This window comes from Panicum hallii, chromosome 5 (genome assembly GCF_002211085.1).
Source record: "Panicum hallii strain FIL2 chromosome 5, PHallii_v3.1, whole genome shotgun sequence".
Lineage (NCBI taxonomy): Eukaryota > Viridiplantae > Streptophyta > Magnoliopsida > Poales > Poaceae > Panicum > Panicum hallii.
Genome location: NC_038046.1, coordinates 31,050,843 through 31,177,563, shown reverse-complemented (window position 1 = coordinate 31,177,563; position 126,721 = coordinate 31,050,843). Strand labels below are relative to the sequence as shown.

Genomic DNA, 126,721 nt, shown 5'->3' with positions numbered 1-126,721 from the left:
CAACAATTTAATTGAGATGGTGCTTGAGTTAAAGATTTTATTTCATGATAAAGTTGCAATCCAACAATTAACACACATGAACTCATGAAACAAGGGGGTTTAGCCTTGAATTATCATTTATAATTAAGTTATGATTATAGTATTGGATTTACTGAAAATAGGAATTAAGACATTTGAATTTGAATTCAAATTTCCAAGTTTAAATTCAAAACTTAGGTAAATAGAATTATAAAGTCTTGAAAACTTAATTATATACTAATTATCAACACATTAGATTATGACAAAAAGATCTAATTAATTAAGCTTAAGGAACATGCTTAATTAATTTCAAATCCTCTCAAATTTGAATTACCCAAATTCAAAAGAATTTAAAGTACAAAACAGTGCTAAGTTTGAAATTTTTACTCAAGCTCACACATGGCCTATAGAAGTTACATGCCAAAAATCACAAGAAACAAAGCTAATAAGTAGAAGTTATGTACAAAATACCTTTTAAACTTAAGTTTAAATAGATTAAAAAATATTTAGTTTCAAACTAAACTTCATTAATTAAAATTGTAGGGTTTGAAATCTAGTTTCCAACAAAATTAGTTTGGAAATTTTTGGATTTTTCTACAGTTTTATACAAATTTTACAAGGCAGCAGCATTATTCACATGAAATAACAAACCACAAGGGGGGGGGTTCTCGGTATTTTTGCGCCTGGGTCCCTGGAACACTAAAAACCCTTGCAATTATGCCCCTGCCAGGCCCTGACGGCGGCTGGCCGATCGGCCCCGGCGCGTTCTCGCTGGCGGCGAGGTTACCGGCGGGAAGGGGCTGACCGGGCAGGATCTACGGGACCCACGGAGCTATTTGGGAGGGGAGGTGCACGACGGGCGACGGTGGAACACAACCGGCGACGGGGAGGTGCGGCGGCCGTGTCGGGTCACCGGCGTTCCTGGCGAAGGGCCGGTGAACATGAGCAAGCAAGGCGCACACGAGCACCGGTGAGCTGCGGGGAGTCGACCTGAGTACCTGGATGGGCTGGAGGTCAAGTGGAAGGGGCTGTCGACGGTGAGGTCGAGCTCGGGCGGCTGCGGTGAGAGGCGGCCCGGGGTGGGAGCAATTCCGGCGAAGGAGGGCCGAGGGCTGAACCGGATCAGGTCAGGGAGCTAGGGGAGAAGGTGGGGAAGCGTTGGGCCGTGGGGATTTGAGCGGGGTGGCGTGGTCGAGGGGAATTCCGGCGAAGGAGTGCGGTGGCGGCTCGGTGTCGCGAGGAGGAAGAAGAGGGAACATGCGAGGGGAAGGGGTTTGGATCGGCTTTATAGCAGCGCATTGCTTCGTAGAAGAGGGGGAGAGGAGAGGTGGTCACGGGATCGGTCTCAAGACGGCGGACGGCGCCGGTGGTGCCCTCAAATGCGTGGCAGCTGCTCGGCTCCGACGGCCCGACGTGGCACGGCGAGGGGAGGACAGCGGAGGCGGCGTGGTGGTGGGAGGAGGGGTGGGGCGACGCGTGGAAGTGCGGCGCAGAGTGGCAGGAGCTCAGGAAGCGGCCGGCGGCGGCGGGTCACGCGCGCGCGCAGAGGCAGAGGAGATCGGGGACTCGAGGAAGACAATGGAGGACTCGGTTGCAAAAAGCAGAAAATACAGTGACCTTACTGTAAAGCATAAATAACTTTCACACTAGTGCTCAAATGGAGATGGGCCCAAAAGCAAAAGTGTATGGTTTTTCAAAATGTACAACTTTGCTTTAAGGTTCATCCATGGAAGAGCTAAGGAGTTGGAGTTAAAATAAATTTTAGCAAAGATTCTAAACTTTATACAAACCCTATTTAAAAACCACACCACAAATATATCCAAAGGGTAGTTTCACCTACTTTTGCGATTTACACACAAGTTTTTAAATTTTGCAGAACAACCGTCATACTTTTGAATTATACCCTCCATGTTCACCCATTTAGCACAAAAGGACTCTAATTTAAATATAATTATATAAGTAACCCTTTTCCCTTAGTACTTAAATTTTTAAACACACTTTTACCGCATTTTGCATATAACATTACACTAAAGTTTAGGATGTGACCACACTAATTACCTGAGTGTCACAAAAAGTAACATCCAAAATTACAAAGGGTCAAAATGTAAAAAGGTGCAAGTCATCATGACATGTCATAAATACTTACAAATAGGTCCAAAGTTATAAGAAATTTACCTTAATAAGGACAAAACTTATTTAAGTTTGATTTGAGTGCAAAATGATAAAATAAAGCATTATGCTTTAGGTTTTTGAACTTGAACCCTAAAGTAAAGTTGTAGGATTTGAAAAACTCTACAACTTCTATTTTGTTTATTTCCTCATTAGAGCTTTGGATATGTGGGAAAATTCAGTTTACAGTGAGATCCCTGAGGTTTTTGCAAATTCCAAGAAGGTCCCTCAGACCCCTTTCCCTCTTCTTCTTCCTCTCGCACCTTGCTTTGCTCCCCTGCTCTGCCCTCTGCCCCTCTGCCGCCAGCTGTCAGCGCCGCTCCAATCCCTCCCCGGTGCCACCTCCTGCTCGGGCAAGCCACACGCGTCGCTCTCCCCCTTCCCCGGCCCTGCTTTCCTCCCCCACTGGCCTTTCCCGCGCGCCCCACGCCAACCCGAGCGCCGCCCGGCCGCCACCTCGTCGCCGCCATGTCCCCCGCTCGTGCCTGCTCCTCTCCCCTTCCTCTTCTGCCCAGTAGCACCAGCAGACGGCACTAAACCCATTTCCCTCCCTTTCCGTTGCCGTGCGCACCCGGAACCCTGAACACCGCCGCCGCCACCTTCTTCGACTCTAGCGACCTCCTGTTCGCCGTGGGCAGCCCACACCAGTCCTCCCCGCACCACTACAGCCCCCTAGGAAGCTTGCCCTCACCTCACTAACGCTCCCAAGCCACTCCCCGTGGCCGGACTTCCGCCAGAACCTTCTCGCCAACGAGCTCCCCTTCGCCGCCGCCTAGGCGGTCGTGGGAACCCCACCTCCGGTCATCCCCTTCCCTTCCCAAGACCTCCAAAAGGTGCGCCTTGAGCTCCTGGTGCTCACTGACCACTCCTTCTCCAACCCTCATCGCCCCCTCGCCGGAATTTGGCCGGCAACGTCCTGCCCTTCTTCCCCGGCGAGCCAAGGGCCTATTTGAAAGGATTTCAAAAGTTCTAAGGGTCTCCCTGCAAGATTCCAGAACCCCCTAATTCAAAAGCTGTGAACTTCAAAAATGTGTAGAAAATTGTAGAAAATTCAGAAAATTGTCAACCTAGTTGGGTTTGAATCTTGGTGTTAAGTAATACAACTTTTGTATTATGATCATGAGATGAAAATGTGTATTTTGTGCTGTGTTTAAATTAGTAGATGATGGGTACTTTAATTAGATCTTTTGATCCATAGCAGTGCTGAGGCTCAAAGTTGAAACATGAAATATATATGCCATAAGTAGAATTGTGTAAAATTTGGAAGCCTAGAACAGCCCTCTAGCTAGGATGTTTAAATAACATTGCTTTATGTTAATAAAAGTTTCATGATTTAATTCTAGATGCATTTCTTCATATTTATGGCTGAAAATTTCACCTTAGCTTTGTTTTAGTATATATGATTCAAGATAAAAGTATAGGAGTCACAACCTATGGCAGAACCAACCTGAATTACATCGGCTCAAGTACGCGAGTCCACTCTTGAGGGCTACCTCGTGCTTTAAACGGTATAATCCCTTGTCTTGTCGGGTAACGTCCCAATAAACCACCGACGCAGGATCCAACAAGGTACCTCGCACGAAGGCGAGTCCAGAGATATAATTGCCATTACACTTTCCATTACAGGCAGATATATATTACATAAGGATATAAAAGTAACATCAGTGTCCAACGAGGGACATTATTACAAAACGGTTTAAGTTTTAAGTTACAACAGCGGAGTTTGAAAACACGAACACTGTACACGTCGTTATTATGGATACCATGCTAGCCCTGGCACGATATCACTCGGCGGAATCTGTGTTGGTCGGGGACGGATCCCACTCCACGGACCAACCATCAGGCAGGGGGTAGGGCCACGGTGTAATGAATGCTGGCTCATCAGGAAGATTACCTGAAGTAAATCAACAAAAGCAAGGCTGAGTATACTAATACTCAGCAAGGCTTACCCGTCTCATGGTATACTTAGCATGTATCTAGACTTATGCAGGCTTTTCAGGTTTTGGGTAAAGTTTTCAGCTGAAAAGCAACAAAGAGTAGATTCTTATTTTCAACTTTTAGCTTTCAGGTTCTAGTTGATTAACCATTCTAGGTAAGCACCTATAACTACTCAAACATGGTAGAATCTTTAACCAAACATCATCTTTCATAATCACAAAGTTGCTCTTGTTACTCTATGTGGTAAAGGGATCAAGCAGTCTCAACCATCGTGAGAAGCGGACGATTCCTGAATCGAATTCAACCTTGCAAGGGTAAACCTAACACACACGCTTGGAACACCAAAGGGTCATTCCGAAGCAACCGTTTACCTTTCATTCCGACTCGTGGATCAGATCCACCACAAGCGACTGCAGGACCATACGCACTTCCAAAGTGCAGGACGTACGTCTGTAGCGCGACTACAAAACCCGTACTCCTAGTTGCCCAGACACACGTATTCCTACACGTCGAACCAAGTAACCAGAAGAAGTAAATACATGTGGTGGGGGGTATGTCCACTCCTCGGGCCGATTGGCTACTAGGCTTACCGCTTACCATATTTGACGGCATGTGCCTAGTACTTTCAAACGCTTAACCACCTCTACCACACACTGCGGCCTTATCCAGTTCAACAACACAGACGGGGTATCATCTCAAACATGATACTCCACAAAATTCCCGTCCGTCATCCTTATAGTGAATACAGGGAAGTAAACATGATAATCCCTATATCGCGCGAGTGACAGGAAATCACCCGACTTTTACCGGTCCTATAAGCAGAGCAGCTATTCGGACTCAAATTCTAGTGTTCAATACATCGGTTCCTGGAATTATGCAACTAAGGTTTCTAAACAATTCCTAAGAACTTAATGCATAAAGATATATATAATTAGTATAGTTTGCAGTGTAAACAAAGTAGGGGTTATGTCCGGGGCTTGCCTTCGCTGGTGGGGTTGGGGTTAGTCAAGTTAATATCTTCCGAACCTTGGTTCGGGACTTCAGAGAATTCCGTGACAAAGTTCCCGGGGTCTTCAGAACAACCTCCTTCTGGTTCCGGGATAAGCTCGTAGTCACCGTCAGCGAGAGCGGTCGATTCTATATGAGATGCAAAGTTACAAGTTATGGAATGCATATACTTTTATGTTAATTCACAATAAAGTTGCAATCCAAATAAAATAATATTATATTTCGATAAATAACCTAACTACCCTGTACTGGGCAGTCATTTATTGAGTATTAATTATTTTATCTAAATACATTAAATAGTTAAGTTAACTCTACTAAGTATCTAACTAGTGGCATGGGGCAACAGGTTGGGTGTGTTTTCTAATAATTATATTAAATAACTTTACTTATTTATTATATTAATTACTTACATGAATCTTAAGTTACTTCTAGTTATATTATGTCTAATTTGTTTGATACCTAATCCTTGATTGGAAATCTAATAACAGATTATACTATTAAAGAATAGTACCCTAAAATATTTCCATGATTTTTGGAACATTTAAATGTATAGATATTAATTATACAAAGTAAACTACACATTATTTCTAATTAAACTTGCACATTAAGGAAATAATACTTAATTACTAGGATAATTATTTTTTGTAAATTCTACATGTTAAAAGAAAACTAACACAACTGGTTTCACCATTTTATCATTTTTCTATGAATTACTATGCATTTCTTAAGCCTACAAGTAACCAAACTTAACATTTAAATTAGATCATCAAACATTCAGAAATTGAATTTTATCCCTGAGGTAAAGTTGTAGATCTTTATCTAAGGATTCCAACAAAATTTAGTTTGCATTTTTATGATTTTTCCCCGAATTGATATAGAATTTCAAAGTTGGCAGCTTAAATTACATAAAGGGTCCTTCGGTTACTATTCATTTGAGTCTAGGACTTTGCATGAAACCCCATGGTCTTCTATTTCTTCTAACCCGAAGTCCCTGGGCTAGAGACAGGAGCAGGACAAGAAGAGGGTGGCCATGTTCCGGCGAGACATGCCACCGGCGGCGAGGTCCAAGGGGAGGAGAGGGCTCAGGGGCTTACGGCGGTTTTGTTGCACCACTTGTCGAGGGCTGGGGTGATCTGCAAGACGGATCTCGATGAGGACCCGAGGTGGTGGCGGCGGGGTCAACGACGACGACGGTGCTCCGGCGATCGACGTTGGCAGCAAACCTACGCACGAGCTTCAGTGAGACACGGGGAACGTGTGGGTACAAACAATTGGAAGGATATGCGTCGGATCGGAGGTAATCGACGAGAACAGTGGCGGCGGCGGCGAGGAGGAATACCGTCGATCGTCGGGAGGGAGATGTGCTGGACTATAGAGCCAACGGACGGGTCGTGGAGCTTCACAGAGATGATGTAGTGCTAGCTAGAGGGTTTTGGTAGCGCGGGAGTGCCCGGAGCAAGCTGTCCACGGTGAGGCCGAAGGCGGCGACGGCGGCGCTCGTCGGAGGCGAAGCTCCAGTTGAAATTGGGAGGCAACAGGTGGTCAACGAGCACGAGCGAGCATCGGGGAAGCTTGCACAAGGATGGATTGGGGCGGTGGAGGTCTGGTGCTGGCTGTCCACGGGCGTGCCGTGCGTGGCCGGAGCGGAAAAGGACGGCGGCGGAGGAATGTGGCTCGGGCGCTCGGAAATTGGCACTGGAACTAGAGGAACAGGATGTAGGAGTAAAGGTAATGCTGTTGCGCGCGAGAGACCGAGAGTTAAGGCATCGGGGTGGACTGTCCACGGCGACGATGAGGTGGCGGCCGGCGGAGGCTCGGGGTCGGCGTGGCGCGCGCGCGAGAGGCCACCTGGGGAGAGGAGATGGACGAGAAGAGGAAGAGGGCAACGCGTGGAAGCGATCCCAGCAGGAAGTGGCGCTGCGGCGGCGGTGAAGCGGCGGCCAGAAGTGCAGCGCTGCCGGCGGCAGGCGAGCAGAGCAGGGGCCCACGTGCGCGAGGAGGAAGAAGAGGAGAGGGGAGAGGTCCGGGGGACTGGTTTGTGATTTCCAAAAAGTGTAGGGACCTCTCAGTAAACTAAAATTTCTCACTGCTACTAAGGTCAAATGAGAAAATGGTCAACATGAAAGTTGTAGAGTTTTTCAAGCTCTACAACATTGCTTTAGGGCTTAAGTTCAGAAAATCAAAGTTTACAACTCTTTAAGTTAAGTTTATGAATAAAGGTAGAATCTGAATTACTTTTGTCTTTATTCAAATAATTTGATCAAACCTTGGGTATGTTTACCAATTTTCCTGAAATGTAATGATTACTTGTATTTTTACACATTAGTCCTTAAGTAAAGCTGAATTTGACTTTTGTATTCCAACCACTTCACATGTAAACCCTTATATTTGTGTTAATTACACATAGGTCCTTAGTTTCATACAAAGTCTATTTCTCTTAGGTTTTAACTTAATATTTATACTTTTCTTCTCTATGGTCATTTGAATTTGACATTTAATAACATTTTTACACAATTGCACATAGGGACTTATAAAATTCATAATTTACAAATATACCCCTAGTTCTCAGTACAACTCATATACACCTTAACATGCATACAACTTACTAATACCTAGTGTCTATATCTCTAATTACCTGAATGTTACAGCCTTCCCCCCTTAAAAAGAATCTCGTCCCGAGATTCCGAAGCTGAATAGAATCGGATGATTAGATTTGGGGATTGGCTTGAAGGAAGTCTGGGAAATTTTGTTGAAGATAAGACTCTGTTTCCCAAGTCGCTTCTTCCTCGGTGTGATGATCCCATAAGATTTTGTACATCTTAACTGCCCTTCTTCTGGTGAGTCTTTCCTTGGTATCCAGGATTCGAAGAGGTTGTTCGATGTACGATAGATCGGGTTCAATCTCAATGGCACATGTCTCAACGATTTCCGTGGGTACTTTGACACACTTCTTAAGTTGAGAAACATGGAAGACATCATGAATAGCAGCCAATTGAGACGGAAGGTGAAGTTTGTAAGCCACTGGGCCACAAACATTGAGAATTTCAAAGGGTCCGACATATCGAGGTGCTAACTTCCCTTTTATGCCGAAATGTTGGACACCTTTCGTAGGAGATACTCGGAGATAGACAAAATCTCCTACTTGAAATTGCAGAGGTTTCCTCCTCTTATCTGCGTAGCTTTTCTGTCTGGACTGAGCGGTTTTAAGATTAGATTGAATAACCTTAACCTTATCTTCGGCTTCAACGACTAGGTCTGGTCCGAAGATTTTGCGTTCACCGGTCTCAGACCAACTCAAAGGAGTTCGACACCTTCGACTGTATAACACTTCAAAAGGAGCCATTCGAAGACTAGCTTGGTAACTGTTGTTATAAGAGAATTCAGCTATAGCAAGGCATTTGTCCTAACTTGTACCATAGTGAATAATACAAGCTCGAAGCATGTCTTCAAGAATTTGATTAACTCGCTCAGTCTGTCCATCCGTTTGAGGATGATACGCAGAGCTTCGTATCAATTTGGATCCAAGAGCTGATTGTAATTGTTCCCAGAAGCGTGCAATGAATTGGGGTCCTCTATCAGAGATGATCGTTTTAGGAACACCGTGCAATCGAACGATTTGATCTAAATAGATCTCTGCATACTTCTTAGTTGAATAAGTGGTATGCACAGGAAGAAAATGAGCTGTTTTTGTGAGTCTATCAATGATTACCCATATGGAGTCATGCTTTTGAGATGTGTTGGGAAGACCGACAATAAAATCCATGTTAATGTCTTCCCATTTCCATGACGGAATGGGTAATGGCTGAAGTGTACCAGATGCTTTTAAGTGGCTGGCTTTGACTCTCTGGCAAGTATCACACTCAGATACATGTTTGGCAATTTCTCTTTTCATTCTGGTCCACCAAAAATGTTGTGTAGATCTTGATACATCTTGGTGCTACCAGGATGAATAGAGAACTTGGATAGATGTGCTTCATCAAGGATTTGCTTGCGAAGCTGATGATCTTTAGGTACAACAATTCGATTGTTGAACCATAATGTTCCTTGATGGTCAGTGTGAAAACACTTATATTTGGCTTCTTCTAGTGATAGCTTTGATTTGATGATTTTGATACCTTCATCATGTAGTTGCGACATGATGATTCTATCTCGAAGAGTAGACTCAATGGATAGTAGATTCAGACTACCTTGAGGAATGATCTCTAAATTGAGTTTTCTCATCTGATGGCAGAGAGTGTCACTGAAAGTTGCTATGGATAAACAATGATAGTGTGCTTTGCGGCTAAGGGCATCCGCAACCACATTAGCTTTGCCTGGATGGTAGTGTACCTCAAGGTCATAGTCTTTAATCAAATCTAACCAACGCCTTCGCCTCATATTTAGGTCAGCTTGAGTGAAAATATACTTGAGGCTCTTATGGTCAGTGTAGATATTACACTTAGCACCCATAAGATGATGTCTCCAGATCTTGAGAGCGTGGATGACTGCTGCCAATTCAAGATCATGTGTTGGATAATTTTGCTCATGAGTCCAGAGTGCTCGGGATGCATAAGCAATAACTCGGTTGTTTTGCATAAGAACACAATCAAGGCCAATTCCAGAAGCATCACAATAGACATCAAAAGGCTGAGTATTATCCGGCTGAGCTAGTATTGGGGCAGTCGTCAGAAGTTTTCTCAGGGTGTGAAATGCTTCCTCACACTTATCATTCCAGCGGAACTTAACTTCTTTATTAAGTAGCTCAGTCATCGGTTTGGCTATCTTGGTGAAGTCTGGAATGAATCGGCGATAATATCCCGCCAATCCAAGGAAACTTCGGATTTGATGGACTGAAGTTGGAGGTTTCCAGTCCATAACCTCCTGGACTTTGGTTGGATCAACCGATATGCCTTTACTAGAGACAGTGTGTCCCAAAAATTTCACACTATCTAGCCAAAATTCACATTTCGAGAATTTGGCATAAAGGTAATGATCACATAGTCGTTGAAGAATGACACGTAAATGATTAGCATGGTCTTCTTTAGTTTTGGAGTATATTAGAATATCATCAATGAAGACCACGACGAATTTGTCAAGTTCCGGCATTAATACTGAATTCATGAGATACATGAAATATGCCGGTGCATTAGTGAGTCCAAATGACATAACCAGATATTCGTAAAGTCCATATCTGGTCGAGAAGGCCATTTTTGGAATGTCACTGGGCCTAATTTTAATCTAATGATAGCCGGAGCGTAAATCAATCTTAGAAAAGACCTTAGCTCCAGCTAGCTGATCGAACAAAATGTCAATACGGGGAAGAGGGTACTTATTTTTGATAGTAACCGCATTGAGTGGACGATAATCGACACATAGCCTTAGGCTATTGTCTTTCTTCTTGACAAAGAGAGCAGAACAACCCCAAGGTGAAGCACTTGGACGTATATAACACTTATCAAGAAGATCTTGGAGCTGGATTTTTAGTTCTGCTAATTCATTTGGAGGCATGCGATACGGCCTCTTTGAAATAGGAGCAGTGCCCGGTTGAAGTTCAATGATAAACTCGATGTCTCTATCTGGTGGCATTCCAGGCAAGTCGTCTAGAAAGACATCGGGGTATTCACATACTATAGGAATATCCTTGACTTGGATATTTGTGATGGCATAAGTGCAAGGATGCAGACATTCTGGCTGAGGCAGATAAAGGGTGGTGATCCCATAGTATGGTGAATCAATTTCAACAACTCGGGAAGAAATATCTAGCCGTACTTGATGTTTAGTCATCCAGTTTGTCCCAAGTATAATATCAATACCCTCCAAACTTAGTAAAACCAAATCAGTTTTGATTTCTTTACTACCTAACTGAATTGGCACACTTTTAATCATTTGGTTGGAAGTGATATTTCCTCCAGGGGTAGAGATCATATAGGACCCTTGAGTAAAACAAGGATCAAGTCCTATCCGGGTACCACAGTTGTTACTAATGAAACTATGTGTTGCTCCTGAATCAAATAATGTAACAACTGGTTTGTGGTGAATAGAGAATGTACCCGACATGACGGGAGCTCCATCGGGAAGTTCTGCCAGAGTGGTGAAATTAATCCGCCCTTGCCGGACTTGCATTACCGGTTTCTTGCCCTTGTTCTGGTTCCCCTGAGTAGAGCTCTGCCCTTGATTAGATTTCTTGGGCCGCGGACAATCTCTAATGAAATGATCCGCGCTTCCGCAATTGAAACAGCGGTTATTGCTGCTTCTCTGTGGCACTTGTTGAACAATTGGCCGTGGGCCAGATTGTTGTGGTTGTTGTGGAGGAACGGGAGGTCTATACCTTCCCTGCTGTTGAGGCGGCCTGAAAACCAATCTACCAGTTGGGGCATTCCGCTGCGGTGCTCTGTACGGTGTATTGGGAACAACCCGATACCTAGGTGGTTGAGCACTCGAGGGTCCAGTAGGAATCTTCCTCTTTTTCTCAGCATGATGTGCTATGATGCAATCTTCTTGAGTTAAGTCCATATTAACCAGCTCGCTGAAAGTATTTGCCCTTACAAGATTCAGGCGTTCCTTGAGCTTGGTATTAAGGCCCCGACAGAAACGATCTTGTTTCTTGGCATCATTATCTGCATGATATCCTGCATATTGACACAAATGATTAAAATTTTGTGCGTACTGCAAGACTATACTGGTGCCTTGAGTAAGTGCCAAGAACTCATTCAACTTTCACTCCAGCAATCCTTCAGGAATATAATGCGCTCTAAAGGCTGCCCGAAACTCATCCCAGGTGATAACGTGCCCTGCAGATTGCATGGCGTAGAAATTATCCCACTAGATCCGAGCAGCACCACGGAGTTGCTGGGCGGCAAAGGAAGCTTTGCTTGAGTCCGCACAAGGTATGGTCAAGAGAGCGAACTTCGATTCAATAATATGGAGCCAAGCATCGGCATCCAAGGGTTCTTCAGCTTTACTGAAGAATGGAGGCTGGGTACTGATGAAATCCTGATAACTGGCCACGGGAGGATTGTGGTCATCACGACCTCCTCGGAACTGCTGACGTTGCTGGTTTTGTTGTGCTTGTACCAGCAAGTTGAGCAACTCAGTTTGCCGAGCCATAACTTCGGCAAGGTTAGGAGGTGGTGGTGGCGGTTGTTGAGAACCGCTAGCCTGATCTGCCCGGAAACCTTCCGGGGTTCCGCGCGTGGCTCCAACCATCTGAAACAAAGGAGATGTCCATCATTAACCATATAGCCTTACTCCCAATTTCAGAAGATATATGACTTAGATAAACAATGCACATACTCCATTCAATCATCTCATTTCAGAATCATAAGGATAATGATCAGGATGATAAAATAGGAAACTTATATTACAACACTGGTTCTGATTGTTCTCCGCATCACATATCCGAAAGATCCCTACGCAGGCCATCTATGTTACAACAAATGGCATGAGATCTAGCTAAGTTACACACTACCTAAGTTGTTACACTCCCCACAAGTTACATCTAACCTGTCGACGATTTACAAAACTAGAAATCGTCGAAGTTGCCTACAGAAGACTGACTGCCAGAGGGAGAGTGATAGGGACTAAGAACAGGATCCCCGTGCTCGGAGTCAAGCTCTGAGACACCCTCAATCTCTTCTGGATCTTCTTCTTCTTCTTCAGGCATTACGGGTGCAGCGGGAAGTATATGATGCTGCTGCAGTTCCTCAAGGCGAGCCTGGGCATCATCGGCCTCAAGTATTAGATCATGAATTTGTGCCTGTAGGAATTCAATGACAGTGTCACGTTGAGTGATTATATGATAACACTCGTTGATCTGATCTTCCCGGTGAAGGATGGTCTCATCCCGTGCTGCGATGATTTCATCCTTTTGAGTCACCAAGGCTTGTAATTCCACTATTTGGGTCACTTGACGGTCAGCATTCCGATAGTGGCTTTGAGCCACTCCAGTTAATTGACTCAAGCTATGACGCAGCAAAATCTGGCAATGATGCTGCACATCCATGAACCTGGTAATACTACGAACCGTTTCTTCAGCCAGATCTCCTAGCATATGGCCAAGATGTTCTGTCCGAAAATTCCATTCCAAATTATCAGGGTCTATGGTAGGAAATAAACCAATAGGATATGCAGCAACTTCTGTTGGATGTTGATTGCAGAAAAGTTTGATAGCTTCCAAAGCAGCGGTTTCAAGGGTATCAACCAGACAATATCCCACCACTTCCACTTCTATGGGATGCCATGAGGAGCGGAAAGGGTGTTGAGGAATTATCATCTTAACCTGGCATCGAGGAACTCCTTCTTCATGATATTCCACCCCATCGTATTGAGGAGGCTCTGTATAATGAAACAGACTTAAGGATTCCCACAAGAGACGAGGAAACCCTTCCCAATGTAAAGCATTGGTGTGGAAGTGCCCCTCCTGATCCCAAAAGGCATTGGAAGGAGCAGCCATCTGCGACAACAATGCAAATGGTAAGATATATTTACCCTGCGGAAAGCTCACAAGGTAAATGGATTAAGATAGATGATTCTGATAACAGCAAAGGCTGGAAATCAGATGGATACTTAAGGGACTCAGCTAAAGATTGCTATTCACCCAAATTAAGAAATACCAACAGGTTACCTATTTCTTAAAGCAACAAAATTAAAGATCCCTTTTGTTGATTAATGTATTATGCATGCACGCACTATTCGATCTCACAAACAAAAATAACTGCCAAGTAATCTTGGTCTTACGTGGTTAGTTACGATGGCACAATATAAATACGTCTCTCTCTATTAACTAATCGATAAGTTCTATCCGTCCTAGTTTCGTAATCGTGGTTAGTGTACCTGCAGAAAACCACAATACATATATATATGTCCAATGAACCTTTCATGCCAGCATGTCATGAAGGCGTCCCCATTCATTACTGCTCACTATAGAAACAACATCTGTACTATTACCGCCGTACAGACAACGTTAACATACGTTGTCGAAACAACGTATTCACGGGGGGTACCGCAAAATGCGGGGGTATGAACAGCGATCGCCATACCCTGCGCCGAACCATCTACTCCCAATGTAGTCAACCAAAGTTGGTACATTGGCAGCATCTCAAGTAAGCCACTGCTTGAGAAACAGCGTTCGGTTCGCATCACCGACAGGAAGGCCAAACTCCCTCAGTTGGCTGAGGATCCTTACCTTCTTACCTCACGATCGAAGATGTCGTTACAGAAAGTAAGGTCGGGTTGTGCATGAATTTAATTTTTGGCAGGAAAGTAATGCTGGGAGTTAGAGTTATATATATCTATATTACAGCCACCTCTAATTCCCTTAATAACATTACCCTAGGGCTTTACGTACTATACATAAGCCTTAACGAATCCAACGTAGTTCGCAAATACTTGATTAATCAAATTTTATACTATAAATTACTTTTAAGGCTAAATATATCTCCAGGGTACACTTGTTAGCTCTGATACCAGCTGTGGCAGAACCAACCTGAATTACACCGGCTCAAGTACGCGAGTCCTCTCTTGAGGGCTACTTCGTGCTTCAAACGGTATAATCCCTTGACCTGTCGGGTAACGTCCCGATAAACCACCGACGCAGGATCCAACAAGATACCTCGCACGAAGGCGAGTCCAGAGATATAATTGCCATTACACTTTCCATTACAGGCAGATATATATTACATAAGGATATAAAAGTAACATCAGTGTCCAACGAGGGACATTATTACAAAACGGTTTAAGTTTTAAGTTACAGCAGCGGAGTTTGAAAACACGAACACTGTACACGTTGTTATTACGGATACCATGCTAGCCCTGGCACGATATCACTCGGCGGAATCTGTGTTGGTCGGGGACGGATCCCACTCCACGGACCAACCATCAGGCAGGGGGTAGGGCCACGGTGTAATGAATGCTGGCTCATCAGGAAGATTACCTGAAGTAAATCAACAAAAGCAAGGCTGAGTATACTAATACTCAGCAAGGCTTACCCGTCTCATGGTATACTTAGCATGTATCTAGACTTATGCAGGCTTTTCAGGTTTTGGGTAAAGTTTTCAGCTGAAAAGCAACAAAGAGTAGATTCTTATTTTCAACTTTTAGCTTTCAGGTTCTAGTTGATTAACCATTCTAGGTAAGCACCTATAACTACTCAAACATGGTAGAATCTTTAACCAAACATCATCTTTCATAATCACAAAGTTGCTCTTGTTACTCTATGTGGTAAAGGGATCAAGCAGTCTCAACCATCGTGAGAAGCGGACGATTCCTGAATCGAATTCAACCTTGCAAGGGTAAACCTAACACACACGCTTGGAACACTAAAGGGTCATTCCGAAGCAACCGTTTACCTTTCATTCCGACTCGTGGATCAGATCCACCACAAGCGACTGCAGGACCATACGCACTTCCAAAGTGCAGGTCGTACGTCTGTAGCGCGACTACAAAACCCGTACTCCTGGTTGCCCAGCAACACGTATTCCTACACGTCGAACCAAGTAACCAGAAGAAGCAAATACATGTGGTGGGGGGTATGTCCACTCCTCGGGCCGATTGGCTACTAGGCTTACCGCTTACAATATTTCACGGCATGTGGCCAGTACTTTCAAACGCTTAACCACCGCTACCACACACTGCGGCCTTATCCAGTTCAACAACACAGACGGGGTATCATCTCAAACATGATACTCCACAAAATTCCCGTCCGTCATCCTTATAGTGAATACAGGGAAGTAAACATTACAATCCCTATATTGCGCCAGTGACAGGAAATCATCCGACTTTTACCGGTCCTATAAGTAGAGCAGCTATTCGGACTCAAATTCTAGTTTTCAATACATCGGTTCCTGGAATTATGCAACTAAGGTTTCCGAACAATTCCTAAGAACTTAATGCATAAAGATATATATAATTAGTATAGTTTGCAGTGTAAACAAAGTAGGGGTTATGTCCGGGGCTTGCCTTCGCTGGTGGGGTTGGGGTTAGTCAAGTTAATATCTTCCGAACCTTGGTTCGGGGCTTTAGAGAATTCCGTGACAAAGTTCCCGGGGTCTTCAGAACAACCTCCTTCTGGTTCCGGGATAAGCTCGTAGTCAGCAAGAGCGAGAGCGGTCAAGTCTATATGAGATGCAAAGTTATAAGTTATGGAATGCATATACTTTTATGTTAATTCACAATAAAGTTGCAATCCAAATAAAACAATATTACATTTCGATAAATAACCTAACTACCCTGTACTGGGCAGTCATTTATTGAGTATTAATTATTTTATCTAAATACATTAAATAGTTAAGTTAACTCTACTAAGTATCTAACTAGTGGCATGGGGCAATAGGTTGGGTGTGTTTTCTAATAATTATATTAAATAACTTTACTTATTTATTATATTAATTACTTACATGAATCTTAAGTTACTTCTAGTTATATTATGTCTAATTTGTTTGATACCTAATCCTTGATTGGAAATCTAATAACAGATTATACTATTAAAGAATAGTACCCTAAAATATTTCCATGATTTTTGGAACATTTAAATGTATAGATATTAATTATACAAAGTAAACTACACATTATTTCTAATTAAACTTGCACATTAAGGAAATAATACTTAATTACTAGGATAATTATTTTTTGTAAATTCTACATGTTAAAAGAAAACTAACACAACTGGTTTCACCATTTTATCATTTTTCTATGAATTACTATGCATTTCTTAAGCCTACAAGTAACCAAACTTAACATTTAAATTAGATCATCAAACATTCAGAAACTGAATTTTATCCCTTAAGTAAAGTTGTAGATATTTATCTAAGGATTCCAACAAAATTTAGTTTGCATTTTTATGATTTTTCCCCGAATTGATATAGAATTTCAAAGTTGGCAGCTTAAATTACACTAAGGGTCCTTCGGTTACTATTCATCTGAGTCTAAGACTTTGCAGGAAACCCCCTGGTCTTCTATTTCTTCTAACCCGAAGTCCCTGGCCTGGAGACAGGAGCAGGACAAGAAGAGGGCGGCCATGATCCGGCGAGACATGCCACCGGCGGCGAGGTCCAAGGGGAGGAGAGGGCTCAGGGGCTTACGGCGGTTTTGTTGCACCACTTGTCGAGGGCTGGGGTGATCTGCAAGACGGATCTCGACGAGGACCCGAGGTGGTGGCGGCGGGGTCAACGATGACGACGGTGCTCCGGCGATCGACGTTGGCAGCAAACCTGCGCACGAGCTTCAGTGAGACACGGGGAACGTGTGGGTACAAACAATTGGAAGGATATGCGTCGGATCGGAGGTAATCGACGAGAACAGTGGCGGCGGTGGCGAGGAGGAATACCGGCGATTGTCGGGAGGGAGATGTGCTGGACTATAGAGCCAACGGACGGGTCGTGGAGCTTCACAGAAATGATGTAGTGCTAGCTAGAGGGTTGTGGTAGCGCGGGAGTGCCCGGAGCAAGCTGTCCATGGTGAGGCCGAAGGCGGCGACGGCGGCGCTCGTCGGAGGCGAAGCTCCAGTTGAAATTGGGAGGCAACAGGTGGTCAACGAGCACGAGCGAGCATCGGGGAAGCTTGCACAAGGATGGATTGGGGCGGAGGAGGTCTGGTGCTGGCTGTCCACGGGCGTGCCGTGCGTGGCCGGAGCGGAAAAGGACGGCGGCGGAGGAATGTGGCTCGGGCGCTCGGAAATTGGCACTGGAACTAGAGGAACAGGATGTAGGAGTAAAGGTAATGCTGTTGCGCGTGAGAGACCGAGAGTTAAGGCGTCGGGGTGGACTGTCCACGGCGACGAGGAGGTGGCGGCCGGCGGAGGCTCGGGGTCGGCGTGGCGTGTGCGCGAGAGGCCACGAGGGGAGAGGAGATGGACCAGAAGAGGAAGAGGGCGACGCGTGGAAGCGATCCCAGCAGGAGGTGGCGCTGCAGCGGCGGTGAAGCGGCGGCCAGAAGTGCAGCGCTGCCGGCGGCAGGCGAGCAGAGCAGGGGCCCACGTGCGCGAGGAGGAAGAAGAGGAGAGGGGAGAGGTCCGGGGGACTGGTTTGTGATTTCCAAAAAGTGTAGGGACCTCTCGGTAAACTAAAATTTCTCACTGCTACTAAGGTCAAATGAGAAAATGGTCAACATGAAAGTTGTAGAGTTTTTCAAACTCTACAACATTGCTTTAGGGCTTAAGTTCAGAAAATCAAAGTTTACAACTCTTTAAGTTAAGTTTATGAATAAAGGTAGAATTTGAATTACTTTTGTCTTTATTCAAATAATTTGATCAAACCTTGGGTATGTTTACAAATTTTCCTGAAATTTAATGATTACTTGTATTTTTACACATTAGTCCTTAAGTAAAGCTGAATTTGACTTTTGTATTCCAACCACTTCACATGTAAACCCTTATATTTGTGTTAATTACACATAGGTCCTTAGTTTCATACAAAGTCTATTTCTCTTAGGTTTTAACTTAATATTTATACTTTTCTTCTCTATGGTCATTTGAATTTGATATTTAATAACATTTTTACACAATTGCACATAGGGACTTATAAATTCATAATTTACAAATATACCCCTAGTTCTCAGTACAACTCATATACACCTTAACATGCATACAACTTACTAATACCTAGTGTCTATATCTCTAATTACCTGAATGTTACACAACCCTAGTGTAACTTCAATAATGAATTTAAGCTTAGATTTAAAGAAAATTCATGAACAATAGCTCTAGTTCATGAAAAATTATGAAAATATTTTGAGGTGTTGTTCTTGAGTAGTGTAACATGTCCACAAATTCTCAACCTATGATCAGGTGTAGACCAACCGGAATGAATAGGATATGATATGATAATGTTATATTCCTAATTAATCAAAGTAGGTCCATAATTAAATAATAACCTAGGGTTATTAAAGCTAATTAGCTAGTCAAATTAATAAAGTTATTAAATGTAATTAGTTTAATTGTTTAAGATAACCAAACATGCTACCTCATGCAGTTAATTAAATGTTTAGGGTAACCAACTGTGTTACTTAATGTAACTAAGTAGTTTAATTAATACCCGATAAATGACTGCCCAGTAAAGGGAAATTGTGTTGTTTGCTAGTATGTAATGTTAATTTCGTTGGATTGCAATAGAATAAAAGTCCATGCATTTTCTAAACTGCATCATTTACATCGCATGTAGACTCGACGCTTCTCACCGACGGAGATTATCAGATTCTCTCGGAACCCGAAGTGGAAATCTCTGAAGACCCTGAGAACGTCGTCAGAGGTTTAATTGAAGCCCCAAACCCGAGTTCGAAAGAATTTGTTAACGTCTCTGACCCCAGCCTCTCCAGTGAAGGCAAGCCCCGGACATAAAACCCGCTATTTTACTTACTCTGCAATCTACATTTATAATTATACTTGTGTATTAAGTTCTTAGGAGTTGTCTGGAAACCCTAGTTGCGTATTCCTAAGAACCGATGTACTGAATATTAGAACCTGAGTCCGACTAGTGCTATGCTAATAGGATCAGTAGAAGTCGAGTGATTTCCTATCACTCGCGCGATATAGGAATTGATTGTTTACAATCCTGCAATCACTATAAGGATGACGGACGGGGTTACGTGCAATAACATGGAAAGGAATGGTACCCCGTCTGTGTTGAAGAATTTGGTTAAGGTCGCAGTGTGTGGTAGTGGCAGTTAAGCGTTTGAAAGTACTAGCCACATACCGTGAAATATGGTAAGCAGTAAGCCTAGTAACCAATCGGCCCGAGAAGTGGACTCGTCCCCCACCACTCGACTTTTATTTTATGTTTACACGCACCAACGTGTGGGAGTACGTGTGGCAGAACCAACCTGAATTACACCGGCACAAGTACGCAAGTCCTCTCTCAAGGGCTCCAACGTGCTTCAAACGGTGTAACCCCTTGGCCTGTCGGGTAGCGTCCCGATAAACCACCGATACAGGATCAAATAAGGTTACCTCACACGAAGGTGAGTCCAGAGATACAGTCACGATCATATTTTACATCACAGGAAATTACATTACAAGAGTTTCCAAAAGTAGTACTAAGTTCCAAATTTAGAAAAATTATTACAACTGTTAAAGTTATGGTTTTTGGCAGCGGAAAAACATACGCGATGATTTACAACACGTCATCAAGATGGATGTCATGCTAAGTCCAGGCACGACATCACTCGGTATCATCAGTATTGGCTGGGGACGGATCCCATTCCACGGACCAACCTTCTGTGAGAGCACAGGGCCAAGGCAGGGGAAGAGTAGGGTCTTCAAAGATGTTTCCCGAAAAACATATAACTAGCAAGGCTGAGTATACTAATACTCAGCAAGGCTTACCCGGGATTGGGTATACTTTAGCCCGTAACTAGACTCATGAAGGCATTGTACAGGCTCTGGATTTATTTTCAGCTGAAAAGCAACAAAGAGTATGATCTACTTTAAAATTTTAGCTTCCAAATTCTAGTTGATTATTCATTCTAGATTAGCACCTACACTAAGCAAGCAAGGTAGAGATTATCATCCATCAAGATTGTTCCATCATTAGTTGCACTTCTTACTCTATGTGGCAAAAGGGATAAGCAATCTCAATCTCCGCGAGAAACGGATGATTCCTGAATCGAATGTCAACCTTGCAAGGGTAAACCTAACTCACACGCTTGGAACATCCAGACATCGTTCCGAAGCAACCGTTTGCCTTTCATTCCGGGTCGTGGAGCAGGCCACCACAAGCGACTTGCAGGACCGTACACACACCAATGGTGCAGGACATACATCTGTAGCGCGACTACATGAACCCGTATTCCTGTCTGCCTTGCAGAACTTACTCCCACATGTCGGTGCGTGAGAAAAACCAAATTACGAGTGGTGGGAGGTATGCCCACTTGCCGGGCCGATTGGTTACTAGGCTTACCGCTTTACCATATTTCGCGGCATGTGGCTAGTACTTTCAAATGCTTAGCCACCACTACCACACACTTCGACCTTAACCACTTTTAACAAAACAGATAGGGTAAACCTTCAGGTCATGATACAGCACATGACCTTGTCCATTATCCGTATAGTGGTTGCGAAATGGTAAACATTCAATACCTATATCGCGCGAGTGACAGGAAATCACTCGACTTTTACCGACCCTATTTAGCAGAGCATCTAAGTGATAAGGACTCGGGTACAATACATTGAATTCCTAAGATTTTATGCAACTAGGGTTTCATTTCAACTCCTAGACGTAATGCAAGATATATAATACAATAATGAAATTGTAATAAATTGAAATATTGGGATATGCATCGGGGCTTGCCTTTACTGGTGGAGCTGAAGTCAGGGATGTTAATATTATTATCTTCTGAACTTGGTTCGGGGCTTTAGATAATTCCTTGGTGACGTTCCTTTGGGCTTCAGAAAAGTCCTCCAGAGACTCCTGGGAGGTCTTGTAGGTATCGTTTGCGGAAGTAGTCGTATCTACATGCAATGCAACATTACACTCAAATGTGCACATAAAACTATCTTAATTCACGATAAAGTTGCAATTCAACACTCATTTAACATACTACTCACATAACAACCAAAAAGATCTGAAACTAAACTTAGACAGAGCTTTAGGGGGACAACTAATTAAAATGGACTATTTGTTGAAGACTACAGCATAGTCGATTGGAAACAACAGGGGTTCAATTGATAGAATTGGCAAAGGACAGAGCTATCTACTTTGCCTTAGGAAATCGGCTGATTTCCATTTGAAAGATAACTTGGCAGGAGCGGTTTCCATGTATGATCCAAGGGGATTAGCCGATTTGGGTTCACCTGAGGCCAAACCGGCTGACATGGAGAGGAACGTTGAAGGTACAGTACTTCAAGTACAGAAAAAGGAAGGATCTTGCCGATTGGATTATCAGCATGTTTGTGGTCTATCCGATTGGTTGGTGTATTGGTTTGTCTTAGTCGACGAGGGTGCATCAGGTTTAGCCGATTGATGTGCTTTGGTCGTGCTTAATAGAGGCATGTCGACTGTGTTATCTTAATGATCTAGGGTTGTGTACTTTGGCCGGTGTAGCCGGTTGATAGGTGCATTGGTTCCCTAATTGATCGATGAAAGCATCGATTACTTTAGCAGAGGGGTGATTGCTAAAGCAACTGTGTTTTAACTGAGATGTGCTTACGTGTTATCCTAGGTAACTAGGTGTGGTTGTATCAGCTTGATTACGTCAGCACAACAATTGAGCGACGTACAGCCGATGGGGTTATCTAAGTTAGACCTATTACAAGAACTAGGTGGAACAGAAAACTAACATCAAACTAGGCTGATGAGACCACAAGTGCGGAATTAGACTAAAGAGGATATGGCTGATAGGTTTGTGCCGATGAGGATATGTTCTACAGATGTGTAGCCGACTGGAGTGTGGTTGAGGGTATGTGACCCATAAGTATATAGCCGATCTCTCAGCCGATAAATCGGCTGATAGAAGTGTGCGGAGAAGGATTGGAAAACTAAGGATTGATCGGCCATATTTGACTGATATGGAAAACAACTAGAATCGGCTTGGATCAGCCGATAGCAAGAATTCTAAGATTGTGTGTGCATCTTCGATACATCGACTATGTGCAGCCGATGTAGGACAGAATAAAAGAATTGTATCGGCAGTAGCTGATATTAGAAAGATAAAAACCGTATCAGCTAACCAGCCGATGGTAAAAGCATATCAAAAGAAATGCATCGACTGACAGCTGTTCCGCAGAAACATCATAAACTCGATTGAAACGGATGCTTAGCGGCTGAGCTAATAGCCGTTGCTGAAGCATAGCTGCAGAGATGTATTGGATAAGCAGCAGATACACACGGACTAACAAGGATCCTTATATGAAAAGGACCTTAAGGAAACGGAAATCAAAACAAGGACAAGGTCTTGATGGTAGGGATATGAGCACTTGTGTGAAAAGATTAACTAGATATCACACATCTCTACTTAAGACATACATCCTATGATTTACCTTTCAGCTACAACACATGCATATCACATAAGGTACAAACAAAGCATTCATTTCCTAATATTTAACCTAGACCACAAATCGAAGACTTTCAACTCAAGATCACAACATAAAACTTGTAGATTTTGACCTAAGGATTCAAACAAAACTGGTTTTGTATTTTTATGAATTTCTTACGAATTTCTATGGAATGTAGAAGTTCACTAATTTGAAATAAAGAAAGCTCTAGAAATTTTACAGAGAACACCCCAGAACTTTCTAAATCGAAGCAATTAAGTCTCTGGTCGGGGAAAACAAAGAATGGGAAGATAACAATGATGTTCCGGCAAAGGGGTCGCTGGTATTAGGAAGATTCAGTGGATCAGAGCAAACCTTGGGGTAACCTTGGTTGTGGATGAGAACGGGTGGAAAGTGAATTCCCGTGGCGAGCAGGATCGGCGATGAGAAGTGCTTGACGGTGATGAGGTTCTGGTACGGGAAGGATGGCGAGGTGGAACTGGAGAGGTTCATCGGGTGATGAAGAAGCTTGCTGGGGATTGTAGTGGGTGGAGGATGGCTAGAGGGATATTCCTCATGATGACCCGTGGTGATAGCGGTTGGCTTTGCCACGGCGATGATGTTTTGGTATACAGGGATCGAAGAGGCTCGATGGGGGGGTTCACGAGCTTTCTTGAGGTGTTGTGGTCTTGCTTGAACAATCGGCGAGGAGTAGGAGCTGCTGAACGTCGTGGACTTATGGGAGGAGACAATGGAGCCGGATTGGTTCCCTATGCCAACTTCTCCGCGAACCTCAGGGTTTTCCTGCTCACGGGCTAAGCCTCCTCTGCTCACGCGCGTGTGCTGCAGAAACACGGTCGGCACACCCGCGTAGCCTCCTGTAGGATCGCCACGCCTGGTTGCATCTCCTGCGTGCTGTTCCTGTTCTGCTCTCACACCATTGGCCCTCAACTTGCTCACGCGTGGCCTGTTGCCTTGCACACGCACTCGCCTGTGGAATCGAGCCGAGCCGGCCACCGGCAGAACACTCTCGCTCGCATCCGCGGACGCGCCGGTCCAGCCCCGCCCGGACCTCCGGGTCCTGCAACTCCGCCGTCCATCCCACCTGCTGCGCGCCATTTGCTTGCCGCCAAAACTGCCTCTGCTGCTCTTCTGCTTCCTTGCGCGTGCTTCTGCGGCACGCACGTCCGCTCCCTGCTTCACCTCCTACGCGCGGCTCCTGCACACCCGCGCAACTACTCCTCCTCCTCCTGATGCCGGACCCGCGCTCGCCTTGGCCTTGCCGCGCCTCAGCTCCATCCGTGCACGCCCGTGCCGCGTGCGTCCTTGGCCCGTGTCGCGCGTGTGCCGCAGCTGCTCGTCTACACAGGAGGTCGCCGAGGAGTAAACCCCAGGACGTCGCCGCCGTTTGATCCATGGTGCCCGCACCGACTCGCGCAGAATCCCTCCACTGCCACGTCCTACGCCGCCCGCGTGCCGCAGCCACCAGCCCTGCAGCCGTCGCCGTAGCTCCTCCCGCGCTCACGCACCTGCGCGCTGCAGTCTTGCACGCCGAGCCGCGCCGTGCCCGTGCATGCGCAAGCTCCCGCGCCCGCGCCGCGCGCTACCGCTCGCGCGCCTGCTCCACGCCTCCCGCGCGTCCGCTCGCGCGCCTGGCCACCAGCCACTCGCCCCAGCTCGGCACTGCCCGAGCCGCGCGTGCCCGCGCCTGCACACGCGCCGGCTCCCACGCCTGCTCCAGCCCAGCGCCGCCTGGAGCCGCGCCGCGCCGTCCGCGCTGCGCTCGCCCAGCGCCGCCCGAGCGCCCGCGCCAGCCAGAAGCGCGCCGAGGGAGGGAGGTAGGGGGAAAGACCTCCAGATAGAGGCGCCCTCCGGTGGGGAAAAGAAAGCGCCAGATAGAAGAGGAACAGAAAGAGAGGAAAAACAGAGGAGAAGGAGAAATAGGACTTCCCAATGACTTATGCGCAAATTTAGAAAATTGCAGGGACCTCTTGGTAAAGTAAAATTTCTCATTAATCTAAAACCCTAATGAAGAAATGCCCAAAACGAAAGTTGGAGAGTTTTTCAAACTCTACAACATTGCTTTAGGGCTCAATTCAAAAACTCAAAACTTATATCTTTACACGTTAAGTTTTGGACAAAGGTTGGATTTGAATTATTTTTGTCCTAAAGAGTATAATATCATAGTATTTAGGGCCTAAATGCAAGCATTTATGACATGTCATGATGACGGGATAGACACGTCATAATGATTGGATAGACATGTCATGATGACTTGCACCTTTTACACTTTAGCCCTGAGTAATTTTGAGAGTTACTTTTGTAATTCAACTACTTCCATAAAAGGACTTGTAATTTTATAAAATTACATAAACACCCTTATTTTCACAATTTTACCCAATTTTTTACACAATTCAACACATATATTTCAAATGAAACTTTTGGATAAATATATAATCTTTACAAGGGATAAAGTAAGAGAAAGCATGTTTGCAAAACCACCCTTCACTTATTTTAAAGATGCCCCCTATCCAATTACATTTTGCAAAAACAAGCCTAGTTTTTCCATAATTACAAAAATACCCTTTTTACTTGCACTTTAAATTTTCAAAAGCTTCACATAAACACACACAAGCTTTACACTAACAAGCACATACTTCACACTAACAAATAATGTGCCTAGTTTACAATTACTCGAACTGTCACAGCACGTTCTGCAGAGCAGATAGGAATACGATCATACAATCGCGTTGTAGACGTATGTCCTACACATTGGATGTGTGTATGGTCCTGCAGTCGCTTGTGGTAGCTTTGTTCCACGACCTGGAATGAAAGGCAAACGGTTGCTTTGGAACGACCTGTTGGTGTTCCAAGCGTGCGAGTTAGGTTTACCTTGCAAGGGTTGAAATTTGATTCTGAATCGTCCGTTTCTCGCGGAGATTGAGACTGCTTAATACTTCTGCCACATAGAGTAACAAGAGCAATCTTATGATGAGTAATACTGAGGTATGCTTTAAAAAGGCTCTACCTTGCTTGAGTAGTTATAGGTGCTTACCTAGCATAGTTAAAGGAACTAAAACCTGAAAGCTAAAATATGAAATTAAGGACCTACTCTTTGTTGCTTTTCAGCTGAAACAAAACCCAAAACCCCATTAAAGCTTACATGGTCTAGTTATGGGCTAAGTATACCCAATTCCGGGTAAGCCTTGCTGAGTATTAGAGTACTCAACCTTGCAATATGATTTTATTTCAGGTCATGTCCCTGAAGACCCTACCCTTCCCATGCCTTGGCCTTATGCTTTGCCTGATGGTTGGTCCGTGGAGTGGGACCCATCCCCGGCCAACACTGATCATACTGAGTGATGTCATGCCAGGGCTTAGCATGATGTCTGTACTGGTGACGTGTATATTTGTCGTACTTTAAATTCCGTTGCCGTGAACTTGAATCTTTAAACTGGTTTGTAATAATTTCTATCAGTTTGGAACTTATGCTACTTCTGAAACTCTTGTAATATAAGTGCTTGTGATATAAAATATGATGGTGATTATATCTCTGGACTCGCCTTCGTGCGAGGTACCTTGTTTGATCATGCTTTCGGTGGTTTATCGGGACGTTACCCGACAGACCAAGGGGTTACACCGTTTGAAGTACGATAGGAGCCCTTGAGAGAGGACTTGCATACTTGAGCCGGTGTAATACAGGTTGGTTCTGCCACAACTGGTATCAGAGCTAACAAGTGTACCCTGGAGGTATGATTGGCCTTAAAAATACTTTTAGTATAAAAATTGGACCAACAACTTATTTTGTAAAACTACGTTGGGTTCGTTAAAGATTGTACTTAGTACGTAAAGCCCTAGGGTGATATTTAAAGGAATTAGAGGTGGCAATAGTATATGTATATAACTCTAACTTCCAGCACTACTTTTCTGTTAAACCTTAAATTTATGCACAATCAACCTTGTGTTCTGTAACTACGCCTTCGACGATGAGGTAAGAAGGTAAGGATCCTCAGCTAACTGGGGAGTTAGCCTTTCCGTCGGTGATGCGAATCGAACGCTGTTTCTCAAGCAGTGGCCTACTTGAGATGATACCAATGTACCAACTTCGGTTGACTATATTGGGAGTATATGGTTAGGTGCAGGGTATGAACAGCAATACCCCCGCATTTTGCGGTATTCTATGAATACGTTGTTTCGATAACGTATGTAAACGTTGTATGTACGGCGGTAATTGTACAGATATTGTTTCTATAGTGAACAGTAATGTTTAAGGACACTTTCATGAGTGCTGGCATGGAAGGTTCATATATATTGTGGTTTTTTGTAGGTACGCTAACCACGATTAAATAGGTTAAGACGAATAAGGATATCCGACTAGCTATTATAGGGAGAAACGAATATATTGTGCCACCGAAACTAATCACGTAAGTCCAAACATATTTGGCAATTATTTTGAGTTGTGAGGACGCGTAGCAAGTGCATGCATATTCCTTGATTTGATTAAATGAGTGGCATGGTTTGTTGTTTTAAGGATGTCTAGAGTGTTGTTAGTCACTAGTGCAGCCTTGAAATAGTCATACCAACAGCCTCAGGTTATAGTGTTTCGACCTTTATCGTTTCATTCTCAAGATCTAGAACAATCTTCCGATTTTCAGATTCTACTGCTATCAGAATAGGTCCTCTTGTTTCTTTTACCTTGTGAGTTCTTAGCTAGATAGCTGCATTCCAGTCATTCCATAAGTCGAACTCACATTCTTCCGCAGTCTTCTCAAGGGTATGGTTGAAAACTTGTAATCTCACCATTTGAATCCTTGTTTTAGATGGCCGAGCTTCCAAGGTTCTTTTGGGATTCCGCAGGACACGCTCATACCAATGCCCTACATTGGGAGGGTTTTCCTCGTCTTTTGTGGGAGACCCTTCAGTTGTTTGGCTACACCGAGCCTCCACCTTATGATGGAATAGAGTATGATGAAGAAGGCGTTCCTCGGTGTAGGGTGAAGATGACTGTTCCTCCACACCCTACTTTATCTCTGTGGCAACCCATTGAAGTTAATGTGATTGGACATCGCCTCGCCGATACTTTTGAAGCGGCAGCTATGGAAGCTATCCACATCTTCTGTGATCAACAGACTGAGGAAGTTGCAGGACATCCTATTGGCTTATTCCCTGCAATGGATTCTCGTGACCCATAATGGACTTTCAGGGTGACATACTGTGATCACTTACTGGGAAGTCTGGCCGGAGAAACTCTACGCACTGCAGTCAGATTTATGAATGCACAGAACCGCTACCAGACACTTCAGCAGCACGGTATATATCGACTCACCAACATAGCCCAAGGGTATCGTAATCAGGTTGGCCGGCAGAATACGCAGATTGAGGAACTCCAAGCCACTGTCACGGCCAAACAAGAGGTTATTACTCAGCGGGAAGAAACCATTTAGCATCGAGAGGAACAGATTGTTGAGAGTGATGCTCTCATTGTCCAGTGCGACACTGTCATTGACTTCCTCCAGGAACAAGTTCACGAGCTCAACCTTAATCTTGGCCAAGCTATTGACCATATCAACATGCTTCATGAGCAACCAGTGCAGCCTATTGTTGATGAGTTTGAGAGTGAAGAAGAAGAAGAAGACCTTGAAGAAATCGAAGGAGTCTCCAAGATCGACTCTGAGCATGGAGATCCTGTTCTTAGTCCCCATCATTCCTCATCCGGCAATCAGTCATCCATGGGCAACCTTGATGATCTTTAGTTTGTTTGAGTTAACAACATCCTAGGGTAGATAATGTAATATAGTGAGACATGGAAGTGAGTAGTTAGATGACCTACGAGCCACTTGTTGTAGTATATGTGGCAAACCTGTGTACGGTTTGGTTTGTAGTAAGGAACAACTTGGTGTAAGATGGAATAAGTTTCAGCTGGTAATGTAAATCTGAGTTGCTGTTTGGATGGTTGAGTTAACACTGTGAATTGGATTTATTACCCGACACTGTTTCAGTATATGTTATTTTGGTACCATATGATTTCTGAAATTGGAAGCTAATGGACAACTTCTATATTTCAGATGGTAGGTTCTACGCTCGGAACCCCGGAGGGACTCAGACCAGACCAGGCTAGTGGTTCACAACAACCACCTCCGCCACCGCCAAATCTAGCGGAAGTGATGGCCCGTCAGACCGAACTCCTAGACATGCTAGTGCAGGCCCACCAACATCAGTTCCGTCCTCCTCAACATGGACGTGAAGAACATCCATCGGCTAGTTATCAGGATTTCTTCAGTACGCAGCCCCCGCTCTTCCATAAGACTGAAGAACCCCTTGATGCAGATGCCTGGATCCGTACCATCGAATCCAAGTTTGCATTACTCTTCGTCCCATGCTCCGAAGCAAACAAAACTCTCTTCGCAGCCCAACAGCTTCGTGGTACTGCTCGCATTTGGTGGGACAACTACTATGCCATGCAACCGGATGGACATGTTGTCACCTGGGAAGAATTTAAGGCCGCCTTTAGAGTGCACCATATCCCGGAAGGACTTATTGAGTGAAAGCTCAATGAATTTTTGGCACTTACCCAAGGAAATCGCACTGTACTTCAATACGCACAGGCTTTTAATCACCTATGCCAGTACGCGGGCTATCATGCTGACACGGATGCCAAGAAAAGAGATCGATTCCATCGCAGACTAAACACCAAGCTGAAGGAACACTTGAATCTGGTCAGGGCTGACAACTTCAATGAATTGGTCAACATGGCCATTACCCAAGAAGATTGTATTTCAGCCCATCGTGCTGAGAAAAGGCAGAAAGTATCGCTTGGACCTTTGAAGTTACAACCTTTGAGGTATCGGTTGATTCAGAACCCAGTTGTCCGAGCTCCGCCCCGAAATGTTCCAGCAGGCAGATGGGTAGCTAGACCTCCTCAGCAACCCCGATTCAACAGACCACCAGTGCCTCAACCTTTGTAGCAGCAATGACAATTCGGTCCAAGGCCAAACCCTTCGCAGGTTAATCAAGGGAACTTTGTCAATCGGTGTTTTAATTGTGGTAGTCCGACGCATTTTGTTAAAGACTGCCCACAACCAAGGAAAACATTCCCCGGACAAGCCTCCAACTCCAACTCCAACTCCAGGAACAAAGGCAAGAGGTAGGTTATGCAAGTCCATCAAGTAAGAGTAAATTTCACTACTCTATCGGAATTTCTGAAAGGTTCACCAGAAATGACGGGTACATTTACTCTACACCATCACCTTGTTATTATACTTTTTGATTCTAGTGCAACCCATAGTTTTATTAGTACAAGGTTTGGGACCAAAATAGGTTTGGATTTCTACCCCACTAATGGAACTTATATGATAACAACCCCTGGAGGTAGAATTGCATCAAATCAAATTTGTAGAGATGTACTAATCCAGTTGGGTAGCACTCTAATAAGGACAGCCGTAATTTCATTAAACCTAGAAGGAATGGATATTCTCCTAGGTATGGATTGGATGACCAGACATCGAGTATCTCTAGATATCTTTTCTCGAATAGTTGAGATAAACTCCCCGGAATATGGACATACCATCCTTTATCTTCCACAGCAGGAATATGTTAGCTCTAGTGTATATGCCATAAAAGGGATCAAGTTAGAAGACATCCCTATTGTGTGTGAGTACCCAGATGTTTTTCCGGACGAGTTACCCGGGGATGCCTTCAGATAGGGATGTTGAGTTTGTTATAGAGTTACAACCTGGCACAGCCCCCATTTCTAAAAGACCCTATCGTATGCCACCCAATGAGCTGGCAGAGTTGAAACTTCAACTTCAGGAACTCCTTGATAAGGGTTATATCCGCCCAAGTGCTTCACCTTGGGGATGCCCTGCTTTGTTTGTTAAGAAAAAGGATAACAGTCTTAGACTATGTGTTGAACATCGCCCCCTCAATGCGGTTACTATTAAGAATAAGTACCCTCTTCCCCGCATTGATATCTTATTTGATCAGTTAGCCGGAGCCAAGATATTCTCCAAAATTGACCTTCGCTCTGGGTATCATCAGATAAAGATTAGGCCAAGTGATATTCCAAAAACAGCTTTCTCCACCAGATATGGACTCTATGAATATCTGGTTATGTCCTTTGGTCTTACCAATGCACCGGCATATTTCATGTATCTCATGAACTCTGTCTTCATGCTGGAACTCGATAAATTCGTAGTTGTTTTTATTGACGATATCCTGATCTATTCCAAAAATCTTGAAGATCAAGCTAGACATCTTCATGTTGTTCTTCAGCGTTTACGAGATCACCATCTGTATGCCAAATTCTCTAAATGTGAATTCTGGCTTGATACCGTTAAATTTATGGGTCATACCATCTCTAAGGACGGTATATCTGTTGATCCGAGTAAAGTCTAGGAAGTGATGGATTGGAAACCTCCTACTTCGGTCCATCAAATTCGCAGTTTTCTTGGTCTTGCTGGCTACTACCGTCGTTTCATTCCAGATTTCTCCCGGATAGCCAAGCCCATGATGGAACTATTGAAGAAAGGAGTTAAATTCTCCTGGAATGAGAAATGTGAAGAAGGTTTCCACACTTTAAGAGCGCATCTTACTACTGCTCCAGTTTTGGCTCAGCCAGATACATCCAGACCTTTTGATGTCTATTGTGATGCATCAGGCATCGGACTTGGGTGTGTACTTATGCAGGATAACCGCGTGATTGCATATGCCTCTAGAGCACTTCGGACACATGAGCAGAACTATCCTACTCATGATCTTGAGCTTGCAGCCGTTATACATGCACTTAAACTTTGGAGACACCATCTTATGGGTACCAAGTGCAACATTTATACGGATCATAAGAGCTTAAAGTACATCTTCACGCAAGCGGACATGAATATGAGGCAAAGACGTTGGCTAGAGCTTATAAAGGATTATGATCTTGAACTACACTACCATCCGGGCAAAGCCAATGTGGTTGCGGATGCATTTAGGCGCAAGTCACATTGTCATTGCTTATCAGTAGAAGTTTTCAATGACACTCTCTGCAAGGAAATGAGAAAGCTTAGTCTAGAGATCGTCCCTCAAGGCAGTCTGAATCATATAGCAATTGAGCCTATACTCCAGGATAGTATCGTTATGGCACAACAACATGATAAAGGAGTCAAAATTATCAAACAACAATTAGCCCAAGGAGAAGAACAATATAAATGTTTCCAAGAAGATCCTAAGGGGATTCTACGGTTTAAGGGACGTATGGTTGTACCCAAAAACCATCAACTTCGCAAACAGATAATGGATGAAGCACATTTATCTAAGTTTGCTATGCATCCTGGCAGTACGAAGATGTACCAGGATTTGAAACAGAATTTCTAGTGGACTCGTATGAGAAGAGAGATAGCGAAGTACGTCTCTGAATGTGACCTTTGCCAGAGAGTTAAAGCCAGTTATTTAAGGATTTCTGGTACGCTACAGCCTCTACCTATTCCTTCTTGGAAATGGGAAGATATCAGTATGGATTTTATTGTAGGTTTACCCAACACTTCCCAGAGGCATAATTCCATTTGGGTGATTGTGGATAGATTAACCAAGACCGCTCATTTTCTTCCAGTAGATACTACTTACAATGCTAAGAAGTATGCTGAAATCTATCTAGATCAGATCGTGCGTCTCCATGGGATACCTAAAATGATCATCTCTGATCGTGGCGCACAGTTTGTTGCTCGTTTATGGGAGCAACTTCAACAAGCTCTTGGAACCAAGTTAATTTGAAGCTCCGCATATCATCCACAAATAGATGGGCAAACAGAAAGGATAAACCAAATCCTAGAAGATATGCTTCGAGCCTGTGTGATCCAGTACGGCAAGCATTGGGACAAATGCTTAACTCTGGCAGAATTCTCCTATAATAACAGTTATCAGTCAAGTATCAAAATGGCTCCTTTGGAAGCATTATATGGTCGCTAATGTAGAACTCCTTTAAATTGGTCTCAGACTGGTGAACGTGCAATCTTTGGGCCTGATCTTGTCACCGAGGTAGAAGAAAAGGTAAAGATCATTCGGAACAATCTAAAAGCAGCTCAATCAAGATAAAAGAGCTACGCAGACAAAAGGAGGAAACTAATATAGTTTGAAGTAGGTGATTTTGTATACCTGCGAGTATCTCCTACTTGAGGTGTTCAACGATTTGGTATCAAAGGCAAACTCACTTCTCGCTACGTTGGTCCTTTTAAAATCCTTAAAATTTATGGACCCATAGCCTATCGACTTCAACTTCCTCCTCAGCTAGCAGCCATTCATAATGTCTTCCATGTATCTCAACTGAAGAAGTGTATCAGTGTTCCTACCGAAATCATTGATACACAAAGCATCAATATCGAACCCGATCTTTCCTATAAGGAGCATCCAATCAGAATCTTAGATACGAAGGAAAGAAGTACCAGAAGAGCAACAGTCAAGATATTTAAGATCCAGTGGAATTATCATACGAAAGAAGAAGCTACCTGTGAAACCGAAGACTATCTTCAGAAGAATTTCCCAGACTTCCTCAAGAATTCTTAGGAATCTATCATCTTATTATATCATTCCTGTAATCTCGGGACGAGATTCCTTTTAGGGGGGAAGGTTGTGACACCCTAGGTGTTAAATAGAGCAAGCCAATAGGAAGAATGTTTGGTGTGAATTGAATTGTGTGAAAATTTAGTAAAGTTATGAAAATAAGGGTATTTATGTAATTTTATGAAAGTACAAGTCCTTTTATGTAAATTAGTTGAAGTACAAAAGTAACATCCAAAATTACAAAGGGCCAAAATGTAAAAAGGTGCAAGCCATCATGACATGTCATAAATACTTACAAATAGGTCCAAAGTTATAAGAAATTTACCTTAATAAGGACAAAACTTATTTAAGTTTGATTTGAGTGCAAAATGGTAAAATAAAGCATTATGCTTTAGGTTTTTGAATTGAACCCTGAAGCAAAGTTGTAGGATTTGAAAATCTCTACAACTTCTATTTTGGTCATTTTCTCATTAGAGCTTTGGATCAGTGGAAAAATTCAGTTTACAGTGAGATCCCTGAGGTTTTTGCAAATTCCAAGAAGGTCCCTTGGACCCCTTTCCCTCTTCTTCTTCCTCTGGCACCTGCTCTGCTCCCCTGCTCTGCCCTCTGCCCCTCAGCCGCCGGCCGTCAGCGCCGCTCACCGCCGCTCCAATCCCTCCCCGGTGCCACCTCCTGCTCGGGCAAGCCCCACTGAAAGATATCTAGGCCCCTTAGTGGGTTTTGGTGATTGATGACAAAGCACATGTATATTTAATCGTGTTATTAAGCATATGTGCAGGTGCTAAGCGTGACTAAGCAAAACATATAATGAAGCATGAACCCTCAAAAAGGATATGAAAAGCGGTGTTTTCAAGTGTACTAAAAGACTAGATTTTATTTTTAAAATTGAGTATAGGAACGCCGTACTATCAAGAGGGACTTTGATCCACAAGCGTTGATGTGGTAGTTGTGCTCAAGAGAACCTACAAAAACTATGAGAAACAATCCTACCATTAAAAAGGGACTTCCTATGAAATTCACTGTCTAACCCGGAATGTCCGGATAGAGAGTCCGGAGCATCCGGACGTATACCCGGAGTATCCGGGTACGCTTTGCCAATGGCTAGTTTTTCTGTGAGAGAGGTATAAATACCCCATACCCCCCTCTCTCACTCTCTCTCTTGCTTATTTCGACCAGAACTGCTTACAAGCAAAAGAGAGCCCTCTCACTTCCCATTTATTTCATTCTTGAGTGATTTTCTTAGGGGATTCAAGTGAGATTGTTGTAAGAGCTAAGATTTGTGCAAGTGAGCCTCGATTCCATCAGCACATTATCCAAGTCTAGCCGGTGGATTCTAGTTTGTTATGCTTGGAGCTTCAAGCTCCTAGACGGCTAGTCATCGCTTGTGAATGCAAAATTGAGTCATGTGCGTCACAACAAGTTTTTAATCATCATTCCTCTCCGAGGAACTCATAGTAAGTGACCTTGGATTTGAGCGTTGGTCTCACCCTTGGGAGAGGAGTATAGGGGTTCTTGAGCACTGTCTCTTGAATCCTTCCTCAACGGAGACGTAGCTCCTTTGGGAGTGAACTTCGGGAAACAAATTCTGTCTCACTCTTGCAATTCGAGCTTGTCTTAGTGGTTATTTGCTTGTGAGACTAACTTTCTAGGGTTTGAGGATGATCTACTATTACACAAGTCTCTGGAGTAAGACAACTGGTGAGAAACACTCCAAAGGTACCATTAGTCCCTCTAAATTTACTGGATCTAATTTACAGCATCATTATCCTTGTTTTTGTGTAACTTGTTTCATACCCGGATAGTCCGGACATTATCTCCGGAAACTCCGAACTTGATATCCGGAGTATCCGGACATATATCTGGAGTATCCGGACATCTGTGTTACTAACCGTGTTTGAAGTGTTTTTAAGTTTCAGATTAGCCTATTGACCCCCCCTCTAGGCATCTTGAGGTCCTTTCAATTGATATCAGAGCAAGGTTCTCCATCTTTGAAGCTTAACCATTTGGAGAATCAAGATATCAAGTGACACTTCATCCAAGGCTCCAGTCAATCCAATCGTTGAAGTTGAGAAGGAGAAGTCATTTGAAAAACCTGACGTTGAAATTGAGAAGGAGAAGTCATTTGAAAAACCTGAGGAGAAAAGAAAGAATAGGCACCACGAAGAAGAAGAAGAGTTGGAAACAACCGATGATGAGATATCATTCCAAGAATGGAAGGCATGGAAAAAGAAGAAGAAACTGCAAAGAAAGAAGAAAAAATCCAGCACCAAAATTATAATCAAGTCAAGTGATGACTCGGACACCGATTACAAGAGAAGATCCTCAAGCTCATCAAAAGGGAAGAAAAGAGTCAACTATCATCGAGTGGGTCATGACTACACCTTTCAAATCCCAAGTAAACACAATGCCTCAATACATATGGGAAAGCCACCTCACTTTGATGGCACAGGCTATAATAAATGGAAGACAAAAATGTTTGGATACTTGAGTGCCATTCATAAGGATCTTTGGAAGATTGTGGAAGTTGGTTGTGATATTCCGGATGATGATGAAACTCCTACACCGCTTCAAGCTTATTTTTTACAACGCAACTATCAAGCCTTGAACATCCTCCACTCCTCCGTAAGTGCCGAAGAGTTTGACAAGATTGAAGATGCTCTCACTGCCAAGGATGCTTGGGATACACTCCAAGTGAATCATCAAGGATCAAGAAAAGTTCATGAGTCAAGAATCAAAATATTAGAAGATGAACTAAGTCTTTTCTCCATGAAGAAAGATGAAACCGTCAAAGAAATGTACAATCGAATGAAGAAGATCACAAATCAAATCAAGTCACTTGGTGAAGATAAATGGGGTGACCGTGAGATAGTGGACAAGCTCCTAACCATCTACATGGCTAGATATGTCACATTACCTAGCTTGATAAGAGCTGAAAGAGGTTTCAAACGCTTCACCGCCGAGAATATTCTTGGGAGAATTGAAGCTCACCATGATCAATTAAAGAGGGTCAAGATAAATCAAGACTTGGCCGACCTACAAGAACAAGCTGCAAAGAACAATGGGTTGGCTCTTCAAGCTAAGTTGAAGGGCAAGGAAAGGGCTACTCAATCCTCAAAGGATGATGACTCAAGTGAAAATGAAGATAATGAGCTTGACGATGAACAAATGGCTTTCTTCATCAAGAACTTTAGAAGGGTCCTAAGGAAAAGCAACTTCCGAAACCTTGGCAAGAATAAATATGAGTCAAGAAGAAGATCAAGCAAGCCTTGTTTCGGTTGCAAGAAAATTGGGCATTTCATTGGGATTGTCCAGAAGAAAAGAAGAAGAACAAGGACACCAAGGAGAGCTCTTCCAAGAGGGACAAGCCAAGATACAAAACACGTGCCGGTGAAGCTCATCTTGGTCAAGAATGGGATTCAAATGAAGAGAGCAACTTCGATAATGAAGATGTTGCAACTATGGCATTCAAGACCTCATCTTCGCATCAACCAAGTTTGTTTGAAGATCTCACCGATTATGAGGATCAAGGTCCAATCATGTGCTTGATGGCAAAGAACTCAAAGGTAACATCCCCAAACTCGTTGGATGATGAAATAGATGAGGAAGATGAAGTTGCTAGTCTTATTAAACAATATGGCAAGAGTGCAGCAATTAGAATAATGAAACTAATAATGAAACTAGATGACCTAGATGAGACTCTTGAATCACAAGAAGAATTGTTTAGGCTTGAGAGAGAAAAATCCAAAGCTCTTGAAAAGCACCTTACCAATGAAAGGAAGGAAAACAAGAGACTTGAGGAATCTCTAAAAGCTAAGGATAGCATACTTCTTGAGGTAGAAGAGTCACTTACTAGTGAAAAGAGGAAAGTGAATGACTTAACTAAAGAACTCTCCTTAGCTGAAGACACTCATGCTAACTTGAAGAGAGACAATGAGAAACTTCAAGAAATCTTAACAAGCTTGCAAGCCGTTCACACGGCACTTGAAGTTAAAGTTAATAGTCTCTTGGAAAGCTCCTCTAACACTTGTAAGTCATCAAAGCCATCTAGTTCTTCAACTAGTAACGGTTGTGCACGATGCTTTAATATTGATATTCAAACTTGTGCTACTAACCATGCCAAAATGCAATCCATGAAGAAAGAGATTAGTAGACTCACTCAATTAGTGCAAGAAGAAGCACCATCTCACAAGCAAATACTTAAGATAAATACCTCAGCAAAGGTAGGTGAGTTTAAGAAGCATACCAAGGGATTTGGATCGAAGTACTTAGGGAAATATGGATTTGAGAAAGGTAAGGGACTTGGAAAGAATGAAGATGGTGCATCTCAAACCATCTCTTATGTCAAGAATAACAAGAAGGCTACCTTAGGGGCAAAAGGAGGTCTAGTGAACATGACTACTCCCATCCACAAGGGAATTGGTGAAAAACAAGGGACAAGTTATATCAAGTTTATCAAGAGAGGCACAACATGTGATGAAGGTGCCAAAATTGTTGCATCCTCATTAAAGCAAGACAAGTTCCAAGCCTCTAAGACACAAAAATCATTATCTCAGATATCTTCTTATGCGGATTATGTTTTAACTAGGAACCATCGTAGTAAAGTGGTTGCTATATTTGTGGGTCACCGCTCATGGAACACTAAGGTGAAAAGCCATGTGTGGGTAACCAAGGTGCTTTTGACTAACACTCAAGGACCCAAATATTGTTGGGTACCTAAAAGGAAGGAATAATCTTGTTTTGTAGGAATATTTCTCCGGTGGATCAACATGGGTGATTGATAGCAGATGTACAAATCATATGATCGGAGAAGGAAGTATGTTTGAAAGCTTGAAGGAATCCGATGGTGATCATTACATTACTTTTGTCGAAAATCAAAAGGGAAAAGTGCTTGGCACTGGTAACATTGATCTAAACTCAAAATTCTCTCTTTCAAGGGTTCTCTTAGTTGAATCACTTGGGTATAACTTGTTGTCCATATCACAACTTTGTGCATCGGGTTTCAATTGTTTATTTACTAATGAAAGTGTGACCGTCATTAGGAGAAGTGATGGCTCCGTTGCCTTCAAGGGTGTACTCAAGGGAAAGCTTTATCTAGTGGATTTTTCACAAGAGAAGGCTCAACTTGATACATGCTTGGTGGCAAAGTCTAGCTTGGGTTGGTTATGGCATCGCCGACTAGCCCATGTTGGGATGAGAAACCTCAACAAACTCTTAAAAGGGGGTCATATTCTAGGACTAACCAATGTCTCTTTTGAGAAAGATCGTATTTGTAGTGCTTGTCAAGCCGGAAAACAAGTTGGAGTTCCTCATCCCTCAAAGAGCATTGTCACCACCGTCAGGCCATTGGAGCTACTACACATGGACTTATTGGTGGTAATAAATATGGCCTTGTCATTTTTGATGATTATTCTCGTTTCACTTGGGTATTCTTTTTACATGACAAAAGTGTAGTGCAAAATATACTCAAGAAATTTGCAAAGAGGGCTCAAAATGAATTCGACACCAAGATCAAGAAAGTGAGAAGTGACAATGGCACCAAATTCAAGAACACCAACATTGAAAAATTCCTTGATGAAGAGGGCATTGGTCATGAGTTCTCCGTTCCATATACTCTACAACAAAATGGAATTATTGAAAGGAAAAATAGAACTCTTATTGAAGCCGCAAGGACAATGCTTGATGAATACAAGGTCTCGGATCAATTTTGGGCGGAAGCAATCAACACGGCATGCCATGCCATTAATCGTCTTTACCTACACAAGATCTTGAACAAGACAGCCTACGAGCTTCTACTTGGTAAAAAGCCCAGCGTATCTTACTTTAGAGTTTTTGGAAGTAAGTGCTTCATTCTTAACAAAAAGCCTAAGAACTCTAAATTTGCACCTAAAGTTGATGAAGGTTTTCTTCTTGGTTATGCCTCAAATGCTCATGGCTATCATGTCTTCAACAAAACCTCCAGTTGTGTTTAAGTTGCGTGTGATGTGACATTTGATGAATCTAATGGCTCTCAAGGGGAGCAAGTTGATGGTGTTGTAGGAATGGAGGAATCACCAAGCAAGGCGATTAAGAAGCTAGCCACTGGTGAAATAAAGCCTCAAGAACGAGCAGATCAAGATGATGATGATGGTGATGATATGTTGATGTTGAGAGGGACATCTACATCCACCTCCGCAGCGCAACCCGGAAACTCCGGTCATACATCCGGAGACTCCGGATCCACTATCCGGAATATCCGGACTGATAGCCGGACTATCCGGATTACAGAAGTTGAACCCTGAACTCCACATCAAGATCAATCTCAGGCCGAAGAAGAAGTTGAGCCAATACAACATGAAGCTCAAGTTCCTCATCCAAGAATCCATCAAATTATCCAAAAGGATCATCCCGTAGATAACATCCTTGGAAGCATAAGCAAAAGGGTAACTACTCATTCTCGTTTGGCAACTTTTTGTGAACATTACTCGTTTGTTTCCTCCTTGGAACCACTTAAGGTAGAAGAAGCTCTGGATGATCCGGATTGGGTGATGGCTATACAAGAAGAATTGAACAACTTCACATGGAATGAATCTGGTCCTTAGTAGAAAGACCCAAGCAAAATGTTATTGGAACAAAGTGGGTTTTTCGAAACAAACAAGATGAACATAGTGTGGTGACAAGGAACAAAGCAAGGTTGGTTGCTCAAGGCTTCACACAAATTGAAGGTTTGGATTTTGGTGAGACTTATGCACACGTAGCCAGGCTTGAGTCAATTCGTATCTTGCTTGCCTTTGCAACTCATCATGATTTCAAGCTATACCAAATGGATGTGAAGAGTGCTTTTCTTAATGGACCAATTTCCGAATTGGTATATGGTGAGCAACAACCGGGTTTTGAAGATTCCAAGTTTCCTAATCACGTCTACAAGCTCCATAAGGCGCTCTATGGGCTTAAGCAAGCACCTATACCATGGTATGAATGCCTTAAGGATTTCCTTTTAAGGAAAGGCTTTGAGATAGGCAAAGCCAATCCTACTCTTTTCACTCGCAAAGTTGACAAAGAAATTTTTGTATGCCAAATATATGTTGATGACATTATATTTGGCTCTACTAATCAATCTTGGTGCGAGGACTTTAGTAGGATCATGACAAAGAGATTTGAGATGTCCATGATGGGCGAGTTAACCTTCTTTCTTGGATTTCAAATCAAGCAACTCAAGGAAGGCACTTTCATTTGTCAAACCAAGTATACTAAAGATACGTTGAAGAAGTTTGATATGGAGAATGCCAAACCTATCAAGACACCCATGCCAATTAATGGACATCTCGATCTAAATGAAGATGGCAAGGCCGTAGATCAAAAGGTATATCGCTCCATGATTGGATCCCTTCTTTACCTTTGTGCATCTAGGCCCGATATCATGCTTATTGTGTACATGTGTGCAAGATTTCAAGCTAATCCTAAGGAATGTCATCTTATGGATGTTAAGAGAATTCTAAGATATTTGGTTTACACTCCGTACCTTGGCTTATGGTATCCCAAAGGCTCCACTTTCAATCTACTTGGCTATTCCGATTCGGATGATGCCGGTTGCAAAGTAGATAGGAAGAGTACATCGGGGACTTGTCAATTTCTCGGTCGGTCCCTTGTGTCTTGGAGTTCTAAGAAACAAAATTCCGTTGCCCTATCCACTACCGAAGCCGAGTATGTTGCTGCAGGTGCTTGTTGTGCACAACTACTTTGGATGAAATCCACCTTGAGCGATTTTGGTTGTAAGTTTAGTAAGATTCCACTCTTATGTGACAACGAGAGTGCCATCAAGCTAGCAAACAACCCAGTAAACTACTCAAGAACCAAAAATATTGATATAAGACATCATTTCTTGAGAGACCATGAAACCAAAGGAGATATCGTTTTGAGTCATGTAAGCACCGATAAACAACTAGCCAATATCTCCACTAAACCACTTGATGAGTAGAGGTTTTGTACTTTGAGGAGTGAGCTAAATATCTTGGACTCTCGTAACCTAGTTTGAGATCATACACATGTTTGATTGCTATAGAGAAATTTCTTTTGAAAAACTTACTAGAATTGCTAGGAGTGTGATTTTAAAAGTAATTTGATTTTTTGCTTACTTGAGACTATTGTTCCCATTGTTGACTATTGGCTAATCTCAAGTTAAGTGAGCTTCTCACATCACTAGATTTCTCTGTCGAAATTCAATCCTATCCTTCATTGAAATTCTTCTTTGATTAGGGGGGAGCCGGATATTTCGGACCTTTGTCCGGATACTCCGGGACTTCCGGATACTTTTTCGGATACTTCGGACGGTAAATGTCCTATATATACCGTGGAGGGGGTTGGGTAAACCTTTCCAACCTTCGAAATCTTCACCACCGACAGCTCCTCCGCGCCCACTCACGCCATTGCGGCGATTTCCATCTTCTCCCCATCCAAATCTTCAAGGAAGACTTGCCTCACCTCCGAAAACTCCGAGGTTTCATCGGATTCGAAGGATTCCCGCTTGCTCAATGTCTCTCAAGGTATTCAAACTTCAAATCACCTGATCTCTCAATGTAGTTGATGAAATTGGATATCCTTTAGGGCATTATCTTCACTCATGTCTAGCAGCTCGTACCCCAAATTTCACTCAAATCCCATGGTCGAATCTTTCGATTTCTTGAAGATAGGGTTTAAAATTCGATGCCCGAAGACACCGGATACTCTGTCCGGATACTCCGGAGGGTGTGGCCGGAGTATCCGGACATAAAACTGGACTCTCCGGATTTTCAGAATTCCAGCCAGCACGCTTCTCCTCTATTGTTTCTAGATTGATCCTAATCACTCAATCCTATCTACTCGGAAGCATTTATACTTTCCTTCTTCTTTTGTTATCTTCTGCTTAATAATTCTGACTCCTTTATTGCGCTGTTGAGCTAGAACAATACTACCCCTAAGTGTGGCTTCAACTGAGAGATGGTTCAAGTCACCTTGGGGAACGATTTCTAGATTAAGCTTTCTCATTTCCCAGCAAAGAGTCTCGTTGAAAGCTTCTACAGACAAGCAAGAGCAATGTGCCTTGCGACTTAGTGCATCCACAACGACATTGGCCTTGCCTGGATGATAGTGTACTTCCAAATCGTAATCTTTGATTAGTTCTAGCCAGCGTCTTTGCCTCATATTCAAAGCTGCTTGTGTAAAGATATACTTGAGGCTTTTGTGATCGGTATATATATGACACTTCGTGCCCATTAGATGATGTCTCCAGATCTTCAAGGCATGAATGACTGCTGCAAGTTCAAGATCATGGGTAGGGTAGTTCTGTTCATGAACTCTGAGTGCTCGGGATGCATATGCAATTACTCGGTTGTCTTGCATAAGCACACAACCAAGTCCGATTCCTGATGCATCACAATAGATGTCAAAGGGTTTTGACACGTCTGGTTGAGCTAAGACTGGAGTAGTCGTAAGATGATCTCGGAGAGTATGAAATGCATCTTCGCATTTTTGATCCCAAGAGAATTTGACACCTTTCTTTAGTAGTTCGGTCATAGGTTTGGCTATTCTGGAGAAATCTGGAATAAAGCGGTGATAATAGCCAGCTAGACCAAGAAAACTACGGATTTGATGGACTGATGTTGGAGATTTCCAATCCATCAGCTCTTGTACTTTGCTGGGGTCAACGGATATACCGTCACCAGAGATGGTATGGCCCAGAAATTTCACGGTATCTAACCAGAACTCGCACTTGGAGAATTTGGCGTACAGGTGGTGGTCTCTTAGTCGTTGCAGAATGACAGGAAGGTGTTTGGCATGATCTTCTGGATTTTTGGAGTAGATCAGAATGTCATCAATGAAGACCACAACAAATTTGTCGAGTTCTTGCATGAAGACAGAATTCATGAGATACATGAAATAAGCGGGAGCATTGGTAAGACCAAACGACATGACCAGATACTCGTATAGACCATATCGAGTGGATAAAGCTGTTTTTGGAATGTCACTGGGCCGGATCTTAATTTGATGATAGCCGGAATGAAGATCAATTTTAGAAAACACTTTAGCTCCGGCTAGCTGATCGAAGAGAATATCAATGCGGGGTAGGGGATATTTGTTTTTGATAGTTACCGCATTGAGAGGACGGTAGTCCACACATAGCCTTAAGCTATTGTCTTTCTTTTTTACAAATAAAGCTGGACAACCCCATGGTGATGCACTTGGACGAATAAAACCCTTGTCTAAGAGGTCCTGGAGTTGGATTTTCAACTCGGCCAACTCGTTAGGAGGCATACGGTAAGATCTCTTAGAAATAGGGGCTGTGCCAGGCTGGAGTTCTATGATAAACTCTATATCTCGATCTGGGGGCATTCCAGGCAAATCATCTGGAAAGACGTCTGGGTATTCGCAAACAACAGGGATATCCTTTAACTTGATCCCGGTTGCAGCATAGGTGCAAGAGTTGAAGTACTTCGATTGTGGAAGATAGAGAATAGTAGGTTCGTGCTCAAGTGAATCTATCTCCACAGTTCGAGAAGAGATATCTAAAGATACACGGTGCTGGGTCATCCAATTCATACCTAAAAGAACATCCATTCCTTCTAGGTCTTGTAATAGTAAATCTGTCCTCATCAGATTTTTACCCATTTGAATTGGCACGCTCCTACAAACTTGGTTTGAGGAGATTCTACCACCAGGAGTTGTTATCATATATACCCCACTAACAGGATAAAGATCCAGGCCTATTTTAGTGCCAAACTTTGCACTGACAAAGCTATGGGTGGCACCAGTATCAAAAAGAACAACTACTGGGTGATGGTTGATAGAAAATGTACCCGTTAATATTGGTGCCCCTTCGGGAAGTTCGGAGAGTGTGGTGAGGTTCACCCTTCCTTGGCGTACCTAGACCACTTGTCTCTTGCCCTTACCCTTACTGGTTGGAGTGGATGTTTGCCCATGGAAAGATTTCCTAGGTTGAGGGCAATCCTTGATGAAGTGGGATGGGCTTCCGCAGTTGAAACAACGATAGTTGCCTTGATTGACGGGCAGAAAGCTCGGCCGCGGACCTTGTTGTGGTTGCTACTGAATTTGTGGTGTCGGTGGTCGGTTGAATTGTGCCTGTTGGGGTGGTTTGGCTACCCATCTGCCAGGCAAATTGCCTCGAGGCGGGGCTCGAGGGGCATTGCTCGGGACCAACCGATAGCTGGACGGTTGCATAATTACAGGCCCTGTAGGTGCCTTCCATTTCTTTTCTGCTCTGTGGGCTGAGATACAATCTTCCTGAGTAATGGCCATATTGACCAGTTCATTGAAATTATCGGCCCTTACCAAATTCAGTCGTTCCTTAAGTTTGGTGTTCAGGCCTCGGCGAAAACGATCTCTTTTGCGGGCATCACTGTCCGCATGGTAGCCCGCGTACTGGCACAAGTGGTTGAAAACTTGTGCGTAATGCATGACGGTGCGGGTTCCTTGAGTCAGGTTCAGAAATTCATTGAGCTTGCGCTCAATGAGTCCCTCGGGTATATGGTGCGCTCGAAAAGCGGTCCGGAACTCATCCCAGGTGACGACATGATCGGCAGGCTGCATGGCGTGAAAATGATCCCACCATAAGCGAGCTGTGCCATGGAGTTGCTGGGCTGCAAAAAGCGCCTTGTTCTCATCCGAACATGGGGCAGCCAATATGGCAAACTTGGACTCGATAGTTCGAAGCCAAGCGTCTGCGTCCAGAGGCTCGTCTGCCTTATGGAATAATGGAGGCTGGGTACTGAGGAAATCTTGTTAACTGGCCGATAGGGGTTCATCTCGGCCTCGGGGTTGCTGATGGAAGTGGCCCATCTGAGCCTGTACAAGTTGGTTGAGGAGTTCTGTTTGTCGGGCCATAACCTTGGCCAGATTTTGGGGTGGTGGTGGCGGTTGCTGGGAACCACTGGCCTGATCTGCCCGGAAACCTTCCGGGGTTCCGCGCGTAGCTCCAACCATCTGAAACAAAGGAGATATCCAGTATCAATCATATCCTTACTCCTAATTTCAGATGATACGATATGACTGAGCAGATATGCAAGTGGTGAGACATATTTACCCTGCTGAGAACTCACAAGGTAAATGGATTGAGATGAATGATTTTGATAATAGCAAAGGCTGGAAATTAGATGGATATTTAGAATACTTGACCATAACTACCACAAGGCCCTTAAAGATACTATACTAAGGATAACCACCCGCTATAGGTCCTTAAACAAACAACACATACATTGCATTTGTGTATTTAAGGATGGATTATGCATGCACGTACTATTCGACCTCACAACCAAAAACAACTACCGAATATCTTCGGACTTACGAGGTTAATTCCGGTGGCATAACACATACGTCACTCCCTAATAACTAGTCGATAAATCCTACTCGTCCTAACCTCTTAATCGTGGTTAGTGTACCTGCAGAAGACCACATATACATATCATGAACCTTTCATGGCAGCACGACATGAAAGCGTCCCCAAATAGTACTGTTTATTATAGAAACAACATCTATACAATTACCGCCGTACAGACAACGTTAACATACGTCATCGAAACAACATATTCACGGGGGTACCGCAAAATGCGGGGGTATGAACAGCGATCGCCATACCCTGCGCCGAACCATATACTCCCAATATAACCAACCTAAGTTGATATATTGGCAGCATCTCAAGTAGGCCACTGCTTGAGAAACAGCGTTCGGTTCGCATCACCGACGGGAAGGCTAACTCCCCAGTTAGCTGAGGATCCTTACCTTCTTACCTCACCATCGAAGGTGTCGTTACAGAAAGTAAGGTTGAGTTGTGCATAAATTTAAGTTTTTGATAGAAAGTAGTGCTGCAAGTCAGAGCTATCTATATATATATATATACATATACTAGCAGCCACCTAAATATTCCCATATAAGTCCCTAGGGCTTTACGATCTAAGCACAACCTTAATGAATCCAACGCACGTTGTAAATTCATTTGTTGGGCCTATTTTATCCTGAAAATATTTTTTAAGATCTATTGTAGTCGTAAAAGTAAACCTGCAACTCTAATACCAGCTGTGGCAGAACCGCCTGAATTATTCCGGCTCAAGTGCGCTAGTCATTGCTATGCAGCCGATACTAACCCAACGCACTTCAAACGGAACAACCCATTGGTCTGTCGGGTCTCCGCCCGATGCAACCACGGTTCAATAGGATCGAAGCAGGTTTACCTCGCACGAAGGCGAGTTTACAACCATAGTAAAGCTCATCCACTTTTAATTTACAGATATGCAAATACCATTACAAACCTTGTTCAAAACTTCAAGTAAAACTTATACAAACAATGTTTAAACCGACAAGCTTAACTGCTTGTCCATGCTCATAGCGGAAGGGAAATAAACACGCGACTACATACGTCGCAGAGGTTGACACCATGCTCAGCCCAATGCCTGGTGTCACTCCGGAGGGTCACTGTCAGCCGGGGACGGATCCCACTCCACGGATCAGCCATGCGGAACAGAAGTTGGCCACGCAGAACTATCTGGGGGGTTCTCGAAGGTTATACCGGAAAATGTTACTAGCAAGACTGAGTATTCGAATACTCAGCAAGGCTTACCCGGGGTTGGGTATACTTTAGCTCGTAACTAGACTCATGAAGGCATTGTAAAAGTCCTGGGTTTATTTTCAGCTGAAAAGCAACAAAGAGTATGATCTACTTTCAAATTTTAGCTTTCATGTTCTAGTAATCATCCATTCTAGGTTAGCACCTACACTAAGCAAACAAGGTAGAGATTATCATTCACCATGATTATTTCATTTATGGATTCACTTCTTACTCTATGTGGCAGAAGGAATAAGCAGTCTCAATTTCCGCGAGAGACGGACGATTCTAAATCAAATTTCAAACCTTGCAAGGGTAAACCTAACTCACACGCTTGGAACATCCAAAGATCATTCCGAAGCAACCGTTTCCCTCATATTCCGGGTTATGGATCAGGGCCACCACAAGCGACTGCAGGACCATACGTCTGTAGCGCGACTACATGATTATACTTCTGTCTGCCTTGCAGAACGCACTCCCACACGTCGGTGCGTGTAAATATAAAATAAATGTCGAGTGGTGGAGACATGTCCATTTGCCGGGCCATTCAGGTACTAGGCTTACCACTTTACCATATTTCGCGGCATGTGGCTAGTACTTTCAAACGCTTAGCCACCACTACCACACACAGCGACCTTAACAACTAGTACGCCCTAACTCTCGGTGCTCCATAGTCTAGGTCGATCGGGAGGACCGCCACGGAACCGTAGACCATGAGAAAAGGGGTGAAGCTGGTCGCTCATCTAGGAGTCGTCCTAAGGCTCCAGAGAACTGCAGGCAAGCCGGTAATCCTCGAGCCATATGCCGGGGTTTGTCTCCCCAGTGTACTTCGTGATGTTCATCTGGGGATGGTACCATGGTAGGAACGCTGCGTTGCGGATGCGCGAGCTGAAAACCCTAGGACCTAGCGGATCGGGGCTCGGGCTTAAGTTCTTAGAGCTATCGTGGCATCTGCCGCGGCGAGGGTGATACCCTTGGCTCGCCACTGCTTGCTCATCCTCGCGCCCGTGCTTGCGGGTGTTGAGGGTGAGGCGTGTGTCACGGTCGGCGCCGAGGCATCCTCGAACGGGCGCTGCGAGGTGGTTGATGCTCGAGCCAAGGTGGTCACGGACGCCATGGCGTTTGAGCGACTGCAAGAGGAGCCGGACTAGTTGGTTCGTACCGTGGAGGGACTTCGTGGTGAACTCGATGCAAACGGCTAAGAGCGTGACACTGTCGTGCGTCTGTCCGAGAAGAGGGAGGAGTAGACATGATCCACCCAGGGGAGTCTTGCGAGTAAGATCTTTCTCCTCCTCCCTTCAGTTTGTTGGATTTTCTTGGCGTGGCGCGTTTGATCCTCCTCCCTTCCAGATGTCCAGTAGCAAGTGGCTTCCCTCCAGCAGGAGCTTGCCATCAAGGTGGACCTAAAGCTCCAAGCAGAGACGATGGCGGTTGACCTCATCACGGAGGTTGCTTATGGACGAGCGGAGATCGTCTGCCTGAATACCGATGAACTCAAGCTTCACGACCAGGTCTATGGTAGGATTTCGGTTGCTTTTGCCATCCTTTCTGAGTTTTCCGGCAGGCTCTTTGACGTTGTTGATGCGTGTCTGAACAGCCCTCGATGAGAAGCTTGGGCAGAAAGTGGTGGCGCACCGGCGCCTGGAGAGGGAGCTCAGTGTGGCCAAAAACACCCTCCTCAAGGAGTCCGATGGCCAAGACACCTTGTGACTTGCCGTTGGGTTGGCTTCGGACGACCTTGGTTTTGGACGACCTTGGGATGACTGGACGTGCGGAATGGCGAGGTGGGCGCTGCACCTCAGCGTGCAGCAGTCATTCGCGATCTCGCGCTCTCATTATGATAACATCGATCTGCAGGCGATGAGCCAACTCTTCGTGCTCGGCTATGTTGACGCCGAGCTGGACCAGATTGAGGAAGAGGTGGGCCCCTCGCACAGGTCTTGGCTGCAAGTATGGAGGAGGAAGTCGTTTTCAAGGATAGTTAGGCGAGCTTAGATGATGAACTCGCGCCCAAAGATGTGTCTATAAGCAAAGTTTTAAGCTTTTGATTTTGGCCGGGAAGGCCTTTGGCGAGGAAGGTTAAGGACACCCGACCGCTCCTAGCATTGAGGTGATAGAAACGAGATGCGAACGAGAGGACTCTGATCATGTTGGTGAGCAAGGGCGCCGTAGCCACTGGGACGTGGGTTTCCTGCAGTCCGACCAACTTTACCCAGAGCATGCTCTTTCTTAGCTTTTATTATCTCACCTCAATCGTAAGAAAGGGTTGGGCGCTGTAACACCCTAATATAATTTTCCCTAATTTTAATGAATTTATTTGGTCTTAAATAAATTTTCCAGGCTTTTCTTTAATTTTTGTGGCATTTAAAGCAATTTATAACAAAAGCAAATAAAATTTATCATAGGATTAAAGTGTTTGTGCATTCATGCTGCCGCATTGTGTTATTTGTGTTGAATTTATGTGTTTGAATTCAAATTGTATTTTGAATTCAAATAGTTTGTTTGAATAGATTGGGTAAAGAAAAAGGAAAAGAGATAAAACAAGGTAGCCAAACCTCCTCCTGGCCCAGCCCAACTCTCCCTTTCCTCTCCCTCTTCCCGCATGGGCCACGCCGGCCCACTCTCTTTTTCTCCCTTGGGCTCCCTTCCCTCTCTCCTTCCTCTCCCGAGGCCCAGCACACCCTCTCCCTTTCCCTTCCCCTGCGTGGGCCGCGCCCCGGCCCACCTTTTCCCTCAGCTCGGCCACTCCTCTCTCTCTCTCGCTGCCACTCCAGGCCCGCCTGTCGGCGCCTTCCTCTCACCCGAGCGTCAGCTCCTCCCACCCCTTCCTTTTCCCCCTCCCCTGTTTCTCCCCGCCGGCCGGCCGCCCTGCCACTGGCCGTGGCCCCGCCCCGCCGCGCTCCCGGGCCCTTGCGCCGCACCCGAGCCGCGCCCTGGCCGGTACTCGGGCCCTTTTCCCCTTCTAGAAGCTCGCCCGCCCTGGATTGGATCGAGCCGTAACGGGACCGCGAGAAGCTCGGGGTCCGTTGCGTGTGACCCGCACGCCGAGGCCGCCACCCCTCTTTTCTTAGCCCCAGCCGTTCTCTTGTGCTCCCCTCAGCCACCTCTGCCCTCCTCAACTCCCCTCTGTGCCCTAGCGCCGCCACTCCACCGCACGACCCGAGGGCTGCTCCGCCGCCAACCCGCCTGGCGCCACCGCAATTCGACACCGGAGCCCTCGATCCTCGGCCTCCAACCGTCGTCGCAGCACCCCGGTGAGGTAAGGAGCGCGCCGTGCCCCTTTTCCCTCCCTATCTCCCTCTGTACGTGCGCGCCCCACTTGCCGCCGTGACCCTGAGCCGCCCTCGCCGTGGAGATCACCTACCCGAGCCCTAATTAGCCGTCCCAAGCCCCTAGACGGGTTCCCAGCGTCGCGCTCTATCTCTAGGACTTGATGTCGTCCAAAAACCGAGCCCGGAGGGCCGGGTTTGGCCAGCTCCGGCGAGCCTCCGCTGCGGGAGCCGAGCTCCGGTGGCCGGCGCCGCCGTCCCGCGCGCCCATTTGCCCGAGCCGTAGGATGCGAGGCGAGCGGACAGGATTAGATCGAGCCGAAGTAGACCGGAGCCGCCGGATCGCGATCCAACGATCCGGATTAGAAGATACTGGTTCGCCCCTCCAGTTAAATCTGAGCCGTACATCTTCGATCCAGCGCACCGTATTAGATCCAAGGGAAGTGAGAATCAGGAGCATCGGATCGAGATCTAACGACTGTTAAGCGCGCGTACCCCTTCGCTGTTGGGATCTAATCTGGGCCGTAGATGTTAGATCCAGTGGCCCAGATTAAAGCATACCGCTTTGGCCTGGCGTTCTTGCTAAAGAGTCCCTGCCTTTTAGAGAAATCAACCCGCGCTCCAGTGTAGTTCAAAGATAATCACAGATAGGTCCTGTTTTATTCGCTTAAGCCCTTGAGCTTCCTGCATTTTGTACCCGCGGTCCATGTCTTGGGTTTTCTCATGCTAGCCCCTGAGTCTAGGGTTTATTTACGTTTAAGTCCTCGGTTTTTGTGCAGAACCCCTGGAAATTAGGTTTTTCTTACAAATAAGTCCCTGGATCTTGTTTCGAGCGCAGTTTTCGCGTTTTAGCCCCGTTTTAGGTGTTCTTTATATCCACGCGATCGTTGTAACGCGTAGAATAGTTTTAGGCTAGTTTTATGTGCTGTTCCATTGTATTGATGTACTGTTTCTTATATTTTGCTATTGTTTGCATGTGTGTGCATGTGTGGCACATGTGTTGCTGTTACGATCGTGAGTAGACGTCGATCCACCGGAGCAGTACCAGGAGCAGCCATCTTCCGAGCAGTTCGAGCAGCAGCCGGGAGAGTACGAGGAAGGCAAGTATAACATGAACCTCCTATCACTTGTAAATACAATTTCATACTGCATTCCAATTCTGTATGCCTATAAGGATTTCCTAGCCACCTTTATATCCTTATATACATCCTTTGGGTTGCATTTTGGTTAGTTGTGCTAGCTTGCTGCGCTATAACAAATCTTGGTCCTTTTTAATTAATTGGATTAATGGTCCTATGCAACTTAATTCTGGAGCTGACCCTCTGTGCTGTGTGCTTGAGTGGTTTGTGCGTCCTTAAAAGATGTTTTTGTTAGAAACATGGTTTAGGGGGCCAGCACGGTGCTTAGTGCTTGGTTGGCCACTCTCCATAAGGACCGGTTCATAGAGCGACAACCTGGGACAACCGCGCAACCACAAGACTGGAATGGGACGGTCTTGACTTACTAATTAGGTCGTGTTGGTTCGGGAGTAACTTACCTGCGTGGGCAAGAGGGGTGGTAAGCTTCAATGGTCCCTGCTCCTCCGGCTTGGTCTGTGCTGTGTGTCTTGTACCCCCGGAGGTGGGCCCTATCGTCGCTGATCCAGAATCCTTAGCGGTTACACCTTACCAACGTGGTCCTTTGTAACGGTCTCGTAGTATGCTTGCTAGCCAACTCACCTAAGGAAGTGTGATGAACAACTAGCGTAGCTCACGACTTGTGGGTAAAGTTGTGCAACCTCTCAAGAGTGTAAAACTGATATATCAGCTGTGCTCACAGTCATGAGCGGCCCAGATCCTCCGTCTGATTAGTGGGGTTATCAACCTTTGATTAGGGAGATTCCCCGGGTGGTTTTGGTTTGGATGGTTCTCAGTAGTTCTTAATTAATATTGATTAATTCTTATGCAATTTGGGCTTATGGTAATTCATCCACTTGTAGTAATTAGCTTTAATAAAATTTGCCAAGATTAAAAGCTAATGCAGTTGAGTCAGCTAACCTTAGAGCCTCATACTCGTGTTATACTTGTTGAGTACGACTTTGTACTCACACTTGCCCCTCTACTCTTCTGTTCTATTTCGGATATCTTCGACTGCTGCTCAGTGCCCGGCAACGTGGAGGACTACGTCAGCGGCTTCGATGACTTCTAGGCGTTTGTCTCCCGGTCGACGTCCCTGTGGCGCCCAGCTCTTCATGTATTCATTTTACGCTTCCGAAATCCTTGAACTGATTCTTGATTCAGTTGTAATAAAGATATTCATTTTATAATTTATACGCTTTTATTCGTGACATGTGTTGTGATATCTTGATAATCTGTTGTATATATGCGTGACTCGATCCTGGCGCATATATGATTGCTCGATTTATGTTCTTATAAATCGGGTGTGACAGGCGCGAAGAGTTTCAAGTAGGTATGGCCTTAACAACCCCCAAGTGAGGCCCAACCCCTATTGTGGCTGGGGTCGGGCATCACTAAAGGGCAGGCAGAAGAGAAGGTTTTTGCACCAGAGCTTGTTAACCAGCGTGAATATAAACATAGCTTGGAAAGACTAAGGGTAAAATCAACGTAACTGTTCAATGTTCTAGGCGTTGGTGAAGACTTCACTGTCGGCAGTCTGTTGCTTATTGGTGCCTGGCTAGAGCACTTCCGCAACGATGAAAGGCCCCTCCCAAGGTGGGGAGAGCTTGTCGCAATCCTTATTGCTCTAGACGAGGTGTAACGCCAGGTCGCCGATGTTGAACGCCCGACCCCGCACTCAGTGCAACGCTTGCTAGTACTTTGTTGGTACTTGCTGGTACTTGGCTGATTGGAGCAGGCGACATCGCGTGCTTTGTCGAGCTGGTCCATCATATCTTCAAGGGATGCCTCGGCCCTTGTTCATCGTACGCCCTAACTCTCGGCGCTCCATAGTCTAGGTCGGTCGGGAGGACCGCCACAGAACCGTAGACCATGAAAAAAGGGGTGAAGCTGGTCGCTCATCTAGGAGTTGTCCTAAGGCTCCAGAGAACTGCAGGCAAGCCGGTAATCCTCGAGCCATATGCCGGGGTTTGTCTCCACAGTGTACTTCGTGATGTTCATCTGGGGATGGTACCATGGCAGGAACGCTGCGTTGCGGATGCGCGAGCTGAAAACCCTAGGACCTAGCGGATCGGGGCTCGGGCTTAAGTTCTTAGAGCTATCGTGGCATCTGCCGCGGTGAGGGTTATACCCTTGGCTCGCCACTGCTTGCAAATCCTCGCGCCCGTGCTTGCGGGCGTTGAGGGTGAGGCGTGTGTCACGGTCGGCGCCGAGGCATCCTCGAACAGGGACGTTCGTGGGACCTTCTCCCCCGTGCGGGGCTTGGTGGACGGACATGTCCTTGACACCCCGCATCATAGAGGGGTGCTGGCTGGCATTGGGCCCACGTCGCTGAGACATTGAGCTCTCTGCCTATTGTCATGCCGCGCGCTCAAGGAGCTTACGCAGCTTGTGTTGGGCGCGACGCGCCTCTAGCGCCGTAGGTTTCAGGAGTCCTTTGAGCAGAGCCGCTGTGGCAGTGATAATCTGGTTCACCCGGGTAAAGAGTGGGGGTCCCTCGTTGTCTTTAAGGATCCTCCAGTTGACGTCACGGGCGTTGCCGCATGCGCGCCCACCGTCTCCGCGGTATCTGATCTCGCGCTCGAGTTTGGGGTGTTCCTGCTCTAGCTGCAGGCGTGCCTCCTCAAGCTCCTTTTATCGCTCCCACAGCTGCTCCAGCTGCACGCACGGCGGGGCTTGGTTTCTCTCCCGGGCTCCATCGTCGAAGACGTCTGGGGGAGTGTTTCCATTGTGGGCACTTTCGACATGCCCCTCAAGGGGGTCTACCATGAAGCACTCCCGCGAGGGGTGATGGCTTCCCCCGCTGGAGTTGTGTGACACCCTAGGTGTCAAAATTGTAAAATATTAGGAAGAGTGTGAAATGTAAATACATTAAATTAAATGAAATTGGATGAATGTGTGAAATTTGAGTGCATATGTGACAATAAGGACTTGTGTGTAATTAGACAAAAATAAGAGTCCTTTTGTGAAAAATGTTGAGTTACAAAGGTAACTCTCAAATTTACACTAGGGGTTAAAGTGTAAAAATATAAGTCATCATTGCATTACCTGAACTTGCAATTAGGTCCAAAATTATAAGAAATTTACGTTCATAAGGACAAAACCTTATTAAAGTTGAATTTGGTTCAAAAGTTAAAATTAAAGCTTTGTACTTTGAGTTTTTGAACTTGAACCCTAAAGAAATGTTGTAGGGTTTGAAAAACTCTACAACTTTTATTTTGATCATTTTCTCATTAGGGTTTTGGATCAACAGAAAATTTCAAGGAGACCCCTCGGACCCCACCTCTCTCTTCTTCTTCCTATAGCACGCTCTGCTCCTCTACCTCCTCGGCCGCCGGCGCAGTGCACCTCCCCCGGCCGCCGCTGTGCAGCTGCTGCCGCACCACCTCTAGCTTCCACCCTCCCCCACGCGTCACTTGGACGCCGGCCGCCGCCCTAGCTCGCCCCTGCTGGCCCTTTCCCGCGCGCGCCATGCCGATCCGAACGCCGCCCGGCCGACACCTCACCGCCGCCGTGGCACGGGCCGAGCACCCCCTCCGGACCTCTAATCTCCTACTCCCGAGCTTCTCCAGCTCATGACCATTCTATTCTCCGCTTCAACTCTTCCGCACAACACCCCGAGACCCGAGCTCCACTGCCGCCCCCTTCCTCCGCTCCGGCGACCCCCTGCTCGCTGCGGGCAGCTCACTCCAAGCCTCCCCGCACCATTACAACTCCCTGGGAAGCTTCCCCTCATCTCACTAATACTCCCCGACCACTTCTCGCGACTGAACTCCCGCAGGAACCATCTCGCCGTCGCTACCCCCTCGCCGGTGAGCTCCTGTTTCCGTCGAGCCCGTCCTTCCGCCCCTTCTCCGACCGATCCAACTACCCCAATAGCTTCCTCTCCTCTTGTTGCAGCTGCTGAACTAGGACTTGACCGCCCTCCTTGCCGGGAAACCTCCTACTGACGAGCTCCCCTCCGCCGCCGCCTCAGCCACCGTGGGAAACTCACCTCTGGTCACCCCCTCTTCCTCCCACGCCCACCCCTGGACGCGCCTTGAGCTCCTGATGCTCGTGGGCCAGTCCCTCTCCACCCCCGACGCCACCCCTCACTGGGATTTGGCCGGCGATGCCCCTGCCCTTTCTTCCCCGATGAGCAAGGACTCAATTGCTTTGATTTCAAACTTTCTAGGGTTCTGTTTGTAAAATTCCAATCCCTCCCCCCCAATTCAAAGCTGTGAACTTCAAAAATATGTAGAAAATTGTAGAAAATTAAGAAAAATGTCAAACTAATTGGGTTTGAATCCTTGAGTTAAATTCGACTACTTTTATATAGGGGTTTTGAACTGAATATGTCTGGATTTTGATCTAGGTTAAATAATAGGAAATAGGTGCTTTAATTAGATCTTTTGATCCATAGTTGTGCTGTAGCTGAATTTTGGAACTTATTGTATGTTCCATGTGTAGCTCTATGTAAAAGTTTGAGTTCTTTACTGCTCAATTGCTTAAAAATTCGAGTACCTTTGTTGTATGTTGATGGAATGCTTAGATTTTATTTTAAGGATGCTTCTATTAGTGTTTGTATCTAAAATTTATACCCTAACTTCCTTTTCGCATGTGTAAACCATAGTAAAAATTTTAGGATTAATAGTAGGCTATACACCAAGTTATGGATTTATGCTTATTTTCAAAGATAATTCATTTATGCTAGTTTTTATTCATGAAAAATTATGAAAATATTTTGAGGTGTTGCTCTTGAGTAGTGCAACCTGTTCACAAAAACCTAGGAAAAAACATTGTATATATCTATAGTTATAAATAACTCTTAATACATTAGTGCTGTTGTTAATTATTCTTGTAGCATAATTTCTATGAAGATAAAATCTTGATAAGTTTACAGTAACTTAAACATAGCTTTATTTGTAATTAATAAAAGTTTCAACCCCCGTGCTATAGTAGTCTATTTTGTAAAAAAATGAAACATGTTGTCTAATGTAGCTAACTAGGTTAGTTTATACTCGATAAATGACTGCCCAGTAGAAGAGTAAATGATATGTTTGATGAGTAAGCTATGTTGTCATTGGATTGCAACTTTATTGTGAAGTAAAATGAAAGTGTACGCATCTCTTAAACTACATCTTTGCATATCATATAGACTCAACTACTCTTGCCGACGGAGACTACGAACTGATCCCGGAATCAGAAGTGGAAATTTCTGAAGACCCCGGGAACGTCGTTAGAAATCTAACTGAAGCTCCGAACCAAAGTTCGGAAAACCTTGACACTCCTGCCCCCAACCCCACTCACGAAGGCAAGCCCCAGTGCATAACCCAGTATTTCAAATTACTACATTTATGCAATTCTATATGTATATATTATATCTTGCATTAAGTCCAGGAATTGAAATGGAACCCTAGATGCATTGATACTAGGAACCTATGTATTGTGCCTGAGTCCTTATCGCATAGATGCTCTGCTAATAGGACCGGTAGAAGTCGGGTGATTTCCTGTCACTCGCGCGATATAGGAGTTGCAATGTTTACATTCCTGCAACCACTATAAAGATGATGGACGGGGTTGTGATTATGATTCATGACCTGGGTAAGAACCCCGTCTGTGTTGATGAATTTGGCTAAGGTCGCAGTGTGTGGTAGCGGTGGTTAAGCGTTTGAAAGTACTAGCCACATGCTGCGAAATATTGGTAAGCGGTAAACCTAGTAACCAATCGGCCCGAGGAGTGGACATACCTCCCACCACTCGTATTTGGTTTTTCCAGTTACTCGCTTCGATGTGTGGGAATACGTGTTGCAGGGCAACCAGGAGTACGGTCATGTAGTCGCGCTACAGACGTATGTCCTGCACATTGGATGTGCGTATGGTCCTGCAGTCGCTTGTGGTGGATTTGATCCATGAGTCGGAATGAAAGGCAAATGGTTGCTTCAGAACGATTTCTGGATGTTCCAAGCTTGTGAGTTAGGTTTACCCTTGCAAGGCTAAAATTTGATTCAGGAATCGTCCGTTTCTCGCGGAGATTGAGACTGCTTGATCCCTTTGCCACATAGAGTAACAAGAGCAACTTTATGGTTATCAAATGTCACACCCGATTTATAAGAACATAAATCGAGCAATCATATATGCGCCATGATCAAGTCATGCATATATACAACAGATTATCAAGATATCACAACACATGTCAGGAATAACATTAATATAAATCGTAAACGAATCATGAATGAATTATTTTATTACAACCGAATCAAGAATCGGTTCAAGAGTTGCGGAAGCGTAAAAGGAATACATGAAGAGCTGGGCGCCACAGGGACGTCGACTGGGAGACAAACACCTAGAAGTCGTCGAAGCCGCTGACGTAATCCTCCACGTTGCTGGGCACTGAGCAGCAGTCGAAGATATCCAAAATGGAACAGAAGAGTAGAGAGGCAAGTGTGAGTACAAACTAGTACTCAACAAGTATAACACGAGTATGAGGCTCTAAGGTTAGCTGACTCAACTGCATTAGCTTTTAATCTTGGCAAATTTTATTAAAGCTAATTACTACAAGTGGATGAATTACCAAAAACCCAATTGCATAATAAATTAATCAATATTAATTTAAACTACTGAGAACCATCCAAACCGAAACCACCCGGGGAATCGCCCTCGTCAAAGGTTGATAACCCCACTAATCAGACGGAGGATATGGGCCGCTCATGACTGTGAGCACAGCTGATATATCAGTTTTACACTCTCGAGAGGTTGCACAACTTTACCCACAAGTCGTGAGCTACGCTAGTTGTTCATCACACTTCCTTGGGTGAGATGGCTAGCAAGCACACTACGAGACCGTTACAAAGGACCACGTTGGTAAGGTGTAACCGCTAAGGATTCTGGATCAGCAACGATGGGGCCCACCTCTGGGGGTACAAGACACACAGCACAGACCAAGCCGGAGGAGCAGGGACCATTGAAGCTTACCACCCCTCTTGCCCACGCAGGTAAGTTACTCCCGAACCAACACGACCTAATTAGTAAGTCAAGACCGTCCCATTCCAGTCTTGTGGTTGCGCGGTTGTCCCAGGTTGTCGCTCTATGAACCGGTCCTTATGGAGAGTGGCCAACCAAGCACTAAGCACCGTGCTGGCCCCCTAAACCATGTTTCTAACAAAAACATCTTTTAAGGACGCACAAACCACTCAAGCACACAGCACATAGGGTTGGCTCCAGAATTAAGTTACATAAGACCATTAACAAAATTAATTAAAAAGGACCAAGTGTGTCATAGCGCAGCAACCTAGCACAACTAACCAAAATGCAACCCAAAGGATATATATAAAGGATATAAAGTGGCTAGGAAAGTCCTTATAGGCATGCAGTATTAAAATGCAGTATGAAATTGTATTAAAAAGTGATAGGATGTTCATGTTATACTTGCCTTCCTCGTACTCTCCCGGCTGCTGCTCGAACTGCTCGGAAGATGGCTGCTCCTGGTACTGCTCCAAAGGCTCCGCGTCTATTCATGATCGTAACAGCAATACATGGGCCACACATGCACACACATGCAAACAATAGCAAAGTATAAGAAAACAGTACACCATTACAATAAAACAGCACACAAAACTAGCCTAGAACTAATCTACGCGTTACAATGATCGCGTGCATATAAAGAACACCCTAAACGGAGCTAAAACGTGAAAACTGCGCTTAAAACAAGATCCAGGGACCTAATTGTAAGGAAAACAGAGAAACCAGGGGCTTCTGGACAAAACTCGGGGACTAAAACGCAATTAAACCCTAGATGCAAGGGCTAACTCGCTAAAAACCCTAGACTGGACTGCGGGTTCAAAATCCGGGAAGTTCAGGGGCTTAAGCGAATAAAACAGGACCCATCTGAGATTATCTTTGAACTACACTGGAGCGCGGGTTGATTCCCGGAAAACCGGAGGACTCTTTAGCAAAAAGAGCAGACCGAACCGGTATCTCCTGTTCTGGGCCCTCGGATCCTGATCGTGCGGCTGGGATTAGATCCACTAAGTGAAGGGGTACGCGTGGATCCCGTCCGTTGGATCCAGATCGGATGGTCGGGAACGGATCTAGGTTTACAACTCGCGCGATTCACCGGATTTGAATTGGACGGCGGAGATTTAAAATCCCGGCGAACCGGTACGCGCTGCTTGGGTCCCTTGGATCTGAATCGCACGGCTCAGAGCTACCCCGGCACGATCTAATCCTGGGCGTGGGCTCTAGATCGGATGGTTGGGGGCTCTCGGGCGCTCGGGCGGCGGCGCTGGTCGCCGGAGCTTGTCTCCGCGGTGGCGCGCGGCTCGGGCTCGCCGGAGCTCGGCGTTCCCGCCGCTCCGGGGGCCGAACTAACCTGGGCTTGGGTCCGGCATGACCTGCGCGACACGCGTGACTCACCTAGGGCCCAAAAGAAACGCAGGGAGGACTCTAGCGACGAGTCCGACGGCGGGGGCGGCTCGGGGCGGCGGCGCACCGGCGGCGCTCGCGTTCTGGTTGTTACAGGCGGCTAAAGGCTACCGCAGCTGGTGCAAAAGGACTAGAGCGCGAAGGGGGAACTCACCGAGGGGCTACGGTGCCCGGAGTGTGGCGGAGGAGGTACAACGACGACGACTGGCGGCAGAAGGACGACGGCGCTCGCGGGGAAAGGTGCTGCAGGAGTGGCCGGGGCCCTTAGCTGGGGTAGATCGGCTCCGGGTACTCCTGTGGAGGTGGCAGAGGGGTCAAGGGGGCGTGAGGATCACCGGCGGCGAATAATTTCAGGGGGCGGGAGGTCTCACCGGCGGCGGCTTCTTCGCAGAATTCAGGTGGTGCAGAGGTCCGGAGCTCGAGTGCCGGGCTCGGGGAGGTTCCTGGTGGCGAGGTGAGGCGAGCGCGGGGGCTGTCGAGGTCGGTGGCGCTCCGGAGCAGCGGTCCGGCGGTGAGGCAGAGAGGCGGGGACGCGGCGGAGCAAGGCGGCTGCGGTACTGGCGGCGGCTACGGTTTAGGGTTAGGGTTCAGATGGGTTGGTGGGGCTACTGGGCCACTTAAGGACCGGGGGTCGAGGCCTCGGCGTGCGGGCCCAAAGGAAAGGCTCGCCGGCGTTTTCGGAAGCCGTTGAGCGCCGGGGAAACAGAGCAAGGGAAGAGAAAGAAGGAGAGGTGGGAGAGGGCGCTGACGCGTGGGTCCAGCTCGCCAGAGAGAGAGGGGGGCGAGCGGGGAGACAGGCCGGGCTGGGGGGGAAACTGGGCCGGGGCTCGGCCCACGCGGGGGAAAAAGAGGAGAGAGCTGGGCCTCGGGCTGGGGAAAGAAAGAGAGGGGGAGGGAGAGGGTTTTGGGCCGGCTGGCTGGGCTCCTTTCTTCTCCTTTTCTTTTTCTACACTCCACTAATTCAAACAAAACTATTTGAATTCAAATACAATTTGAATTCAAATCTATACACTCAACACAAATAAAACAATGCTGCGGCATGAATGCACAAACACTTTAATCCTATGATAAATTTTTATTTTCTTGCGTTATAAATTGCTTTAAATGCCACAAAAATTAAAGAAAAGCCTGGAAAATTTATTTAAGCCCAAATAAATTTATTAAAAATTGGGAAAATTTACCTTAGGGTGTTACAAACCTACCCCCTTACAGGAATCTCGTCCCGAGATTCGGATAGGCTAGCTAGCAAAGAGATCGGGATATGTCTTCCTCAGCTCGTCTTCTCGCTCCCAAGTAGCCTCTTCCTCCGTGTGATGACTCCACTGAACACGGCACATCTTGATCTTCTTGTTCCTGATAACTCTCTCAGACGTCTCCAGAATCTTTACCGGATGCTCGACATAGGTCAGATCCTCCTGCACATCCAACCCTTCTATCGGTGCTTGCTCTTCTGGCACTCTCAAGCACTTCTTCAGCTGAGACACGTGGAACACATCGTGCACTCCCGAGAGATTGAGTGGCAACTCCAAACGATATGCCACCTCACCTTTCCGCTCCAACACCTTGAACGGACCTATGTATCGAGGGGCTAGCTTCCCTCGTACATTAAACCTGCGGATTCCTCTCATCGGCGAGACCTTCAGATATACATGATCACCCACTGCGAAGGTCAAATCTCGGCGACGAACATCCGCATAGCTCTTCTGACGAGTCTGAGCGACCCTCAGATTCTCTCGCACCTGCTGCACCAACTGTTCGGCCTCCTCAACAATATCCGGACCAAACACCTGCCTCTCGCCAATCTGATCCCAATACAGCGGAGTCCTGCATTTCCGACCATACAGGGCCTCAAACGGGGACTTCTTCAGACTAGCCTGATAACTGTTGTTATAAGAAAACTCTGCATACGGCAGGCATTTATCCCAGCTGGTACCATACTGAATAGCACAGGCTCGAAGCATATCCTCCAACACTTGGTTGGTCCTTTCTGTCTGCCCATCGGTCTGAGGATGATAAGCGGTACTGAAGCGCAGCTTCGTATCCAACGAATCATGCAACTGCTCCCAGAACCGTGAAGTGAACTGAGATCCTCGATCAGATATAATCTTCTTAGGAACACCATGCAGACAGACAATTCTGGAGATGTACAACTCTGCGAGTCTAGCACCGGAGTAAGTAGTGTTCACCGGAATAAAATGAGCAACCTTCGTCAACCGGTCCACTACTACCCATATGGAGTTGTACCCTTTCTGAGTACGAGGCAAGCCAACAATGAAGTCCATTGTGATTTCCTCCCATTTCCACTCTGGAATCTTCAACGGCTGCAATAACCCTGCTGGCCTCTGATGCTCTGCCTTGACACGTTGACAAGTGTCACAAATAGCCACGTACTCCGCAACGGAACGCTTCATTCCATACCACCAGAATCGTTCCTTGAGATCGTAATACATCTTCGTACTGCCTGGATGGATAGAATAAGCTGTATCATGGGCCTCACTCAGAATCAGCTTCCTGAGATCATTCACATCCGGCACACATATACGACCCTTGTACCATAAGGTACCCTGATCATCCTCTCTGAAATGAGGAGCCTTGCCAACCTTGAGTAACTCACGAATCTCCTGCAGCTTCTGATCTTCCTTCTGATGCTGCCTGATCTCAGCCTCTAGAGTGGGCTCCGCCTCGAATGAGGTACCCGAGGTGTGATGCAAGAAACCCAGGCTCAACTGCTCAAACTCCTCGCATAACTCCCGAGGCATCTGAAAAGCCACGGCCATGTTAACATAGCTCTTCCTGCTCAGAGCATCTGCTACAACATTGGCCTTGCCCGGATGATAGTGGATTTCCAGGTCATAATCCTTGACCAACTCTAGCCATCTTCTCTGTCGCATGTTCAGCTCACTCTGGGTGAAAATATACTTGAGGCTCTTATGATCGGTGTAAATATCACACCTCTGCCCAAACAAGTAATGCCTCCATATCTTCAGAGCATGCACAACTGCGGCTAACTCCAGATCATGAGTGGGATAATTCAGCTCGTGCCGGCGCAACTGCCGCGAAGCATAAGCTATCACTCTGCCTTCCTGCATCAGGACGCAACCAAGACCATCCCTCGAAGCATCACAATACACTGTGAACCTCTTGCTCTGGTCTGGCAGAGTAAGGACTGGCGCCGTAGTCAACCTCTTCTTCAGCTCCTCGAAGGCCTTCTGATGCCCATCAGTCCAAGAGAAATCCACACCCTTCTCTAACAAGGAAGTCAAAGGCTTCGCAATCTTGGAGAAATTCTCGATGAACCTCCGATAATATCCAGCTAAGCCCAGAAAAGAGCGGACTTCCTTCACTGTCTGCGGTACAACCCAGTCAAGCACATCCTTCACCTTTCCGGGGTCCACAGCAATACCTCCCTTGGAGATAACATGACCGAGGAATGGAACCTCATCAATCCAGAACTCGCACTTGCTGAGCTTGGCATACAACTTGTGCTCTCTGAGCCTCTGCAACACAAGTCTCAGATGCTTCTCATGCTCCGCTTCTAACTTGGAATATATCAGGATATCATCAATAAATATCACCACAAAGGTGTCCAGATAATCCATGAAAACCTTGTTCATTAGATGCATGAAGAAAGCCGGAGCATTAGTCAAGCCAAAGGACATGACCGTATACTCATAGAGCCCATACTTGCAGGTGAATGCCGTCTTCGGAATATCCTCAGAACGAATCTTCAGCTGGTGATAACCCGAACGCAGATCAATCTTCGAGAATACACAAGCACCCTGAAGCTGATCAAAAAGATCCTCAATACGGGGCAATGGGTGCTTGTTCTTGATGGTGACCGCATTCAGATCCCGATAATCGACGCACATTCTCTTCGCACCATCCTTCTTCTCTACAAGCAATACAGGAAAAGCCCAAGGAGAGAAACTGCGACGGATATAACCCTTAGCTAGCAACTCGTCGACAGTCTTCTTAACCTCCTCATGCTCGACAGGAGCCATACGATAGGGCCTCTTAGCAATAGGAGCTGTGCCAGGCAAGAGATCAATAGAAAACTCAATGTCGCGATCAGGCGGCATACCTGGCAAATCATCCGGAAAGACATCCGGGAATTCAGACACCACGCGAATACCATCCGTGGGTCTAGCCTCCATCTGATGAAGAAATCCAGAAGGCTCTGTAGCTCCAACAGTGACCTCCTGACCATCCGGTGCTGACAGAAGAACTGTCCTCTGAGCACAATCTATCCGGACTCCCCACTTAGCAAGAGTCTCCATCCCGAGGATCACATCAATGCCCTTGGAGTCTAGCACCATCAGATTTGCACTGAAATCTACCCCCCTTATGGCCACACTGACTCTGGGACAGAAGACATGAGACCTCAACTGCCCTCCCGGTGAAGATACTAACATGCACCTCTTTAACGTGCTAGTAGGGATGCCATGATGCTCAACAAAAGACTGGGTGATGAAAGAATGCGTAGCACCAGTATCAAAAAGCACTGTAGCAGGATGGGCATTAACCATGAACGTACCAATAACCACGTTGGGAGCCTCGGCCGCTGACTCGGCCGTCACGTGGTTCACCCTGCCCTGAGCTGGGGCCTTGGGCTGAGCTGCACGTCCCTGCTGTCCTGCCTGCGCCTTCCGAGGGCAGACGTTGGCGTAGTGCCCCGGCTCGCCGCAGTGGAAGCACACTCGCGGAAATGCAGCGGCCTGCTGCCCAGGAGGAGGAGTGGGCGCTCCCTGCCTCTGAGCTGGTGGAGCCGGAGGCGCCGGAAGCCTCTGACCCTGTCCCGCCTGCTGCTGCTGCTGAGGACGAGGCGGAAGCTGCTGCCGCTGCTGGTACTGCTGGGGCGGCCTCTGCTGCTGCTGCTGTGGATGCTGGTAGCGGGGACGAGTGTTGCTGCCCGAAGAGGATGGAGCCATCTTCCTCTTCTTATCCTCAATCTCCCGGCGCTTACGCTCGGTGTTGAGGGCCGCATCAACCAGCTGGTTGAAGTTGTCGAAGCGATGGTTCAGCAGCGCATACTGGATGTGATCATCCAGTCCCTCCTTGAAGTACTCCTGCTTGTCGCTATCACGAGCAACGTCAGCAGGGGTGTAGCGGGCAAGCTGAAGGAAACGGTCACGGTACTCCGTCACCGTCATCGACCCCTGAAATAACGGACACAGATAATAAGGATAGAAATCGCTCATTTGGTCAGGTTTTACGAAAGAAATCAAGGATAGATCAAGCTCAAAAGGAATGGTTGTGAATTTCCGGTAAATTTTACCTGTTTAAGGGCACAGAACTCCTTCTGCTTCATCTTCATGATGCCCTCAGGAATGTGATGGTTCCTGAAACGCTCACGGAACTGGTCCCACGTGAGAGCCTCACGATCCCGAGCTGGGTAGGACTCCCACCAGTCAAGAGCGGAGCCTCGCAGCTGCCCTGCTGCGTACAGGACTCGCTCCCGGTCGTCGCACTGCGCAACAACCAACTGGTGCTCCACCGAACGAAGCCAGTCGTCCGCCTGGAGTGGGTCCGTGGCGTGAGAGAAGGTCGGCGGATGACCTCTCAAGAAGTCCGCACGCCTGTCACGGGGCTGAGGCGGCGGAGGAGGCGGTGGCTGAGCATGGATCTGCTGCAGAGCCTGAACGGTGTTGTTCAGGGTAGCCATCATCTGCATCTGGAGCTGGAAGAACTGCTCCGGGGTCAGTGGTGGCGGCATCGGCAGCGGCTGACCGGTACCCTGGTTGTTCTGCTCCTGCTGGTCAGAACCGGAACCGGTGCGCCTGGTGTTCACCATCTGATTGCAACAAACGAAATTTATGAGAATAAGATATGGTGCCGCTGAGGAGATGAAACTTCGATAGGATATAATAGAGAGAAAGGATTATAGGTTTTACCCCCAACGATCTAACTCAATTTTATTATTTAGTTCGAGTTGGGTTAGGTCGATTTGCATGAACAAGTTTAACTACTAGCCTATGCAATCAACCAAAAATCCAAATCAAGCATTTGCACAATAACAAACATTCAACATTCACAACTTAGTCGAGTTTTCCACACTACTCGACTAACACACTCGTTCTAGCGTATTTTTATCGGGGCAACTTAAACTTATAAATTACCGGATTAGGCGACTCAGGCCAACGTCTACGGAAAACTCAAGCTACTTCTCAGAAAAGGCGGGAAAAAACAGCAAATCGAGGGATTAAAGCTCAAGGAATAGAAGCAGAAACATGATGGCGGAAGATTTGCGGAGGCAAGCAAGAGAAAGGAAGTCCTAAACTCGACCAATTCTACCTAGGCTTCGTCCTACAGTCGACACGGCTCTGATACCAATCTGTCACACCCGATTTATAAGAACATAAATCGAGCAATCATATATGCGCCAGGATCAAGTCACGCATATATACAACAGATTATCAAGATATCACAACACATGTCAGGAATAACATTAATATAAATCGTAAACGAATCATGAATGAATTATTTTATTACAACCGAATCAAGAATCGGTTCAAGAGTTGCGGAAGCGTAAAAGGAATACATGAAGAGCTGGGCGCCACAGGGACGTCGACTGGGAGACAAACACCTAGAAGTCGTCGAAGCCGCTGACGTAATCCTCCACGTTGCTGGGCACTGAGCAGCAGTCGAAGATATCCAAAATGGAACAGAAGAGTAGAGAGGCAAGTGTGAGTACAAACTAGTACTCAACAAGTATAACACGAGTATGAGGCTCTAAGGTTAGCTGACTCAACTGCATTAGCTTTTAATCTTGGCAAATTTTATTAAAGCTAATTACTACAAGTGGATGAATTACCAAAAACCCAATTGCATAATAAATTAATCAATATTAATTAAAACTACTGAGAACCATCCAAACCGAAACCACCCGGGGAATCGCCCTCGTCAAAGGTTGATAACCCCACTAATCAGACGGAGGATCTGGGCCGCTCATGACTGTGAGCACAGCTGATATATCAGTTTTACACTCTCGAGAGGTTGCACAACTTTACCCACAAGTCGTGAGCTACGCTAGTTGTTCATCACACTTCCTTGGGTGAGATGGCTAGCAAGCACACTACGAGACCGTTACAAAGGACCACGTTGGTAAGGTGTAACCGCTAAGGATTCTAGATCAGCAACGATGGGGCCCACCTCCGGGGGTACAAGACACACAGCACAGACCAAGCCGGAGGAGCAGGGACCATTGAAGCTTACCACCCCTCTTGCCCACGCAGGTAAGTTACTCCCGAACCAACACGACCTAATTAGTAAGTCAAGACCGTCCCATTCCAGTCTTGTGGTTGCGCGGTTGTCCCAGGTTGTCGCTCTATGAACCGGTCCTTATGGAGAGTGGCCAACCAAGCACTAAGCACCGTGCTGGCCCCCTAAACCATGTTTCTAAGAAAAACATCTTTTAAGGACGCACAAACCACTCAAGCACACAGCACAGAGGGTTGGCTCCAGAATTAAGTTACATAAGACCATTAACAAAATTAATTAAAAAGGACCAAGTGTGTCATAGCGCAGCAACCTAGCACAACTAACCAAAATGCAACCCAAAGGATATATATAAAGGATATAAAGTGGCTAGGAAAGTCCTTATAGGCATGCAGTATTAAAATGCAGTATGAAATTGTATTAAAAAGTGATAGGATGTTCATGTTATACTTGCCTTCCTCGTACTCTCCCGGCTGCTGCTCGAACTGCTCGGAAGACGGCTGCTCCTGGTACTGCTCCAAAGGCTCCGCGTCTATTCATGATCGTAACAGCAATACATGGGCCACACATGCACACACATGCAAACAATAGCAAAGTATAAGAAAACAGTACACCATTACAATAAAACAGCACACAAAACTAGCCTAGAACTAATCTACGCGTTACAACGATCGCGTGCATATAAAGAACACCCTAAACGGAGCTAAAACGTGAAAACTGCGCTTAAAACAAGATCCAGGGACCTAATTGTAAGGAAAACAGAGAAACCAGGGGCTTCTGGACAAAACTCGGGGACTAAAACGCAATTAAACCCTAGATGCAAGGGCTAACTCGCTAAAAACCCTAGACTGGACTGCGGGTTCAAAATCCGGGAAGTTCAGGGGCTTAAGCGAATAAAACAGGACCCATCTGAGATTATCTTTGAACTACACTGGAGCGCGGGTTGATTCCCGGAAAACCGGAGGACTCTTTAGCAAAAAGAGCAGACCGAACCGGTATCTCCTGTTCTAGGCCCTCGGATCCTGATCGTGCGGCTGGGATTAGATCCACTAAGTGAAGGGGTACGCGTGGATCCCGTCCGTTGGATCCAGATCGGATGGTCGGGAACGGATCTAGGTTTACAACTCGCGCGATTCACCGGATTTGAATTGGACGGTGGAGATTTAAAATCCCGGCGAACCGGTACGCGCTGCTTGGGTCCCTTGGATCTGAATCGCACGGCTCAGAGCTACCCCGGCACGATCTAATCCTGGGCGTGGGCTCTAGATCGGATGGTTGGGGGCTCTCGGGCGCTCGGGCGGCGGCGCTGGTCGCCGGAGCTTGTCTCCGCGGTGGCGCGCGGCTCGGGCTCGCCGGAGCTCGGCGTTCCCGCCGCTCCGGGGGCCGAACTAACCTGGGCTTGGGTCCGGCATGACCTGCGCGACACGCGTGACTCACCTAGGGCCCAAAAGAAACGCAGGGAGGACTCTAGCGACGAGTCCGACGGCGGGGGCGGCTCGGGGCGGCGGCGCACCGGCGGCGCTCGCGTTCTGGTTGTTACAGGCGGCTAAAGGCTACCGCAGCTGGTGCAAAAGGACCAGAGCGCGAAGGGGGAACTCACCGAGGGGCTACGGTGCCCGGAGTGTGGCGGAGGAGGTACAACGACGACGACTGGCGGCAGAAGGACGACGGCGCTCGCGGGGAAAGGTGCTGCAGGAGTGGCCGGGGCCCTTAGCTGGGGTAGATCGGCTCCGGGTACTCCTGTGGAGGTGGCAGAGGGGTCAAGGGGGCGTGAGGATCACCGGCGGCGAATAATTTCAGGGGCGGGAGGTCTCACCGGCGGCGGCTTCTTCGCAGAATTCAGGTGGTGCAGAGGTCCGGAGCTCGAGTGCCGGGCTCGGGGAGGTTCCTGGTGGCGAGGTGAGGCGAGCGCGGGGGCTGTCGGGGTCGGTGGCGCTCCGGAGCAGCGGTCCGGCGGTGAGGCAGAGAGGCGGGGACGCGGCGGAGCAAGGCGGCTGCGGTACTGGCGGCGGCTACGGTTTAGGGTTAGGGTTCAGATGGGTTGGTGGGGCTACTGGGCCACTTAAGGACCGGGGGTCGAGGCCTCGGCGTGCGGGCCCAAAGGAAAGGCTCGCCGGCGTTTTCGGAAGCCGTTGAGCGCCGGGGAAACAGAGCAAGGGAAGAGAAAGAAGGAGAGGTGGGAGAGGGCGCTGACGCGTGGGTCCAGCTCGCCAGAGAGAGAGGGGGGCGAGCGGGGAGACAGGCCGGGCTGGGGGGGAAACTGGGCCGGGGCTCGGCCCACGCGGGGGAAAAAGAGGAGAGAGCTGGGCCTCGGGCTGGGGAAAGAAAGAGAGGGGGAGGGAGAGGGTTTTGGGCCGGCTGGCTGGGCTCCTTTCTTCTCCTTTTCTTTTTCTACACTCCACTAATTCAAACAAAACTATTTGAATTCAAATACAATTTGAATTCAAATCTATACACTCAACACAAATAAAACAATGCTGCGGCATGAATGCACAAACACTTTAATCCTATGATAAATTTTTATTTTCTTGCGTTATAAATTGCTTTAAATGCCACAAAAATTAAAGAAAAGCCTGGAAAATTTATTTAAGCCCAAATAAATTTATTAAAAATTGGGAAAATTTACCTTAGGGTGTTACATCAAAGATGATGTTTGACTAAAGATTCTACCATACTTGAGTAGTTATAGGTGCTTACCTAGAATGAATAATCAACTAGAACTCGAAAGCTAAAATTCAAAATTAAGGATCTACTCTTTGTTGCTTTTCAGCTGAAAACTTTACCCATAACCATTAAAACTTTCATAAGTCTAGTTACATGGCTAAGTATATCATAAAATGGGCAAGCCTTGCTAAGTATTAGAATACTCAGTCTTGCATTGTGACTTTTTATTCAGGTAATCCCCCTGAGGACTCTACTTTGCCTGTGCCATGGCCTTACACTCTGCCTGATGGTTGGTCCGTGGAGTGGGACCCGTCCCCGACCAACACTGATCCTACCGAGTGATATCATGCCAGGGCTTAGCATGATATCCGTACTGGCGATGTGTATAGTGGTTGTGTTTAAAATTCCGCTGCCATAAACTTGAAAACTTGAACCGGTTTGTAATAAATCCTATCAGTTTGGAACTGATACTACTTTTGACAACTTGTGTAATATAAATGCCTGTGATGTAAAATATGACGGTGATTGTATCTCTGGACTCGCCTTCGTGCGAGGTACCTTGTTTGATCCTGCATCGGTGGTTTATCGGGACGTTACCCGACAGGCCAAGGGATTATACCATTTGAAGTACGTTGGAGCCCTCAGGAGTGGACTCGCGTACTTGAGCCAGTGTAATTCAGGTTGGTTCTGCCACGGCTAGTATCAGAGCTAACAAGTGTACTCCGGAGACATGATTGACCTTAGAAATATTTTTAGTATAAAATTTGACCAACAAGTATTTGGCAAAACTACGTTGGTTTCGTTAAGGATTGTGCTTAGTACGTAAAGCCCTAGGGTTATGCTTATTAAGTGAATTAGAGGTGGCTATAATATATATATATAACCCTAACTCCTAGCATTATTTTTCTGTCAAAACTTAAATTTATGCACAATCCAACTTTACATTTGTAACGACACCTTCGGCGATGAGGTAAGAAGGTAAGGATCCTCAGCTAACTGGGGAGTTAGCCTTCCCGTCGGTGATGCGAACCGAACGCTGTTTCTCAAGTAGTGGCTTACTTGAGATACTGCCAATATATCAACTTAGGTTGATTATATTGGGAGTAAATGGTTCAGCGCAGGGTATGGCGATCGCTGTTCATACCGCATTTTGCGGTACCCCCGTGAATACGTTGTCTCGATAACGTATGTTAACGTCGTCCGTACGGCGGTAATGGTACATATGCCGTTTCTATAGTGAACAGTAATGATTGGGAACACTTTCATGACATGCTGGCATGAAAGGTTTATTGGATATATACTGTGGTCTTTTGCAGGTAAACTAACCACGATTAAGAGGTTAAGACGGATAGGACGTATCGACTAGTTATTAGTGAGAGACGTATGTATTGTGCCACCAAAACTAACCACGCTAGTCCGGAGATATTTGGCAATTGTTTTGGTTGTGAGGTCGAATAGTACGTGCATGCATAATCCATCATCAAATAAATGAATGCTTACATGTATTGCTCTTTAAGAATAGGTAAAGTTAGGTCTTTCCCTTGTATGGTTCTAATAGGATTCTTGTGATAGTTTTAGTTGAGTACCTTAAGCATCCATCTGATTTCCAGCCTTTGCTGTTATTAGAATCGATTGTCTCATTCCATTTACCTTGTGAGTTCTCAGCAGGGTAAATATATCTCACCATTTGAATTCTTGTTTCAGATGGCCGCTCCTTCGAATGTCTCTTGGGATCATGCAGGGCATCTTCATACTAATGCCTTGCACTCGGAGGGTTTTCCCCGTCTCTTATGGGAATCACTCAGTTTATTCTTCTACACCGAGCCTCCCCAGTACGACGGAGTGGAATATAGAGAGGAAGGTGTCCCGCGGTGCAGAGTCACAATGACTATTCCTCAGCACCCTTTCCGCTCTCAGTGGCAGCCCATCGAGGTCAATGTGGTTGGTTATCGTCTCGTCGACACCATCGAGACTGCAGCTCTTGAGGCCATCCACATCTTCTGTAACCAGCATCCCATGGAAGTTGCAGGGTATCCTATTGGCCTATTCCCTGCAATAGATTCCAGTGATCCCGAGTGGAACTTTCGCATAGTTCACTATGGTCACTTGTTGGGAGATTCAGTTGAAGAAACGATCTGTGGTATCACTAGGTTTATGAATGTTCAGCATCATTATCAGATTTTGCTGCGTCGTAGCATGGGTCAGTTAACTGGTGTAGCTCAAGGTCACTATCGGAATGCTGACCGTCAAGTTACCCACATAGTGGAGCTTCAAGCCCTGGTTACTGAGAAGGAGGAGATTATCACAACACGTGAGAAGGCTATTCTTCACCGGGAGGATCAGATCAACGAAAGTGATGCCATAATCACTCAGCGCAACACTGTAACACCCTAAGGTAATTTCCTTAAATTTTAATGAATTTATTTGGGCTTAAATAAATTTTCCAAGGTTTTCCCTAATTTATCTCGCATTTAAAGTAATTTTATAACACGAGAAAATAAAATTTATCATAGGATTAAAGTGTTTGTGCATTCATGCCGCAGCATTGTTTTATTTGTGTTGAGTTTATAGGTTTGAATTCAAATTGTATTTTGAATCCAATTGGATTTGTTTGAATACTTAGAGTATAGAAAAGGAAAAGAAAAGAAGAAGTCAAGGAAATAGAGCCCAGCAGCCCAACTCCCTCTCCCTCTCGGGCTCCTTTCCCTCTCCTTCTCCCCCGCATGGGCCAAGCCGGCCCATTCCTCTTTCCCCAGCCCGAATGCCCGCTCCTCCCTTTCCTCTCGCTGCCAGCCCGGGCCCGCACGTCAGCGCTGCCCTCTCCCTTCTCCTCTTCTTCCCGGCGCAACGGCCCGAGATCTCCGGCCAGGCGCCGCCCGCCCTGCGTCCGCCCGACCCGCACGCCAATGTGGCCGCCGCCCTACAAAAGGAACCCCTCCGAGCCCCAGAACCCTAACCCTACTCCTGCATCGCCCGAGGACCTCCAGCACCGCCGCCCCTTCTTTCCCCTGCTCCGGTCACTTCGGCCTCACCGTGGTCAGGTCGCTCCGCCGCGTCCCGGACCACCACAGCTCCCGCAACAACTCCGCCTAGGCCCCTAGAAGCCTCTCAAGCCGTGTAGTGGAGCTCTAGACCCCGGCATCAACGGAATCGAGCCACGCCATCGCCGCCGGTGATCTGCTCCGCCACCTCAATTCTTCGCCATCGTCGCATCTCAGGTCCTCTTAACCTCTTGATCACCTGCGCAGGAGTTCCCCGAAGCGACCTAGGGTGATCAGAGCCTCCGAGCCCCTCTACTGTCGTCTGTCCGCGAGCGCCGCCATGCTTCCTCCGCCGGCCATCGTCGACATCCACCCTGCGCGGCAGCTCCGGCCACTCCGAGGCCTTCGTGAGCTCCCTCTCCCTTCCCTGGTTCTCTTGCACCGGATAGCGTGAGTTTTGGCAGTCTGTAGCAGCTAGGACGCGTGCACGCCGGCGTGTCCGCCGCTCTTCACCACCGTGCCGTCGCTAGGGTCATCTTGGCCGTTTCTGTTCACCCTAGAAGAGTTCCCCGTGCCGCGGCGATGCTCCCTGACTTGAAGTCGTGAAGGTTTGGCCACCGGAGTGACGGGAACGTCGAACTAAGGCGAGCCCGAGCCGCGCGCCGCCGCGGAGCTGGTCACCGGTGACCAGCGCCGCCGCCCGAGCGCCCGAGAGATCCCAGCCGTCCGATCTGGAGCCAGCGCCCACGATTAGATCGAGCCGGGATAGATCTGAGCCGTGCGATCGAGATCCAAGGGATCCAAGCAGCGCGTACCGGTTTGTCCTTGTTTTAAATCGGAGCCGTCCGTCGTTGATCCAGTGCCCCGTATTAGATCCGTGCTAAGGGAGGGTCCGGAGCGTCGGATCGAGATCCGACGGCCGATACGCGTAGATACCCCTTCGCGTAATAGATCTAATCCGAGCCGTTAGATGGCGATCCAAGGGCCCAGAACAGAAGTTACCGGTTCGGCTCGCTCGTTTTGCTAAAGAGTCCCTGCCTTTTTGGGAAAACAACCCGCCGTCCACTCCTAGTTCAAAAGTATTTACGGACAGGTCCTTTTCTTCCCGTTTGACCCCCTGAGTTTCCTGGAATTTGTGGCCGCAGTCCATGTCTCAGGCTTTCATGCGCTAGCCCCTGAGTCTATGCTTTAATTACGTTTAGGTCCCCAGTTTTCGCACAGAACCCCCTGGAAGTTCTATTTTTCTCGCAAATAGGTCCCTGGATCTTACTTTAAGCGTAGTTTTCGCGTTTTAGCTCCGTTTTAGGTGTTCTTTATATCCACGCGATCGTTGTAACGCGTAGAATGGTTCTAGGCCAGTTTTATGTGCTGTTCTATTGTATTGGTGTACTGTTTCTTATATTTTGCTATTGTTTGCATGTGTGTGCATGTGTGGCCCATGTATTGCTGTTACGATCGTGAATAGACGTCGAGCCACCGGAGCAGTACCAGGAGCAGCCGTCTTCCGAGCAGTTTGAGCAGCAGCCGGGAGAGTACGAGGAAGGCAAGTATAACATGAACCTCCTATCACTTTTAAATACAATTTCATACTGCATTTTAATACTGTATGCCTATAAGGACTTTCCTAGCCACTTTATATCCTTTATATATCCTAAGGAAGTGTGATGAACCACTAGCGTAGCTCACGACTTGTGGGTAAAGTTTTGCAACCTCACGAGAGTGTAAAACTGATATATCAGCTGTGCTCACAGTCATGAGCGGCCCAGATCCTCCGTCTGATTAGTGGGGTTATCAACCTTTGATTAGGGAGATTCCCCGGGGTGGTTTTGGTTTGGATGGTTCTCAGTAGTTCTTAATTAATATTGATTAATTTCTTATGCAATTGGGTTATGGTAATTCATCCACTTGTAGTAATTAGCTTTAATAAAATTGCCAAGACTAAAAGCTAATGCAGTTGAGTCAGCTAGCCTAGAGCCTCATAGTTTGTGTTATACTTGTTGAGTACTAGTTGGTACTCACACTTGCCTCTCTACTCTTCTGTTCTATTTTGGATGTCTTCGACTGCTGCTCAGTGCCCGGTAACGTGGAGGACTACGTCAGCGGCTTCGACGACTTCTAGGCGTTTGTCTCCCAGTCGACGTCCCTGTGGCGCCCATCTCTTCATGTATTCATTTACGCTTCCGCAGTTCCTTTAACTGATTCTTGATTCAGTTGTAATAAAGATATTCATTTTATAAATTATACGCTTTTATTCGTGACATGTGTTGTGATATCTTGATAATCTGTTGTATATATGCGTGACTTGATCCTGGCGCATATATGATTGCTCGATTTATGTTCTTATAAATCGGGTGTGACAGATTGGTATCAGAGCCGTGTTGACTGTAGGACGGAGCCTAGATAGAAATGGTCGAGTTTAGGGATTTCCTTCCGCTTGCTCTGCTTCCGCAAAACCCAAACATTCATTTCTGCTTCCATTCCTTGAGTCTTAAGCCCTTGACTTGCTATCACTCCTGTCTTTTCTGAGAAATAGCTTGAGTTTTCTGTAGACGTTGGCCTGAGTTCGTTTAACCCCATAAGTTTAGGCTATCCCGATAGAAATACGCTAGAACGAGTGTGTTAGTCGAGTAGTGTGATAAACTCGACTAAGTTGTGAATATTGAATGTTTGTTATTGTGCAAATGTTTGATTTGGATTTTTGGTTGATTGCATAGTCTAGTAGTTAAATTTGTTCATGCAAATCGACCCTAACCCAACTTGAACTAAATAATAAAATTTGATTTAGATCGTTGGGGGTAAAACCTATATTCCTTTCTCTCTGTTATATCCTATCGAAGTTTCATTTCCTCAGCGGCACCATATCTTATTCTCATAAATTTCGTTTGTTGCAATCAGATGGTGAACACCAGGCGCACCGGTTCCGGTTCTGACCTGCAAGAGCAGAACAACCAGGGTACTGGTCAGCCGCTGCCGATGCCGCCACCACTGACCCCGGAGCAGTTCTTCCAGCTCCAGATGCAGATGATGGCGACCCTGAACAATACCGTTCAGGCTCTGCAGCATATCCACGCCCAGCCACCGCCTCCTCCACCACCTCAGCCTCGTGATCGGCGTGCGGATTTCCTGAGAGGTCACCCTCCGACCTTCTCTCACGCCACGGACCCACTCCAGGCGGACGACTGGCTTCGTTCGGTGGAGCGCCAGTTGGTTGTTGCTCAGTGCGACGACCGTGAGCGAGTTCTGTACGCAGCAGGGCAGCTGCGAGGCTCCGCTCTTGACTGGTGGGAGTCCTACCCAGCTCGGGATCGTGATGCTCTCACGTGGGACCAGTTCCGTGAGCATTTCAGGAACCACCATATCCCTGAGGGTATCATGAAGATGAAGCAGAAGGAGTTCCGTGCCCTTAAGCAGGTAAATTTGAGCGAAATTCCCTGCAATTCCTTTTGAGCTTCGATCTGTCCTTGACCTCTTTCATAAGTCTCATATTGAGCGATTTCCATCCTTGTTATCTGTGTTCGTTAATTCAGGGATCTATGACGGTGACGGAGTACCGTGACCGTTTCCTTCAGCTTGCCCGCTACGCCCTTGCCGACGTCGCCCGTGATAGCGATAAGCAGGAGTACTTCAAGGAAGGACTGGATGATCACATCTAGTATGCGCTGCTGAACCACCGCTTTGACAACTTCAACCAGCTGGTTGATGCGGCCCTCAACACCGAGCGTAAGCGCCGGGAGATTGAGGATAAGAAGAGGAAGATGGCTCTATCCTCTTCGGGCAGCAACACTCGTCCCCGCTATCAGCCTCCACCACAGCAGCAGCAGAGGCCGCCCCAGCAGTACCAGCAGCGGCAGCAGTTTCCGCCTCGTCCTCAGCAGCAGCAGCAGGCGGGACAGGGTCAGAGGCTTCCAGCGCCTCCGGCTCCACCAGCTCAGAGGCAGGGAGTGCCCACTCCTCCTGCTGGGCAGCAGGCCGCTGCATTTCCGCGAGTGTGCTTCCACTGCGGCGAGCCGGGGCACTACGCCAACGTCTGCCCTCGGAAGGCGCAGGCAGGACAGCAGGGGCGTGCAGCACCGCCCAAGGCCCCAGCTCAGGGCAGGGTGAACCACGTGACGGCCGAGTCAGCGGCCGATGCTCCTAACGTGGTTATTGGTACGTTTATGGTCAACACCCATCCTGCTACAGTGCTTTTTGATACTGGTGCTACACATTCTTTCATCACCCAGTCTTTTGTTGAGCATCATGGCATTCCTACTAGCACATTAAAGAGGTGCATGTTAGTATCTTCACCGGGAGGACAGTTGAGGTCTCATATCTTCTGTCCCAGAGTCAGTGTGGCCATAAGGGGGGTAGATTTCAGTGCGAATCTGATGGTGCTAGACACCAAGGGCATCGATGTGATCCTCGGGATGGAGACTCTTGCCAAGTGGGGAGTCCGGATAGACTGTGCTCAGAGGACTGTTCTTCTGTCAGCACCGGATGGTCAGGAGGTCACTGTTGGAGCTACAGAGCCTTCTGGATTTCTTCATCAGATGGAGGCTAGACCCACGGATGGTATTCGCGTGGTGTTTGAATTCCTGGATGTCTTTCCGGACGATTTGCTAGGTATGCCGCCTGATCGCGACATTGAGTTTTCTATTGATCTCTTGCCTGGCACAGCTCCCATTGCTAAACGGCCCTATCGCATGGCACCTGTTGAGCATGAGGAAGTTAAGAAGACTATTGATGAGTTGCAAGCTAAGGGTTATCTCCGCCGCAGTTTCTCTCCTTGGGCTTTTCCTGTATTGCTTGTAGAGAAGAAGGATGGCGCGAAGAGAATGTGCGTCGATTATCGGGATGTGAATGCAGTCACTATCAAGAACAAGCATCCATTGCCTCGTATTGAGGATCTCTTCGATCAGCTTCAGGGCGCTTGTGTGTTCTCGAAGATTGATCTGCGTTCGGGTTATCATCAGCTGAAGATTCATTCCGAGGATATCTCGAAGACGGCATTCACTTGCAAGTATGGGCTATACGAGTATACAGTCATGTCTTTTGGCTTGACCAATGCTCCGGCTTTCTTCATGCATCTGATGAACAAGGTTTTCATGGATTATCTGGACACCTTCGTGGTGATATTCATTGATGATATCCTGATATATTCCAAGTCAGAAGCAGAGCATGAGAAGCATCTGAGGCTTGTGTTGCAGAGGCTCAGAGAGCACAAACTGTATGCCAAGCTCAGCAAGTGCGAATTCTGGATTGACGAGGTTCCATTCCTCGGTCATGTCATCTCCAAGCGAGGTATTGCTGTGGACCCCGGGAAGGTGAAGGATGTGCTTCACTGGGTAGTACCGCAGACGGTGAAGGATGTCCGCTCTTTCTTAGGCTTAGCAGGTTATTATCGGAGGTTCATTGAGAATTTCTCTAAGATTGTGAAGCCTTTGACTTCCTTGCTAGAGAAGGGTGTGGATTTCTTTTGGACTGATGAGCGTCAGAAGGCCTTCGAGGAGCTGAAGAAGAGGTTGACTACGGCGCCAGTCCTTACTCTGCCAGACCAGAGCAAGAGGTTCACAGTGTATTGTGATGCTTCGAGAGATGGTCTTGGTTGCGTCTTGATGCAGGAGGGCAGAGTGATAGCTTATGCCTCGCGGCAGTTGCGCCGGCACGAGCTGAATTATCCCACTCACGATCTGGAGTTAGCCGCAGTTGTGCATGCTCTGAAGATATGGAGGCATTACTTGTTTGCGCAGAGGTGTGATATTTACACCGATCACAAGAGACTCAAGTATATTTTCACCCAGAGTGAGCTGAACATGCGGCAGAGAAGATGGCTAGAGTTGGTCAAGGATTATGACCTGGAGATTCACTATCATCCGAGCAAGGCTAATGTTGTAGCAGATGCTCTGAGCAGGAAGAGCTATGTTGACATGGCCGTGGCTTTTCAGATGCCTCAGGAGTTATGCGAGGAGTTTGAGCAGTTGAGCCTGGGTTTCTTGCATCACACCTCGAGTGCAGCATTCGAGGCAGAACCCACTCTAGAGGCAAAGATCAGGCAGCATCAGAAAGGAGATAAGAAGCTGCAAGAGATTCGTGAGTTGATCAAGATTGGCAAAGCACCTTATTTCAGAGAGGATGATCAGGGTACCTTGTGGTACAAGGGTCGTATATGTGTGCCGGATGTGAATGATCTCAGGAAGTTGATTCTGATTGAGGCTCATGATACTGCGTATTCTATCCATCCAGGCAGCACGAAGATGTATTACGACTTGAAGGAACGATTCTGGTGGTATGGAATGAAGCGTTCCGTTGCGGAGTACGTGGCTATCTGTGACACTTGTCAGCGTGTCAAGGCAGAGCATCAGAGGCCAGCAGGGTTATTGCAGCCGTTGAAGATTCCAGAGTGGAAGTGGGAGGAAATCACTATGGACTTCATCGTTGGCTTGCCTCGTACTCAGAAGGGGTACAACTCCATATGGGTAGTAGTGGATCGGTTGACGAAGGTTGCTCACTTTATCCCGGTGAACACTACTTACTCCGGTGCTAGACTCGCAGAGTTGTACATCTCCAGGATTGTCTGTCTGCATGGAGTCCCGAAGAAGATCATATCTGACCGAGGATCTCAGTTCACTTCACGGTTCTGGGAGCAGTTGCATGATTCGTTGGATACGAAGCTGGGCTTCAGTACCGCTTATCATCCTCAGACAGATGGGCAGACAGAGCGAACCAACCAAGTGTTGGAGGATATGCTTCGAGCCTGTGCTATTCAATATGGTACCAGCTGGGATAAATGCCTGCCGTATGCAGAGTTTTCATATAACAACAGCTATCAGGCCAGTCTGAAGAAGTCTCCTTTCAAGGCCCTATATGGTCGAAAGTGCAGGACTCCGCTGTATTGGGATCAGATTGGCGAGAGGCAGGTGTTTGGTCCGGATATTGTTGAAGAGGCAGAGCAGTTGGTACAGCAGGTGCGAGAGAACCTGAGGGTCGCTCAGACTCATCAGAAGAGCTACGCGGATGTTCGTCGTCGAGATTTGACCTTCACAGTGGGTGATCATGTATACCTGAAGGTCTCGCCGATGAGAGGAATCCGCAGGTTTAATGTAAGAGGGAAGTTAGCCCCTCGATACATTGGTCCGTTCAGGGTGTTGGAACGGAAAGGTGAAGTGGCATGTCTTTTGGAGTTGCCTCCCAGTCTCTCAGGAGTGCATGATGTGTTTCATGTGTCTCAGCTGAAGAAGTGCTTGAGGGTGCCAGAAGAGCAAGCACCGATAGAAGGGTTAGATGTGCAGGAGGATCTGACCTACATCGAGCATCCGGTGAAGATTCTGGAGACATCCGAGAGAGTTACCCGGAACAAAAAGATCAAGATGTGCCGTGTTCAGTGGAGTCACCACACGGAGGATGAGGCTACCTGGGAGCGAGAAGATGAGCTAAGGAAGACATATCCCGATCTCTTTGCTAGCTAGTCTATTCGAATCTCGGGACGAGATTCCTGTAAGGGGGGTAGGTTTGTAACACCCTAAGGTAATTTCCTTAAATTTTAATGAATTTATTTGGGCTTAAATAAATTTTCCAAGGTTTTCCCTAATTTATCTCGCATTTAAAGTAATTTTATAACACGAGAAAATAAAATTTATCATAGGATTAAAGTGTTTGTGCATTCATGCCGCAGCATTGTTTTATTTGTGTTGAGTTTATAGGTTTGAATTCAAATTGTATTTTGAATCCAATTGGATTTGTTTGAATACTTAGAGTATAGAAAAGGAAAAGAAAAGAAGAAGTAAAGGAAATAGAGCCCAGCAGCCCAACTCCCTCTCCCTCTCGGGCTCCTTTCCCTCTCCTTCTCCCCCGCATGGGCCAAGCCGGCCCATTCCTCTTTCCCCAGCCCGAGCGCCCGCTCCTCCCTTTCCTCTTGCTGCCAGCCCGGGCCCGCGCGTAAGCGCTGCCCTCTCCCTTCTCCTCTTCTTCCTGGCGCAACGGCCCGAGATCTCCGGCCAGGCGCTGCCCGCCCCGCGTCCGCCCGACCCGCACGCCAATGTGGCCGCCGCCCTACAAAAGGAACCCCTCCGAGCCCCAGAACCCTAACCCTACTCCTGCATCGCCCGAGGACCTCCAGCACCGCCGCCCCTTCTTTCCCCTGCTCCGGTCACTTCGGCCTCACCGTGGTCAGGTCGCTCCGCCGCGTCCCGGACCACCACAGCTCCCGCAACAACTCCGCCTAGGCCCCTAGAAGCCTCTCAAGCCGTGTAGTGGAGCTCTAGACCCCGGCATCAACGGAATCGAGCCACGCCATCGCCGCCGGTGATCTGCTCCGCCGCCTCAATTCTTCGCCATCGTCGCATCTCAGGTCCTCTTAACCTCTTGATCACCTGCGCAGGAGTTCCCCGAAGCGACCCAGGGTGATCAGAGCCTCCGAGCCCCTCTACTGTCGTCTGTCCGCGAGCGCCACCCTGCTTCCTCCGCCGGCCATCGTCGACATCCACCCTGCGCGGCAGCTCCGGCCACTCCGAGGCCTTGGTGAGCTCCCTCTCCCTTCCCTGGTTCTCTTGCGCCGGATAGCATGAGTTTTGGCAGTCTGTAGCAGCTAGGACGCGTGCACGCCGGCGTGTCCGCCGCTCTTCACCACCGTGCCGTCACTAGGGTCATCTTGGCCGTTTTTGTTCACCCTAGAAGAGTTCCCCGTGCCGCGGCGATGCTCCCTGACTTGAAGTCGTGAAGGTTTGGCCACCGGAGCGACGGGAACGTCGAACTCCGGTGAGCCCGAGCCGCGCGCCGCCGCCCCGAGCGCCCGAGAGATCCCAGCCGTCCGATCTGGAGCCAGCGCCCACGATTAGATCGAGCCGGGATAGATCTGAGCCTTGCGATTGAGATCCAAGGGATCCAAGCAGCGCGTACCGGTTTGTCCTTGTTTTAAATCGGAGCCGTCCGTCGTTGATCCAGTGCCCCGTATTAGATCCGTGCTAAGTGAGGGTCCGGAGCGTCGGATCGAGATCCGACGGCCGATACGCGTAGATACCCCTTCGCGTAATAGATCTAATCCGAGCCGTTAGATGGCGATCCAAGGGCCCAGAACAGAAGTTACCGGTTCGGCTCGCTCGTTTTGCTAAAGAGTCCCTGCCTTTTTGGGAAAACAACCCGCCGTCCACTCCTAGTTCAAAAGTATTTACAGACAGGTCCTTTTCTTCCCGTTTGACCCCCTGAGTTTCCTGGAATTTGTGGCCGCAATCCATGTCTCGGGTTTTCATGCGCTAGCCCCTGAGTCTATGCTTTAATTATGTTTAGGTCCCCAGTTTTCGCACAGAACCCCCTGGAAGTTCTATTTTTCTCGCAAATAGGTCCCTGGATCTTACTTTAAGCGTAGTTTTCGCGTTTTAGCTCCGTTTTAGGTGTTCTTTATATCCACGCGATCGTTGTAACGCGTAGAATGGTTCTAGGTTAGTTTTATGTGCTGTTCTATTGTATTGGTGTACTGTTTCTTATATTTTGCTATTGTTTGCATGTGTGTGCATGTGTGGCCCATGTATTGCTGTTACGATCGTGAATAGACGTCGAGCCACCGGAGCAGTACCAGGAGCAGCCGTCTTCCGAGCAGTTCGAGCAGCAGCCGGGAGAGTACAAGGAAGGCAAGTATAACATGAACCTCCTATCACTTTTAAATACAATTTCATACTGCATTTTAATACTGTATGCCTATAAGGACTTTCCTAGCCACTTTATATCCTTTATATATCCTTTGGGTTGCATTTTTGGTTAGTTGTGCTAGGTTGCTGCGCTATAACACACCTGGTCCTTTTTAATTAATTTGTTAATGATCTTATGCAACTTAATTCTGGAGCCGACCCTCTGTGCTGTGTGCTTGAGTGGTTTGTGCGTCCTTAAAAGATGTTTTTTGTTAGAAACTTGGTTTAGGGGGCCAGCACGGTGCTTAGTGCTTGGTTGGCCACTCTCCATAAGGACCGGTTCATAGAGCGACAACCTGGGACAACCGCGCAACCACAAGACTGGAATGGGACGGTCTTGACTTACTAATTAGGTCGTGTTGGTTCGGGAGTAACTTACCTGCGTGGGCAAGAGGGGTGGTAAGCTTCAATGGTCCCTGCTCCTCCGGCTTGGTCTGTGCTGTGTGTCTTGTACCCCCGGAGGTGGGCCCCATCGTCGCTGATCCAGAATCCTTAGCGGTTACACCTTACCAACGTGGTCCTTTGTAACGGTCTCGTAGTGTGCTTGCTAGCCATCTCACCTAAGGAAGTGTGATGAACCACTAGCGTAGCTCACGACTTGTGGGTAAAGTTGTGCAACCTCTCGAGAGTGTAAAACTGATATATCAGCTGTGCTCACAGTCATGAGCGGCCCAGATCCTCCGTCTGATTAGTGGGGTTATCAACCTTTGATTAGGGAGATTCCCCGGGGTGGTTTTGGTTTGGATGGTTCTCAGTAGTTCTTAATTAATATTGATTAATTTCTTATGCAATTGGGTTATGGTAATTCATCCACTTGTAGTAATTAGCTTTAATAAAATTGCCAAGACTAAAAGCTAATGCAGTTGAGTCAGCTAGCCTAGAGCCTCATAGTTTGTGTTATACTTGTTGAGTACTAGTTGGTACTCACACTTGCCTCTCTACTCTTCTGTTCTATTTTGGATGTCTTCGACTGCTGCTCAGTGCCCGGTAACGTGGAGGACTACGTCAGCGGCTTCGACGACTTCTAGGCGTTTGTCTCCCAGTCGACGTCCCTGTGGCGCCCAGCTCTTCATGTATTCATTTACGCTTCCGCTGTTCCTTGAACTGATTCTTGATTCAGTTGTAATAAAGATATTCATTTTATAAATTATACGCTTTTATTCGTGACATGTGTTGTGATATCTTGATAATCTGTTGTATATATGTGTGACTTGATCCTGGCGCATATATGATTGCTCGATTTATGTTCTTATAAATCGGGTGTGACAAACACCATCATTGAATTCCTCCAGGAACAAATCCACGACCTGATCCTTGAGGTTGATGATGCCCATGCTCACATCGACGAACTCCAGGAGCAGCTAATACCTCCTGCTTTACCTGTAGTCCCTGAAGGTGGAGAAGAAGACCTGGAGAAAATTGAGAGAGTTTCCGATCTCGATTCCGAGCATGGAGATCCAGAACCCAACCCTCAGCCAGATTACTCTTCTTCCAGCAGTCAGTCTTTTGTAGGCGACCTCGACGATTTCTAGTTGTTCAAATTGTCGACTCTTTAGATGTAACCAGTGTTAAGTGTAGTGACATAGGTAGTAAGTAGTCTACCTAGACCTTGTGCCATTTGTTGTAATATAGATGGCCTGTGCACGGACCACCCAGATGTACGATATTAAGGACAACCAGTACCTATGTTGTAATCGAAACCTCGTGTTCTACATCTTGTTCAATGTCTTTGCCTCTGAAATGAGTTGTTTGAATGGAATATGTGAATTACATATCTGTTAATTGTGGTATGCCTTCTGAAAATGGGAGTAAGGATATGTGGTTAATAATGGACATCTCCTTTATTTCAGATGGTTGGAGCCACGCGTGGAACCCCGGAAGGTTTCCGGGCAGACCAGGCCAGCGGTTCCCAACAACTGCCACCACCACCCCCAAATCTCGCTGAGGTTATGGCTCGGCAGACCAAGCTTCTTAATCTGCTGGTACAGGCACAACAGAACCAACATCGCCAACAATCACGAGGAGGTCATGATGATCTTCAGGTGGCAAACTACCAAGATTTCTTCAGCACTCAGCCCCCGCTATTCAACAAAGTTGAAGAGCCCCTTGATGCCAATGCTTGGCTTCACACCATTGAATCCAAGTTTGCTCTTCTTACGATTCCATGTGCAGACTCCAATAGGGCTCACTTTGCTGCCCAACAACTTCGTGGTGCTGCCCGTATCTGGTGGGATAACTATTGTGCCATGCAACCTGATGGCCATGTTATCTCCTGGGAAGAATTTCGAAATGCTTTCAGGGCACACCATATACCTGAAGGGTTGATGGAGCGAAAGTTAAATGAGTTCTTGGCACTCACCCAAAGCACCCGCGCCGTACTGCAATATGCACAGGCTTTTAATCACCTATGCCAGTACGCTGGTTATCACGCTGACAGTGGCACCAAGAAACAAGATCGTTTTCGTCGGGGCTTGAGCACTAAGCTCAAGGAACACCTGAACCTTGTGAAGGCCAATACCTTTAGTGAGCTGGTTAATATGGCCCTGACCCAGGAGGATTGTATCACAGCACACCATGCCGAAAAGAAATGAAGGATTTCCACTGGACCCGCGAGTGTTCAACCATCGCGGTATCGATTTGTTCGGAATGCACCGCCCAGAGCGCCACAGCGGAATGCTCCACCTGGCAGACTGGTTTTCAGGCCGCCTCAGCAGTCAGGAGGATATAGACCTCCAGTGCCTCCGCAACAGCCGCAACAGTCTGGCCCACGGCCAAACGCTCAACAATTTCAACAGAGAAGCAGCACCAATTGCTGTTTCAATTGCGGTAGTGCGGACCACTTTATCAAAGATTGTCCGCAGCCCAGGAAGCCTAATCAAGGGCAAGGTTCTAATCTGAATAACCAGAACAAGGGCAAGAGGCCAATGATGCAAGTCCGGCAAGGGCAAGTTAACTTCACCACCCTTGCGGAGCTTCCGGATGGAGCCCCCGTCATGTCGGGTACATTCTCTATTCATCACAAACCAGTTGTTACATTATTCGATTCAGGAGCAACTCATAGTTTCATTAGTAACAACCGTGGTACCCGAATAGGACTTGATATTTGTCCTACCAAGGGGTCATATATGATTGCTACCCCCGAAGGAAAAGTTACTTCCAACCAAATGGTTAAAAGTGTGCCAATTCAGTTAGGAAGCAAAATAATCAAAGCTGATTTGGTTCTGATAAATTTAGAGGGTATTGATGTTGGGACAAATTGGATGACAGAATATAGAGTACTACTAGATATCTCTTCCCGAGTTATTGAGATTGACTCACCATATCAAGGAGCCACCACCCTCTATCTGCCTCAGCAAGAGTATCTTCACTCTTGTGCCTATGCTATCACAGACGTTAAAGTAGAAGACATTCCTGTAGTCTGTGAGTATCCCGATGTCTTTCCGGACGATTTACCTGGAATGCCACCAGACAGAGACGTCGAGTTCATAATTGAACTTCAACCTGGCACTGCTCCTATTTCAAAGAGGCCGTATCGTATGCCTCCTAATGAGTTGGCCGAGCTAAAAATCCAACTTCAAGATCTTCTTGACAAAGGATTCATATGCCCAAGTGCTTCACCTTGGGGCTGTCCCGCTCTCTTTGTAAAGAAAAAGGACAATAGCTTAAGGCTATGTGTCGACTATCGTCCACTTAATGCGGTCACTATCAAAAATAAGTACCCCCTTCCCCGCTTGACATTTTATTCGATCAACTAGCTGGAGCTAAGGTCTTCTCTAAGATTGATCTACGCTCTGCTTATCATCAGATCAAAATCAAGCCTAGTGATATTCCAAAAACGGCTTTCTCAACCAGATATGGACTATATGAATATCTGGTTATGTCTTTTGGACTCACTAATGCACCAGCATATTTCATGTATCTTATGAATTCAGTCTTTATGCCGGAGCTCGATAAATTCGTTGTGGTTTTCATCGATGATATTCTGATATACTCCAAAACTGAGGAAGATCATGCTAATCATATACGTGTCATTCTTTAACGACTACGTGATCATTGCCTTTACGCCAAATTCTCTAAATGTGAATTCTGGCTGGATAGTGTGAAATTTTTGGGACATACTATCTCTAGTGAAGGCATATCGGTTGATCCAACCAAAGTTCAGGAAGTTATGGATTGGAAGCCTCCAACTTCAGTCCATCAAATCCGTAGTTTCCTTGGATTGGCAGGATATTATCGCCGACTCATTCCAGACTTCTCCAAAATAGCCAAACCCACGACTGAGCTACTTAAGAAAGAGGTCAAATTCCATTGGGATGATAAGTGTGAAGAAGCATTTCACACACTGAGAAAACTTCTAACCACTGCTCCAGTGCTAGCTCAGCCAGATAGTACCCAGCCTTTTGATGTCTATTGTGATGCTTTCGGAACCGGACTTGGTTGTGTTCTTATGCAAAACAACCGGGTCATTGCTTATGCATCCAGAGCACTCCGAAATCATGAACAAAATTATCCAACGCATGATCTTGATGTGGCAGAACCAACCTGAATTACACCGGCTCAAATACGCAAGTCCTCTCTCAAGGGCTCTAGCGTACTTCAAACGGTGTAACCTCTTGGCCTGTCGGGTAGAGTCCCGATGAAACCACCTAACTTCCGGGATCGAATAATGTTACCTCACACGAAGATGAGTCCAGAGATACAGTCACCATCATATTTTACATCACAGGGAATTACATTATAAGAGTTTCCAAAAGTAGTACTAAGTTCCACATTTAGTAAAATTATTACAAACCATTAAAGTTAAGGTTCTTGGCAGCGGAAAACAAACGTGACGATTTACAACACGTCGTCAAGATGGATGTCATGATAAGCCCGGATACGACATCACTCGGTATCATCTGTGTTGGCCGGGGATGGATCCCATTCCACGGACCAACCATCTGGAAGAGCACAGGGCCAAGATAGGGGAAGAGTAGGGTCTTCAAAGATATTACCTGAAAAACATATAACTAGTAAGGCTGAGTATACTAATACTCAGCAAGGCTTACCCATCTCATGGTATACTTAGCCATGTAACTAGACTTATGAAGGCTTGTAATGGTTCTGGGTTTAGTTTCAGCTGAAAAGCAACAAAGAGTAGATCCTTAATTTCAACTTTTAGCTTTCAGGTTCTAGTTGATTATCCATTCTAGCTAAGCAACTATAGCTATTCAAGCATGGTAGAACTTATTATAACAAACATCAGCATTACTCATCATATAGTTGCTCTTGTTACTCTGTGTGACAAAGGGATCAAGCAGTCTCAATCTCCGCGAGAAACGGACGATCCTGAATCGCATTTCCAACCTTGTAAGGGTAAACCTAACTCACACGCTTGGAACATCCAACGATTGTTCCGAAGAAACCGTTTGCCTTTCATTCCGACTCGTGGATCAGAGCCACCACAAGCGACTGCAGGACCATACGCACATCCAATGTGCAGGACGTACGCCTGTAGAGCAACTACACGGCTGTACTCCTGGTTGCACTGCAACACGTATTCCCACATGTCGAAGCGAGTAACAGGAAAAACCAAATACGAGTGGTGGGAGGTATGTCCACTCCTCAGGCCGATTGGTTACTAGGCTTGCCGCTTACCCATAACTCATGGCATGTGGCTAGTACTTTCAAATGCTTAACCCCGATCACCACACACCACGACCTTAACCAATTTGTCAACACAGACGGGGTATCATTCCTTTGCATGATACTGCACATAACCCCGTCCGTCATCCTTATAGTGATGGTAGAATTGTAGACAACCAATTCCTATATCGCGCGAGTGATAGGAAATCACCCGACTTCTACCGGTCCTATTAGCAGAGCATCTATGCGCTAAGGACTCAGGTACAATACATTGGATTCCTAGGATTCAATGCACCTAGAGTTCCATTTCATCTCCTAGACTTAATGCAAGATATAATATATAAGTATAAGATTGCATAATGTAGTAATTTGAAATACTAGGTTATGCACCGGGGCTTGCCTTTACTGGTGGGGCTGGAGTCAGGGATGTTAGTATTATTATCTTCCAAACTTTAGTTCGGGGCTTCAGATAATCCCTTGGTGACGTTCATTTGGTCTTCAGAAATATCCTCTGCAGACTTCTGGGAGAACTTGTAGGTATCGTTTGCGGAAATAGTCGTATCTACATGCAATGCAACATTACATTCAAAGTGTGCACATAAAACTATTTTAGTTCACGATAAAGTTGGAATCCAGCGCTCATTTAGCATATCACTCATATAACAACTAAAAAGATCTGAAACTAAACTTAAATGGAGCTTTAGGTGGACAATTAACTAAAATCGGCTAGTTGTTGAATATTATAACAGAGTCAATTGGAAGCAATAGGGGTTTAGCTGATAGAATTGGTAAAGAAGGGAGCTATCTACACAGTTTTAGGAAATCTGCTGATTTCTGTTTGGAAGAGAAATCGGCAGGAGCGGTCTCTGTATATGAGCAGAAGAGATTAGCCGATTTGAGTTTATCTGGGGTCAAATTGGCTGATATGGATAGAAATGTTAAAGATACAGTACTTTAAGGACAGAAAAAGGAAGGATCTTGCCGATTGGACTATCAGCATATTTTTGTTCTATCCGATTGGTTGGTGCATTGGCCTTGGCCTTAGCTAATTCATGTGCATCGGGTCTAGCCGATTGGATGTCTACTGGTGCTAGCCGATTGGCCAAAGCTGTATCGGCCGTGCCTAACAGAGACTCTTATTGTGTTAACTTGTCGATCTGTGGTGGTGTGTTTCGGCAGGTGCAGCCGATATGCCATCTAAATCGGATGTCTAGCTGATCATTGTGCGCATCGGCATAGCCGATTTGTGTTTTTAGCAAACTAGTCAATCTATGAACATCAACACGCTAGTCGATCAGTGTATGTAACTATTCAATATTGGAAGTAGCCAATTGTGCAACAACTACTCAACTCGTGTAGCATGTAACTATTTGATTGCGCATTGGTAAACTAGTCGAGAGTGTGAACATCGGCCGAGCTGATATGTGCGCATGTGCTAGATTTGTGAATCGGCACAAGTAGCCGATCAGTGCATTTGTAAACTAGTTGATTAGTGAACATCGACTGAGCCGATTTGTGTACGTGTATGTTGTCAGTCAAAACCCGCCGGCGAGCAGTGACAGGCAACACGAGGAGCCGGGAGGCCTCCGGGACTGCTGGAGGGCCCCGGTCCCTCGGTCAACCGCCTAGTAATCTGGCGCACACCCTGGCCTAGAGTCGCTAGGCGTGCCACCTGATCCTGTACCTGATCAGGGAGGTGTGATGTATTAAATTCCTATATGCACAGACACGTGTAAAGGTTAGTCCGAGCCATGATCGGCTCATCATTCCTCCCCGATATCGGCTATGAACAGCCGATTGCATCAATACCGGATCGGATCTTTGGAACAGGCAATATATATATACTTGACAACAAAATAAATCTTGCTTCATAAATATCAATCTAATCCAACCCACGATAACTAAGCCCTCGCTGCACGATCGGAACGTCCTACGCGTGATTGAGCCTAACAAATACCCAAAAGTATCGGAACAATCAGCCTAAACAGAGATCCAAAAACCAGCCGAAGAGCCAATTCCTGAAGCAATCTCTTTTCGAGCCGCGATTTGATACTAATCATACTGCCGGAACCTTCAACTCGTTTGCAAGGCCTAATCATGCACATATTGAGCTAAATCTCTAATAAATAGAAACTAGTCATAACAGATTAGATCTATTGATAAGGATAAAGCAAGACGTGACCATCGCGTCCAGGATCGGAAGCAATGACCACCAAACACTCATGAGCAACAGACAAAGCATGATCGGAATACGAAGAAAATAATGTTACTCAATGCGTGTTAAGATAACCAGCGCTACTCGCCATCTACAAGGCTTCAGAATGAGTAACACATAAAATGGACGGGTAAGGGTGATGTTGCCCCGATTACGCAGAACGTGATCGGGGCCGCATGGCACATACCCGAGAAAACCCTAGAACAGGGGAGGCGATGCGCCGAGAGTTGTTGATGAATGCTTCTGTTTCTTGTTTATTCATGGTATATATTTATAGTCCGTAGACTTGTCTTTCTTAACCAACCCTAACATAACACGAATCTTAACTACCCATATCTATACGGCCTTCCTGGCCCCAAGGCATCCGCACAAGGTCCAATTCGCAAGCCCATCATAATTATCCTCTAAGCCTATCTTGCTCCATGGCCCACTTCCGGCCCGTCCAGATTATGGCGATAACACATGCCCCCCCTGGTTTCGGCAATAATAATTCCGAAATCAATCTTTTTTTAAATCGCCTCGACCCTTCGACTTCCAACCCGTACAGTCATGCTTCTTCAGCTTCTGGAGGATGTGACCGCTCTGCTTCAGTCTCCTTGGGAACCGTTAGGGTGCCGATTCACTTCACTTCTACCTTTGCCTTTATAAACTTACCCCCAGCATCTTCCTTAGTCACCTTCTTCTCATAGCCATTGTCAATCGCATCTGAACCATCCTCTCTTCCTTTTGCAATGGCTTCCTCTTCCTCTGCCTATTCTGTTATTTCTTTTGAATCTGAATCTTCCCGAGAGCCCACTCCAGAATATGATCCGATAGCTGCTTATGAGATCCTTGCCCCCCTGCATTGGGATGCAGAGGAATGGGACTTCCAATCTCAGTCAGAGGATGATGAATCCCTAACTGATGATAAGGATCTCACACTCCTTCTTGGAGCCGAGTTGGAGGAGGACGACGAAGACGATGCATCTTGGGGAGAAGAATTCTCCTCGTTGGAGGAAAGAGCCGATTCCTTTTCCACCGAAGAAGATTCAGTAGCAGGTGACTTCCTTTTTGACAGGTCATCGGACGAAGCTTCCGACAGCATCACAGAAGCCGAAGACAATGGTGGCTTCACAGTAACAGCAGCGGGAGCGACGACAGCAACAACAGCAGCAGTGATGATAGTGGTGCTAGTATTGCCCCGCCGACCAAGCGTCGCAAGACTTCTGGCGCATACTGGTGGTAGGCTGTAGCACCACCATTAGATCAGCTCTAGGAGCAATCGGCTCCTCTTTTGTACTCGCTTCCTTCTTGTAAATTAAATCTTCTTTCTGTATCAGTGAGTTTTTGTGCACAACGACCTACTCAAGAGCCGATGGCAACGCATCGGCCTTAGAATATACTGATCCGGATCCGAAATAACTTTCCAATTCGTTTTACCCTCCGCCAGAACTCAAATCCTCTTCCAAGATAGATCTCTAAAGATTCCGAAAATCTAGGTTAACTTCCATAAACCCCTTTGCTCATAAACCCTAGCTGCGGAATCCTTCTTCGGGCTTCAAAACACACATTCGATCTTGCGCTGCCAACTCTAGATCTATTCTCCAAGCTCTCGATTCATCAAGGTTCCCAATAGCGGAATCTTCGAATACTGCCGCTACTATCTTTGGTCTGAAGGTAAAACTTCGACCCTTATTACTTTAATGCAGTAGTCGCAAAATTTATTGCGCTGCTAATTGACTCCTTCGTTTATTTGTCTTTCTTGGGGCTTTTTTCAGGCTTCCGATATCTTCTTACCGCATCCTTCTTTCCCCAATTCTTTCTGTCTCGGGCCTCGTTCTCATGAGAAACCCATAGATCTTATTTCTTCCAAGGCTAATTGGATCCCCTTTCTGAGCCAAGCAATAGATTTAGAATCTTGGTCAGATAGCCTTCGCGCTTCGCCAAATCCTCCAGAAGGTTGGATAATTTGGTATAACAGAATGGCGGACGCCTATCAGCCTTTATGAGAATCCATCGGGATAGCCGATGCTCTCTCTCTATCCCTTTCCCCTCTTAAAAAGGATGAGAACCTTCTGAAGACCATCGGCTACTTCTGGTCTGATGCTTTGAACTGTTTCCTCTTTGGGCATGGTTCGATGACCCCGACCCTCCTGGATGTTATGATGATAACTGGCTTAGACATCTTGTGGACTTGTCCTTCTGCTTATAGGCTTTCTGTAGTCCCTTTCAAACTATCCTCCAAAGCAGAATGCACTAACTGGAGCGCATACCTAAGCCAACACCAGAAAACAAAGGGTCCTTTGACAGAAAAAGAACACACAGCCTTTTTGAATTTATGGCTAGAACACTTCCTCTTCTGTGGCCCTTCACTTGCTCCCACCAAAAATTACCTTCCTCTGGCTTATGAGCTAGATCTCCTACTTGAAATTCCTTCGGTTTGACCTTCTTATTATATGCACGGGCTACTTTAGCCTTATTCTCCTTGATCTTCTCTAGTGACCAAAGCCTGAGTTCCGTGAGGTCCTCAACATTGTCACTCATCAAAGTAGCATATTCTTCAGCTGTTAAATCATTCTGGAACTCTACGCGCCTTGACCCGGTCGTAATTTCCCATGGTAACACAGCTTCCTGCCCGTAGACCAAGTGATAAGGGGAAGTTTTCATCGCCCCATGACAAGATATACGGTATGCCCACAATGCCTCTGACAAGACCTCGTGCCAGCATCTAGGGTATTCATCAATCTTCCTCTTAATCAACTTGATAAGGCTCTGATTGGACACTTCAGCCTGTCCATTTGCCTGAGCATAATATGGAGATGATCTCATCAGCTTGATACCCATATCAGCGGCAAACTTCTTGAATTCCTCTGAAATAAAAACCGAACCACCATCTATTGTAATGGTCTGAGGGATCCCGAATCTATGAATGACGTGTTCCTTGACGAACTGAATAACATCTCTAGATGCCACCGATTTCATTGGAACCGCTTCTACCCATTTGGTGAAATAAGCTATGATAGCCAAAATGAACTGATGACCTTTGCTAGATGGAGGATTAATTTTGCTGATCATATCCATGCCCGAGCCTCTGAACGGCCATGGTTTAATAATGGGGTTCATCACGGATGCTAGTACCATCTGGATCTTCCCGAACCTCTGACATGCTTGACACCCTTTATAATACTTAAAACAATCCTCAAGCATGGTGGGCCAATAGTACCCTGACCGCCTAATCAGCCATTTCATTTTGTGAGCCGATTGATGAGTCCCGCACGTTCCTTCATGGACTTCGTGTAAGAGCCAATTGGACTCAACTGGCCCCAAGCATTTAAGCAACAACCCCTCCAAGGTCCTATAAAACATGTCATCCCCTATCAGGACATACCTCATGGCTTTATATCGTATCCTCTTGGGTGCCCCCCGAGCCGAATCCTTCAAGTAATTGAAGATATCGGCTCTCCAATCCCCCTGGTCCAGTAGGTGTACCTGGTGATTAGATCCATCGGTTTTGTACCCCGAAGTTAGTTGTGCCAAATCATTGGCCTCTGTATTCCGAGTCCTAGGTATCCAATAAAAATTTATGTATCTGAACTGGGCTATTAGTTCCTGGCACTGCACCCACAACAGAAATAGTAGCTCACTTTCACACCTGTATTCCTCTGTGAGTTGGGAGATTACTAATTTTGAATCCCCGAAGACTTCTACTACTTCGGCTCTGGCCTCCAGGAGCAATTCCATACCTTTATGCACCGCTTCATACTCTGCAAGATTGTTGGTGCAAGTAGTAGGTAATCTGATCGAGAAAGAATACGTTACCCCCCGAGGCGATACCAGCAGGATGCCGATGCCACATCCGTCTCCACAAACTGATCCGTTGAAGTACATAGCCCAAGCTCGCACGGAAAGCACCGCTATGTTGGTATTAACCCTCTCAGCAATGAGATCCACTAACGCCTGCCCTTTGACCGCTTTTGCGGGTTGATATCGGATATCGAACTCTGATAATGCAAACATCCATTTTCCCAATCGGCCTTTCAACACAGGAGCCGATAGCATATGCTTTATAACATCCGATTTGCAAATGATGATTACCTCAGCCGATAACAGGATGTGGCGAAGCTTGGTGCACGTAAAAAAATAAGCAAAGGCAGAGCTTCTCCATATCGGGATACCTTGTTTCTGCGTCCAACATCCTTCTGCTGAGGTAAAACACCACCCTCTCCTTGTTATCATATAATTGTACTACCACTAAAGCAATAGAGGTGTCGCCGACTGACAAATATATATAAAATGGCCTATCTTGTTGTGGTGGAACCAACACAGGCGGTCTCGATAAATTTTCTTTAATTTCTTTGAAAGCCCGTTGCTGTTCTGCCCCCCAGCGGAATTCTTCATTGGTTTTGATCTTCACTAACTCCATAAAAGGTTCAATCCATCCAGACAGATTAGAAATAAACAACCTGACGAAGTTAATCTTGCCAATAAGTTGCTAGAGCTCCTTCTTGGTAGTAGGTGGCACCATAGTGCGCACGGCTTCCTGACTTTTTAAGCCAATCTCGATCCCTCTTTCATGAACTAGAAAACCCAAAAACTGCCCAGCTGACATGCCAAAAGCGCACTTCTTTGGGTTCATCCTGAGCCCGAACTTTCTAGTTCGTTCCAGAACCTGTCGTAAATCATCTAGATGTCCTTCAACCGATGCTGACTTCACCACGACATCATAGATGTAAATTTCCACCAAATTGCCGATCAGATCATGGAAGATGTGGTTCATGGCACGCTGATACGTAGCACCAGCATTTTTCAGACCGAAGGTCATAACCACGTACTCGAATAGGCCCACCGCTCCAGGCACTCTGAATGCAGTTTTGTGTATTTCTTCAGGGGCCATGAAAATTTGATTGTAACCAGCATTACCATCCATGAAACTCAAAATTTATGACCAGCAGCCGCACTGATTAGTGTCTCTGCAACAGGCATTGGGTATTCATCCTTCGGAGTGGCCCTATTGAGATCTCTAAAATCTACGCAAAACCACCATCGGCCATCCTTCATCTGCACGGGTACAATGCTGGAGATCCATTCGATGTACCTGCAAGTCATGATAAATCCAGCTTCTAACATCTTCTCCACTTCTTTTTTCACTTCAACCAGGACATCGGCTTTCATTTGGCGTGCTCGCTGTTGGAATGGTCGAAATCCACTTTTAAGAGGGAGCCGATGCTCAACTATACTCCTATCCAGCCTAGGAATCTCTGTATAATCCCAGGCGAAGCAATCGGCATACTCCTTTAATAAAGTTATCATCGGCTCTCGTAGGGATGGATGAAATTTCTTACTTACGAACGTTGGTCATGGCTTATCCCCAGGACCAATATCTATTTCTTCAAGTTCGTCAGCCGATGTGAAACCATATCCTAACTTCCCGTCCTCCGTTAGATCAACACTGTAGATGGAAAAAGAAGATAGTAAAAAGAATTTTGGCCGATCGTTGAGATCGGCCGCTCCATGTATCCCATTATCTTTCAAGTTTTTACAAAAAGAATAAGGCTGGCTGCCAGCGCAGGCCATCCCATAATGACTATGTAAAACACTTGACATCAAAAATTTATACTTAATTGTTAGGGGCCGATTGCAGGAATCGGCCTCCATAGGTATGCTGCGATGACTTGTTTCATGCGACTCTTCTAGTCTGTAAGGCCAGTAGATAAGACTAGCCTCACTCCATTTTTTGTAGCCTAGATGCGATCACACCCTTCTAAGCTCATCCCTAGAATCGGCTCTTGATCTTCCGCATCCCAGATGCTCATGGCAGCATGGGAAATTTCAATTGAATCGTCCGCCTGGACCACCTCCACCTCGTCTCCGTCCCACTGGATCAAACACTGATGCATTGTGGAAGGGATGCAACAGTTAGTGTGAATCCAATCCCTGCCAAGTAAGACATTGTAGGTACTTTTGCTGTTAACGACGAAGAAGGAGGTCAGGACAGTCTTATTTCCAATAGTGAGATCCACACTGAGGACGCCCTGAGCTTCTGAAGTCTACCCATTAAAGTCACCTAGCATGACATTAGTCTTAATCAAGTCTCCGGTGGACCGCCCCAAACGGCGTAATACCGAGTACGGCATGATGTTGACTGCTGCCCCTGTATCCACCAACATCTTATTAATAGGCTGACCGTTTATGTACCATTTAAGATACAAGGCCTTCAGATGCTTATAATTCTTGGCTTGTGGCTTCTCAAATATCACCGGCCGGGGTCCCAAATCAAGCTGGGCTACTGATGACTCCTCATGGGCCCGAGCGTGAAATTCTGCAGGGAGCACAAAGACCATGTGCATATCAGCCGATATCTTCTTATCGGCTCTCGCTGATTTGGGTTGCCACTCCTTTCTGGAAGGGTGTGACTCTTTTTTCTGCACGTGCTTGACCTGTTCTGCCAGATCTGGTCTCGCTTTTCTCAATGACTCAATGTATTTGGCCTCGGCTTCCTCTAGGCTGCGCAGCCACTGAACCCTGCTCTTCTGAGAACGATTGAGTCCATGAGGGCACCAACGTAGAAGATGATACCTATCCTCCTCTTCATCAAAGTTCTCTTCCCTTCGTGGTGATCGAACCCATTCTTGTCGGGTTGGAACAGGCCCTAACCATCGGAAAACTGAGACCCCCTTTACGTCTGGCTTCATAGGTCCACACTCTGGGCAATCCCTAATAGTAGGCAGCCGGCTCATACCAGAATCCCAACAATACCTGAAAAACGGGCAGTGCCAATGATCACGGACGTCCTCATGCTTCCTCAGGCACTTTCCAGTGCGACGCTCATATTCTTCCTCCTCAGATTCCCACTGACGCTGCTGGTACTGATATTCATACTTCCTGAGAAGATCAGAAGAAGTTGGCCATTGATTCCTCACATACCTTACTTGCTCTTCTGTGACATATCCTTTCCCTTCTTTTTGGGGCCGATCGCTGGGATTCTTTGTTCTTGACTTGGTGGCGTGATGTTACCCCCGCCATGTTAATGCCGAGCGTGAAATCCAGTTGTCGCTTTGCAGACCGGTCATAACTTTCCACCATGTTTACACCAGGGAAAGGCTGAGTGTCAACCTTCATGGCGGTCTGGCCTAAGATCAATCGGCCTTGCTCAATAGCAGATTGGCTTTGCCGACGGAGCTCCTTGCAGTCGCCTGTGCTATGGGTAAAGGAGTTATGCACTTACAATATGATCTTCCTTTCAACTCCTACGCCGTGGGAGGCTTGTATCCCTCTGGAAACTTCAACTGTTTTTCTTTTAATAATTGGTCGAAAATTTGTTCGACTTTACCCACGTCGAAGTCAAACCCCTTTGCAGGCCCAGTTTGCTTCACCCACTTGCAGGGCACAGGATTTGCACCGCGAGTCCATTCTGCGACTGATACTTCTAGCTCTTCCCCGAAATCTTCGGCCTCCTCTGCATCAACCACTGCCACCTGACGCTTGAATTTTTCTTGATACAGCTCAGGATGATGCTGCTCATGCGTCGTCAGCTTCTGGACCAAATGCGCCAAAGAGGTGAATTCCAATTGAAAAGCCAAATCCCTGATCGGCTTCAATAATCCCAATGATGCCAATCCGACTGCTTCTTTTTCTGAAATCCGTGTTGAGTAGCATCTATTCTTCATCTCCCTGAAGCGTCGCACGAATTCTGCCATGGTCTCTCCACGCTTCTGTCGTACGTACGCCAAATCGGCAATTCCTGCTTCTGCAGCCTCTGAATGATACTGAATGTGGAATTATTCTTCCAGCTGCTTCGAGGTACGGATAGAGTCAGGACCTAATGACGTATACCATCCAAAGGTTGGTCCTGTGAGCGATTGCGAGAAAAACCATACTCGCAACGGGTCTGATACGGAGATCATCCCCAACTGTGCCAAGTATCGGCTCACGTGTTCAATAGAACTGGATCCTTCTACTCCACTGAATTTGGTAAACTCAGGAAGCCGATACTTGGGCGGCAGTGGGATTAGATCGTAATCGCTTGGATACGGCTTAGTATAGTGGATCGCTCTCCTCTTTGGTAATATGCCAAACTGATCCCTCAGAATGGCGCTAATTTGCTCCACTGTTTGTAATCCTAGGGCCGAGTGTGCACTGTCGTGGCTCGGCCCGGTAGCATAAGCTGCTAACCATGCTTGTTTATCTGTGTCCGCTCCGGGAGTCCCTCCAACTGCTCTCTGTACCGAATTATTGCTGTCCAGTATATAAGCACACATGTAGCCATGTGGGATCTCTCTAGGTGGCTTGCTGAAAAATTGGTGATCCATAGGATCACCACCCACTTTGTAAACCACATAAGCTGGAGAACCATGTGACTCCGCAGCTGCGAGCGCATAAGGCAATGGTGGCCTAGTTTGGAATGACAATTCCCCTTTGTGACTCCCCAAGGTAGGCCCAGTTGAAGAGTACTGGTGCTTCATAATTTTCTGGACCACATGCAAACCCACACGCTCGAAAGTGTTAACCAAACTCTTAGAATGTCGGTGCAACAAATGAGCCACCGCATAATTTACTTCCTGCCGCAGAGCTCTGGTACAGTCTTCAGATGGGACAGACAGATCTACTCCGTCAAGAGCACCTTCGGGTGAAAACCCCTTCCACCTGACACCGTGGTTGCGAGTCCTTTCAAAAGAGCCGATGAGATCGGCTTCAAATTGAGTCTTGATTTCATCGTATCTCTGCTTGTGTTCAGCAGAGAGCTCCTCGTAGGTGATCGGATCATCCCTTGCCATTCCGTGGACCGCAACTGACGAAGTTGACGGAGTCGGTGATGACGATGATGAAGATGGTGATGAAGATGATGAAGATGGTGATGAAGATGATGAAGATGGTCCCACTGGGCGTGCCAGAATGTGTTGTCAGTCAAAACCCGCCGGCGAGCAGTGACAGGCAACACGAGGAGCTGGGAGGCCTCCGGGACTGCTGGTGGGCCTCGATCCCTCGGTCAACAGCCCAGTAATCCGGCGCACACCCTGGCCTAGAGTCGCTAGGCGTGCCACCTGATCCTGTACCTGATCAGGGAGGTGTGATGTATTAAATTCCTGTATGCACAGACACGTGTAAAGGTTAGTCCGAGCCATGATCGGCTCATCATTCCTCCCCGGTATCGGCTATGAAGAGCCGATTGCATCAATACCGGATCGGATCTTTGGAACAGGCAATATATATATATATATACTTGACAACAAAATAAATCTTGCTTCATAAATATCAATCTAATCCAACCCACGATAACTAAGCCCTCGCTGCACGATCGGAACGTCCTACGCGTGATTGAGCCTAACAAATACCCAAAAGTATCGGAACAATCAGCCTAAACAGAGATCCAAAAACCAGCCGAAGAGCCGATTCCTGAAGCGATCTCTTTTCGAGCCGCGATTCGATACTAATCATACTGCCGGAACCTTCAACTCGTTTGCAAGGCCTAATCATGCACATATTGAGCTAAATCTCTAATAAATAGAAACTAGTCATAACAGATTAGATCTACTGATAAGGATAAAGCAAGACGTGACCATCGCGTCCAGGATCGGACGCAATGACCGCCAAACACTCATGAGCAACAGACAAAGCATGATCGGAATACGAAGAAAATAATGTTACTCAATGCGTGTTAAGATAACCGGTGCTACTCGCCATCTACAAGGCTTCAGAATGAGTAACACATAAAACGGACGGGTAAGGGTGATGTTGCCCCGATCACGCAGAACGTGATCGGGGCCGCATGGCACATACCCGAGAAAACCCTAGAATAGGGAAGGCGATGCGCCGAGAGTTGTTGATGAATGCTTCTGTTTCTTGTTTATTCATGGTACATATTTATAATCCGTAGACTTGTCTTTCTTAACCAATCCTAACACGACACGAATCTTAACTACCCATATCTATACGGCCTTCCTGGCCCCAAGGCATCCGCACAAGGTCCAATTCGCAAGCCCATCATAATTATCCTCTAAGCCCATCTTGCTCCATGGCCCACTTCCGGCCCGTTCAGATTATGGCGATAACAGTGTACTAGTCGATCGGTGAATCGTCATACTAGTCGATTTAGTGCATCGGTACATTAGCCGATTTACACATCGGGTAGAACTAGTCGAGTGATGTATCGGCATAGCTAGTTGACTAGTGCGAGTAACTAGCCGATGGTGTATTGGTAGACTAGTCAAACTATGTATCTCTATGGTCTGTGTCTTGGCATATTCAGCCGTTTGGTGGGTCGGCTATGTAGCTGGTTTTCACCCTTAATGTTCTCCTATATTTACTGGGTCATATCAGCCGTGTAGCTGATTGTCCTACTCTGTAATAACTGTGCCTAACTAAGATGTGCTTAAGCATTATCCTAGGTAACTAGGTGCAGTTGCATTGACTTGATTATGTCAGTACAACAATCGAGTGACGTACAGCCGATGGGTTCATCCAAATCAGACCTGCTACAAGAACTAGGTGGAACAGAACACTAATATCAAACTAGGCTGATGAGACCACAAGTGCGGAATTAGACTGAAGAGGATGTGGCTGATGGGCTTGTGCCGATGAGGATATGTTTTACAGATGTGCAACCGATTGGAGTGTGGTTGAGGGTATGTGACCGATAGGTATATAGCCGATTTCCTAGCTGATAAATCGGCTGATAGAAGTCTGCGGATAAGGATGGGAAAACTAAGGATTGATCAGCCATAGTTGACCAATATGGAAAACAACTAGAATTGGCTGGGATCGGCTGATAGCAAGAACCCTAAGATCGTGTGTGCACCTCAGATTGATCGGCTATGTGGCAGCCGATGTAGGACAGAACAAAAGAATTATATCGGAAGTAGCCGATAGTAGAAAGATAACAACCGTATCAGCTAACCAGCCGATGGTAGAAGCATATCAAATGAATTGCATCGGCTGACAGCCGTTATAATGAAACATCATAGATTCAATTGAAACGGATGCTTAGCGGCTGAGCTAATAGCCGATGCTGAAGTATAGCTACAGAGATGTATTAGCTAAGCAGCAGATACACACGAAGTAACAAGGATCCTTATACGAAAAGGACCTTAAGGAGACTGCAATCAAGACAAGGACAATGTCCTTATGAGCACTTGTGTGAAAGGATTAACTAAACATCACACATCTCTATCACAAAAATATGAGCTAACACTACCAAACTTATCAACAATGCAACACGAAAGACATTCTATTTATCAAACATGTTATTCACTCTTTTACTGGACATTCATTTAACGGGTATTATCTAAATTGTTTAGTTACATTAGGTAATAGGGTTTAATTACCCTAAACATCTAAACTAAATACATTAGGTAGTATACTTGGTTATCTTAAGCAAACAAACTAATTACATTTAACATCTTTATGCAACAGATTAATCAAAATAAATTATTTAAATAAACGACATGTAAATCTTAAATGAATTTTTTAGAGCAATGCACTTTAAAACTAAGGCTATAAAAATTACAAAATATTGCTTTAGTCTAATTACATTTATTGTAAATTTATCAGGATTTTATTTAAACAGGAACTATGCCACAAAATTAAACAAGAACACACATTAAATGATTAAGATACATTTATAACTGTAGTTCTATACTAGATCTAGGGTTCAAAATTTATGGACATGTTCTACTATACAAGAGTAACATTCCAGCATATTATCATAATTATTCATGAACCAAAACTATTGTTCATGAATTTCCTTTGAATCTAAACCTATATTCATAACTTAAGTTGCACTAGGTTTCCGACTCTCAAAATTTTACCATGAACTAAACATGTCAAAAGAATGCTAAGGTTAAATTTTAAGCTACAAACATGAAAAGATGCATCTAGAATTAATTTATGAGATTTTCATCAACATACATCAAAAATACTCAAACATCATAGCTAAACAATAGATCTGGCCCTGCAAATTTTACATAGAGCTATTCAAGACATGCACAACTTATGTTCCAATGCTCAGCTATATCACAGCTGTGAATTAAAAGATCTAATTAAAGCATCCATTTTCTACTAATTAAATCATGGCACAAAATACACAGATTCATCTCATGATCATAACACAAAAGTTGCAGTATTTAATCCAAGGATTCAAACCCAACTTGTTTGACATTTTTACCATTTTTCTATGATTTACTACGATTTTTCAAAATTTCAGCCAGAAATTTCAAGAAGGTCCAGCGCGACACTATTTATATGAGTTATGGGTTGTGCAGATGGGCCCCTGAAATTCTTCCTATTGTTGTATGGAGTCCCTGGTCATGATTTTTGGAACAGAGAAAACTCAGTGAGCTCGATTCCGGCGATGGGGGTCGAGGAGAGCGGGGAGGGGCTGATGATGGCTGCCCACGGCGAACAGGGGCGGCGGCGGCTATTGCAGCGGGTGGTTCTGTTCGAAGAAGTAGAAGAAGGAAGGAAGGAAAGGAAGAGGAGGGCGAGAGCAAGAGAGCAAAGGAGGATATGCTGGGCTTAAATAGGAGGAGGAGGAGGGCAGGGGCACGGCACAGGCGACAGCGGCGGCGACAGAGCAGAGAGAAAACAGAGTGGAAGAAGAAAGGGAATTTTTCCAAGGACCTATGCACAAATTCAGAAATTACAGGGATCTAGGTGTAAAGAAGAATTTAACCACTGTTCTAGAGTTCAAATGAAAAAGTGTTTAAAATAAAAGTTGTGTAACTTTTCAAATCCTACAACTTTGTTTTAGAGTTTAAATTCAAAAACTCAAAGAATGAAGTGTTAATTTAAAATCTTGGACTAAAATCAAAATTATAATGTTTTTGTCCTAAAGGGTGTAAATTTCATAATATTTAGGACCTAAATGTAAGCATTTTTGACATGTCATGATGACTTGATTTAATTGCAAGCATTTATGACATGTCATGATGACTTGACCTTATTGCAAGCTTTTATGACATGTCATGATGACTTGACCTTTTTACACTTTAGCCCTTAGTAACTTTGAAAGTTACTTTTACAATTCAAGTGCTTGCATAAAAGGACTTATATTTTTGTGAAATTACATAAATACCCTTATTTTCACAACTTTACTCAAATTTCACACCATTCAAAACATACATTTCAAATGAAACTTTTGGGTAAATACATTTTTTACAGGGGTTACAGTAAGAAAAATGTGTTTGCAAAACAACCCTTCACCTGTTTTGAAGTTACCCCCCATCCAAATATATTTTGCAAAAACAACCCTAGTTTTTTTCATAATTATAAAAATACCCCTTTTGCTTGTATTTAAGTTTTCAAAAGCTTCACATAAACACACACAAGCTTTACATTAACAAGCACATACTTCATACTAACAAATAATGTGCCTAACTTACCAGTACATGAACTGTCACACTTGAGTTGGCAGCGGTTATTCACACTCTCAAGATTTGGAGACATTATCTTATGGGCGCCAAGTGTAACATTTACACTGATCATAAGAGCCTCAAATATATCTTTACCCAAGCTGACCTAAATATGAGGTAAAGGCGTTGGTTAGAACTGATCAAAGACTACGATCTTGAGGTACATTACCATCCTGGCAAAGCCAATGTGGTTGCGGATGCACTTAGCCGCAAGGCACATTGCCATTGCTTCCTTAGAAGCCTTCAATGAAACTCTTTGTTATCAGATGAGAAATCTCAATCTAGAAATTATTCCTCAAGGTAGTCTGAATTTCATATCCATCAAATCTACTCTTCAAGATAGAATCATCCTGTCACAATTACGTGATGAAGGCATCAAAATTATCAAGCAGAAACTATCTCAAGGAGAGGCAAAATATAGATGCTTCCACACTGATCATCAAGGAGTTCTATGGTTCAACAATCGTATTGTTGTACCTAAGGACCATCATCTTCGCAAACAAATCCTTGATGAAGCACATCTATCCAAGTTTTCTATTCATCCTGGTAGTACTAAAATGTATCAAGATCTTCGACAAAATTTTTGGTGGACCAGAATGAAAAGAGAAATTGCTAAATATGTATCTGAATGTGATACGTGCTAGAGAGTCAAAGCCAGTCATCTAAGAGCATCTGGTACACTCCAACCACTGCCCATCCCATCGTGGAAGTGGGAAGACATTAGTATGGATTTTATCATTGGTCTTCCCAACACATCCCAAAAACATGACTCCATATGGGTGATCATTGATAGACTTACCAAAACTGCTCACTTCCTTCCGGTGCATACCACTTATTCTACCAAAAAGTATGCCGAAGTCTACCTTGATCAAATTGTTCGATTACATGGTGTCCCAAAAACCATTATCTCTGATCGAGGGGCATAATTTATTGCCCGCTTCTAGGAACAACTGCATTATGCTCTTGGAACCAAACTAATTCGAAGCTCTGCGTATCATCCTCAGACAGATGGACAGATGCAGCGAGTTAACCAAATTCTTGAAGACATGCTCCGAGCTTGTATTATTCACTATGGTACAAGCTGGGACAAGTGTCTCACTTTGGCCGAGTTTTCCTACAACAATAGCTACCAGACCAGCCTTCAAATGGCTCCTTTGAAAGATTTATACGGTCGAAGATGTCGAACTCCTTTGAATTGGTTTGAGACCGGTGAACGCCAGATCTTAAAGGTTAAACTTATCCAAGCCAATCTTAAAGCCGCCCAGTCTAGACAGAAGAGCTATGCAGATCAAAGGAGAAAACCTTTACAATTTCAAGTAGGGGATTTTGTCTATCTCCGAGTATCTCCTACCAAAGGTGTTCAGCGTTTCGGCATAAAAGGGAAGTTAGCACCCCGATATGTCGGACCATTCGAAATCCTTGAAGTTTGCGGCCTAGTGGATTACAGAATTTGTCTTCCTTCTCAGTTGGCTGCCGTTCATGATGTCTTCCATATCTCTCAACTCAAGAAATGCATGAAAGTGCCTACTGAGATTGTTGAATCACAAACCATTGAGATCAAACCTGATCTATCTTACACCGAGCAACCTATCCAGATCCTTGATACCAAGGAGAGAGTCACCAGAAGAAAGAAAATTAAGATGTATAAGATCTTATGGAACCACCACACAGAAGAAGAAGCAACCTGGGAAACCGAAAACTATCTTTGGAAAAACTTCCCAGAACTTCTAAAGACTATTTAGGTAGCTATCTTCCGAGCCCTATCATCCTTGTAATCTTAGGACGAGATTCCTTTTTGGGGGGGAGGTTGTGACACCCTAGGTGTCAAAATTATAAAATATTAGGAAGAGTGTGAAATGTAAATACATAAAATTAAATGAAATTGGATGGATGTGTGAAATTTGAGTGCATATGTGACAATAAGGACTTGTGTGTAATTAATCAAAAATAAGAGTCCTTTTGTGGAAAATGTTGAGTTACAAAGGTAACTCTCAAATTTACACTAGGGGTTAAAGTGTAAAAATATAAGTCATCATTACATTACCTGAACTTGCAATTAGGTCCAAAATTATAAGAAATTACCTTCATAAGGACAAAACCTTATTAAAGTTGAATTTGGTTCAAAAGTTAAAATTAAAGCTTTGTACTTGGAGTTTTTGAACTTGAACCCTAAAGCAATGTTGTAGGGTTTGAAAAACCCTACAACTTCTATTTTGATTATTTTCACATCAGGGTTTTGGATCAACGGGAAATTTTACTTTACAGAAGGATCCTTGAGATTTTTTAAAATTTCAAGGAGACCCCTCGGACCCCCCCCCCCCTCTCTTCTTCTTCCTCTGGCACGCTCTGCTCCTCTGCCTCCTCTGCCGCCGGAGCAGTGCACCTCCGCCGACCGCCGCTTTGCCGCTGCAGCCGCACCACCTCCAGCTTCCACCCTCCCCCACTCATCACTTGGACGCCGGCCGCCGCCCTAGCTCGCCCCTGATGGCCCTTTCCCGCGTGCACCACGCCGATCCGAACGCTGCCCGGCGGACACCTCGCCGCCATCGTGGCACGGGCCGAGCACCCCCTCCGAACCTCTAATCTCCTGCTCCCGAGCTTCTCTAGCTCGTGACCATTCTATTCTCCACTTCAACTCTTCCGCACAACACCCCGAGACCCGAGCTCCACTGCCGTCCCCTTCCTCCGCTCCGGCGACCCCCTGCTCGCCGTGGGTAAGCCTCCCCGCACCACTACAACCCCCTGGGAAGCTTCCCCTCACCTCATTGATACTCCCCGATCACTTCTCGCGACCGAACTCCCGCCGGAACCATCTCGCCGTCGCTACCCCCTCGCGCGGTGAGCTCCTGTTTCCGTCGAGCCCGTCCTTCCGCCCCTTCTCCGACTGATCGAACTACCCCAATAGCTTCCTCTCCTCTTGTTGCAGCTGCTGAACCAGGACTTGACCGCCCTCCTTGCCGAGAAATCTCCCGCCGACGAGCTCCCTCCGCCGCCGCCTCGGCCACCGTGAGAAACTCATCTCCGGTCACCCCCTCTTCCTCCCAAGCCCACCCCTGGACGCACCTTGAGCTCCTGATGCTCGTGGGCCAGTCTCTCTCCACCCCCGACGCCGCCCCTCGCCGGGATTTGGCCGGCGATGCCCCTGCCCTTTCTTCCCCGACGAGCAAGGACTTAATTGCTTTGATTTCAAACTTTCTAGGGTTCTGTTTGTAAAATTCCAATTCCTCCCCCCAATTCAAAGCTGTGAACTTCAAAAATATGTAGAAAATTGTAGAAAATTCAGAAAAATGTCAAACTAGTTGAGTTTGAATCCTTGAGTTAAATTCAACTACTTTTATATAGGGTTTTTGAACTGAATATGTCTGGATTTTGATCTTGGTTAAATAAGAGGAAATAGGTGCTTTAATTAGATCTTTTAATCCATAGTTATGCTGTAGCTGAATTTTGGAACTTAGGTTGTATGTTCCATGTGTAGCTCTGTGTAAAAAGTTTGAGTTCTTTACTGCTCAATTGCTTAAAAATTCGAGTACCTTTGTTGTATGTTGATGTAATGCTTAGATTTTATTTTAAGGATGCTTCTATTAGTGTTTGTATCTGAAATTTATACCCTAACTTTCTTTTCGCATGTGCAAACCATAGTAAAAATTTTAGGATTAATAGTAGGCTATACACCAAGTTATAGATTTATGCTTATTTTCAAAGATAATTCATTTATGCTAGTTTTTATTCATGAAAAATTATGAAAATATTTTGAGGTGTTGCTCTTGAGTAGTGCAACCTGTTCACAAAAACCTAGGACAAAATCTTGTATATATCTATAGTTATAAATAACTCTTAATACATTAGTGCTGTTGTTAATTATTCTTGTAGCATAATTTCTATGAAGATAAAATCTTGATAAGTTTACAGTAGCTTAAACATAGCTTTATCTATAATTAATAAAAGTTTCAACCCCCATGCTATAGTAGTCTGTTTTGTAAAAAAATGAAACATGTTGTCTAATGTAGCTAAGTAGGTTAGTTTATACTCGATAAATGACTGCCCAGTAGAAGAGTAAATGATATGTTTGATGAGTAAGCTATGTTGTCATTGGATTGCAACTTTATTGTGAAGTAAAATAAAAGTGTATGCATCTCTTAAACTACATCTTTGGATATCTTATAGACTCAACTACTCTCGCCGACGGAGACTAAGAACTGATCCCGGAATCAGAAGTGGAAATTTCTGAAGACGCCGGGAACGTCGTCGGAAATCTAACTGAAGCTCCAAACCAAAGTTCGGAAAACCTTGACACTCCTGCCCCCAACCCCACTCACGAAGGCAAGCCCCGGTGCATAACCCAGTATTTCAAATTACTACATTTATGCAATTCTATATGTATATATTATATCTTGCATTAAGTCCAGGAATTGAAATGGAATCCTAGATGCATTGATACTAGGAACCTATGTATTGTGCCTGAGTCCTTATCGCATAGATGCTCTGCTAATAGGACCGGTAGAAGTCGAGTGATTTCCTGTCACTCGCGCGATATAGGAGTTGCAATGTTTACATTCCTGCAACCACTATAAGGATGATGGACGGGGTTGTGATTATGATTCATGACCTGGGTAAGAACCCCGTCTGTGTTGATGAATTTGGCTAAGGTCGCAGTGTGTGGTAGTCGTGGTTAAGCATTTGAATGTACTAGCCACATGCCGCGAAATATGGTAAGCGGTAAGCCTAGTAACCAATCGGCCCGAGGAGTGGACATACCTCCCACCACTCGTATTTGGTTTTTCTGGTTACTCGCTTTGACGTGTGGGAATACGTGTTGCAGGGCAACCAGGAGTACGGTCAGGTAGTCGCGCTACAGACGTACGTCCTGCACATTGAATGTGCGTATGGTCCTGCAGTCGCTTGTGGTGGATCTGATCCACGAGTCGGAATGAAAGGCAAACGGTTGCTTCAGAACAATCTCTAGATGTTCCAAGCTTGTGAGTTAGGTTTACCCTTACAAGGCTGAAATTCGATTCAGAAATCGTCCGTTTCTCGCGGAGATTGAGACTGCTTGATCCCTTAGCCACATAGAGTAACAAGAGCAACTTTATGGTTATCAAAGATGATGTTTGACTAAAGATTCTACCATGCTTGAGTAGTTATAGGTGCTTACCTAGAATGAATAATTAACTAGAACTCGAAAGCTAAAATTCGAAATTAAGGATCTACTCTTTGTTGCTTTTTAGCTGAAAACTTTACCCATAACCATTAAAGCCTTCATGAGTTTAGTTACATGGCTAAGTATATTATGAAACGGGTAAGCCTTGCTGAGTATTAGAATACTCAGTCTTGCATTGTGACTTTTTATTTAGGTAATCCCCTTGAGGACTCTACTCTGCCTGTGCCATGGCCTTAAACTCTGCCTGATGGTTGATCCGTGGAGTGGGACCCGTCCCCGGCCAACACTGATCCTACCGAGTGATATCATGCCAGGGCTTAGAATGATATCCGTACTAGCAATGTGTACAGTGGTTGTGTTTAAAATTCTGCTGCCGTAAACTTGAAAACTTGAACCAGTTTGTAATAAATCCTATCAGTTTGGAACTGATACTACTTTCGACAACTTGTATAATATAAATGCCTGTGATGTAAAATATGACGGTGATTGTATCTCTGGACTCGCCTTCGTGCGAGGTACCTTGTTTGATCCTGCATCGGTGGTTTATCGGGACGTTACCCGACAGGCCAAGGGATTATACCGTTTGAAGTATGTTGGAGCCCTCAGGAGTGGACTCGTGTACTTGAGCCGGTGTAATTCAGGTTAGTTCTGCCACAAGTTGGAGTCAGAGATCGCCTCCGATTCCCCCGCGAGGAGGTCATGGAAGGACTCCGAGACGTAGTCCATCATCGCCACGAACTCGCTGTCCCGTGGGGAGCGAATCAAAGCGCAATGCTATGAGGCGTTGTGCATCTTGGGCCGCGTTGTGCAAGCCGAACGGGAACGTTGTTGGAATGCTCCCGGTCAGGATATCTAGGGAGAGCGGTTCTTCTCCGGAAAGCTGCGCCGTCAGTTGGCGAGCGAGAAGAGAATGCCACGCAAGTCCTCCTGGGTTAGTCGGGGACCCTGGAAGGCATGGAGTTGTCGCCCCAGCCTCTCGCGATTAAAATTAGGGAGCCAGCTGCCCTCTGAGGCGCGAAAGTCCGGGGTGCTCAGCCGCAAACCCTTGAAAGCCTCAACGACAGGGTCGAGGTTGGTGGTGCGAGGGGGTCGGATCGGAACGTGAACCAGCTCCAGCCCTCCCTCCATGGTGACGATGGAGTCCAGGCTCCCGAAATGCATGAGTGCACCCAGGGCCCATCCTTTGGCGTGGTTGGCCACCCACAGCCTGGTGGAATCGACAAGACGCATAGAAGGCCCCTACCTGGCGCGCCAACTGTCGGTGCTTCGGACCGCCGACCAGTAAATTTGTGCTTGCACATGCTCGGATGGTGTGCAAAGAAGACACAAGGGTTTATACTAGTTCGGGCAGAATATCCCTACATCCAGTTCGAGTTGCTCGTGTTCTTCCACTGGTTTACAGTAGGGGTTACAAATGGTCGAGAGAGGGAATAAGCTCCCAAATCTCTGGTGGCAAAGTGCTAAGCGGGTGCATCCGTGTATCAGAGTTCGGTCCCCCTACGTGGGTCCTTCCCCTCTCTTTTATAAGCCAAAGGGCAAGGGTCGGATACATAAGAGAGAGAGAGATAAGGAATAGAAAGAGTGGGGTCACCGAGATCCCGCTGCTCTCCTTCCCTTTACATGGGCCCCATTGACCCTGTAGAATACAAGAGGGGTGTCCCTATACCGCTCCCTGGCGCGACGTGCGACGTGCGTTAACAGGATGAGCGGTGCGGGCCCCCGGTGTGTCTAGTGGGTGATGTGTTCTCCGACATAACGGGCAGCGTGAGCCCCCAATGCGTTTTGCGGCTTAAGCCCCGGCGCGGCGGGCGATAGGGGCTCACCGTGATGGCCTGGCACCTCTAGGGGTCACGTCGAGGCGTGCCTTCGAGATAGAGGCTTGACCTCCGACGTGAGCCTTCACTTTGCGGGACCCTGAGGGCCCCACGTCCCTGAGATGGGCACGGCCACGTCCGTACACTCGGGGTCGGGCGAGGCCGAGCTTGTGCTCTCGGGGTCGGGCGAGGCCGAACCCCTCCTACAGGGGTCGAATGAGGCCGAGCTCGCGCCCTCGGGGTCGGGCGAGGTGGCTCACACCCCACGTTTGGGCTTAATGCTGGGCCATCGATGTTCATTCAGCCGGTGGGCCATCCACGGCTACGTGGCTTCCCGGTTAGGCCGGGCTGCACAGTTTGGGAGGGCTAAAGCTCTCTAAAGATGTACTTTGGGGGATCCATCATGTTCGCCCTCGTCACCTATAGGCGGTTACAATTTTTTTTATTAGAGTAAAAACAATTAGGTGGGAGAGCCTCTATAACGTTGGAATTAGTCTTGGTTTTATATGGTTGCAAGAATGAAGTGTTGACTCGTCCTCCCGCATCGTGTCGTGTACATCAGCTGCACGTACAGTCATACTACAGATCGTTTGTTTACTTGCTCTTTTTTTCCTTGACATAATCACGCGCCATTGCGAGATACATCCTCCGCAAGTACAAGCCGGAGCCGCTAGGAGGCGGCGGCCTGAAGCAATCCGTGGCGGTGGACGTGTGGGTGGAGGTGGAAGCCCACCAGCTCGAGCACGTGCTGCGCACCATCGTGATGCACTGCATCATCGGCCCGTACGTCGGCTGCGAGCGCGACCAGGCCGCCGTCGTCGAGAGCCTCGGGAAGCTGAGGGCGCTGCTCCCGGTGTACGAGGCGCGGCTGTCGGCGTGCAGGTACCTCGCTGCGGACTACGTCACAGCCGCCGACCTCTGCCACTTCGGCTTCATGCGCTACTTCATGGCCACGGAGTACGCCGGCGTCGTGAACGCGTACCCGCACGTCAAGGCCTGGTGGGGCAAGCTGCTGGCGAGGCCGTCCGTGCGGAAGGTGATCGCCGGCATGCCGCCGGATTTCGGCTTTGGGAGTGGCAACATACCGTAGACACGTGTAATGTTTATTTGTTGCTAATACCTTGGTGATTCCAAACGCATCCTATAAAATACTTACTGTCAACAACAAAATACAGTTAACTAAGTATATTTCTTTTGTCTGCCAAAATAAAATGAAGTTAGTCTTACTATTCATGTCCTCAAATGTGACGTAAGTAAAATTGACCAAGTGAGTTCAAAACTCTCGGTAGGATGTCATTTACAGGTAATCTAATAATCTACTCATATAATAATCGTCTATTGCGTTCTTAGAGATATTGGTATAATAATCGGCTATTGCGTTCTTAAGAGTTATTGGTGCTGCAGTTGGCTAATAATCCACATCCCATTTCTCTTCTTTTCCATCTATCTTCTCTTCTCTAACTTGGCACAAGTCCAATGTAGCAACTCTTATAGTCCGTTTATAGCACTTACTATATTTGCTCTACTACGTACGTATCTGTAGAAATATTGGGCATCTAACCGAGGCTACACTTGAACCCCCTCGGACACACCTGGTGAAGGCAGGGCCCAGGGACGACGTTAACTGATGGGTTGGCCTATCCCGACTGGCCGGTAGCGAGCATATGTTTTCTTGGAATTCTCCATGGTTCCCAAGGGCCACGTCCCGTTCGTCAATTTTGTTATTCCATTCGCCGGCCGGCACGGTCGCAGCAGGCTGAGCCATAAGATAATGGCATGGGAAGTTTGTGCTTAGAGTCATATCTACATGTTTATCGACGGGATGAGTACCTCTTTTATAATATAAGTGCATGCAAGCCCTGTTTTCTAAAAAATTAGAAGTTAGTTTGTAAATATTTACTTTTTTATAATATAAGTGCATGTAAGCCCTATTTTTTAAAAAATTAGAAGTTAGTTTGTAAATATTTACTTTTATAAAAAGTTAGCATGATGTACGAATAAAAGATAAGAAATTCGTTAATATTATAAGAAATTCGCTAATATTTTAAGGATGAATAAGAATTCCGAGTACCTCTTCTTTGGCCAATCTAAGAAGTCCAATACGAGCACTCTTTCTTGCTTTGTCTGTATCACAAAATCAATCCAGTGACATCTGCAAAAATACTATATACGATTTTTACCATGGATTGGAGCATGTGTATATTGTAATAAAAGATTGAGATTAAACTTACCCAATTTGATATGGTGCATATATGGTATCAGCCTCATCTTACTATTTTACCATCATAATCCCTATGTAGACCGCAACCTAAACAACTGGAGCTCTGCCGGCAAGCGACCGGCTAACAGCCTAGCACCAATATATAAGGCTGGTGCCAATGGGGGGCGGTACCGCCCCCCTATCGACGCGGCGCAGGCGGGAGGCGGGCGGGAGGGAGAGAGAGAGCGGGATCCATCCCGCCGGGCGGGAGCGGGCGCTATCGCCCCTCTCGCGCCCGCGTTGGCAGGCGGGAGGCGGGCGGGAGCGAGGTGGCCCGCTGGCGTCGGGCAAGAGGGGTGGGGCGGGAGTGACGTGGTGCGTTTCTATTGGTCCATACGGAGGTTGAAATAATTAAATTTGGAAAAAAAAAACTAACATGGAGAAGAGAGAAGTGAGAGCTGGCACTGTAGACTGTGCATTGGAGAGGTGGGGTGAGAATGGGATGAGAGATGATGTGGTGGGGAGATATCTCCTCCCACCACTGTACTCAGCCTAACACCGGCCGGCTGGTAGCTTCTATTGAACACGCATACTGGGAGAAAACTTAAGCTGCCACACAACACAAGCTGTCAAGCAGCTATGGAGCCGACACCTCCTCCTCTCCTGACACCGTACAGGTTGGGCGCGTTCAACCTGGCGCACAGGGTGGTGCTGGCGCCGCTGACGAGGTGCGGGGCGTACGGGAACGTGCCGCAGGCGGCGCACATGTCGCTCTACTACTGCCAGCGCGCGACGCCGGGCGGCCTCCTCATCTCCGAGGCCTGCGCCGTGTCGGAGGCCGCGCGCGGGTACCTGGACGTGCCGGGGCTGTGGACCGACGAGCAGGTGGAAGCATGGAAGCCCACGCCAGGGGCGCCGTCTTCTTCGCGCAGAACTGGCACACCGGCCGCGCTTCCCGCGCAGGTGCCTACGGTCTCCAAACCTGAGCTCCGATCCTCGGGGTGCCGTGAGCCTTCTCTGTTGACTAAGCTGAAAGCTACTGAATTTTGACTATACTGCAGTAGCTAGGGTAGTTGTGGTGTAATAGTGACATGGACAGTTTCGTTTTGGACTGGACAGATTTCGAACCAAGTGGGCAACCACCTATCTCTTGCACGGATAAGCAGGTCCCGACTCAAGTCGGCGACGATGGCTATGTCGAGGAGTTCGCCGCACCTAGAAGGCTGCAAATAGAGGAGATACCGGGCGTCGTGAACGACTTCCGGTTTGCCGCCAGGAACGCCATGAAAGCTGGTGATTAATGATCGCTAATGCCAATCGAATCAACAGATATTCCTTTCGAGATAAAGATGCTTTCCAGAACTAATTATCTGGCACCGGTTGATGGTTGACTGTTTGATGTGGAAGGATTCGATGGGGTTGGGATCCACGCCGCGCACGGGTACCTTATCGACCAGTTCCTCAAGGACAGCGCCAACGATCGGGACGACGAGTACGGCGGCAGCCTGCAGAACCGGTGCCGCTTCGCCGCTGAGGTGATCACGGCCGTGGCGGCCGAGGTTGGCGCGGACCGCCTCGGCGTCCGCATCTCCCCGTTCTCGGACTACCTGGACAGCCGCGACTCCGACCCGGAGGCACTCGCGCTGCACGTCATCCGCGGCGCGTTGAACCCGCTCGGCGTGCTCTACTGCCACTTTGTGGGGCCGAGGATGCGCGTGAACCCGGGCAACGGGGAGCTTGCCCTCCCGCACATGGACATGGTGCTGCCGTTCCGGAGGGCATTTCGAGGGACGTTCGTGGTGACAGGAGGATACAACCAGGAGGATGGCGACGCGGCTGTCGCCGACGCCCACGCTGACCTGATCGGGTATGGACGGCTGTTCCTGGCGAACCCGGACCTGCCGGAACGATTTGCGAGGAAAGCAGGGCTGAACAAATATGATAGAAGCACCTTCTATACCTCCGATCCAGTGGTTGGTTACACCGACTACCCGTTCCTCCGTCAAGTTTAGATAATTGGGTCCATGTTGTGTATTTGCGTCTAACAGGCAATGTATAATGCATATACAACCTAGAGAGAAGATAGCCATGATGATTTGGTGACAGCTTCAAGAATCATAATCCCATAAATGGACATATCACTATCAGAGAAGTGTGATCATTCGTCTGCGGTTGTTAGTAGCCGGTACTAACTCGCATATTTACTACCGGACCGTAAGAATAGTGCCGTGGGGAGCTATTTAGTACCAACTAGAGCCACCAGCCGGTATTAAAGTACTCTATAGACGCCGGGGGGCAATGGCTAGATTCCCCCGGCGGCAACTTAGTACCGGCTGGTGGCTCCAGCTGATACTAAGGGTCTGTTTGGCATGGCTCCAACTCCGCTGCGAGTAGCTCCACTCCAAAACTGTAGATGGAGCTAGCTCTGGGTGGAGTTGGAGCTGGCTGGATGGGTTGTTTGGCATGGAGGGTGCCCCCCACTCTAGAAAAGAGGGTTTTGAGGGTGTATTGCCATCATTGCCTTGGTTCATAGGACCCACGTATCATACTCTTTTTAGCCATAAGTTTATTTGCAAAAAGCCCCTTAAAACTTCTAACTTCGTTTCAACTCTACCCCTCCCCTCTATCTTCTTTCTCTTACAGGTGGGCCAGGCCTCCTCTACTTCTCCTCCTCCCCTTCATGTTCATGGACAAGCAGGCACAGCGGCCTTGCCGGCGTCGGGGCTCGGCCCTAAGGCACCTTCGTGTGTAGACCGAGGTGGCAACCATGGCACAGCGGCGCATGGCAGCGAAGAGGCATTCGGGGCAGACTCGAGGCATTCCTATGGAGGCGGCGGTGGCAGTGAGGTGCGGGGAGGGAGGAGCCACAGGTGGCGGTGACGGATGGGAGGATGGTGGCGGCGGCGGGGGAGGCTCCCAGCATTCTCGAGCGGCGGCGGCCTTCAGGGCGGGCGTGGGGGGCTTGCAGGGAGGGGAGGGCGGTGCGCGGCAACGACCTTAGGAGCGGGCCACGGGCGGCCGCGACCTTCGGGGCGGGCGTAGGTGGCGCCGGCACCTGCTAGGAGGGAGGGGAGGGCGGCGCTCGGCAGATGGCGGCAGCGGTGGCTGGGGAGAGGGAGGTGAGGAGAGCGTCGTCAAGCACGAAGCGACGGGCCTCGGCGAGGAGCGCAGCGGGACCCGTCCAATGTGAACCCACTAGGGTTTGTGCCTGATCTTGCGATGGGAGGCGTGGGATAACTTGATTGATGGAGGAGACGACATTCACAGCGTGACTATAGCCTTCCAAGGATGCTACGCCTTAGCAACCGATACACCACCTCCTATGGCTGCCCCGATCTTGTGGAGCGCGACACCCCGGCCACTAAGGCACTCGTCCTGCAAACAATCGAAGAACTAGCAAGAACAAGTAGAACAAGTACTGAATTACCAGATGTAAATGAAGGTTTCAAACTTAATCTCCAATAAGGTGGGGTTCCAAAGATAGGAAGATGGGGGACTGATCTAGCATGCGCGCTTACTAGCAAATAGTGAGAGCTAAACTTTATCTAAACAAAATCCAAGTGTTCTAGGTGATGGCTAAGGGTATAAGGATGTGGGAGGACGACCACAGGGGTGCTGTGTCGTACTCCAACCCTAGGACGCGTCCCGTAATGGACTCAACTTGATACACGGCCCATTGGGCTAAAATAGGGTGACGCAGCACCATGGGCAGAAAAGAACTCTGCATTAGTTTGACGATTGAGGCCGACTCCAAAGAGATATGGATATTGGGCCGGATTTGTTTGAAAGACAACTTCATAAGCTTTCCATGAAGTACTTGAACACCTCAATCTGAGTCTGTATGCGACCGTGGTGACCATCACAAGTTTGTGCTGTTCTGCAGTCCGAATCCAGCCTGCGCGAATACGTTTCCCTTTCGGTCGTCTCCTTGGTTCCTAAGCAAAATAAGAGTGCATGCGTCTCCATGGTCTAAACATGATGGACATGAAATCAAAAGTGAACTCACCTAATGAATAAGTTGACGAGCACGAGCACGAGTCATAGGACCAGCAATAGATACTTGTGACGGCGTGCATGTATGTTGGTGTTGATGTCCTCAGCATGCTCTCCTTCTTGCATTTGAGTCATCCTCGACTCAAGCTCATCTTCCTTTTCCAAATATGGCTTCCAATTTGTAATAGTAAATATGGGACTAACCCTAAAATCTGCAGGGAGATCTAGCTTATGTGCATCCGCCCGAGGCAGCAATTTAGATTTTCGCAATTCAGGAAACCTTTTCTTTCTCAAATGCAACCAAACTTAATCTCTAGGTTCAAACTATAGTTCCTTCCTACCTTTATCACCAGCAAACTTATATTTAGCATTCATGCGCTCTATATTTTTTTAGTTGTTTCATGCACTTTTAACATCAATTCAGCACGCTTAGAAGCATCAAAATTCAATTTTTCAGAAGAAGGCAAAGGTATTAAATCAATAGGAGCATGAGGCAAGAAACCATAAACAATCTGAAATGGGCACAACTTTGTAGTAGAATGAAGTGAGCAGTTATTAGCAAATTTAATATGAGGCAAACATTCTTCCCATATTTTAATATTCTTCTTTAAAACAACCCTTAACATACTAGACAATGTTTTATTAACAACTTCTGTTTGACCATCAGTTTGGGGATGGCATGTCATAGAAAGCAAAAACTTAGTCCCCAATTTAGCCCATAAAATCTTCCAAAAATGACTAAGAAATTTAACATCACAATCAGAAATAATTGTGTTGAGCACACCATGCTGATGAACAATTTTTTGAAAGAACAAATCAACAATATGAGTAGCATCATCAGTTTTATGATATGGTATGAAATGTACCATCTTAGAAAATGTAACAACAATCACAAACACACTATCACGTCCCTTCCTAGTCTGTGGCAATCCCAACACAAAATCCATAGAAATATCTTCCCAAGGAGCATTAGGAATAGGTAGAGGCAAATACAAACCATATGAATTTATCCGTGACTTAGCCTTTTGACATATCGTGCAACAAGCAACAAACCTCTCCACATCTCTTCTCATCTTTGGTCAAAAGAAATCACCAGCAAGCATGTCCTCCGTTTTCTTAGCTCCAAAATATCCTATGAAACCACCTCCATGCGCTTCCTGCAGCAACAACAAACGAACGGAGCTAGTTGGAATGCATAGCTTGTTAGCTCTAAATACAAACCTATCACTAACGATGAATTTGTTCCATCCCTTCTCATCTTTACAATGCAGCAACACATCTTTAAAATCAGCATCGTTAACATATTGGTCTTTAATTGATTCTAATCCAGAGATTTTGTAATCAAGTTGATTTAGCAAGGTATACCTCCTAGACAAAACATCAGCAATGATATTCTCTTTCCCTTTCTTGTGCTTAATAAGATAAGGAAAAGATTCAATAAATTCAACCCACTTAGCATGTCTACGGTTCAGTATTGTTTGACTACGAATATGTTTCAAAGATTCATGATCAGAATGAATGATGAACTTTTTGGACCACAAATAATGTAGCCATGTTTCTAGTGTTCGCACAGGAGCATATAATTCTTTATGATAAGTGGAATAATTCAGGATAGGTCCACTCAATTTTTTACTAAAATATGCAACAGGTTTGCCTTCTTGTAGCAAAACACCACCCAATCCAATTCCACTAGCATCACATTCAAGCTCAAAAGTATTATTAAAATCAGGGAGTTGGAGAAGAGGTGCATGTGTCAACTTATCTTTCAGCATGCTGAAGGCATGCTCTTGTACATTGCCCCAACTAAAAGGCATTCCCTTCTTTGCAAGCTCATTCAACGGTACTGAAGTCCTTCACAAAACGGTGATAGAACACAGCAAGTCCTAGGAAACTCTTCACTTGTGTGATAGTCTTTGGTACAAGCCATCCCTGGATAGCTTCTACCTTGGCTTGATCAACCTCAATTCCCGGTGGAGCCACAACATAGCCAAGAAAAGACACTCGATCTGTGCAAAATGTGCACTTTTCAAGGTTACCAAATAAATGTTTATCTCGTAAGGCATTGAAAACAACACGTAAGTGATCAAGATGTTCATCCATAAATTTGTTGTAAATAAGTATATCATCAAAGAAGACTACAATAAATTTTCCAATGAAAGCATGCAAAACTTCGTTCATTAATCTCATGAAAGTGCTAGGTGCATTAGTTAACCCAAAAGGCATGACTAACCACTCATATAAACCGAACTTAGTTTTGAAAGCAGTTTTCCATTGATCTTCCAATTTCATATGAATCTGGTGGTACCCACTACGCAAATCAACTTTGGAAAACACAACAGCACCACTCAATTCATCAAGTGTATCATCTAAACATTGAATAGGTGTCGATATCAAATAGTGATATTATTAATAGCTCTACAATCAACACACATACGCCTTGTTCCATCTTTCTTAGGCACTAAAATAACTGGAACAACCAAGGACTAAGAGACTCATGCACATAACCTTTATCGAGTAGTTCTTTCACTTGCCATTGAATTTATTTGGTTTCCTCCGGATTGATCCTATATGGCACACGGTTTGGCAAAGATGCATCAGGAATAAGATCAATTTGGTGCTCAATCCCTCGTATAGGTGGTAGCCCCGCTGGTATCTCACTTGAATGTTCCATATCGTGCAAAACATTAGCAGCAGCAAGGGACAAAGAATGTTCCATATCGTGAATCGAAATCAAAGCATCTTTGCATACCAAAGCATAGGCAACAGAAGTGGAAGCAATCAATTCAATAATATCAGATTTAGTTGCAAGCAAGCAATGTTCTTTCAATCTTATCTCATCCTTCTTAGCACCAGCAGATTTGACATTTTTATTGCTCTCACTTTTAGCTTTTGCAGCTTTAGCAACATCATCACACAAAATAGTTTCCGGAGTCATGGGCAGCAACACAATTTTTTTTATCATGGTGCAAGAGAGAATACCGATTTGATCTACCATGATGCATAGAATCTGTATCAAATTGCCATGGCCTACCTAGCAGAATATTACAAGCTTCCATAGGCACAACATCATATTCAACAACATCACGATATGATCCAATAGCAAAATTAATTCGCACGAGTCTAGTTACCTTTACCTTACTGCTATTGTTCAGGCATCTAATGTGATATGGGTGTGGATGTGGTTTGGTTGTAAGTGCAAACTTCTCCACCATATTGTTGCTAGCTAAGTTGTTGCAGCTACCTCCGTCAATGATCAATCGGCATGAATGCTCTTTAATGACACACTTTGTTTGAAACAATGTATGCCGCTGATTCTGCTCCGTCTTCTCCATTTGTGCACTAAGCACACGCTGCATAATAAGACTCTTATAATGCTTTGCATCATATGCACCAATCTGCGCTTCGGGTTGTTCCTCACCACCTGCATCGTTAGCAGCAAGCAAAGCAAGTTATCTTCATCAAAATCACTAGCACAGGAATACCACCATCTTCTTTGACCACCATAATATGCTTGCTAGGACAGTCAAGTAGCACGTGCCCAAAGCCCTTGCAATGATGACATTGAACAACTCTTGTTCTACCCGTGGAGGCAATCGAAGAAGCACTAGCGGCTGGTTTCTGGATAGAATTGGTCGCTGAATTTGTGGGAGAACCACGTGGTTTGTCGTTGGAGAAAGGGGGTGGTGCTGGTCGACTCGGCGAGGGAGTTGGGTGAGGTGCACGACCAGTCAAAGAAGTAGTCGTGTGCTGCTGCTATGATGTAGATTTTCTTGCAGAAATATTAGTCTTGGCACTAGCACGTTGCCCCTGCATTTTCCTTTAAGCTTTGCAAGTAAGATGAAACAAATGGGTTACGTTAGTATAATCTTTATAAGAGAGGATGTCCTGAAATTCACAGTTTAAACCATCCAAAAATCTAGCCATAGCAGGTTCCTCACCCTCCTCTAAGTTATAACGCAGCATACCTATTTGTAACTCTTGATAATATTCTTCTACACTCTTAGCACCCTGTCTCAATTGCTGCAACTTATTGTTATCGCCATAATTTGGCTGGGCTAGAAGGTGGGCCGCGAGCAAGATGGTCTCAAAGGATAATTGTAATGGGCTTGCGAATCGGCTCCTGCGCTGGCGGTTTAAGGTCAGATTGGCCATGTATCTAGTTTAAGTTAGTTTAGATGTAGATAGTCAGGATTCATATTGTAGTCGATCAGGATTTGTTAGGAGAGGCAAGTCTCCAGACTATAGATATGTACCCTAGACTATGAATAAAACAACAAGCATTCGCAAACAACTCTTAGCGCATCGCCACCCCTGTTTTAGGGTTTCTCTCGAGTAAGTGCCATGCAGCCCCGATCATGATCGGGGCAGCATCGTTCCCACCTATTTATCTTTATGTTTCTCGTCCTGAAGCATTGATGATGGTGAGTAACACTAATTACCTTAGCGCTTACAGGGATGCATCAGCTTTTATATTGTATTCATGCATTGTTTGTTACCTGGAAACGTTTAGCTGTCCTCGTGCCCAATCTCGGGTGTAAGGGCAGCACCTTGCTCTATTTTGATTAGTAGATTCAATCTGTTATGGTTAGTCTTTGTTCATTAAAGATTTGGCTTGAGATCTGCATGATTAGGCCCTTCAAACGAGTTGAATGATCCGGCAATACGTTTGATACTTTATATTGATCTAAAGAGGGATGATTCCGGAAATCGGCTTTCTGTTGGTTTTTAGGCCTCTGTTTAGGTTGCTATTCTGTTATCTTTCGTGTTTGTTAGGCTTAACTATGCGTAGGATGTTCCAGTCACGTGGTGAAAGATTTAACCATCGTAGATTGAATTAGCCTGTTGATTACAGAGAAAGTTTATATTATCATCAGATTTGTGTATTATGCTTAAATAAACAGATCCAATCTGATATCAGGGAGTAATCGGCTCTTTGCAGCCGATTGCGGGGATCACCCGAAGAGCCGATCATGGCTCGGACTAATGTTTGAACATGTTTGTGTATGCAGTAGACTAATTGAAATCACATCAACACCTTCCTGATCAGGTATAGGTCAGGTGGCACGCCTCGCAGATCAAGATGCCAGGTTGTGTGCCAGATCCTGGGCCGTTGACCGAGGGACCGGGGCCCACCAGCAGTCCCGGGAGGCTCCCGGCTCCTCATGTTGCCTGTCGCTGCTCGCCGGTAGGTTTTGACCGACAACACATTCTGGCACGTCCGGTGGGACCATCTTCATCGACTACATCAACTTCCACCGCCAGGATGTCAAAGGAAAACTCAGTCACATACGAGGAGCTTTCCGCTGAGCACAAGCAGAAGTATGATGAGATCAAGGCTCTCTTTGAAGCCGATCTCATCGGCTCTTTTGAGAGGACCCGCCACCACGGCATCAGGTGGAAGGGGTTCTCACCTAAAGGCGCTCTCGATGAAGTGGATCTATCTACCTCTTCAGAGGAGCGCACCAGAGCTCTACGCTAGGAGGTGAACTACATGGTGTCTCATTCGTTGCATCGGCACTCCGAAAGCCTGGTGAACACTCTTGAGCGTGTCACGCTGCGCGTAGTCCAGGAAATAATGAAGAATTAGTACTCTCTGACAGGACCTACCCTGGGGAGTCACAAAGGAGAATTGTTGTTCCAGGCCAAGCCACCACTGCCTTATGTAGTCGCGGCTCCAGAATCACAAGGTTCACCGGCATACGTTGTCTACAAGTTGGGAGGTGACCTTGTGGATCATCAATTCTTCAGTGAGCCGCCTAAGGAAATTCCACATGGGTACATGTGTGCGTATATACCAGATAGCAACATCCCGATATATTCGGCGCAGTGGGCGGCTAAAGGAGTTTCTAGGATAGATGCTGATAAGCAATCGTGGCTAGCTAAGTACACCACCGGGCCGAGTCATGATGGAGCGCACTCAGCCTCAGGAGTTCAAACTATAGACCAGATTAGCGCCATCTTGAGGGATCAATTTGGTATTTTACCAAAAAGGTGAGCGATCAACTATACTAGGCCATATTCTAGTGAATATTATTTGATCCCTCTACCACCCAAGTATCGGCTCCCTGAGTTTACCAAGTTCAGTGGATCGGAAGGGTCCAGCTCCATCGAGCATGTGAGCCGATACTTGGCACAATTGGGGATGATCTCAATGTCAGACCCTCTACGAGTAAGGTTCTTTTCGCCGTCTCTTACAGGGCCAGCCTTTGGATGGTACACTTCATTAGGTCCTGACTCGATATGCACATGGAAGCAGCTGGAGGATCAATTCCACATCTAATACAACTCGGAAGCTGCGGAGGCCGGGATTGCCGATCTGGCACAAGTCCGGCAGAAGCGAGGGGAAAACTGTGTCAGAGTATATCCAGCGCTTCAGGGAAGTCAAGAATCCATGCTATTCAACCTGAATTTCAGAAAAGGAGGCAGTCAAGCTGGCATCCTTGGGACTGGTGAAGCCGATCAAGGATCTGGTCTGTCAATTGGAGTTCAATTCTTTGGCGCACTTGGTGCAGAAATTGACATCGTATGAGCAGTGCCACCCAGAATTGTACCAGGATAGGTTCAAGCATCAGGTAACTTTGATCGATGCAGAAGACGCTGAAGATTCTGGGGATGATCAAGAGGTAGCGGTTGCAGAGTGGACTCGGGGGGCAAATCCCGTGTCCTGTAAGTGGGTGAAGCAGCAAGGACCTGCAAAGGGTTTTGATTTCGATGTAAGCAAGGTCGAGCAGACATTTGATCTGTTATTAAAGGAAAAGCAGTTGAAGTTACCTGAAGGCTGTAAGTTTCCTACAGCACAAGAATGACAAAGGAGGTCATACTGCAAATGGCATCATTCTTTCACCCACAACACCAGCGAAGAACTCCATCAACAGATCCAATCAGCTATTAAGTAGGGCCGATTGATCTTGGGTCAGTATGGCATGAAGGTCGACACTCAGCCATTCCCAAGCATCAACATGGTAGAGGGTCACATGAACGATAGCGACCCATCTGCGGGATGGCAGCTGGACTTTGCATTCGGCATCAACAATGCAGGACCTGTGCCACGTCACTATGAAAGGAAGGAGAAGGCCGATCCCTGCGCTCGGCCCCAAAAAGGGGAAAAGGAATACATCACTGAAGAGCAAGTGAGACACGTCAGAAAACAACGGCTGGCTTCCACCTATCTCCTCAAGAAGTATGAATGCCAGTACCGGCAACGTCTCCAGTATCAATCAGAGGATGACGAATATGAGCACCGTACTGGGAAGAGTCTGAAGAAGCGTGAAGATACATGTGACCATTGGCATTGCCCGTTCTACAAGTATTGCTGGGACTCTGGTATGAGCCGATTGCGTTCTGTCAATGATTGCCCGGAGTGCAGACCTCGCAAGCGTGATGCAGAAGGGATCTCGGTGTTTCGGCGCTTGGGACCTGTGCCGCCCCAACATGAGCAAGCTGAGCCACCGTGCAGAAATGAGGACTTTAAAGAAGAAAAGGACAAATATCACCAGCTGCGCCGGTGCCCTGATGGACTAAATCGTTCCCAAAAATGCAGGGTGCAGCGGCTGCGCAGCTTGGAGGAAGCTGAGGCCAAATATCTTAAGATGCTAAGAAAGGCGCGTTCGGATCTGGCGGATAAGGTTCACCACACCCAAAAAAGGGAATTGCGCCCTCCTAAGAAAGAGTAGCGTCCTAAGCCAACAAGAGCCGATGCGAAGATATCGACTGACGCGCATATGGTGTTTGTACTCCCTACGGAGTTCTATGCCCAAAGCCGTGAAGAGTTACCAGTAGCCCAGCTTGACTTGGGGCCGCGGCCAGTCATATTCGAGAAGCCCCGAGGAAAGAATTATAAGCATTTGAAGGCTCTATACCTCAAGGGTTACATCAACGGCCAACCTGTCAACAAAATATTGGTCGACACCGGTGCAGCGGTCAACATAATGCCATACTCAATGCTACATCGATTGGGGCGTTCTACTGGAGATTTAATCAAGACCAACGTCACGTTGAGTGACTTCAATGGCCAAACATCAGAGGCACAAGGCGTCCTTAATGTGGATCTAACCGTGGGAAGCAAGACTGTCCCCACCTCTTTCTTCGTCGTCAACAGCAAGAGTACTTACACCATCCTAGTTGGGAGGGATTGGATTCACGCCAACTGCTGCATTCCTTCCACGATGAACCAATGTTTGATTCAGTGGGATGGAGATGAGGTAGAGCTGGTTCATGTGGATGATTCGATCGAGATTTCACATGCCGCCATGAGCATTTGGGACGTAGAAGATCAAGAGCCGATTTCAGGAATCAGTTTGGAAGGCTGTGATCGCGTGGAAGCTACAAAAAATGGGGTGAGGCTGGTCTTATCCACTGGCCTTACAGAGTAGACGAAACATCAAGGGCGAGCTATTCTGACACACTTGGCAAGGCTGATCCCTGCGATCAGCCCCAAAAAATAAAATGTAAACTCCTGATGACAAATGTATTGCATAATAGTGGCAATTACAAGGAGGCCCGCTCTAGCAGCCAGCCATACATCAATTGCAAAGTTTCAAGGATTAATGAAGATTATAAGGCAGCCGATCTTAACAATCAGCCGAAACTCTTTTTGTCATATTCTTTGTCCATTTGTAGCGTTGACTTGACAGATGATGGAAAGCTAGGATACGAGTTTACATCAGCTGACGAGCTCGAAGAGGTTGACATTGGTCTTCAGGATAAGCCACGACCAACATTCATCAGCAAAAAGTTAAGCCCGGGTCTACGAGAGCTGATGATAGCTTTGCTGAAGGAGTACACAGAATGTTTCGCCTGGGATTACACGGAGATGCCTGGGTTCGACAGGAGCATCGTTGAGCATCGGCTCCCTCTCAAGAAGGGATTTCGGCCGTTTCAGCAGCGAATGCGACAAATGAAGGCTGAAGTTCTAGAAGAAGTGAAGAAAGAGGTAGAGAAAATGCTAGAAGCAGGATTCATTAGGCCGTGCAGGTATGCCGAGTGGATTTCAAGTGTTGTACTTGTGCGAAAGAAGGATGGCTGATGGCGAGTCTGCGTGGACTTCAAAGACCTCAACAGAGCTACACCGAAGGACGAATACCCGATGCCTGTCGCGGAGACATTGATCAACGCGGCTGTTGGTCACAAGATTTTGAGTTTCATGGACGGAACGCCGGCTATAACCAGATTTTCATGGCTCCGGAGGATATACATAAGACTGCGTTCAGAGTACCCGGGGTAGTAGGATTGTTCAAGTATGTGGTCATGACCTTCGGGTTGAAGAATGCCGGTGCCACGTATCAATATGCCATGAATTACATCTTTCACAATCTGATCGGCAAGTTGGTCGAGATATACATTGACGATGTCGTGGTTAAATCTGCATCAGTTGAGGAACACTTGGGAGATGTACGTGTCACACCCGATTTATAAGAACATAAACCGAGCAATCATATAAGCGCCAGGATCAAGTCACGCATATATACAACAGAATCCTCAAGATATCACAACACGTATCTCGAAATAAAAGCGTATAAGTTATAAATGAATATCTTTATTACAACTGAATCAAGAATCAGTTCAAGGAATGCGGAAGCGTAAAATAAATACATGAAGAATAGGGCGCCACAGGGACGTCGGCTGGGAGACAACGCCTAAAAATCGTCGAGTCCGCTGATGTAGTCCTCCATGTCGCCTGGTACTAAGCAGCAGTCGAAGATATCCTAGAGAGAACATAAGAGTAGAGAAGGCAAGTGTGAGTACACAACTTATACTTAACAAGTATAACACGAATTATGAGGCTCTAAGGTTAGCTGACTCAACTGCATTAGCTTTTAATCTTGGCAAATTTTTATTAAAGCTATTTACTA

The 126,721-nt window shown here is 46.2% G+C and overlaps 2 pseudogenes; both read left to right on the top strand.

Annotated features, from left to right (window-relative positions):
• Nucleotides 1-48,950: 48,950 nt before the first annotated feature.
• On the top strand, nucleotides 48,951-111,767 carry LOC112892597 (annotated as a pseudogene).
• Nucleotides 111,768-113,501: 1,734 nt separating this feature from the next.
• LOC112894090 lies at nucleotides 113,502-115,002 on the top strand (annotated as a pseudogene).
• Nucleotides 115,003-126,721: the final 11,719 nt, after the last annotated feature.